The following is a 126,568-nucleotide window of genomic DNA, read 5'->3' on the forward strand; positions in this document are numbered from 1 at the left end:
AGAGAGGTTTAGGGAGGGAATTCCAGGGCTTAGGGCCTAGGCAGCTGAAGGCACGGCCGACAATGGAGGGGTGAAGAAAATCGAGGAAGCTCAAGAGGCCAGAATTAGAGAAGCGTAGAGATGTGGGAAGGTTGTAAGACTGGAGGAGGTTACAGAGACAGGGAAAGCGAGGACATGGAGGGATTAGGATAGATAGCCTGGTGATTACAGCATTGGACCATTGTTACCTCTAACTTCAGTTTGCTGTCTATGGCTGGTTTGTTGCACGCAGGGCCAGGCATCCTCACACCATTAAGGAAACATTGTTTGTGTGTGGCACATTCCTGATTGCTGCGTGGCTTTGAGGCAACATTGCAATGGACGAGCAAACCGGATGTGGTGCATTTAATCCCAGCAGGGCAAGTTATATGGAGTTCAATAAATCTGATCATCCTTTGAGTGCCACCAAGCAAAACAACCACGAAAGCTGCCAAATAAGCACAAAAACCCAGGGAAGGGACCCTGACATCCTTCCGTGGTCTGGCCTACATAAGAGTCCAGCCCCACACTATGTAGTTAACTCTTAATGTGTCCACGCCAATCAATACTGGCAGCAACTCCAGCAAATCCGACTCTGTTCTTGACTCAGGTCACAACCATTCAATATGATGAAAGTGTTTCTGTTGGAAAAATCTCAATAACTGCATGGGGGGGACAATTTCGGGTTGGGTTGCCTTGTGCACATTCACCAGAGAAGGCCATTCAGGCCATCCAGCCTGTCCCACTATTCAGTAAGATCATGTCTGATCTGCATCTCAGTTCCATCTTTGCCCCATATCCCTTGATGCTTGTCAAATTTTCTTTGATAACTCTCTGTAAAGGGCCTTGTAATGGTTTACTCTATTTAAGGCGCGATATAAATGCACGTCATTGCTGTTGTTGATACTCTTTCCCCACAAAAATCTATCTGAGCAGTTACAGGGTACATACTTCCACAGGCAGAGGGCAGCGCAGGAGTCCTTCTCAACCAGGGCTTGGGAACAAGGTGAGGCCATTCAGGCCATCTAACCTGTCCCACTATTTGATCGTGACCGATCTGTACCTCAACTCCATTTACCACCTTGGGGTGTCCTTTAAATATCCTTCCCCAACAAATATTGGTCCATCTCAGATTTCAAATTATCCACTCACGCCCAGCTTCAGCAGCTTCTTGTGGGAGAGAGTTCCAGATTTCCACTCCCCTTCGTGTGAAGAAGTGCTTCCTGACATCACCCCTGAACAGCCTAGCTCTGATTTTAAAGTTCTGTGCCCTTGTTCTGGACTCACCCACCAAAGGAAATAGTTTCTCACTATCTACCCTATCAAATCCTGAAATCAATTGGAATACCTCTATTAGATCAGCCCTCAATTTTCTATACTTGAGGGAATACAAGCCCAGTCTCTGCAACCAGCTCTCATATTTCATTTCCCTAAGCCCTTAGAATGGCACAGAAGGGGACCATTCAGCCCATTGAGTGTATTCTGGCTCTTCACGGGGCTATGCAGTCAGTCCCACTCCCCAGTTTGGTCTCCAGAGTCCTACAAGTCTATTTCTCTCAGGTGGTCATCCAACTTCCTCATGAAATCATTGATCGTCTCTGCTTCCACCACCCTTGTGGGCAGCGAGTTCCAGGTCATTACCACTCGCTGCCTTTGGTGGGGGGAGATCTGATAGCTTAGAGGGGACAACAGTGTCAGCTGTGGCTCAGTTGGTCACACTCTCACCCTAGAGTTCAAGTCCCATTTCTGTAGTTGAGAACAAAGATCTAGGCTGACACTCCCGTACAGTACTGAGTGAAAGCTGCACAGTCGGAGGTGCTGTCTTTCGCATGAGATGTTAAACCGAGGCCCTATCTGCCTACTCGGATGGATGTAAAAGATCCCATGGCATTATTTTGAAGAGGAAAAGGGGGGTTATCCCCGGTGACCTGGTCAACATTTATTCCTCAACCAACACCACTAAAGCAGATTATCTGGTCGGTATCTTTTTTTTTTATTCGTTCATGGGATGTGGGCATCACTGGCCAGGCCAGCATTTATTGCCCATCCCTAATTGCACTTGAGAAGGTGGTGGTGAGCTGCCTTCTTGAACCGCTGCAGTCCATGTGAGGTAGGTACACCCACAGTACTAGCGGTTAGATACAACTGAGTGGCTTGCTAGGCCATTTCAGAGGGCATTTAAGAGTCAACCACATTGCTGTGGGTCTGGAGTCACAGCAGATTTCCTTCCCTAAAGGACATTAGTGAACCAGATGGGTTTTTACAACAATCGACAATGGTTTCATGGGCATCATTAGACTAGCTTTTTAATTCCAGATTTATTAATTGAATTCAAATTCCACCTTCTGCTGTGGTGGGATTCGAACCCATGTCCCCAGAGCAATTCCCTGGGTCTCTGGGTTACTAGACCAGTGACAATACCACTACGCCACCGCCTCCCCCTGTTGCTCTCATTGCTGTTTGTGGGATCTTGCTGTGTGCAAATTGGCTGCCGCATTTCCTGCAATACAACAGTGACTACACTTCAAAAATACGTCATTGGCTGTAAAGTGCTTTGAGACATTCGGTGATCATGAAATGCACTAAATAAATACAAGTGTTTGGTTCACAGTGTTGTTTATGTCTCCATGTAGTGTGAGAACGGTTTTCTGAGCCCATTTGTGAAGAAGATGCCCGTTAAATGTTAACAGGAATGTTCAGTTTAACTCTCCATGGAGAGGTCAAGGTTCTGATTACAAAACAAATGCTTTTCATTTCACTGAAGTCAGCATAAAATGGGGTGAAGTAACATTTGGTCCGAGATACTATCTGAGCTCCTGGAAGAACAACAGCATTTGACACCACAATGAAACATTTATCAGGCCTAACATTGTCCTGACACTGGTCTCCTCCAGCACACAACTCTGATAAGATGCTACAGATTTAGTTTGTAACAAAGGAGCGGACACACAACCCTCCCCACATTCTTCATCTTTATCTGTGCTCAGCAGTTTACCAGAACTGGTTAACAGCCCAGAACCAATGCAGTACTTGGGCCCGAGTGACACTTCCATAGGTGCCAGCTGCTGTTCGATGGGTAGCAGTCACCCCACTGAGTCAGAAAGCTGTGGGTTCAAATCCCACTCCAGAGACTTGGATCACAAAATCTGGGCTGAAGCTTCAGTGCAGTACTGAGGGAGTGCTGCACTGTCGGAGGGTCAGTACTGAGGGAGAGCTGCACTGTCAGAGGGTCAGTACTGAGGGAGTGCTGCACTGTCAGAGGGTCAGTACTGAGGGAGTGCTGCACTGTCAGAGGGTCAGTACTGAGGGAGAGCTGCACTGTCAGAGGGTCAGTACTGAGGGAGTGCAGCACTGTCAGAGGGTCAATACTGAGGGAGTGCTGCAATGTCAGAGGGTCAACTCTGAGGGAGTGCTGCACTGTCGGAGGGTCAGTACTGAGGGAGAGCTGCACTGTCGGAGGGTCAATACTGAGGGAGTGCTGCAATGTCAGAGGGTCAGTACTGAGGGAGTGCTGCACTGTCGGAGGGTCAGTACTGAGGGAGTGCGGCACTGTCGGAGGGTCAGTACTGAGGGAGTGCTGCACTGTCGGAGGGTCAGTACTGAGGGAGAGCTGCACTGTCAGAGGGTCAGTACTGAGGGAGTGCTGCACTGTCAGAGGGTCAATACTGAGGGAGTGCTGCAATGTCAGAGGGTCAGTACTGAGGGAGTGCTGCACTGTCAGAGGGTCAATACTGAGGGAGAGCTGCACTGTCAGAGGGTCAGTACTGAGGGAGTGCAGCACTGTCAGAGGGTCAATACTGAGGGAGTGTTGCACTGTCAGAGGGTCAGTACTGAGGGAGTGCTGCACTGTCAGAGGGTCAGTACTGAGGGAGCGCTGCACTGTCAGAGGGTCAGTACTGAGGGAGTGCTGCACTGTCGGAGGGTCAATACTGAGGGAGTGCTGCAATGTCAGAGGGTCAGTACTGAGGGAGTGCTGCACTGTCAGAGGGTCAGTACTGAGGGAGTGCTGCAATGTCAGAGGGTCAGTACTGAGGGAGTGCTGCACTGTCAGAGGGTCAGTACTGAGGGAGTGTTGCACTGTCAGAGGGTCAGTACTGAGGGAGTGCTGCACTGTCAGAGAGTCAGTACTGAGGGAGTGCTGCACTGTCAGAGGGTCAGTACTGAGGGAGTGCTGCAATGTCAGAGGGTCAGTACTGAGGGAGTGCTGCACTGTCAGAGGGTCAGTACTGAGGGAGTGTTGCACTGTCAGAGGGTCAGTACTGAGGGAGTGCTGCACTGTCGGAGGGTCAGTACTGAGGGAGTGCGGCACTGTCGGAGGGTCAGTACTGAGGGAGTGCGGCACTGTCAGAGGGTCAGTACTGAGGGAGTGCTGCACAGTCAGAGAGTCAGTACTGAGGGAGTGTTGCACTGTCAGAGGGTCAGTACTGAGGGAGTGCTGCACTGTCGGAGGTTCAGTACTGAGGGAGTGCTGCACTGTCAGAGGGTCAGTACTGAAGGAGTGCTGCACAGTCAGAGAGTCAGTACTGAGGGAGTGTTGCACTGTCAGAGGGTCAGTACTGAGGGAGTGCTGCACTGTCGGAGGTTCAGTACTGAGGGAGTGCGGCATTGTCGGAGGTTCAGTACTGAGGGAGTGCTGCACTGTCGGAGGGTCAGTACTGAGGGAGTGCTGCACTGTCAGAGGGTCAGTACTGAGGGAGTGCGGCACTGTCAGAGGGTCAGTACTGAGGGAGTGCTGCACAGAGAGTCAGTACTGAGGGAGTGTCATTAGTGCCTTTGTTTGAATGTTAAGCCCGAGGTTCAGTCTGCTCTCTCTGGTGTTCCGGTGAATAATAGTGTGTCAGCCAGCATCACTAAAACCAAATATCTGGTCACTTATCACATTGCTGTTTCTGGGATGTTGCTGAGCACAGATTGACAACCAAAATTTCTCTCAGTGTGACCGAGCCAGTGTTTTATACATATTGATCATTACTTAGTTGCTTGTGCTCTGTGTACCGACTGATAAACCTGTTGGCCTTTTGTTCTTTAAATGTCTTTAGCTACCTGCTGTTATGTATTTGAACCAGTAATTTTTTTGCCCAGTTAACCTGGGCCAGATCCCTTGTCTCACTGAACTCTGACCTTTTAGCAGCCTAACATCTTGTCAATGGCTGTTTCAATATCCTGTTATATTCTTACCTTCATCTAATTACACTGTGGTTACTATTTTCCAATTGTCCTCCTAATCTCATATTAGTTATCTGGCCTCATTTCATTTCCCAGAAATAAATCAAGCAATTGTTTCTTTCATTGTTGGACTGGAAACATACTCAACTACAAAGAATTTGTGGATAAATTCTGAAAAGTGTCCCTCAGTCGAGTTGAATTTTAGTCATTTGTTCTTGGGCAATCTCATTGTAAGGCCAGCATTTATTGGCCACCCCTGGTTGGCCTTGAGAAGGTAGTAGTTGGCCTTATTCTTGAACCACTGCAGTCCATGTGGTGAGGTTATACCCACAGCGCTGTTAGGAAGTTCCTGGATATGGACTCAGTGACAGTGAAGGGTTAGCGATATAGTTCCAATGGAGGATGGTGTGTGATTTGGAGGGAACTTGGTGAAGTTTTCCACCATCTTGCTGCTCAAGGTTGTGGGGTTTGGGAGGTGATGTCAAAGCCTGTCCACCATCTACAAGTCAGGAGTGTGATGGAATACTCTCCATTGCCTGGATGGGTGCAGCTCCAACAACACTCAAGAAGCTCAACAGCATCCAGGACAAAGCAGCCCGCTTGATTGGCACCCCATCTACAAACAGTCACTCCCTCCACCACCGGCACACATTGGCAGCAGTGTGTACCATCTACAAGATGCACTGCAGCAACTCACCAAGGCTCCTTCGACAGCACCTTCCAAACCCGTGACCTCTACCACCTAGACGGACTGGGTCAAAACCTTGGAATTCCCCCCACCTGCTGACAGCACTGTGGGTGTATCTACACCACAGGGAATGCACTGGTTCAAGGCAGTGACTCACCACCACCTTCTCAAGGGACAACTAGTGATAGGCAATAAATACCTGCCTTGCCCACATCCCAAGCATGAATACTAACCTTGGTTGGGCTCGCTGCAGTGCATCTTAGTTGTGCAGGTGCCACATCCCCTTAGTAATGAGCCATTCTTCATAGGTGAGCCTTAAGAGCTAAGTTATTTGACAAAGGAGGGGCCTCACATACAAGTCCATTCTGTATCGCCATTTCTGTAGTGTTGACTTGGACAGTGATCGGGACCTGGATCCTCACTAATTTCTGCACCTCAGCAGTGTAGGAAGTTTGAGGCCAATAGCATTGCCATCAACTGCGGCACCAGCCAAGATCAGGCAACCCAGCATAGGCCCAGGATGGAGCTTGCATATGGCTTCAAACCACACTGGGGACACAAACCACAGCAGAGGTTCCGAGATCTCCACATCAGCCATTACTTGACCCATGGAGGCCTACATTCCTCAGTGCCCCAAAATGGTCATGATTCTGTGAGTAAGTCCCAAGGACGAGACTGGATTTATTCTTAGGCCCGCATCAGAATGAATTAGGTAAGTTGAGGGCACCAATCAGGAAGCCCCACACATCTCACCTGTCAGGGTCTTACGAATTTCATCACACAGGTAAATCCGGAATGGCGGTCGGGAGTCTCAGGGTCTGGTGAACCCAGGATGAGCGCTCTGACTCCACAAAATACATAAACATTTTCAATGTTTGGGGCCTTCTTTTGAGCATGTCCATTGCAAGCTCTGATTGGGGTAAAATAATTTCAGAGTCTGGATCTGAATTAAGTCCAGATTGTAGATCGTGGGTCAAGAGAGAGAGAGTGGGGGACGACAGAGAGAAGGCAAATGTGAGGGAAGGCGGACGAGAGAAGGGGAACAAGAGAGAGGGGAGATGGCGAGACAGAGGAAAAGAGACAGAGGGAAGAAGAGAGAGAGACACAGAAGGGGAAGGAGGGAGAGAGGGAGGGACAGAGGGGTGATAGGAAGCAAGAGGTGGAAAACGAGGGGGAAATGAGCAGGGGGAGAGAAAGGGCGAGAAGAGGGGGTGAGAGAGAGAGAGCGAGAGAAAGAGAGAGAGAGAGAGAAGGCTGCATATAGTGCATATAATACGATGCCTGCCCTGAATGGAGATGATTGGTTAATTTTCTTGTCAATCACATATGCTGTGCACACTGCTGTAAATGACTGGGACTGGTTTTAGGCTCATCATTCATTTTAGATAACTATCCTCCACTGACTGCACTCTGCTCGACAAATAATCCTGCTTTTATCGGGACATCCTGCTGTTGACTCAGTCTAAAGTTCGGTTTCCTCTGGTTCACAGAAACTGTTTAGGAGACTCTGCCCTTGCCTCTAACTCATTAGCGAACAAAGTGGTGTCAATAGTCACTCTGTAGGCTGGATTTTATGGGCCCCTGAGGTGGGGTCAGAAGTGGGAGAGGGGCATGGAAAATTGAGACGGGTGGCGGTGGGGCGGAGGGCCCGTGACCAAGCGATCTTCCCGGGGGAGGGATAGGCCGACGATGGCCTTCCCACCCAGAGGCCAATTGATGCCTTCAGTGACCTATTAATGACCAAATAAGATATCACCTGCCTCTTCAGCCTGCTGTCTGGGAGCCCGGCCTCCTGTACAACATCCAGTCCGGTATTTCTCTAGCAGAATGCAGTCAGTGGAGGATAATACAATTCTTAGCATAAAATCGATCCCAGTCACTCCCAGCGTGCGAACACCAGGCATGAATGGCAGGGGAATGAACCACTCATCTCCATTCTGACCAGGAATAATAGGAGCTGCCTCCTCTCTCTCTCTCTCTCTCCCCACCACCTTCATCCCTTCTATCCCTCCCTCCCCTTTGTGCCTCTCTTCATTCCTCTGTGTCTCTCCCCTCCAGTCTCTGCTGCTCACAAAAAGCAGTATTTGCTTGATCAATTAATCATTTTCAATCTGAGATCAATGAGTTTTTGTTAGCCAATGGTATAAAGGGATATGGAGCCAAAGGTGGGTTGGTAGAGTTAAAATCCTCTTCGCACTCCTATCTCCAGCTAATATCACTTTTGCCAATTGAACCATCTCATTCCATGTATTGTATGTGTGTGTGTGAGACTGTGCGCACGTGTGTGACTGTGCGCACGAGTATGTGTCTGTGTGTGTCTGTGAGAGTGACTGCGTATCTGTGTGTGAGTGTGTGACAGTGTGTGTGTGTGACAGTGTGTCTGCGTGAGTGCGTTTGTGTGTGCGTGTGAGAGTCTGTGTGAGTGCGTGTCTGTGCGCGCACGCCTGTGTCTGTGTATGCGTGAATGTGTGTGTCTGTGTGTGTGTGTGTGTCCCAAGGTTTTTTATACATATATAAAGAGCAAGAGGGTAACCAGGGAAAGGGTTGGCCCACTCAAGGACAGAGATGGGAATCTATGCGTGGAGCCAGAGGAAATGGGCGAGGTACTAAATGAGTACTTTGCATCAGTATTCACCAAGGAGAAGGACTTGGTGGATGATGAGCCTAGGGAAGGGAGTGCGGATACTCTCAGTCATCTCATTACCAAAAAGGAGGTGGTGTCGGGTGTCTTGCAAAGCATTAAGGTAGATAAGTCCCCAGGGCCTGATGGGATCTACCCTAGAATACTGAGGGAGGCAAGGGAAGAAATTGCTGGGGCCTTGACAGAAATCTTTGCATCCTCATTGGCTACAGGTGAGGTCCCAGAGGACTGGAGAATAGCCAATGTTGTTCCTTTGTTTAAGAAGGGTGGCAAGGATAATCCAGGAAATTATAGGCCGGTGAGCCTTACGTCAGTGGTAGGGAAACTATTAGAGAGGATTCTTCGGGACAGGATTTACTCCCATTTGGAAACAAACGAACTTATTAGCGAGAGACAGCATGGTTTTGTGAAGGGGAGGTCGTGTCTTACTAATTTGATTGAGTTTTTTGACGAAGTGACGAAGATGATTGATGAGGGAAGGGCGGTGGATGTTGTCTATATGGACTTTAGTAAAGCCTTTGACAAGGTCACTCATGGCAGACTGGTGCAAAAGGTGAAGTCACATGGGATCAGAGGTGAGCTGGCAAGATGGATACAGAACTGGCCCGGCTACAGAAGACAGAGGGTAGCAGTGGAAGGGTGTTTTTCTGAATGGAGGGATGTGACTAGTGGTGTTCCACAGGGATCAGTGCTGGGACCTTTGCTGTTTGTAGTATATATAAATGATTTGGAAGAAAATGTAGCTGGTCTGATTAGTAAGTTTGCGGACGACACAAAGGTTGGTGGAGTTGCGGATAATGACGAGGATTGTCAGAGGATACAGCAGGATATAGATCGGTTGGAGACTTGGGCGGAGAAATGGCAGATGAAGTTTAATCCGGACAAATGTGAGGTAATGCATTTTGGCAGGTATAATGCAGGTGGGAGGTATACAGTAAATGGCAGAACCCTTAGGAGTATTGACAGGCAGAGAGATCTGGGCGTACAGGTCCACAGGTCACTGAAAGTGGCAACGCAGGTGGATAAGGTAGTCAAGAAGGCATTTGGCATGCTTGCCTTCATCGATCGGGGCATAGAGTATAAAAATTGGCAAGTCATGCTGCAGCTGTACAGAACTTTAGTTAGGCCACACTTAGAATATTGCGTGCAATTCTGGTTGCCACACTACCAGAAGGACGTGGAGGCTTTGGAGAGGGTACAGAGGAGGTTTACCAGGATGTTGCCTGGTCTGGAGGGCATTAGCTATGAGGAGAGGTTGGAAAAACTCGGATTGTTTTCACTGGAACGACGGAGGTGGAGGGGCGACATGATAGAGGTTTACAAAGTTATGAGCGGCATGGACAGAGTGGATAGTCAGAAGCTTTTTCCCAGGGTGGAGAGTCAGTTACTAGGGGACATAGGTTTAAGGTGCGAGGGGCAAAGTTTAGAGGGGATGTGCGAGGCAAGTTTTTTACACAGAGGGTGGTGAGTGCCTGGAACTTGCTGCCGGGGGAGGTGGTGGAAGCAGATACGATAGCGACGTATAAGAGACATCTTGACAAATATATGAATAGGAAGGGAATAGAGGGATATGAGCCCCGGAAGTGCAGAAGGTGTTAGTTTCGGCAGGCATCAAGATCGGCGCAGGCTCGGAGGGCCGAATGGCCTGTTCCTGTGCTGTACTGTTCTTTGTTAGTTCTTTGTCTGTGTGTCTGTGTGTGTGTGAGTGCGTGTGTCTGTGACCGTGAGTGTCAGTGCATCTGTGTGAGAGTGAGTGCATGTCTGTGTGTGAGTGAGTCTGTAGTTCTGTATGTGTCTGTGTGAGTGCACACATCTGCAGGAAGTGTCACTGGCTGCAGAAGCATGAGCTCCGGGTTTCGGAACTTGAGCGGCGGCTGGAGTCACTGTTGTGCATCCATGAGGCAGAGGACTACGTGGATAGCACGTTTAGGGAGGTGGTCACACCACAGATTAGGAGCATGCAGGCAGATCGGGAATGGGTGACCACCAGGCAGGTAGTGCAGGAGTCCCCTGATATGATCTCACTCGCTAATCAATTTTCCATTTTGGTATTGGTGAGGGTGATGGTTCCTCAGAGGAGTGCAGTCAGAGCTAGGTTTGTGGCACCACAGGTGGCTCAGCTGCACAGGAGGGGAGGAAGAATGGAAGAGCAGTAGTAATAGAGGATTCATTAGTTACAGGAACAGACAGGCGTTTCTGCAGCAGTAAACGTGACTCCAGGATGGTGTGCTGCCTCCCTGGTGCCAGGGTCAAGGATGTCACGGAGCGACTGCAGGATATTCTTCGAGGGGAGGGTGAACGCCCAGAGCTTGTGGTCCACATTGGTACCAATGCCATAGGTAAGGAGGGGGATGAGGTCCTGAAAGCAGATTTTAGGGAGCTAGGAAGGAGATTAAAAAGCAGGACCTCCAAAGCAGTAATCTCAGGATTATTCCCAGTCCCATGTTCAAGCGAGCATAGGAATAGGAATTGAGCGATTGAACATTTGGCTGGAGAACTGGTGTAGGAGGGAGGGCATCAGATTTCTGAGGCATTGGGACCGGTTCTGGGGCAAGTGGGATCTGTACAAGATGGACGGGCTGCATCTTAGCAGGACTGGGACGAATATCCTCGCAGGGAGATTGGCTAGTGCTGTTGGGGAGGATTTAAACTAAATTGTCAGGGGGATGGGAACCTGAGAGGGAGCTCAGATTGAAGGGAAGCAAAACTGGTAACTAGTCAGGGGTGTGAGAACCAGGAGGAAGTATCAGAGGGGAATACCAAGGTGTTCAGAATACTGGGGGAGATAGATAGTATGAGAGTATAGTATGATATTAGGTGAGGTCAGAGTAAGGGAGAAAGTATAAAGTTTGAATCAGGGTTAATGTGCATGTTTGTGAATGCACGGACTGGTGAGGTACAGGCGCAGACTGCCATGTGAAAATATGATGTTGTGGCTATAACAGAGACCTGGCTCAAAGAAGGGCAGGACTGGGTGTTAAATATTCCTGGATACAAGGTGTTCAGGAAAGATAGGAAAGGGAAAAAAGGGAGAGGGGTGACGGTATTGATTAAGGAGAGCACTGCAGTGCTGGAGAAAAAGGATGTCCCAGAGGGGCCGAGGACAGAATCAATTTGGCTAGAGCTAAGGAACAAAAAAGGTGCAGTTACATTGCTCGGTGTTGTCTCTAGGCCACCAACTAGTGAGAAGGTAGAGGAGGAACAAATTTGCAAGGAAATTACAGAGAGGTGCAAAAATTATAGGCTAGTTATAGTGGGGGGCTTTAATTATCCAAACAGAGACTGGGATAGTAGTCGTGTAAAGGGCAGTGAGGGGCAAGAGTTCCTAGAGTGTGTTCAGGAAAATTTTCTACAGTGTGTTGCTAGTCCAACAAGAAAGGAGGCACTGCTAGACCTGGTTCTTGGGAATGAGGTGGGCCAATTGGATCAAGTATCAGTAGGAGAACATTTAGGGGATAGTGATCATTGTATCATCAGGTTTAGGCTGACGATGGAAAAGGACAAAGAGCAATCCAGGGTAAGAATAATTAACTGGGGGATGGCCAACTTCAATGGGGTAAGAATGGAGCTGGGGTGAATAAATTGGAGTCAAAAGTTGGCAGGAAAATGGATAGATGAATAATGGGCTACCTTCAAAGAAGAGATAGTTCGGGTACAGTCAAGGTATGTTCCCTCGAAGGGGAAAATGAGAGTAAACAAATCCAGAGTGCACTGGGTGACAAAAGAGGTAGAGATTAAGATAAAGAAGAAAAAGTGTTCTTATGACAGATGCCAGGTAGAAAATACTATTGAGAACCAGGCTGAATATAGAAGGTCCAGAGGGGAAGTGAAAAAGTAAATAAGAGAAGCAAAGAAAGAGCATGAGACGAGACTGGCAGCTAAAATTAAAGGAAATCCCAAAGTTTTCTATAGGCATATAAATAGTAAAAGAATGGTAAAAGGAGGAGTGGGGCCAATTAGAGACTAGAAAGGGGATTTACACATGGAGGCAGAGGGTATAGCTGAGGTATTAAATGATTACTTTGCATCTGTCTTTATCAAGGAAGAAGGACAGAGTAGATAAAGAGAAACTGTTCCCACTCATGAAAGGATCAAGAATGAGAGGGCACAGATTTCAAGTATTTGGTAAGAGAAGTAAAAGTGACATGAGAAAAACTTTTTCAAGCAGCAAGTGGTTAAGGTCTGGAATGCACTGCCTGAGAACGTGGTGGAGGCAGGTTCAATTGAAGCATTCAAAGAACAGTACAGCACAGGAACAGGCCATTCGGCCCTCCAAACCTGCGCCGATCTTGATGCCTGTCTAAACTAAAACTTTCTGCACTTCCGGGGACCGTATTCCTCTATTCCCATCCTATTCATGTATTTGTCAAGATGCCTCTTAAACGTCGCTATCATACCTGCTTCCACCACCTCCCCCAGCAGCAAGTTCCAGGCACTCACCACCCTCTGTGTAAAGAACTTGCCTCGCACATCCCCTCTAAACTTTGCCCCTCTCACCTTAAACCTATGTCCCCTAGTAACTGACTCTTCCACCCTGGGAAAAAGCTTCTGACTATCCACTCTGTTCATGCTGCTCATAACTTTGTAAACCTCTATCATGTCACCCCTCCACCTCCGTCGTTCCAGTGAAAACAATCCGAGTTTATCCAATCTCTCCTCATAGCTAATGCCCTCCAGACCAGGCAACATCCTGGTAAACCTCTTCTGTACCGTCTCCAAAGCCTCCACGTCCTTCTGGTAGTGTGGCAACCAGAATTGCACGCAATATTCTAAGTGTGGCCTAACTAAGGTTCTGTACAGCTGCAGCATGACTTGCCAATTTTAATACTCGACGCCCTGACCGATGAAGGCAAGCATGCCGTATGCCTTCTTGACTACCTTATCCACCTGCGTCGCCACTTTCAGTGACCTGTGGACCTGTATGCCCAGATCTCTCTGCCTGTCAATACTCCTAAGGGTTCTGCCATTTACTGTATACTCCCACCTGCATTAGACCTTCCAAAATGCATTACATCACATTTGTCCGGATTAAACTCCATCTGCCATTTCTCCGCCCAAGTCTCCAACCGATCTATATCCTGCTGTATCCTCTGACAATCCTCATCACTATCCGCAATTCCACCAACCTTTGTGTCGTCCGCAAACTTACTAATCAGACCAGCTACATTTTCCTCCAAATCATTTATATATACTACAAACAGCAAAGGTCCCAGCATTGATCCCAGCGGAACACCACTAGTCACATCCCTCCATTCAGAAAAGCACCCTTCCACTGCTACCCTCTGTCTTCTATGACTGAGCCAGTTCTGTATCCACCTTGCCAGCTCACCTCTGAGCCCATGTGACTTCACCTTTTGTATAAGTCTGCCATGAGGGACCTTGTCAAAGGCTTTACTGAAATCCATATAGACAACATCCACTGCCCTTCCTTCATCAATCATTGTCACTGCCTCAAAAAACCCAATCAAGTTAGTGAGACACGACCTCCCCTTCACAAAACTATGCTGTCTCTCGCTAATAAGTTCATTTGTTTCCAAATGGGAGTAAATCCTGTCCCAAAGAATCCTCTCTAATAATTTCCCTACCACTGACATAAGGCTCACCGGCCTATAACTTCCTGGATTATCCTTGCTACCCTTCTTAAACAAAGGAACAACATTGGCTATTCTCCAGTCCTCTGGGACCTCACCTGTAGCCAATGAGGATGCAAAGATTTCTGTGAAGGCCCCAGCAATTTCTTCCCTTGCCTCCCTCAGTATTCTGGGGTAGATCCCATCAGGCCCTGGGGACTTATCTACCTTAATGCTTTGCAAGACACCCAACACCTCCTCCTTTTTGATATCGACATGACCCAGACTATCTGCACTCCCTTCCCTAGGCTCATCATCCACCAAGTCCTTCTCTTTGGTGAATACTGATGCAAAGTACTCATTTAGTACCTCACCCATTTCCTCTTGCACCACACATAGATTCCCTCCTCTGTCCTTGAGTGGGCCAACCCTTTCCCTGGTTACCCTCTTGCTCTTTATTTACGTATAAAAAGCCTTGGGACTCTCCTTAATCCTGTTTGCCAGTGACTTTTCATGACCATTTTTAGCCCTCCTGACTCCTTGCTTAAGTTCCTTCCTACTGTCTTTATATTCCTCAAGGGCTTTGTTTGTTCCCAGCCTTCCAGGCCTTACGAATGCTTCCTTTTTCTTTTTGACGAGGCTCACAATATCCCTCGTTATCCAAGGTTCCCAAAACTTGCCAAACATTCAAAAGGGAATTAGACAGTTATATGAAAAGGAAGAATGTGCAGGGTTATGGTGAGAAGGCAGGGGAATGGAATTGTGGGAATTGCTCTTTCAGAGAGCTGGTGCGGACACGATGGGCCGAATGGCCTACTTCTGCACTGTCACAATTCTGTGATTCTGTGCGTGTGTATATACGTGTGTGTGTGTGTACATCCTTTTTATTCCCTCTCTCCCTATTTGGTTTCTGTGTTTTTCATGAAATGTTGTCTGTTATATTTTCCAGTTCAAATGAAGGATCCACCTGAAATGGTAGCTTCTCCGCCCTCTCCACAAAGGGTTCCAGCGACGAGGATCCTCCTGCTTTTATTTCAGCTTTCCAGGATTTTCGATCCTGGCTGTTTTCCGGTGGATTTAGCCCAGATATCCATTGGAGTTACTCCCTTGTAGCCTCCTGAAGGAATGTAGGGCTGGTATTAACCAAGGGGACATCGACTCAGGATTAACACTTAGAACCTACATCATGAGCACTGAGGCACAGAATAGGGCATCACTTTAAAATGGGATTGGAAGAGGGGGGAAAAGGAAGAATATAAAAGGATGCAGGGATGGGGATGGGATTAGATCAACACGGTCCAGTTGGAAAGGAGAGAATAGTGGAGATAGAGAAATAGAGAGAGAAGGGGAGAGAGGTTGTCAGAGGTGAACAGGAGAGAGAGAAGGGAGAGACAGTCAAGGAGAGAGAGAGAGAGAGAAAGGGGAGCAAAAGAGAAAAAAACGGAGGGTGAGAAGACAAGTAGAAGGTGAAGAAGTGAAAGAGATATATGGTGAAAAAAGAGAGAAAAAAAAGGGAAAAGAGAGATAAGGAAAGAGAGGATGTAGGAGGAGGCAAAGTGGAGAGAGAGTGGAAATAGAGGTAAGGGAGAGCAGGCAAAGGGGACAGGAGTGAAAGAGGTGTTTTCAATTTCTGAAATTTTCTGTCACTGTTTCCCATTTCCAGTTTACACATTTTATCTTCCATTAGATTACTAATTAGATCGATATACTGGGTAATATACAAGCATGGATTGAGAATTGGACAGAAAACAGACAGTAGAAATAAACAGGTCATTCTCAGGATGGCAGGCTGTGACTAGTGGGCTAGTGCAAGGAACAGTGCTTGGGCCCCAGCTGTTCACAATATATATCAATGATTTGAATGTGGGGACCAAATGTAATATTTCCAAGTTTGCCGATGACACAAAACTAGGTGGGAATGTAAGTTGTGAGGAAGATGAAAAGAGGCTTCAAGTGGATTTAGACAGAATAAGTGAGAGGGCAAGAACATGGCAGAATGAATATAATGTAGAAAAAATGTGAAGTTATCCACTTTGGTGGGAAAAACGGAATTTTCTTAAATGGTGAGAGATTGGGAAGTGTTGATGTCCAATGGCACCTGGGTATCCTTGTTCACAAGTCACTGAAAGCTAACATACAGGTGCAGCAAGAAATTGGGAAAGCAAATGGTATGTTGTCCTTTATTGCAAGAGGATTTGAGTACAGGAGTAAAGAAGTCTTGCTGTTACTGTATAGAGCCTTGGTGAGACCGCACCTGAAGTATTGTATACAGTTCTGATCTCCTTATCTAAGGAAGGATATACTTACCATATAGCGAGTGCAACAAAGGCTCACCAGACTGATCCCTGGGACAGTGGGTTTGTCCTATGAGGAGAGATTGAGGAGTCTGGGCCTGTATTCTCTAGAGTTTAGAAGAATGAGAGGTGAACTCATTGAAACTTACAAAATTCTTACAGGATTCAACAGGGCAGATGCAGGAAGGATGTTTCCCCTGGCTGGTGAGTCTAGATCCAGGGGACACAGTCTCAGAATAAGAGGTAGGCCATTTAGGACTGAGATGAGGGGGAATTTCTTCACTCAGAGGGTGGTGAATCTTTGGAATTCTCTGCCCCAGAGGGCTGTGGCGGCTCTGTCAGTGAGTATGGTCAAGACAGAGATCGATAGATTTCTAGATATTGAAGACAAGAAGAGATATGCGGATAGTGCGGGAAAATGGTGTTGAGATAGATCAGCCATGATCCAGTTGAATGGCACAGCAGGCTCAAGGGGCCGAATGGCCTACTCCTGCTCCTATTTCCTATGTCCCTATGTACAAAGGCTTTTTAATCATTCACAAAGTAAAAATAAACCCAATGGCAGGAGAATGATTCTGAGGTAGAGACACACACACTGAATTAGACCACTGACCCGAGTCCAGTCCAAATGGTTCGTTCTATTTTTTATTAGTTATAAAGATAAAATTATTTGCAAATACAAATCTGACAAACTCAACAACAGAAAATAAGTAAAAAGCAAACCTGGAGAGTGCCCTCAATGGAAATAGAAGGTGCAAAAGACAGCTCCTCTCACTGTGAAATATACAGGGCAATTACAAAATCAAATTAGACTAGCTAGCATAAATACACATTAGATTTGAATATTGCACAACAGTAGAAAACAACGAACAATACATGTGTCTCAATCCCGTATGGGCTATTCCGTCACTGTTGCTGGGTCAAAATCCTGGATCTCTCTCAATCTTTAACAGTACTGTGAGTGTACCTACAGCACACCGACTGCAACGGTCCAAGAAGGTCACTGTTAAATGTATATTCATTGTTTCAAGCGGTGGGCAATAACTGGGGATTCACTTGGGTTAGGAGGTGCATGCTTGTACTGTGCAACACTCTGCTCCTCGAAGAAAGGATGGAAGAACTGTGTGAGAGAGAAATTAAAATTGCTGACAGTTTCTACCTTGATACCAGTTGGCTCTTTGGAGTACGGAATCCAGTCATTGCTTATTCTGATGAAGGGTCACTGACCTGAAACGTTAACTCCGCTTCTCTCTCCACAGATGCTGCCAGACCTGCTGAGTATTTCCAGCATTTCTTGTTTTTATTGCTTATTCACTTCCTTGCTGGCTGGTTGGTGAAGAGAGCTGCGGCTTGATGTTGCTGCTGAAGGCTGGGGCTGAGACAGGAGAGGGGGAAGGGGGGGAGGAGGAGGAGGGAGGAGGGGAGAGAGAGGAGGGAGAGGGAGGAGTGGGGTAAGGAGAAGGGGGGAGAGGAGCGGGGAAAGGAGAAGGGAGGGGAGGAGAAGAAGGGGGGGAGGAGAAGAAGGGGGGGGGAGGAGAAGAAGGGGGGGGAGGAGAAGAAGGGGGGGGAGGAGAAGAAGGGGGGGGGAGGAGAAGAAGGGGGGGGAGGAGAAGAAGGGGGGGGGAGAAGAAGGGGGGGGAGGAGAAGAAGGGGGGGGAGGAGAAGAAGGGGGGGAGGAGAAGGGGGGGAGGAGAAGAAGGGGGGGAGGAGAAGAAGGGGGGGAGGAGAAGAAGGGGGGGGAGGAGAAGAAGGGGGGGGAGGAGAAGAAGGGGGGGAGGAGAAGAAGGGGGGGGGGGAGGAGAAGAAGGGGGGGGAGGAGAAGAAGGGGGGGAGGAGAAGAAGGGGGGGAGGAGAAGAAGGGGGGGGGGAGTAGGAGAAGGGGGGGGGAGTAGGAGAAGGGGGGGGAGAGTAGGAGAAGGGGGGGAGAGTAGGAGAAGGGGGGGAGAGTAGGAGAAGGGGGGGGGAGTAGGAGAAGGGGGGGAGGGAGTAGGAGAAGGGGGGGGAGTAGGAGAAGGGGGGGGAGTAGGAGAAGGGGGGGGAGTAGGAGAAGGGGGGGGAGTAGGAGAAGTGGGGGGGGGAGTAGGAGGTGGGGGGGGGTAGGAGAAGTGGGGGGGGGGAGTAGGAGAAGTGGGGGGGGAGTAGGAGAAGTGGGGGGGGGGAGTAGGAGAAGTGGGGGGAGTAGGAGAAGGGGGGGGGGAGTAGGAGAAGGGGGGGGGAGTAGGAGAAGGGGGGGGGGAGTAGGAGAAGGGGGGGGGAGTAGGAGAAGGGGGGGGGAGTAGGAGAAGGGGGGGGGGGAGTAGGAGAAGGGGGGGGAGTAGGAGAAGGGGGGGGAGTAGGAGAAGGGGGGGGGAGTAGGAGAAGGGGGGGGGAGTAGGAGAAGGGGGGGGAGTAGGAGAAGGGGGGGGAGTAGGAGAAGGGGAGGGGAGTAGGAGAAGGGGGGGGGAGTAGGAGAAGGGGGGGGGAGTAGGAGAAGGGGGGGGAGTAGGAGAAGGGGGGGGAGTAGGAGAAGGGGGGGGAGTAGGAGAGGGGGGGGAGTAGGAGAGGGGGGGGGGGAGTAGGAGAAGGGGGGGGGGGAGTAGGAGAAGGGGGGGGGAGTAGGAGAAGGGGGGGGAGTAGGAGAAGGGGGGGGAGTAGGAGAAGGGGGGGGAGTAGGAGAAGGGGGGGGAGTAGGAGAAGGGGGGGGGAGTAGGAGAAGGGGGGGGAGTAGGAGAAGGGGGGGGAGTAGGAGAAGGGGGGGGAGTAGGAGAAGGGGGGGAGTAGGAGAAGGGGGGGAGTAGGAGAAGGGGGGGGAGTAGGAGAAGGGGGGGGAGTAGGAGAAGGGGGGGGAGTAGGAGAAGGGGGGGGAGTAGGAGAAGGGGGGGGAGTAGGAGAAGGGGGGGGAGTAGGAGAAGGGGGGGGAGTAGGAGAAGGGGGGGGAGTAGGAGAAGGGGGGGGGAGTAGGAGAAGGGGGGGGAGTAGGAGAAGGGGGGGAGTAGGAGAAGGGGGGGAGTAGGAGAAGGGGGGGAGTAGGAGAAGGGGGGGAGTAGGAGAAGGGGGGGGGGAGTAGGAGAAGGGGGGGGAGTAGGAGAAGGGGGGGGAGTAGGAGAAAGGGGGGGGAGTAGGAGAAAGGGGGGGGAGTAGGAGAAGGGGGGGGGAGTAGGAGAAGGGGGGGGGAGTAGGAGAAGGGGGGGGGAGTAGGAGAAGGGGGGGGGGTAGGGGAAGGGGAGGGGGAATGGAGAGGGAGAAGGGGGGGAGTAGGAGAAGGGGGAGGGGGAATGGAGAGGGAGGAGGGGGGAATGGAGAGGGAGGAGGGGGGAATGGAGAGGGAGGAGGGGGGAATGGAGAGGGAGGAGGGGGGAATGGAGAGGGAGGAGGGGGGAATGGAGAGGGAGGAGGGGGGAATGGAGAGGGAGGAGGGGGGAATGGAGAGGGAGGAGGGGGGAATGGAGAGGGGGGGAATGGAGAGGGAGGAGGGGGAATGGAGGGAGGAGGAGGGAATGGAGAGGGAGGAGGAGGGAATGGAGAGGGAGGAGGAGGGAATGGAGAGGGAGGAGGAGGGAATGGAGAGGGAGGAGGAGGGAATGGAGAGGGAGGAGGAGGGAATGGAGAGGGAGGAGGAGGGAATGGAGAGGGAGGAGAGGGGAATGGAGAGGGAGGAGAGGGGAATGGAGAGGGAGGAGAGGGGAATGGAGAGGGAGGAGGGGGGAATGGAGAGGGAGGAGGGGGGAATGGAGAGGGAGGAGGAGGGAATGGAGAGGGAGGAGGAGGGGGAGGAGGGGAGAGGGAGGAGGGAGGGGAAGGGGACAAGGGAGGGGAAGGGGACGAGGGAGGGGGAGGCCCCCCTTCTCCGTCTGACCCTGATGCTGGAGATAGAACTGATCCCTGTGTCTCCACAGAACCCAGCGCTTGAAGCAGAGCAGGGCCCCGGGTCGCCACTGCCCTCTGGCCCAGACCCCCTGGAGGAGTCTGGGGAAGACCCCCGTACTCGCACCCTCACCAGCACTGATCCTAGGGGTGGGACAAGGACAGAAGTAGGGCCTGCTGGTACAGCTGAGCTGTCCGCTGCACCCTGTGTGATGGGAGGGTAGGCCTCTGACGGTGAGGACGCAGAGGAGGACGGTGACTTGGTGGTGGGCACGGGGGATGATTTGGAATCCAATGGCAGCGAGGCAGTGGATGCCCTCATGCCCGCTACCGGAGTCCCCCTCCTCCCCTTTGAGGAGCTCTGGGAGTTTATCTCAGATCACCTGGGCCGCCATGACAGAGTCTAGTTTGCCCTTGACCGATGGTCGGAGCTGGTGCCACTCATCAGGCCCGTCCACTCTGCCTCAAAGATCCTGAACACCAGCAAGGATGTGGGCCGACTTGAGCAGTACAGGTTCAAGACATTCCTCAGCAGGCTGCTGAGGGAGAGGAGAGGCAGGAATGTCTCTGCTTCCTCCCCATACTAGGGTGTTAGTGATGGGAGCTCTAAAATCCTGCCAAGAAGACAACCATAACCAGCCTCAACATCAACAGCCGCAGAGATTTCTCTATCCCTTGTTCTTTAAGGAAGGGAAGTATGTGGTGTGCTTCCTGCAGGAAACCCACAACGTTCTGGGAAACAAAGGTGGCTCCTGGAGTGGTGAGGAGGGGTCTCCATGAGCTGCCTCACCTCCAATTCCAGTGGGGCAGCCATCTTGTTGGCTCCACATTTTCAGCCAGAGGTCTTGAGGGTCAAGAAGCCTGTGCCAGGCCACCAGCTCCATCTGACCGTCTGGCTGGGGGCCACGCCACTTCACTTGCTTGATGCTGGTGAGTGCATTGTCTTTGGGTGGTGGGAGGGAATTTAACTATACCCTGGAGGTGAGGGACTGCTCTGGTATTACGCACTGCCAGTGGCGCCAGAGAAGTTGAAGGACATGGTCAGATCCCACGACTTGGTGGACATCTGGCGAAATCTCCATCCCTACTCCAGCACTTTCACCTTTGTGACGTCTGGAGGAGGAGGGTCCAGAATCTACCACTTTTACATTTCCCGGGTGTACGTCTCCTGTGTTCCGGCATCTTCCATGCAGCTATGCTGCACTCGGACCACCGCCTGCTGTGGGCGGAACTAGGTCAGTTCTGTGCGCGGGCGGGGTCCGCCTGCTGGCATTTTAACAACCTGCTGTGGAGGATGAACGGTTCCAGGATTCGTTTCATCGATTCTGGGCCGACTGGAGAAGGAAGTGGGGAGGCTTCCCCTCCTTGAGGATATGGTGGGACGTGGACAAAGCTCACGTATGCTCATTCTGTCAGGAGTACGCGAGAGTGTCAACCAGGAGACGGAAAGCCAGAGTCCAGAGATTGGAGCAGGAGATGCTCGACCTGGAATCCAGTCTCAGTCAGACCATTGAAGACCAGGCTCTGCAGAAGGCGTACTAAGAGGACAACACGCTGAAGGGTCTACAGCTCGCTAGGTCACAAGGCGCATTTGTGAGGTCACGGATCCCACTCCTCCAGGACCTGAACTGTGGCTCCCCCTTCGTCTACTCACTTCTCAGCATGGACGACAAGATTTTTGCCAGGGCCACGTCTACCCGTCTTGGCACCGCACTGGCCCACATGATCCACACCAACCAGTCCTACCCAGTCTCGGGCCGGACAATCCATGACAATATCACCCTGGTCTGGGACCTGATCCACCATTCCCAGAGGGCTGGTCTGTCGGTCCCCTTCCTTTCCTTGGATCAGGACAGGGGATTCGACAGGGTCAATCACAAATACTTATTCGGGACTCAGAGGGCGTTCGGGATCGGGATACATTTCATCGCCCGGATTCAACTTCTGTACACCGCCGCAGAGTGTCTGATTCAGGTTAACGGTTCTTTGGCACCTCTTAGCTTCGGGAGAGGGGTGCGCCATATCCAGCCGGTTATACACCATCTGCATAGAGCCTTTCCTGAACCTCTTGCAGAGGAGGTTGATGGGTCTGGCTTTGTGTAGGCCGGGCTCTGCAGCTTGTCCTCTCGGCTTACACCGATGACCTATTCCTCATGGTCACAGATACCGGTGACCTGTGGAGGATGCACAAGTGTCAGCAGGTCTACTCCATGTTATCCTCCGCCAGGATTAACTGGGAGAAATGTTCTGGACTCCTGGTGGGTCTCTGCCAGAAGAGATCGGGCCTTTTGCCTGGAGCACCACTCACCTCCTCTAACTGGGAATCTATCTCAGCCCTGCCGAGGACCCCTGGACGGTGATTTGGCAAGAGCTGGAGGCCAAATTTACAGCTCGCCTGAGGTGCTGGACAGGACTGTTCCGAGTGCTGTCCTATAGGGATCGAATCCTGGTCATAAACCAAGTGGCCACGATGCTGTGGTCACTTTGATTCCCTCCTCCTGAGTTTGTCACTGGTCGATTTTCTTCTGGGGCGAACGGCAGCACTGGGTCTCTGCTGCAGTACTGAGTCTCCTGCTTAGGGAGGGCGGTCAGGCGCTGGTGTGCCTTCGTGGCAATTTTCCATCTTCAGGCCTGCAGAGTTGCCGGATGGCGAGCCTCCTCCCAGATGGTGTACGCTGGCGAATTATTTCTTCCGACAGTTTCGGTTTGTAAACCTGAGGGGTCTCCGCGCCTCCCTGCAGATGCTGTCTGTCTTTTACCAGGGTCTAATCAGGGTCTGGAACGTGGTCATTTCCAGCCGGAGTCCTCCGTCAGGAGTAGCGGTAATCCTCCAGGAACCCCTGTTCGGGAACCCACACCTACAGCAGGACGGGTTCATGCGGCTGGCGGAGGAGAGGGCACTGGCTGCCACGGTGAGGGATGTTCTGGACGGTGGAGGAGACGGATGGATGTTGCCGGAAGAACTGGTGCGATGCGTGTCTTTAGGGAGCGTCCATCCCACGCCCGAAGCCATCGAGAATCTTAAAGATGTGGTACTTGGTGCTGACCGCACTGGTGGTGTCAAGGCGGCCTAGGCATGTGGAGCACTCCCAACTGAGCTAACGCCCTGTCCAGCCAGGATTTCTCATCGGCGTCAGGCCTCGAAACCTTCTTCAGGAGTCTCGGCCTCACAAGCCGAGTCGACTCTCAGGAACCGGCATGGAGTAGTTCCTGTACGGACTGCTCTTGCACATTCTCCATATCTTTGCCCTACTCGGTCATCCAGACACGCCGTGGCATTCTGCCCTGCCATCCGGAGGTGGCGGGGTCCCCAGTGGGCGGCACACTATGCGGGAGTCCTCCCTACATCCATCCGGGATTTGATGTGGAGGTTGTTGTACGCAGGATGGAGGAGTCAGTGTTCCACATTGCTGTAGAACACGTAAGATTGCAGCCTCAGCCGCCCGATACAGAGGGGAGCCGACTAGTCAGGAGACCTCCTCGTGGGACTGCTCCTGGGCCTGGCCAAAGTGGCCATTAATAGGTCCAGGCAGCAGGCAGTGAGGGAATCATCCAGCCTGACTGTCTGCCTCTCTTCCACAGCTATGTCTGTGCCTGGGTGTCCCTGATACACTTGAGGCCTTCTGCAATCAGTAGGCACAAGAGGCACTGAAGTGCATCATCACTACTAGGAATGATATTTTAGTTTGATTCTGTTAAGTTTCCTTTATAGTTTGTTTTTTGTTACCGCATGGCACCGGTGCCCCTTCATTAGAGATATCAGGTCCCTTTCCTTAATTTGGTTGGTTGTTTAAAAGAGGTATATATAGGAGCAGATTGAAACTGTAGTAGTTAGGTTCGGAGCGGTATGCTTGTAATGTGCATCTCTGTAAATAAATGCTTAAAAAAGTGTGTAAAGATTGGCTCCAGGTCTGTCCTTCACTGCCTGGCTTTCTAGAATAGAACAACCACCTTCTTAAGGGTAACAAGGATGGGCAATAAATGGCAGCCTTGTCACACGAATTAGAGAAGTGCTACCAAAGTCGCCAGGCACTTTTATATTGTTTTAAAGCTTTGTGGGGCAGTCCTACTATAGAATTAAACATGTCTGTCCCAGTAAAGGAGCAGTTTTTACAGCAAGCATGGGCTAAGACTATAAATGAGAATGTACAAGTGTGACTATCAGCACGGGGATTGAAGGGGGAGGAGCATGGAGGCGTGGCGTTACCGAGACTAGGGATTAGTTCCACTGTGAATAGCTGGCTTAATCACGTAACACCAAGTACTGAACCCAGCGGCTGTAGATAAGGTGGAAGTTGAGTAAATACTAGGGTGGGGGCTCCAGCTCCCACCTTCCAATCTCCCCCAATGACACTCAGTGCCAGTCTCAGCTCACCAGCGCCCCCCGTAAATCGTCTCTAACTCCGTCAGCAAGACCAATGGTGGAAGTGCAACTTAATTTGTTCTTCTGTTCGGACAAACTACCTCCTTTGCCCCTACCAGCACCGCAGGTCACTGTGGGTCATTTGTACACAGCCATTCGGGGATTCTGGTAAAGGTACATGTAGGCATCGCACAGCTGTCGCTTGGCCACTCCTTCCAAGTCGCGCGGATGCTGTTTGGCCAGCTTGACCGCCGAAGATTTAACATATTTCGCCACTTCAGGGCATGCCGTCACCGTGGGGATATTGTACCCGCTCTCGCCACCTGTGGGTTCAGATCGCCAGGACAAGCAAAAAAAATTCATAAGTAAAAAGACTTGAGGATGAATTTTACTCTTGCAATGGAAGTCTCAGTGGTGGGCCAGGGAGAAGACCCTGCCTCGGCCCTCCATCAGGCCCCTGTTGCAATTCCACAGCGGGCAGGCAAGTAATTGCCCGCCACTGGGGACACCGTCCCTTTAAGGGACGAGTTCCCACCTCCAAGAGCTGCCGGCCAATTGGAGGGCTGGCAGCACCACTGGAGCGGTGGCCACTGCCGGTACTGCAGGAGGTCCTACATAGAAACACAGAATGGTCACAGCACAGAAGGCAGCCATTCGGCCCATCGGGTCCATGCTGGCTCTCTGAAGGAGCAATTAAGCTAGTACCATTCCCCCACCTTCTCCCCGTAGCCCTGAACATCCTTTTCAGTTAACAATCCAATTCCCTCTTAAATGCCATGATTGAATCTGCCTCCACCACACTCTCGGGCAGTGCATTCCAGATCCTAACCACTCACTGTGTGAACAAGGTTTTCCTCGGGTCGCCATTACTTCTTTTGCCAATTATCTTAAATCTGCGCCCTCTTTTTCTTGATCCTTCCACCAATGGGAACAGTTTCTCTCTATCTACTCTGTCCCGACCCCTCATGATTTTGAACATCTCTATCAAATCTCCTCTTAATCTTCTCTTCTCCAAGGTGAACAGCCCCAGCTTCTCCAATCTATCCACGTAACTGAAGTTTGTCATCCCTGGAGCTATTCTCGTGAATCTTTGCCCTCACAACCTTCCTAAAGTGCGGTGCCCAGAACTGGACACAGTACTCCAGCTGAGGCCAAACTTATGTTTTATGCAAGTTTAACATAACTTCCTTTCTCCTGTACTCTATGCTCCTATTAATAAAGCCCAGGATACTGTATGCTTTAGTAACCACACTCTCAACCTGTCCTGCCACCTTCAATGATTTATGCACATATACACCCAGGTCCCTCTGCTCCTGCACTCCCTTTAGAATTGTACCCTTTAATTTATATTGTCTCTTCATGTTCTTCCTACCCAAATGAATCACACTTCTCTGCATTAAATTCCATCTGCCACAACTGGAGTAGTGCATATAGCTTTGGCCTTTGTTCCTAAGGGAGGACATACTTGCTCTAGGGGGGAGTGCAACAAAGGTTCATTAGACTGGTTCCTGGGATGAGGGGCCAAATGGCCTCATCCAGCTCCTATTTCTTATGTTGAGAGTTTTACAGCCCTGAAATACTACTTTGATGAGTATTGTTGTAATGTAGGGAAACACGGCCAATTTGTGCACAGCAAGATCCCACAAACAAGAAGATAATGACCAGATCATCTGTTTTTCAAGATGTTGGTTGAAGGATAAATAATAGCCAGGCACAGAATATAAAGTCTACGGACTTTAGGTTATTACAAGGCCTGCCTTCCCCATCATGGCTGAAGGTTCTCACCCAGTGAGCACCATTAGAACACAGGAACTGGAGGAGGCCATTCAGCCCCTCAGGCCTGCTACAGCAATTAATTAGATCATGGCTGATCTGTATCCTAACTCTATTTAGCCACCTTTGATCCATATGCCTTAATAACTTCACCTAACAAAATTCTACCAATCTTAGTCTTGAAGGCTCCAACTGACTTCCAGAATCCACAGCCTTCCGGTAGAGTTCCAGATTCCCATTTCCCTTTGTGTGCTTCCTGATCATAGAATCATCGAACAGTTAAAGCCCAGTCATTCGGCCCATCGTGTCTGCGCCAGCTATCTGCAAGAGCAACTCCTAAATACCCTAGCTCAAATTCTAAGTTAATGTCACTGTGTTTATTGATTCCCTAACAGAGGTAATAGTTTCTCTGTATCTACCCTATCAAATCCTTTCCACTTTTTAAAAACACCTCGATCAGATCATTCGATTTCCTAGCAGTTTTGACTCACTTCAGAAGGCCACTGAGAGTCAGGCATGTTGATGTGAGACTGGAGTCACACATAGGCCCAGACCAGGTAAGGACAGCAGGTTTCCTTCCCGAAAGAGACATTAGTGAATCAGTTGTTTTTTTTTTTTCCAATCTTACAGTTTCACAGTCACTTTTACTGATTCCCAGCTTTTTATTTCCAGAGTTTCTTTAAAATTGAATTGAAATTCTCAAACTGTCCACAGCGGGATTTGAACTCACCTTCTTGAGATTATTGATCAGGCCTCTGGAATATTCATCTACTTCACCATTGAGACAGCAGTATGGTCACTGCTACTGGACGCAGCATCCTGGGCGAAGCTAATGCGGGAGGGGAGGGGAGGGGAGGGGAGGGGAGGGGGGAGCGAGGAGGGCGGGGGGAGGGTAAACGGAAGCTGCCATTCCTACTCCTGATAGTGGTGCAGTGACCCCTGCTGGAGATGCACAGTATAGCAACATAGGAACAGAAAGAGGCCGTTCAGCCCCACAAGCCTGTTCGGCCATTCAACAAGGTCATGGCTGATCTGTAACTTATCTCCTTCCACCCGCCTTGACCCCATATCCTTTTATACCCTTGCCTAACAAAAATAGATCGATCTCAGATTTAAATTTAATAATTGAGCTAACATCTAGTGCTTTCTGTGCGAGAGTGTTCCATATGTTTACTGTTATCCGTTGTGTGAAGTGTTTCCTAATGTTTCTCCTGAATGTCCTGGCTCTGATTTTAAGGTTATGTCCCGTTGTCCAAGACTTCCCACCAGCAGAAAGGTTTCCCTCTATCTACCTTATTGATTCCTTTCAAAATCCGCAATCAAATCACCCCTTAACCTTCAATATTCCAGGGAATACAAGCCGAGTTTATTTAATCTTCAGGCTTGGGCTGATAAGTGGCAAGTAACATTCGCACCACACAAGTGCCAGGCAATGACCATCTCAAATAAGAAAGAATTTAACCATCTCCCCCGTGACATTCAATGACATTACCATCATTGAATCCCCCATTATCAACATCCTGGGGGTTACCATTGACCAGAAACTGAACTGGAGTAGCCATATAAATATCGTGGATACAAGAGCAGGTCAGGGGCTGGGAATTCTGTGGCAAGTAACTCATCTCCTGACTCCCCAAAGTCTGTCCACCATTTACAAGGCACATATCAAGAGCATGATGGAATACTCTCCACTTGCCTGGATGGGTGCAGCTCCAACAACACTCAAGAAGCTCGACACCATCCAGGACAAAACAGCCCGCTTGATTGGCACCCCATCCACAAATACTCACTCCCTCCACCACCGACGCACAGTGGCAGCAGTGTGTACCATCTACAAGATGCACTATAGCAACTCACCGAGGCTCCTTAGACAGCACCTTCCAAACCCGCGACCTCTACCACCTCGAAGGACAAGAGCAGCAGATGCATGGGAACACCATCACCTGCAAGTTCCCATCCAAGTCACACACCATCCTGACTTGAACTATATCACCGTTCCTTCACTGTCGCTAGGTCAAAATCCTGGAACTCCCTTCTTAACAGCACTGTGGGTGTACCTACCCCATACAGACTGCAGCAGTTCAAGAAGGCAGCTAACCAACACCTTCTCGAGGGCAAATAGGGATGGGCAATAAATGCTGGCACAGCCAGTGATGCTCACATCCCATGAAAGAATAAAAAAAATCTCTCCTCATAATTTAACACTTGGAGCCCTGGTAACGTCCTGTGCTGCACTCTTTCCACGGTCAATAGATCCTTTCTACTTTGCAGTGCTCAGAACTGCACAGAGCACAGGGAGATGGTGGGGTAGTGGAAATGTCAGAGCTAGTAATCCAGAGCCCTGGGATAATGCCCTGGAGACATGGGTTCAAGTCCCACCATGGCAGCTGGTGGAATTTAAATTCAATTAATTCACAAAAATCTGGAATTGAAAGTTACTCACAGTAATGGTGCCAATGACACTGATTGTCGTACAAACCCATCTGGTTCACTAATGTCCTTTAGGGAAGGAAATCTGTTGTCCTTACCTACATGTGACTCCAGACCCACAGCAATGGGTCCAGACCCACAAACCCTTAAATACCCTCTGAAGTGGCCCAGCAAACCACTCAGTTGTCAAGAGCAATTAGGGATGGGCAACAAATGCTGGCCTTGCCAGCGACGCCCACATCCCATGAAAGAATAAAAAAAAGACTCAATTCAAGAGGCAAATTATACCTTCTACTTGACCCACAACCCACAGTTAACTAAAACAGTTAAAGATAGTATCAAACTTAAAGAAAAAGCATATAATTACGCAAAGATGGGAGGCAGGTCAGAAAATAGGACAGAATATAAAAAACAGCAAAGCGTTACTAAAAATTTAATGAGAGAAAAATTAGAGTACGAGAGAAAGCTAGCTAGAAATATAAAAACAGATCGTAAGAGTTTCTGTAGATATTTTAAAAAGAAAAGAGTTAACAAAATGAGCATTGGTCCTACAGAAAGTGAGTCTGGGGAATTAATAATGGATAATAAGGAGATGGCAGATGAATTAAACAGGTATTTTGCATCGGTCTTCACTATTGAGGATACAAATAACATCCCAGAAGTAGCTGTAAAATGAGAAAATGGAAGGGAGGGAACAACTCAAGAAAATTACAATCACCAGGGAAGTGGTACTGAACAAATTGTTGGAGCTGCAGACTGACAAGTCCCTGGGTCCTGGTGGACTTCATCCTAGGGTCTTTAAAAAAGTGGCTAGTGAGATAGTTGATGCGTTCGTTTTAATATTCCAAAATTCCCTAGATTCGGGGATGGTTCCATTAGATTGGAAAATAGCAAATGTAACTCCTTTATTCAAAAAGGGACGGAGACAGAAAGCAGGAAACTACAGGCCAGTTAGCTTAACATCTGTTTTAGGGAAAATGTTAGAAGCTATTATTAAAGACGTTATAGCAGGGCATTTAGAAAAAAATCAAGGTAATTAGGCAGAGTCAACATGGTTTTGTGAAAAGAAAATCATGTTTAACCAATTTATTGGAGTTCTTTGAGGGAGTTACATGTGCTGTGGATAAAGGGGAACCGGTGGATGTACTGTACTTAGATTTCCAGAAGGCATTTGATAAGGTGCCACATCAAAGGATATTGCGGAAAATAAAAGTTCATGGTGTAGGGGGTAACATATTGGCATGGATAGAAGATTGGCTAGCTAACAGGAAACAGAGAGTAGGCATAAATGGATCATTTTCTGGTTTGCAAGATGTAACGAGTGATGTGCCACAGGGATCAGTGCTGGGGCCTCAACTTTTTACAATTTATATAAATGACTTAGATGAAGGGGCCAAAGGTATAGCTACTGAATTTGCTGATGACACAAAGATAGGTAGGAAAGTAAGTTGTGATGAGGACAGAAGGATATAGATAGGTTAAGTGAGGGCAAAGATCTGGCAAATGGAGTATAATGTGGGGAAATATGAAATTGTCCACTTTGGCAGGAAGAATAAAAAAGAAGCATATTATCTAAATGGTGAGTGATTGCAGAGCTCTGAGATGCAGCAGGATCTGGGTGTCCTAGTGCATGAATCGCAAAAGGTTAGTATGCAGGTACAGCACGTAATTAGGAAAGCTAACAGAATGTTATCATTTATTGCGAAGGGAATTGAATACAAAAGTAGGGAGGTTATACTTCAGCTATACAGAGCATTGGTGAGACCACTTCTGGAGTACTGTGTACAGTATTGGTCTCCTTATTTAATGAAGGATGTAAATGCGTTAGAAGCAGTTCAGAGAAGGTTTACTAGACTGATACCTGGAATGGGCAGTTTGTCTTATGAGGAAAGATTGGATAGACTAGGCTTATATCTGCTGGAATTTAGAAGAGTAAGAGGCGACTTGATTTAAACATATAAGATCCTGAGGGGTCTTGACAGGATGCATGTGGAAAGGATGTTTCCCCTTGTAGGAGAATGTTGAACTAGGGGTCACTGTTTAAAAATAAAAGGTCTCCCATTTAAGACAGAGATGAGGAGAAATTTTTTCTCTCAGAGGGTTGTGAGTCTTTGGAATTCTCTTCCTCAAAAGGCGGTGGAAGCAGAGTCTTTGAATATTTTTAAGGCAGAGATAGATAGATTCTTGATAAGCAAGGGGGTGAAAGGTTATCGGGGGTAGGCGGGAATGTGGAGTTGAGGTTACAATCAGATCAGCCATGATCTTATTGAAAGGCGGAGCAGGCTCGAGGGGCCGAGTGGCCTACTCCTGCTCCTAATTTTTAATGTTCATGCATTTGCATGCGTGTCAATCAGTTGCCGGGGTGGCGGGGGTGTGGGGGTTCCGGGCTGGTGGGAGGGGAGGTCCTGTCCAATCTTGCCCTCGTGGTCCAGCACAGGTTCACTCCCAGTGGACAGAGCAGGGATCATACCTGCTGCCACTGTACTCTTTTACAACACATTTTCACACAACATTCCTCAACTCACTTGCTGAAAACAGTACGTTCTAAAAAAAAAATTGATCACAGGCAGTATTTATTGCCCATCCAGAATTGCAGTGAACTGACTGCCTTAAAGATCAATCACATAGTGTGAAAGGAAAAATAACATCTTGAATTTCTTTAACACATTTCTTCAGTTCAGGATGTCCCAAAGCTCTTTAAAGCCCATGAATTACTTTTTGAAGTGTAGTCACTGTTGTAATGTAGGAAACATGGCAGCCAATTTGAGCACAGCAAGATCCCAGAAGCATCAATGTCATCATGACCAGATAATCTGTTATTGTGATGTGGATGGAGGGATAAACTCCCCTGCTCTTCTTTGAAATAGTACCATGGGATCATTTAAATCAACCTGAGAGGGCAAACAGGGCCTCGGTTTAAAATCTTGTCTGAAAGACGGCGCCTCCTTTGGGCGGCGCAGTGGTTAGCACCGCAGCCTCACAGCTCCAGCGACCCGAGTTCGGTTCTGGGTACTGCCTGTGCAGAGTTTGCAAGTTCTCCCTGTGTCTGCGTGGGTTTTCGCCGGGTGCTCCGGTTTCCTCCCACAGCCAAAGACTTGCAGGTTAATAGGTAACTTGGCCATTGTAAATTGCCCCTAGCATAGGTAGGTGGTAGGAGAATGGTGGGGATGTAGTAGGGAATATGGGATTAATGTAGGATTAGTATAAATGGGTGGTTGTTGGTCAGCACAGACTCGGTGGGCCGAAGGGCCTGTTTCAGTGCTGTATCGCTCTATGACTCCGACAGTGCAGCACTCCCTCAGTACCACAGTGGAGTGTCAGCCTAGATTTTGTGTTCAAGTCTCTGAAGTGGGACTCAAACCCACAACTTTCTGACTCAGAGGCCAGAGGGAACAATGGATTATGTTATGGTGCATGGCTTGGGGAGAGGTTCGGAGGTGAGGTGAGGTGGGGTGGGTTGGGGAGAGGGGGGTGCAGGGAAGAGGGGAGGCACTGTTAGCTATCAGCAGACCATTATACATTAAACACATTAGCAACATCTAGCGACACTGTGTGTATTGCACCAGACTTTACCACTGTTATGTCGACAGGTTGCTTCAGTTTAAGACTATTTCTAAAACATCAAACAGAATAGGGGACTTTTCCTTTGACAATCAGGCATAGCAAAACCATCTTAACCACCGCACCCCCACCCCCTTCGTCTGTGCTGCACTGACAGATTCATCCGTGTGTACAAATCTCTCCCTGTCCTCACCCCTCCCTATCTCTAACTTCCTCCAGTCCTACAACCCTCACATTTCTAGGGTAGGCGGTGGCGTAGTGGTATTATCACTGGACTAGTAACCCAGAGACCCAGGGTATTTCTCTGGGGACATGGGTTCGAATCCCACCACAGCAGAAGGTGGAATTTGAATTTAATTTAAAATCTGGAATTAAAAGCTAGTCTAATGATGGCCATGAAACCATTGTCGATTGTTGTAAAAACCCATCTGGTTCACTAATGTCCTTTAGGGAAGGAAATCTGCTGTCCTTACCTGGTCTGGCCTACATGTGACTCCAGACCCACAGCAATGTGGTTAACTCTTACATGCCCTCTGAAATTGCCGAGCAAGCCACTCAGTTGTACCTAACCGCTACGAAGTTAATAAAAAGAAATGAAACCAGACGGACCACCCGGCATCGACCTAGGCACCGGAAACGACAACGGCAAACCCAGCCCTGTCGACCCTGCAAAGTCCTCCTTACTAACAACTGACAGCTTGTGCCAAAGTTGGGAGAGCTGTCCCACAGACTAGTCAAGCAACAGCCTGACATAGTCATACTCACGGAATCATACCTTACAGACAATGTCCCAGACACTGCCATCACCATCCCCTGGTATGTCCTGTCCCACCGGCAGTACAGACTCACCAGAGGTGGTGGCACAGTGGTACACAGTAGGGAGGGAGATACCCTGGGAGTCCTTAACATCGACTCGGGACCCCATGAAGTCTCATGGCATCAGGTCAAACATGGGCAAGGTAACCTCCTACTGATTACCTTCTACTGCCCTCCCTCAGCTGATGACTCAGTACTCCACCATGTTGAACATCACTTGGAGGAAGCACTGAGGGTGGCAAGGGTACAAAATGTACTCTGGGTGGGGGATTTCAATGTCCATCACCAAGAGTGGCTCGGTAGCACCACTACTGACCGAGCTGGCTGAGTCCTAAAGGACATAGTTGCTAGACTGGGTCTGCAGCAGGTGGTGGGGGAACCAACACGAGGGAAAAACATACTTGACCTCGTCCTCACCAATCTGCCTGCTGCAGATGCTTCTGTCCATGACTGTATTGGTAGGAGTGACCACCGCACAATCCTTGTGGAGACGAAGTCCCGCCTTCACATTGAGGATACCGTCCGTTGTGTTGTGTGGCACTATCACTGTGCTAAATGGGATAGATTTCAAACAAATCTCGCAATGCAAAACTGGGCCTCCATGAGGCACTGTGGGCCATCAGCAGCAGCAGAATTGTGCTCAACCACAATCTGTAACCTCATGGCCCGGCATATCCCCCACTCTACCATTACCATCAAGCCAGGAGACCAACCCTGGTTCAATGAAGAGTGCAGGAGGGCATACCAGGAGCAGCACCAGGCATACCTCAAAATGAGGTGTCAACCTGGTGAAGCTACAACACAGGACTATCTGCATGCCAAACTGCGTAAGCAGCATGTGACAGACAGATCCCATAACCAACGGATCAGATCGAAGCTCTGCAGTCCTGCCACATCCAGCCGTGAATGGTGGTGGATAATTAAACAACTAACTGGAGGAGGTGGCTCCGCAAATATCCCCATCCTCAATGATGGGGGAGCCCAGCACATCAGTGCGAAAGATAAGGCTGAAGCATTTGCAACAATATTCAGCCAGAAGTGCCGAGTTGATGATCCATCTCGGCCTCCTCCTAAAGTCCCCAGCATCACAGATGCCAGACTTCAGCCAATTCGATTCACTCCACGTGATATCAAGAAACGACTGAAGGCACTGGATACTGCAAAAGCGATGGGCCCTGACAATATTCCGGCAATAGTACTGAAGACCTGTGCTCCAGAACTTGCCGCGCCCCTAGCCAAGCTGTTCCAGTACAGCTACAACACTGGCATCTACCCTGCAATGTGGAAAATTGCCCAGGTATGTCCTGTACACAATAAGCAGGTCAAATCCAACCCAACCAACTACCGCCCCATCAGCCTCCTCTCAATGATCAGTAAAGTGATGGAAGGTGTCATCAACAGTGCCATCAAGTGGCACTTGCTTAGCAATAACCTGCTCAGTGATGCTCAGTTTGGGTTCCGCCAGGGCCACCATGCTCCTGACCTCATTACAGCCTTGGTTCAAACATGGACAAAAGGGCTGAACTCAAGAGGTGAGGTGAGAGTGACTGCCCTTGACATCAAGGCAGCATTTGACTGAGTATGGCATCAAGGAGCCCTAGCAAAACTGAGGTCAATGGGAATCAGTGGGAAAACCCTTCGCTGGCTGGAGTCATACCTAGCACAAAGGAAGATGGTTGTGGTTGTTGGAGGTCAATCATCTGAGCTCCAGGACATCACTGCAGGAGTTCCTCAGGGTAGTGTCCTAGGCCCAACCATCTTCAGCTGCTTCATCAATGACCTTCCTTCAATCATAAGGTCAGAAGTGGGGATGTTCGCTGATGATTGCACAATGTTCAGCACCATTCGTGACTCCTCAGATACTGAAGCAGACTGTGTAGAAATGCAGCAAGACCTGGACAATATCCAGGCTTGGGCTGATAAGTGGCAAGTAACATTCGCGCCACACAAGTGCCAGGCAATGACCATCTCCAACAAGAGAGAATCTAACAATCTCCCCTTGACATTCAACAGCATTACCATCGCTGAATCCCCCACTATCAACATCCTAGGGGTTACCATTGACCAGAAACTGAACTGGAGTAGCCATATAAATACCGTGGCTACAAGAGCAGGTCAGAGGCTAGGAATCCTGAGGCGAGTAACTCACCTCCTGACTCCCCAAAGCCTGTCCACCATCTACAAGGCACAAGTTTAGTTTAGTTTATAGTTTAGTTTAGTTTAGAGATACAGCACTGAAACAGGCCCTTCAGCCCACCGAGTCTGTGCCAACCATCAACCACCCATTTATACTAATCCTACACTAATCCCATATTCCTACCACATCCCCACCTGTCCCTATATTTCCCTACCACCTACCTATACTAGGGGCAATTTATAATGGCCAATTTACCTCCCAACCTGCAAGTCTTTTGGCTTGTGGGAGGAAACCGGAGCACCCGAAGAAAACCCATGCAGACAAAGGGAGAACTTGCAAACTCCACACAGGCAGTACCCAGAATTGAACCCGGGTCGCTGGAGCTGTGAGGCTGCGGTGCTAACCACTGCACCACTGTGCTGCCCTGAAGTCAGGAGTGTGATGGAATATTCTCCATTTGCCTGGATGGGTGCAGCTCCAACAACACTCAAGAAGCTCGACACCATCCAGGACAAAGCAGCCCGCTTGATTGGCACACCATCTACAAACATTCACTGCCTCCACCACTGACGCACAGTGGCAGCAGTGTGTACCATCTACAAGATGCACTGCAGCAATGCACCAAGGCTCCTTCGACAGCACCTTCCAAACCCGCGACCTCTACCAACTAGAAGGACAAGGGCAGCAAATACATGGGAACACCATCACCTGCAAGTTCCCCTCCAAGTCACACACCATCCTGACTTGGAACTATATCACCATTCCTTCACTGTCGCTGGGTCAAAATCCTGGAACTCCCTTCCTAACAGCACTGTCGCCCACATCCCATGAATGAATAAAAATAACATTTCTGTAACGTCTTCCAATTTTGGCCTTTTCAGCATCCCCGATATTAATCGCTCCACCACTGGTGACCGTGCCTTAAGCTGCCTACGTTCTAAGTTCTGGGATTCCCTCCCTAAACCTCTCCACCTTTCTACCGCTTGTCAGCTGTGGGCTCAGTTTGTTTCACTCTTGCGTCTCAATCAGAAAGTTGTGGGTTCATAGTCCCACTGCAGAGACTTGAGCACAAAGATCACAGTTAAAACTTCAGTGCAGTACTGAGGGAGTGCTGTACTGTTGGAGGTGCCGTCTTTCCGATGAGACATTAAATCGAGGCCCTCGTCTTGCCCCTTCAGGCTGGCGTAAAAGATCCCATGGCACTATTTGAAGAGCAAGGGAGGGGCCCATATTTATCCTTCAATCAACACCACATAAAAACAATTATCTGGTCACTGTCACATTGCTGTTTGTGGGAGCTTGCTGTGCGTAAACTGGCTGCTGCATTCCCGACATTACCACAATGTCCACACTTCAGAATTACTTCATTGGGTGTAAACTGCTTTGGGACGTCTGATGGTCATGAAAGGCGCTATATAAATGCAAGTCTTTTTTCCTCTTCCCCCTTCAAAGACATTCCTTAATATATACATTTGTCCAAGCTTTAGTCACGCTCCCAATATCTCTTTATGTGGCTCGATGTTCGATATTTTTTCTGATGACACTCTTGTAAAGTGCTTTTGGAGACATAGAACTTAAGGAATATGAGCAGGAGGAGGCCATTCAGCCCCTCGAAGCTGCTTCACCATTCAATAAGATCAGGGCTAATCTATCTCAACTCCACCTTCCATCACTATCCCCATATCCTTTCATTCCCAAAAATCTATTGATGAACAACTGAGCATCCACACCTCTCTGGAATAGAGGATTCCAAAGTTTCACAACTCTGAGTGAAGAAATTGCTCCTCATCTCAGCCCTAAATGTCCAACCCTTTATTCTGAGACTGCGACCCTGTGTTTTAGATTCCCCAGCCAGGGGGAATATCCTCTCAGCATCTGCCCTGTAAAGCCCCTTAAGACTTTTATATATTTTAACGAGATCATCTCACAGGCTTCTAAACTCCAGACAATGTAGGCCGAGTCTACTCAATCTCCTCATAGGACAATGTCCTCATCACAGGAATCAGTCTAGTGATGTTGCACATCCTCTAGGACAATATGGCCTCCCTTAAGTAAGGAGACCAAAACAGCACACAGTACTCCAGGTGTGGCCTCATTAATGCCCTGTACAATTGTAATAAAACTTTTTGACTCATTGCCCTGCTCTCACCGTGTCTGTCAGACATGCTGTCAAAGAACATCCATTGATGGTCTTCAGGTCCATATTTGATGAACGACACGTAATGGCTGGTCTCGATGCAGAGCATAGCGAAGAGCTGCATCTTCTCCCGTGGCACCATAGCATTCCCACTGCGCGTAAACTCGTCCGGGCATCGGAGCTTCATGGACTTGTGGCTTCTTCTGGCGGAGTGAGAATGCACCTGGAGGGGAGGGGGTGGGGAAATCCCAGAAAACAGGAGGGAATGTTAAATGGAGGGATGCTATCATCCTGCGCAAGGAGAGTGACTCGTAGAAATTTAAATGCTGGTCAGACGCAACCAAACAATCGCCGCATCAAGAAATCGTTGCCAAGGCAGAGAGGGTGCTTCCTGGAGTCTGTCAGTGCCAGGGTCACCAGTGCAGGGTGGGCTTTACAGATCCACAGGCTCACCATCACCTTCTCAAGGCAAATTAGGGATGGGCAATAAATGCTGGCCTAGACAGAGACACTCACATCCTATGAATGAATTTAAAAAAAAAAGACTGACCAATCTTGCAATACCCGCACAGTCTGATCCCAGGAGCACCGTACATTAGTGCGTCAGGTTGATGCCAGGTCACATACCTGATGCCAGCACACAGTGCAGTATTGCTTGAGTCCTGCTTTCGAAAACAGCTTGTCCTTGAAGCACTCTTCACACTCCTGAGTGGCCAACTCTGCACACAGGCAGCATTCTCTCGGACCTGCAGAGAGTAGAAAACATTGAGACTGGTCCCGGCCAGTCTGCTCGAGAAAGGCAGGTTGACACACCCTGCTCCAGAATGCTGGAATGCCAGGTTTGCCAGCATTTTAATAGCTCCGAGGGGAGGGGGGGGGGGGGGGTGCGGGAGATTGGTTCCTGGGAAAGGGAAGATGCAGGACTGACAGCTGAGATCAGGGCCCTCTTGGTGCTTTTCTGATCTAACTAGTGTCTGCAGGAGAAGCTAGAATCGGATGTTCAACAAACAAACAAGAACAACAATAAAGGGGGAGGCAGTGGTATTCTCACTAGACTAGTAATCCAAAGGCCCAGGCTAAATCCCTGGGGACATGAGTTCGAATCCCACCAAGGCACATGGTGCAAGTTGAATTCAATTAATAAAAATATAAATTAAAAAATATATATATATTTAGGACAATTCTGGCCTCTTGTATATCCCCGATTTTAATTGCTCCACCATTGGCGGTCATGCCTTCAGTTGCCTAGGCCCCAAGCACTGGAATACCCTCCCTACACCTCTGTGCCTCGCTTTTCCTCTTTAAGACACTCCTCAAAACCTACCTCTTTGACCAAGCTTTTGGCTATCTGCCCTAATACTGCCTTAGATGGCTCGGTGTCAAACGTTTCGTTGTAACACTCCTGCAAAGTACCTTGGGACGTTTTATTACATTAAAGGCACTATATGAATGTAAGTTGTTATTGTTGTTGTTTAAGGTGTGTCTTAAAGAAGCAGAAAGGTGGAGAGCCTCAGGGCCCAGGCAGCTGAAGGTGGGGTCTCCAGTAATTCATGGACATGTCAATGTTTCGGACACAATTGGCGGGGAGGCTTCCCTGGAGTTTTTACTGTTTCACATCAATTGAAAAACGAGTTTGTGGAAAACCGGGACAAATAGTGGGTTTTACAAATGTAGATTCCAAGATGCTCACCCGAAAACTGACACTTACAGAAAAAGGAAAAAAATGCTGACATTGTCTTTACAACCTAGTTTGCATCACAACTTCATAGAACAGCAGAGAGGAGGCCATTTGGTCCATCGTGCCTGTGCTGGCTCTTTGAAAGAGCATCCAATTAGTCCCATTGCATTGTTCATTCTCAATAGTCCTGCAAAATGTCCTCTTCCCAGTGTTTATCCAATTCCCGTTTGAAAGTTACTATTGGATCTGCTTCCACTGTCCTTTCAGGCAGCGCATTCCAGATCACAACTCACTCAGTAATTTTTATTTCTGCTCTGGTCTTTTGCCAATTATCTTTAATTTATCTTCTCTGGTTACCGACCCCTCCTGCCAGTGGAAACAGTTGCTCCTTATTTAATAGGCCCATGATTTTTTAAATCTCAACCATATCTCCTGTGAGTCTTCTCGACTGGAAGGACAACCATCCCAATTGGATCTGAAAGACCAATCGATATGATCTTGCTTTCAGTTGCCCATCCCTGGGTTTTACAGATGTCCCATCCCGTTACATCCTGTTCATTCCAGATTTTGTAAGAAAAGGGGGAGTGAGAACAGATCATTTGGGCCATAAAGCCGCATCGAGCACGAGGGCGGGGTGGGGTGCAAGGGCAGGGAGCGTGAGGAAACACGAAGGAAAGGATTAGGAGGTCGGAGATACAGATTAACTGTGATCTAACAGAATGGAGTAACTGGTCGTCAATGAGCCAACCTCCAATTCAGCCACCATGTTGCTTTCTCCACTGAGAAACGCATCCTCCTTTCCCACTGGCTTCCTGGTGACTCCAATTCAGCTGTGTCGCCCTCCCCCCACCCCACCCCACCGCTGTCTCCCAAGAGCCAGCGGAGGTCGGGCAGGAATGTGATTGTCTACCCGTGCGCAGTGACCACTTTCACCTACTGTCACACAGCAGGTCAGTGATGTCCAGCTCCAAGGACGGAATGATCTTCTCAAACATTTTGTAATTTTTCCCGAAGCGAGGCATCTGGATTATGAAACAAGACGGAACCTGAGGAGTAAAAGAATTCATTTTAAAAGGGTTTGCAGGAACAGACAGACCTGGGAGTTCACACCCACAACTCTTTGAAGGTGGCAGGACAAGTTGAGCAGGTTGGTCTGGAATCCTGGGCTTTATTAACAGAGGCATAGAATACAAAAGCAAGGAGGTTATACGAAACCTTGATAAAATCACTGGTTCCACAGGAACAGGAGGAGGCCATTCAGCCCTTCGAACCTGCTCTCCCATTCAATTAGATGATGTCAGATCTGTATCTTAACTCCATCTACCCACCTTGGTTCTGTAACCAAACAAAAATCTACCAAATATGAGTTTTTAAATCTTCAATTGACCTCCAGCCTCAGCAGCTTATTGGAGGAGAACATTCCAGATTTCCACTCCCCTTTCAGTGAGGAAGTGCTTCCTGACATCATCCTCTGAATGGCCTGGCTCTTATTCTGGTCTCAAAGAACAAAGAACAGTACAGCACAGGAACAGGCCATTCGGCCCTCCAAGCCTGCGCTGATCTTGATGCCTGTCTAAACTAAAACCTTCTGCACTTCCGGGGACCGTATCCCTCTATTCCCATCCTATTCATATATTTGCCAAGATGCCTCTTAAACGTCGCTATCATACCTGCTCCCACCACCTCCCCCGGCAGCAAGTTCCAGGCACTCACCACCCTCTGTGTCAAGAACTTGCCTCGCACATCCCCTCTAAACTTTGCCCCCTCGCACCTTAAACCTATGTCCCCGAGTAACTGACTCTTCCACCCTGGGAAGAAGCTTCTGACTATCCACTCTGTCCATGCCGCTCATAACTTTGTAAATCTCTATCATGTCACCCCTCCACCTCCGTCGTTCCAGTGAAAACAATCCGAGTTTATCCAACCTTTCCTCATAGCTAATACCCTCCAGACCAGGCAACATCCTGGTAAACGTCTTCTGTACCCTCTCCAAAGCCTCCACGTCCTTCTGGTAGTGTGGCGACCAGAATTGCACGCAATATTCTAAGTGTGGCCTAACTAAGGTTCTGTACAGCTGCAGCATGACTTGCCTATTTTTATACTCTATGCCCCGACCGATGAAGGCAAGCATGCCGTATGCCTTCTTGACTACCTTATCCACCTGCGTTGCCACTTTCAGTGACCTGTGGACCTGTACGCCCAGATCTCTCTGCCTGTCAATTCTCCTAAGGGTTCTGCCATTTACTGTACACTTCCCACCTGCATTAGATCTTCCAAAATGCATTACATCACATTTGTCCGGATTAAACTCCATCTGCCATTTCTCCGTCCAAGTCTCCAACCGATCTATATCCTGCTGTATCCTCTGACAATCCTCATCACTATCCGCAACTCCACCAACCTTTGTGTCATCCGCAAACTTACTAATCAGACCAGCTACATTTTCCTCCAAATCATTTATATATACTACAAAGAGCAAAGGTCCCAGCACTGATCCCTGCGGAACACCACTAGTTACATCCCTCCATTCAGAAAAGCACCCTTCCACTGCTACCCTCTGTCTTCTATGACAGAGCCAGTTCTGTATCCATCTTGCCAGCTCCCCTCTGATCCCGTGTGACTTCACCTTTTGTACCAGTCCGCCATGAGGGACCTTGTCAAAGTCTTTACTAAAGTCCATATAGATAACATCCACTGCCCTTCCTTCATCAATCATCTTTGTCACTTCCTCAAAAAACTCAATCAAATTAGTGAGACACGACCTCCCCTTCACAAAACCATGCTGCCTCTCACTAATACGTTTGTTTGTTTCCAAATGGGAGTAAATCCTGTCTCGAAGAATCCTCTCTAATAATTTCCCTACCACTGAGGTAAGGCTCACCGGCCTATAATTTCCTGGATTATCCTTGCTACCCTTCTTAAACAAAGGAACAACATTGGCTATTCTCCAGTCCTCTGGGACCTCACCTGTAGCCAATGAGGATGCAAAGATTTCTGTCAAGGCCCCAGCAATTTCTTCCCTTGCCTCCCTCAGTATTCTGGGGTAGATCCCATCAGGCCCTGGGTACTTATCTACCTTAATGCTTTGCAAGACACCCAACACCACCTCCTTTTTGATAACGAGATGGCTGAGACTATCTACACTCCCTTCCCTAGGCTCATCATTCACCAAGTCCTTCTCCTTGGTGAATACTGATGCAAAGTACTCATTTAGTACCTTGCCCATTTCCTCTGGCTCCACACATAGATTCCCTTCTCTGTCCTTGAGTGGGCCAACCCTTTTCCTCGTTACCCTCTTGCTCTTTATATATGTATAAAAAGCCTTGGGATTATCCTTAATCCTGTTTGCCAATGACTTTTCATGACCCCTTTTAGCCCTCCTGACTCCTTGCTTAAGTTCCTTTCTACTGTCTTTATATTCCTCAAGGGATTCATCTGTTCCTAGCCTTCCAGCCCTTACGAATGCTTCCTTTTTCTTTTTGACTGGGCTCACAATATCCCTCGTTATCCAAGGTTCCCGAAACTTGCCAAACTCCCCCCAGAAGAGGATATAGCTTGTCTCTATTTATCCTAACAAAGATTTTAATCAGCTTAAACACCTCAGTTAGATCACCCCATAATACTCCAGAGTACCAGCCTGGTCTCAGTATCCTGGCCTTATGGTTTAACCCTTTCAGCCCCAGTATTGTTCCCTGGACCTGTCTGGTGCAGGTCGAGAGTCACAATTCACTCACCTCAGCCAGTTTGAGACGATTGCTGTGGAAGGAATGTTCCACTAGCTGCTGCACTGTGGGAACAACAAGATCATCATCCTCATCGATAAATATCTGGTGGCAGTAACACTCCTGTTCCTTCTGCCCTGCTGATCTGTGGAAACAAGCAGACCGACCGGTTACCCCCATAGTATCCAGCACCATGGTGATATGTAGAATGCACAACACTGCAGTGTGCACCATCTACAAGATGCACTGCAGCAACTCACCACAGCTCCTTCGACAGCACCTTCCAAACCCACGACCTCTACCAACTAGAAGGACAAGGGCAGCAAATACATGGGAACACCACCACCTGCAAGTTCCCCTCCAAGTCACACACCATCCTGACTTGGAACTATATCACCGTTCCTTCACTGTCACTGGGTCAAAACCCTGGAACTTCCTTGCTAACAGCACTGTGGGTATACCTACCCCACATGGACTGCAGCAGTTCAAGGCGGCAGCTCACCACCACCTTCTCAAGGGCAATTAGGAATGGGCAATAAATGCTGGCCTGGCCAGCGTTGTTCCTTCTTCCCGGAAGTCCCCATGCACAGGACGTGCACTTAAACAAATCACAATCTGAAAAGATATTCAAGAGAATGTTGCTTGCCCACATACCACAAATGAATTAAAAAGATTTCACCAATTACACTCTCAGGGTCTCTCAGTGCTGCTACAGTATAAATTGAGGGGACTCTCAGTGCTGCTTGTCTGCAATGAGTGTGAAGAAGGGGGTTTGGTAAGTGAGCGAAATTTAATGGTTAATCTCTCAGGACTCGTTTTTGTTTTGTTTACATCTAGCAGTTAATTGAAATTCCTGTTTCAGTTAAGAGGTAAGTTAGGTTTGTTACAGTTATAAACAGGGGTTATACTAACACTCAGAGAGTAGCTGTAGCTAGTTAATTAGGTAGCTAGCTTAAACTGGTTTCTGAGCTGTAGCAGAGCTCTAGCAGAGCTGACACAGAATTGTTTTCAGAGTATAAATTCAGGGGACTCTCAGTGCTGCTTGTCAGCATTAAGTGCTGCTGGAGAACATAGAGTGTTAAGAAGGGAGATTGGTAATTGAGGGAGTTTAGGAAGGTGGGGAACTATAAATTAAGAAGATAAATTTGAGTGCACAGAGTATAAAGTGGGAGTTTGGTGTGTAAGGGAGGGGCTCCTTTCTATCTTCTACCTTTACTCAGCCTCCAATAGCTGCCTCTCTCTTTGGTACATGGGAAGAAGCTGATTGGTGAGTAACTGGTATGTTATTCTACTTCTCATTGTAATAAAAAGTTTTTAAAGTTACATTATGGTAGGTCAGCTCAGCCAAGTGGAGTGTATGTCCTGCGTTATGTGGGAAGTCATGGATGCACCATGTGTCCTAGACATATCTACAGGAAGTGTCACCGGCTGCAGAAGCTTGGGCTCCAGGTTTCAGAACTTGAGCGGCGGCTGGAGTCACTGTTGTGCATCTGTGAGGTGGAGGACTATGTGGATAGCACATTTAGGGAAGTGGTCACACTGCAGGTTAGGAGCATGCAGGCAGAGAGGGAACGGGTGACCACCAGGCAGTCTAAGAGAACCCGGCAGGCAATGCAGGAGTCCCCCGAGTCTATCTTGTTTGCTAATTGGTTTTCCATTTTGGATACTGGTGAAAACGATGGTTCCTCGGGGGAGTGCAGTCAGAGCAAAGTCTGTGGCACCATGGGTGGCTCAGTTGCGCAGGAGGGGAGGAAGAAGAGTGGGAGAGCAATAGTGAGAGGGGATTCGATAGTCAGGGGATCAGACAGGTGTTTCTGCGGCAGTAAACGTGAATCCAGGATGATGTGTTGCCTCCCTCGTGCCAGGGTGAAGGATGTCACGGTGCGGCTGCAGGATATCCTTCTGGAGAGGGTGAACAGCCAGAGGTCGCGGTCCACATTGGTACCAATGACATAGGGATGAAGAGGGATGAGGTCCTGAAAGCAGATTTTAGGGAGTTTGGAAAGAAATTAAAAAGCAGGACCTCCAAAGCAGTAATCTCAGGATTACTCCCAGTGCCACGTGCTAGTGAGTATAGGAATAGGAGAACTGAGCAATTGAACATGTGGCTGGAGAACTGGTGTAGGAGGGAGGGCACCAGATTTCTGAGGCACTGGGACCGGTTCTAGGGCAGGTGGGACCTGTACAAGATAGATGGGCTACACCTTAACAGGACCAAAGGGGTAAATTTTTCACACAAAGAATAGTGGGTATCTGGAATGAGCTGCCTGAGGAGGTGGTGGAGGCAGGAACAGTAGCAACATTTAAGAGGCATCTGGACAGGTACTTGAATGAGCAAGGCATAGAGGGATATGGAATTAATGTAGGGAGATTTGCTAGTGCTGTTGAGGGGGGTGGGGGGAGGGATTAAACTAGCTTGTCAGGGGGATGGGAACCTGAGGGGTAGCTCAAATTGGAAGGAAGTAAAGCTGGTAACAGGTAGCAAGTGACATTAGAAGGCAGGCAAAACAAAGGCGAGCGTCAACTAGGCTTAGAATGCAGAATAATGTCAAGAAGACAAGGTTAAGGGTGCTCTACCAGAATGCACCCAGCATTCACAAGGTAGATGATTTAAAGGCCCAAATAGAGGTAAATGGGTATGATCTAATTGTCATAATGGAAACGTGGCTACAGGTTGACCAAGACTGAGAACTGAATATTCAAGGATATTTGACATTTAGGAAGGACAGGGAAAAAGGAAGAGGTGGTGTTGTGCTGATAATAAGGGAATGGGATCAGTACATTAGTAAGGGAGGATGTGGTTAGCACCGTAGCCTCACAGCTCCAGGGACCCAGGTTCGATTCTGGGTACTGCCTGTGTGGAGTTTGCAAGTTCTCCCTGTGACCGTGTGGGTTTTCGCCGGGTGCTCCGGTTTCCTCCCACCGCCAAAGACTTGCAGGTTGATAGGTAAACTGGCCATTGTAAATTGCCCCTAGTGTAGGTAGGTAGTAGGGAATATGGGATTACTGTACGGTTATTATAAATGGGTGGTTCTTGGTCGGCACAGACTCGGTGGGCCGAAGGGCCTGTTTCAGTGCTGTATCTCTAAATAAATAAAATAAAAAATGTGGAATCTGTTTGGGTGGAGCTAAGAAACAGCAAGGGGCAGCAAACATTGGTCGGAGTTGTTTATCGGCCACCAAACAGTAGCGTTAATGTGGGGCATAGTATTATAGTGAGGCAGAGAGGAGTGGAGCCCGAGGAGCAGGGGGTGGGTGGGGGGGAAGAAAAAAAAAAACTCGAAAAGTGACATCAGAGTGACGTCACATTGAACAGTGAGAGCAGGGAAACAGAGAGCAGCTGGGGTCAGTATTCAGGTAAGTATTTTTTTTTATTCATACGTGGGATGTGGGCGTTGCTGGCTAGGCCAGCATTTATTGCTCATCCCTAATTGCCCTTGAACTGAGTGGCTTGATAGGCCATTTCAGAGGGCATTTAAGAGTCAACCACATTGCTGTGGATCTGGAGTCACATGTAGGCCAGACCAGGTAAGGACAGCAGATTTCCTTCCCTAAAGGCCATTATTGAATCAGATGTGTTTTTATAACAATTGACAATGGTTTCATGGTCACAATTAGACTAGCTTTTAATTCCAGATTTTTTATTAATTGAATTCAAATTTGACCATCTGCCATGGTGGGATTCAAACCCATGTCCCAAGAGCATTAGCCTGAGCCTCTGGATTATTAGTCCAGTGACATTACCACTAAACCACCACCTCCCCAATTTAATTTAATTGAATCAACATAGAGTAAGACCTGATTACTTAATTTATAAGTATATACACTAAAGACTAAAGCGGTTTTTAAAAAACTAAAGACCAGTTGGAAATTTAAATAACAAATTAAAATCTAATTCTATGAAATAGAGATGCAGGGCCAGGCGATGTCTTGTACCTGCCTGATGTGGGAGCTGGTGGACCCCATTGTGGTTCCTGGTGAACACATCTGTAGCAAGTACTGGCTGCTCGAGGAACTCCGGCTCAGAGTTGATGAGCTGGAGTCTGAGCTTCGGACACTGCGACACATCAGGGAGGGGGAGAGTTACCTGGATGCTGTGTTTCAGGAGGCAGTCACACCCCTTAGATTAACTACCTTGAATTCGGCCAGTGGTCAGGGACAGGAGGGTGTGACTATGAATGAGGCAGGTAGAGGAATCCAGCAGGTAGTGCTGCAGGAGCCTCAGCCATTGTCCTTGTCCGATAGGTTTGAGATTCTTGTTCCCTGTGTGGACGAGAGCAGGGAGTGTAGGGAGGATGAGCAAACTGACCACAGCACTGTGGTACAGGGAGCCATTCAAGTGGGGGGAGAAAAGAAAAATGTAGTCGTAATAGGGGATAGTATAGTTAGGGGCACAGACACTGTTCTCTGTGGCCAGGATCGAGAGTCCCGAAGGCTCTGTTGCCTACCTGGTGCCAGGGTTCAGGATATCTCATCTGGGCTGCAGAGGAACTTGGAGTGGGAGGGGAAAGATCCAGTTGTCGTGGTCCACGTAGGTACCAACAATATAGGTAGAACGAGGATAGAGGTTCTGCTGAGGGAATATGAGCAGCTAGGGTCTAAATTAAAAAGCAGAACCAAAAAGGTAATAATCTCCGGATTACTACCTGAGCCACGAGCAAATTGGCAAAGGATCAATAAGATTAAAGAGGTAAATGAGTGGCTCAAAGATTGGTGTGGGAGACAAAAACAAGAAATGCTGGATTCACTCAGCAGGTCTGGCAGCATCTGTGGAAAGAGAAGCAGAGTTAACGTTTCGGGTCAGTGACCCTTCTTCGGAGCAGTTCCGAAGAAGGGTCACTGACCCGAAACGTTAACTCTGCTTCTCTTTCCACAGATGCTGCCAGACCTGCTGAGTGAATCCAGCATTTCTTGTTTTTGTTTCAGATTTCCAGCATCCACAGTATTTTGCTTTTATTTTGGTGTGGGAGAAATGGGTTTGAATTCGTGGGACATTGGCACCAGTGTTGGGGAAAGAGGGAGCTGTTCCGATGGGACGGGCTCCACCTGAATCATGCTGGGACCAGAGTCCTGGCGAATCGCATAACTAGGGCTGTAGATAGGACTTTAAACTAAATAGTGGGGGGGAGGGTTCAGTTGCATGGAAAAACAGGAAGTTAAAGGAGAAGGTAGGAGTGCAGGTTAGTGGTGAGGCTGATTGTTACCAAACTGCAAGAAGTATACTGGTTAAACCAGAAGAGAGAAACAATAAACAGGTGAATAAAGCATCAGTGCTGAGGGACAGGTTAGGGGGTAGAGCCCAAATAACAGTTCTATATACAAATGCACGGAGTGTAAGGAATAAACTAGAGGAGCTGCAGGCGCAAATTCAAATGGAAGATTATGATGTGGTGGCCATTGTGGAGAGGTGGCTGCAGGATGGTCGGGACTGGGAACTAAATATACCTGGTTATAAAGTTTACAGGAGGGACAGGGAAAATGGCAGAGGGGTGGAGTCGCCTTACTGATTAGAAATAATATCACCTCATTGGTGAGGGAGGATATAATGAGGGGAAAGCATCCAGTGGAGACCTTATGGGTGGAATTGAGGAACAAAAAAGGATCTAAAACTGTAATAGGTGTTGTGTATAGACTCCCTGGTAGCAGTTCTGAGGTGTTGGATTGTATAAATGCACAAATTAGGCAAGTGTATAACAAAGGCAGAGTAGTATTAATGGGGGATTTTAACTTACACATAGATTGGGAGAGGCAGACTAGACCTGTCAGAAAGGTAGTGAATTTCTGGAATGTGTCCGGGATAGTTTCCCACAGCAATATGTCCTCGATGTAACAAGGGGACAGGCAATATTAGATTTAGTTATGAGTAATGAGTCAAATTTAATTAGTAGCCTAACTGTGTGTGAACATTTATCAAATAGTGATCACAACATGATCGAATACAAGGTAGCATTTGAAAGTGAAAAGCACGAATCAGCTACTAGAATTTTAGACTTGGGTAAGGCTGACTTTACCGGGATGAGACAGAGACTGTCCATGGTAAACTGGGTAGATCTGTTAATGGGTCAAACGAAGAACAGTGGAGAATATTTAAAGAAACATTTAACGAAATACAGAGCGAGTATATACCCCTGAGAGGAAAAAGCTCCACTTCACAGAAAAAACAGCCATGGACAACAAAAGAGATTAGGGATAGCATAAAATAAAAAGAAAGGGCTTACAAAAATGCAAAACGCAGCACAGATCCGGCCGAATGGAATCGATACAAAGACCAGCAAAGGGTCACAAAACAGTTTATAAGAGCTACTAAAAGAGATTATGAAAGGAAACTTGCAAGGGACATCAAAATCAATAAGAAGAAATGTTATAGTTACATAAAGGGAAAGTGGGTGGTCAAGAGCAATGTAGGCCCATTAAAAGCTGAAAATGGAGATATTGTCATTGATAATGGGGAAATGGCAGACATGTTGAACAATTACTTTACCTCAGTATTTACAGTTGAAAAGGAGGATAACTTGCCGGAAGTCCCGAAAAAATTAACAGCTGATAGGGGACAGGGACTTAATACAATTAATATAAGTAAAACATCAGTAACAAGGTAATTAATGGAACTAAAGAGTGAGAAATCCCCAGGACCTGACAGTTTCCATCCGAGGGTGTTGAAGGAAGTAGGGGAGCACATTGTAGATGCCCGAACTATAGTCTTTCAGAGTTCCCTAGATTCAGGAGTGGTCCCTCTGGATTGGAAAGTTGCACATGTCACTCCACTTTTTAAGAAGGGTGAAAGGGGGAACCAAGGAAATTACAGACCAGTCAGTCTGACCTCTGTGGTGGGGAAGTTGCTGGAGTCTTTAATCAAGGATAGGGTGACTGAACACCTAGAAAAATTTCAGTTAATCAGGGACAGCCAACATGGATTCATGACTGGAAGGTCATGCCTGACAAATCTCATTGAATGTTTTGAAGAGGTGACTCAGGTAGTGGACAGGGGAGTGTCTATGGATGTTATATGTATGGACTTCCAGAAGGCATTTGATAAAGTCCCACATAAGAGACTGTTAACTAAGGTAGAAGCCCATGGAGTTGAGGGCAAATTATTGGCATGGTTAGGAAGTTGTTTGAGTGGTAGGTGATAGAGAGTGGGGATAATGGGTAAGTACTCTGATTGGCAGGATGTGACTAGTGGTGTCCCACAGGGATCTGTGTTGGGGCCTCAATTATTCACATTATTCATTAATGACATGGATGATGGAGTAGTAAGTCATATATCCAAATTTGCTGATGATACAAAGTTAGGTAGCATTGTAGACAGTCAAGATGATAGCATAAAATTGCAAGGAGGTATTGACAGACGAGGTGAGTGAGCAAAACTGTGGCAGATGGATTTCAATGCGGGCAAGTGTGAGGTTATCCATTTTGGACCAAAAAAGGATAGAGCAGGGTACTTTCTAAATGGGGAGAGGTTAAGTACAGTGGATGTCCAAAGAGACTTGGGGGTTCAGGTGCATAGATCTTTAAAATGCCAGGAGCAAGTGCAGAAAATAATCAAAAAGGCTAATGGAATGCTATCCTTTATATCCAGAGGATTGGAGTATAAAGACATAGAGGTTATGCTGCAGCTGTACAAAACCCTGGTTAGACCCCACTTGGAGTACTGTGAGCAGCTCTGGGCACCACACCTTAGGAAGGAAAGATTGGCCTTGGAGGGAGAGCAATGTAGGTTTACAAGAATGATAGCTGGACTACAGGGGTTAAATTAGGAGGAGAGATTACACAAATTAGACCTGTTTTTGATAGAATTTAGAAGGTTAAGGGGTGATCTGATTGAAGTCTTCAAGATATTAACAGGAAAAGACAAGCCAGATAAAGATAAACTATTTCCACTGGTTGGAAATTCTAAAACTAGGGGGGGCATAGTCGAAAAATTAGGACCAGACCGTTCAGGAGAGATGTTAGGAAGCACTTCTTCACACAAAGGGTGGTAGAGGTTTGGAACTCTCTCCCACAAACAGCAGTTGAAGCTAGAACAGTTGTTAATTTTAAATCTGAGATAGATTTTTGTTAAGCAAAGATATTAAGGGATATGGGCCAAAGGCAGGTATATGGAGTTAGGCCGCGGATCAGCCATGATCTCATTGAAAGGCAGGACAGGCTCGAGGGGCTGAATGGCCAACTCCTGTTCCTATCTTCCTATATTCCTATTAATCAGGAGATTAGAGCAGCATGTGGCATGGGTAATAGTTATCATGGGTGACTTCAATCTGCATATAGACTGGGTAAACCTAATGAGCATTAAGTTTCTGGAGTGTGTTAGGGATAGTTTTCCACAGCAGTATGTTGAGGAACCGACCAGAGAACAGGCTATTTTAGATCTAGTATTATCTAATGAGAAAGGGCTAATTAATAATCTCATTGTAAAAGAACCTTTAGGGATGAGTGACCATAATATGATAGAATTTTACAATATGTTTGAAAGTGAGGTAAGTTCAATCTGAAGCCAGGGTGTTAAATTTGAACAAAGGAAATTATGAAGGTATGAGGGGAAAACTGGCTGAGGTGGATTGGGAAAATACATTAAAACGTATGACAGTACATAGACAATGGATAGTCTTTAAAGAAATATTACATAGTTTACAGCAACTATACATTCCTTCAAGGTACAAAAAACTCAAAAGTAAAGGCAGTCAACCGTGGATAACAAAGAAAGTTAAGGGTTGTATACGAGTAAAAGAAAAGGCCTATAAAGTTGCCAGAAATAGTAGTAAACCTGAGGATTGGGAGGATTTTAGAATACAGCAAAGGAGGACCAAGAAACTGATAAAGAAAGGGAGAATAGAATATGAATGTAAACTAGCAAAAAATCTAAAAACGGACTGTAAAAGCTTCTATAGGTAAGTATAAAGGAAATGTTTGGCTAAGACAAATGTGGGTCCATTACAGGCAGAGTCAGGAGAATTTCTAATGGGGAATAGAGAAATGGCAGAGAAGCGAAATGATTACTTTGTGATTGTCTTCACTGAGGAAGATACAAGAAATCTCCCAGAATCAGAGATCCAAGGGATTAGGGGGAATGAGGAACTGAAGGAAATTAGTATTGGTAAGAAGGTTGTATTGGAGAAATTAATGAGGCTGAAGGTTGTTAAGTCCCCAGGACCTGATATTCTACATCCGAGTGTTGAAAGAGGTAGCTATGGAGATAGTGGATGCATTGGTGATCATCTTCCAAAAGTCTATACATTCTGGAGCAGTTCCTGTAGATTGGAAGGTCGCAAATGTCACCCCACAATTTAAGAAGGGAGGGAGAGAGAAAACAGGGAATTACATCACTCATTGGGAAAATGCAAGAATTTATTCTAATGGATGTGATAAGTGGACACCTGGATAATAATGATCTGATTGGGCAGAGTCAACATGGATTTATGAATGGGAAATCCTGTTTGACGAACCTGTTGGAGTTTTTTTGATGTTACTAACAGAATTGATAAAGGGGAGTCGCTGGACATGGTATACTTGGATTTTAAGAAGGCTTTTGATAAAGTCCCCCACAGGAGGTTGGTTAGCAAAATTAAACCACATGGGATAGGAGGTAATATACTGGCATGGATTAAGGATTGGCTAACAGGCAGAGAGTAGGAATAAACTAGTCATTCTTCATTGGCAGGCTGTGACTAGTGGGGTACCACAAGGATCAGTGCTTGGGCCTCAGCTGTTTACAATTATTTGGATTTGGGGACCAAATGTAGTATTTCCAAGTTCACAGATGACATAAAACTGGGTGGGAATGTGTGCTGTGAGGAAGATGCAAAGCAGCTTCAAGGGGAATTGGACAGACTTAATGAGTGGGCAAGAATGTGGCAGATAGAATATAATGTGGAAAAATGTAAGGTTATCCATTTTGGTAGGAGGAACAGATGTGCAGAGTATTTCTTAAATGGTAAGAGATTACAAAGTGTAGATATACAAAGGGACCTGGGTGTCCTCGTCAATAAGTCACTGAAAGCTAACATGCAGGTGTAGCAAGCAATTAAGAAGGCTAATGGTATGTTAGTCTTTATCGCAAGAGGATTTGAGTACAGGAGTAGTGAAGTCTTGCTTCAATTGTATAGAACCTTGGTTAGACTGCACTTGGAGTACAGTGTGCAGTTTTGGTCCCCTTACCTTAGGAAGGATATTATGGAGTGCAACGAAGGTTCACCAGACTTATTCTCGGGATGACAGGACTGTCCTATGAAGAGAGATTGGGGAAACTGGACCTGTATTCTCTAGAGTTTCAAAGAATGAGAGGTGATCTCATTGAAACCTACAAAATACTTAAAGGGATAGACAGGGTAGATGCAGCTAAGATGTTTCCCCTGGTTGGGGAATCTAGAACCAGGGGACACAATTTCAAAATAAGGGGGAAGCCACTTAGGACAGAGATGAGGAGAAATTTCTTTACTCAGAGGGTTGTGAATCTTTGGAATTCTCTACCCCAGAGGGCTGTGGAAGCTCAGTCATTGAGTATGTTTAAAGCAGAGATTGACAGATTTCTAAATACAAATGACATAAGGGATATGAGGATAGTGTGGGAAAAAGGCATTGAAGTGGATGATCAGCCATGATCATATTGAATGGTGGGGTAGGCTCGATGGGCTGAATGGCCTACTCCTGTTCCTATGTAAATCACTCAGAGTACCAGAGACTGTCTCTGGATTAGAACACCCAATACAACTTACCTTGAGGAACACAAATGGACAATCCCAGAGGTTGGGCTGAAACCTGTTATCAGGGTTAACCACTGCATTAGCCAGTGTAACTAGTGCAGTGCTGGGGCTGACGCATCCAGTCTGCTCCTAATCACTGTCCAATTACTCTCATGGGAAGTGGGCACCATGTGGACACAGGCTAAAGACAGAATTCGGCCCTGCTCTCCTCATCCACCCCCCCACCTCCTCCCATCCCCCCCTCTACCTCTCTCCATCCCCTCCCCCTCTTCCTATCCCCGCCCCCTCTCCAGCACCCCATCAGCACCACTCTCCCATCCCCTTCACTCTCTTCCCCCATCCCCCCTCCCTATTCCCTCCCTCACTCTCCCCATCCCTTCCCTCTCTCCCCATTCCCCATTTCCTCCCTATCCCTCCCATCCCACTCTCCCCATTCCCTCCCTCCCTCTCTCTCCCCATCCCCCCTCCTCCTCCCTTGCACATGGCCCTCATCCCCTCCCCCTCATTTCCTCCCCATCAACCTCTCCCACTGCCCCTCATTCCCTCTGCCTGTGATGGTGATGAGGGGATGGGGAGAGTGATGGAGGGAGCTGGTTATGGGGGAGGGGTGTGGAGGCAGGAAAACACGGCTGCACTCACTTCAGTTTCAGTAAGGGCTCCAGCCCCAGGACGTGCTGCATGATGACATTCAAAAACTCCTCAGGATCTGGAAAGGAAGAGTAAACAACTTGTTACTATTCAGTTGAGATTCTCTGGCTCCCCATTCCCTCCCCTGAAGATATTGGCTCCTTGCTGGGGTGTCTCCCCTCTCCCCCTCTAGTCTCACCCTAAATGTAAGCAAGAGTCCAGATTTTGAGTGGAACTGGCTATTCCACCACATGGGCATCACAATTTGTCCTTGTTAACTGAAAGATGATGGTCATGGAAGCAGGGGGGGAGAGGTTGTGATTATTTCCCCCTTCCAAATGCAGGGATGTTGAGGCTAACAGTGTCACTCTCGCCCCAGAGTTGGAAGGTTGTGGGTTCGAGTCCCAGTCCAGAGACATGAGTGCAAAATCCAGGCTGACACTCCCAGTGCAGTACTGAGGGAGTGCTACACTGTCAGAGGTGCCATCTTTTGGATCAGACGTTAAACCGGGGGCCCCATCTACCCTCTCAGATGAATGTGGAAGATCCTACGGCTGCTATTTTGAAGACAGACAGGGGAGTTCTCCCCTGTGTCCCGGCCAATATTCATCCCTCAATCAACATCGCTAAAAAAAAAAACAGATTCTCTGATCATTATCTGATTGCTGTTTGTGGGAGCTTGCTGTGCGAATTTGGCCGCTGTGTTTCCTACACTACAACACTTCAAAAGTACTTCATTGGCTGCAAGGTGTTTTAGGCCGCCCTGAGTTTGTGTAACACACTCTATAAACATGCTTTCTGACTCTTTCAGGCGCAGGCTGACTGTAAACACAAACGCAGCTACAAGTGATGATATCACAGCACCGCGATTGTCCTCATTACTGACCTTTCTCCTCGGTGGTGAACCCCTCACAGTAACCGTCTCGTGTCAGCTCTCTCCGCAGGTTCATGACCTTTTTACAGTCTACAAACCCATCCCTGATGTAGAAAAAGAGAGACAGACAGACAGACAGAGAGAACATCATGCCACAGGTTTTGACTGAGCTGCTACCATATTCCACGACGTTCTGTGACGGTTTACCTTAAATCTGTGTCGCCTGGTTACTGACCCTCCTGTCACTGGAAACAGTTTCTCTTTAGTTACCCTCTATGGTTTTGAACACCTCTATTAAATCTCCTCTTAACCTTCTCTGCTCCAAGGAGAACAATTCCAGCTTCACCAGTCTCTGCACATAACTGACGTCCCTCATCCTGGTAAATCTCCCCTGCACCCTCTCCAAGTCCAGCCTCAACATCCTTCCAGCGTGTGGTGCCCAGAACTGGACAAAATACTCCAACTTTGACCTAATCGGTGTTTTGTAGAGGTTTGGCGTAATTTCTTTAATTTTGTACTCTCTGCCTCTATCAAGCCAAGGATTACAACCTTCAAACCTGCCCTTCCGCCTCCCAGGGAGTCCAATGGAGTATTTTGGAATTTGGAGGCCAGGAGGAGAAACAACCCCGAAATGAACCTGTGGGGGAGGAGCTCAGATCCCCCTGTTTGACTGCCCATCCACCCCCTTGCTCCAGTGGTTGTGAGTGTGCTGTGGGTATTGGGTAAAAGCTGGCTTCTGATATAATATACAAGGTGGAACAGCATCCGACACTCACTGACTGGGCTCCCGAATGCAGATTGGCTGTCGGGTGAGGTACTGAGGGAAGGGGCTGGGATGTTGGGGAGTGGGGGAGCAAATTAGTACAGAGGGCAAGAACAAACATTGCAAAATATCTCAGACACAGAGCTGGATCATTGTAAGCTGCGGTGACACGGTCACCTCCCCTCCCCCCACTGCCATCTCTCTACCCACCTCCTCTAACTGCCTGCCCTCCTCCATCACCCCACCATCCTCCCTCCCACACCCTCCCTCTCCACCGCTCTCCCTCCCCCCCACCCACGTACTGACCTGCGCAGTGGATTCACAATCTCCTCCCGTAATATTTGCTGAATGTGTCCGGATTGGCTTTTTGTGGATTTGTGAAGCATGGAGTCCAGCACCATGGTGCAGGAGAAGAGGCTGCAGACACCAAACACACACAATCACCATCAGAGAGTCAGAGAGGCTGAGGGTGGGGTTGGAAACTTACTTTTCTTATTTGTATCTGATTTATGTGTGTTTCCGTCCCCTCCCCCCTCTCCACTGTATATAGGGATATGCCCTTCACCCAAACCCACCTTTTTCTTGGGCAGTATTGCACGGAACAAAGGCTCAGGACACTCGTAGCTCAGAACAGTTCAAAAATAAAACGGAAGAAAATTAGTAACAGTCTTCACTGCCTGTATTATATGTCCCAGCTGTGGGTTCAGACAGGCGAGGCCTGGTCTCCAGGTGAGGCCTAGTCCTACTATCCCTGGTTGTGTTCAGACAGGCAAGGCCTGGGCGAGGCCTGGTCCAACCATCCCTGGTTGTGTTCAAACAAGCGAGGCCTGGTCTCCAGGCGAGGCCTGGGAGAGGCCTGGTCCTACTATCCCTGGCTGTGTTCAGACAAGCGAAGCCTGGGAGAGGCCTGGTCCTACTATCCCTGGCTGTGTTCAGACAGGCGAGGCCTAGTGCTGGGTGCCTGATTTAAAAGGGTACTGAAGAACGAACTGACCTGTTGGTTCTAGAGTTTTCCATTTTTTATTTTAGATATCCAGCCTTTTCTCCTTTATTAAACCCTAAAAAAATTCCAAACTCTACCACTAGCTAGGGAAACAAGCAAGTAATTCTCAAACATATTGTTTTCTCCTCGCAATGGGCGACCTTTCAGGACCTTCCTGCCTGGGAAACTGGAGCGTGCGCAAGACCCGGCACTAGTGAGCCAATCCCCAGGAACTGTAGGGGCATCGCTGCTGGACCCCATCCCATGCCCGGCCTACCATCACAGGGATCCTGAGGCCAACATTCACTGCCCTCTTGACATGCACTGGTTATCAGGTGACTTCAAACCCAGAGCCCTGCCTGACTCCGATAGAAACTCGCTTGGATTAAATTATGGATAATTATCAAAGTTAAGAGTGTCCCTGCCTGAAAAGAGCGGAATCCATGTAGCAGGAATTGCAGTGTCCCTGAATCCCGCGCATCCTTCCTTGTAGAATCCGCACAGCCTCTTCATTCCTTGGCGGAGGGATGATGTCAGGAACTATGCAGCTTTCCTGATTGGCTGCGGGTAAATGAAAAAGCGAACAGTTTGCACTGTGAAGACAACGCACTGACTGACACACTCCCCCACACCCCCTCCTGTCTCATCAAATCCCCTCTCCCTCCCTCCCCCCCTGACTCTACACTCCACCCTCCCCCCCCATTATCAACTCTCTGCCTCCTCACCACTCCACGCCTGCCATGGTGAATATGAAACAAATCACTCACTCTCCCAGGAACTGAATATGGGCAGACATACCATCCCCACCCACATTATTTTGGGCCCTGCCCATCCCCCATAATTTTCTCTCCTCTCCTCTAGCAGGTGTGGGCTCCTTCTTTGAGAATAAAGCACCATCAGTCCCTCATCCACATGGCTGCTCTTTGCAATGTGAATCTAGACAGGTCATTCAACCATGGCAGGCATCACAAGTGATCCTGAAGACCCCCCAATCTGCATCAAATGCCTTCATTCCTGGAGATTACACAGTGCCAGGAGAGTCCTGTTTTAATCGGAAGGCTGTCTCTCAGTGTAATGAGCTCATAGCTGGAGAGCTGATGATCAGGAATGTCATCTGAAGGACAATGGGGGAGCAGGATGGGAATATACGGGATCAGTGAGGCTCTTACAGCAGTGCCCGCCAACCCCCCTCCCCACCCCCCGCCCATGTCCTGGTGGGTAGTCACACAGCAAATACTCCATGGGCACAGCGCAGTGCGAGAGACCCTCACAACCAAGGTACAGGAACAGAGGGATAGAAGGAGGCCATTCAGCCCCTCAAGCCAGTTCTGCCGTTCAATTAGATCATGGCTGATCTGTACCTCAACTCTATTTATTCACCTTGGCTCCAGACCCTTCAATATCCCAAAAATAATCTATCAATTTCAGTCTGGAAAGTTCCAATTGTCCCGCGGCTGGGGGAAGAGAGTTCCCGATTGCCAGTACCTGGTGTGTGAGGCAGTACCCCCCGACATCACCCCTGAACGGCCTAATTTTAAGGTTCTAGCCCCTTTGTTCCGGACTCCCCTCCAACCACAGAAAACAGTTTCTAATTTCTCTCTATCTACCCTGTTGAATCCTTTAATCATTTTCAACATCTGGATTAGACCACCTCTCAATCTTCTATATTCAAGCCTAGTCGATGTAACCTGTCCTCACAATTTAACCCTTTTAGCCCCAGAGCATTCTGGTGAATCTGGACTGCACGCTCTCCAAGGCCACGATATCCTTCCTGAAATGGGGGTCTGATCAAGGCTCAGTACAACTGAAACATCACTTCCTCTCCTTTGTATCCCACTCCCCCTTGAATAAAGACCAACATTGCAATAACCCCCCTTAGCATTGGCGAGGGATGGGAGGTAGTGAAGACACAATTTTAAGGCTTTCTTTAAACGCAATCTTGACATCAATCATTCAATATTTCCTGATCTACCTCATCTTTGACCTTTACTCTTTACCCCCACCCCCCCCCCCCCCACCCTCACTGACCCTCTGGCGGGGTGACCCACACTATGGGCCTTGGTCTCCTGCCACTTATCTTGGTAACGAAACAGCTGAATGAGGAGCTATCGACCAACAAAACAGTCTTACTGGTTCGTTCTGGGTCTTGCGAATCTTCCTGAGCTATGGCTAGAGACTGAAATCTGGTGTCAGGCTGGCAGGATTCCACACGGACAAATATTCCTCTTTTGGTCGCGCACTGGAAGTATCTTTTCCCCTTCCAGGTGCCGTCAGACACTCCTTTGTCCTCGTCCTGTGAGACAGTAAAATCTGTGAAACACACGAAACCACACTTTCCCCCTGCTCCCAGAGTAAAGCCAGTGTCCACTGCATAGAAGAGCTGCAAAGACCAGAAAGGAAACTGAAGCAAAAGAAAAAACTCAATTTAAATACCTAGGAAACTATGGCAAGGATGACATGGGGGAGATGGTGGTGTATCGGTAATATCACTAGACTAGTAATCCGGAGGCCCAGGCCAATGTCCTGGGCACATGGGTTCAAATCCCAACTTAGCTGGTGGAACTTAATTAATAAATTCAATTAATTAATAAAAATCTGGAATTGGAAGCTAGTCTCAGTAATGGTGATCATGGAACGATCATCAATTGTCATAAAATTCACTAATGTCCTTTAGGGAAGGAAATCTGATGTCCTGACATGTGACTCCAGACCCACAGCAATGTGGTTAACTCTTACATGCCCTCTGAAATGGCCTACCAAGTCACTCAGTTCAAGGGCAATTAGGGATGGGCAATAAAGTGATGCCCACATCTCATGAAAAATTTAAAAAAAAACAAAGATTAGGAAAGACAACAAAAAAGCAATTAGGAAAGTAAAGAGAAAGTATGAAATTAAGTTTTCAAGGAATATATAAAAAAAAATTGTAAAGTATTCAACAGACACATAAATACCAGGAAACTAACATGGTGGACATAACACTGGAAGAGATCACAAAGGATATGAAGATAAAAAGGGGGGCAGATAATTGATACACTGGCCAAACTGAAGAGGATAAAACCCCTGAGCTGGATGGATTGCACCTATACATGTGAAAAATAAGTTAGGGAAGAAATAGCAGAGGCAATATTACATATATATAAAACATAATTAAAGAAGGGAATAGTACCAGAGGACTGGCAGACAGCTAATGGGATTCCGATTTTGTATTCTTTCATGGGGTGTGGGCATTGCTGGCAAGGCCAGCATTTGTTGTCCATGCCTAATTGCCCTTGACAACTGAATTGCTTGCTAGGCCATTTCAGAGGGCATTTAAAAAGTCAACCACATTGCTGTGGGCCTGGAGTCACATGCAGGCCAGGTCATTGATGAAGCAGCTGAAGATGGTAGGGCCTAGGAACTCCTGCAGTGATGTGCTGGAACTGAGATGATTGACCTCCAACAACCACAACCATTTCTTTGCGCTGGATATGACTCCAACCAGTGGAGTGTTTTCCCTCGGATTCCTATTGACTCCAGTTTTGCTAGGGCTCCTTGATGCCATACTCGGTCAAATGCTGCCTTGATGTCAAAGGCAGTCACTCTCGCCTCACCTCTTGAGTTCAGCTCTTTTGTCCATGTTTGAACCAAGGCTGTAATGAGGTAAGGAGCTGAGTGGCCCTGGCGGAACCCAAACTGAGCATCACAGAGCAGGTTATTGCTAAGCAAGTGCTGCTTGATGGCACTGTTGATGACACCTTCCATTACTTTACTGATGATTGAGAGTAGGCTGATGGGGCGGTAATTGGCCGGGTTGAACTTGTCCTATTCTTTGTGGACAGGACATACTTGGGCAATTTTCCACATTGCAGGGTAGATGGCAGTGTTGTAGCTGTACTGGAACAGCTTGGCTAGGGGCGCGGCAAGTTCTGGAACACAGGTCTTCAGCAGTGTCCAGTGCCTTCAGTCATTTCTTGATATCACGTGGAGTGAATCGAATTGGCTGAAGTCTGGCATCTGTGACATCGGGGACTTCAGGAGGAGGCTGAGATGGATCATCAACCGGTACTCCTGGCTGAAGATTGTTGCAAATGCTTCAGCCTTATCTTTCGCACTGATGTGCTGGGCTCCCCCATCATTGAGGATGGGGATATTTGTGGAGCCACGTCCTCCAGTTAGTTGCTTAATTATCCACCACCATTCACGGCTGGATGTGGCAGGACTGCAGAGCTTAGATCTGATCCATTGGTTATGGGATCGCTTAGCTCTGTCTATCGCATGCTGCTTACACAGTTTGGCATGCAGATAGTCCTGTGTTGTAGCTTCACCAGGTTGACACCTCATTTTGAGGTATGCCTGGTGCTGCTCCTGGCATGCCCTCCTGCACTCTTCATTGAACCAGGGTTGGTCTCCTGGCTTGATGGTAATGGTAGAGTGGGGGATATGCTGGGCCATGACGTTACAGATTGTGGTTGAGTACAATTCTGCTGCTGCTGTTGACCCACAGCGCCTCATGGATGCCCAGTTTTGCATTGCTAGATCTGTTCGAAATCTATCCCATTTAGCACGGTGGTAGTGCCACACAACACGATGGATGGTATCGTCAACGTGAAGGCGGGACTTCGTCTCCACAAGGACTGTGCAGTGGTCACTCCTACCAATACTGTCATGGACAGATGCATCTGCGGCAGGTAGATTGCTGAGGACGAGGTCAAGTATGTTTTCCCCTCTTCTTGGTTCCCTCACTACCTGCCGCAGACCCAGTCTAGCAGCTATGTCCTTTAGGACTCAGCCAGCTCGGTCAGTAGTGGTGCTACCGAGCCACTCTTGGTGATTGACATTGACGTCTCCCACCCAGAGTCCATTTTGTGCCCTTGCCACCCTCAGTGCTTCCTCCAAGTGGTGTTCAACATGGAGGAGTACTGACTCATCAGCTGAGGGATAGCGGTAGGTGGTAATCAGTATGAGGTTACCTTGCCCATGTTTGACCTAATGCCATGAGACTTCATGGGGTCCGGAGTCGACGTTGAGGACTCCCAGGGTAACTCCCTCCCCACTGTATACCACTGTGCCACCACCTCTGCTGGGTCTGTCCTGCCGGTGAGACAGGACATACCCGGGGATGGTGATGGCAGCGTCTGGGACATTGTCTGTAAGGTATGATTCCGTGAGTATGACTATGTCAGGCTGTTGCTTGACTAGTTTGTGGGACAGCTCTCCCAACTTTGACACAAGCCCCCAGATGTTAGTAAGGAGGACTTTGCAGGGTCGACAGGGCTGGGTTTGCCGTTGTCGTTTCCGGTGCCTAGGTCGATGACAGGAGGTCCGTCGGTTTCATTCTTTTTTATTGACTTTGTAACAGTTCAGATACAACTGAGTGGCTTGCTAGGCCATTTCAGATGGCAATTAAGAGTCAACCACATTGCTGTGGGTTTGGAGTCACATGTAGGTCAGACCAGGTAAGGACAGCAGATTTCCTTCCCCAAAGGACATTAGTGAACCAGATGGATTTTTACAACAATCGACAATGGTCTCATGGCCATCATTAGGCGAGATTTCAATTCCAGATTTTTATCTGTCTTTAGTGATACTGGATGACAATAAATATTGGTCAGAATCCCAGGGATAACTCACCTACTCCTCCTCAATTAGCACCAAGGAGTCTTCAACATTAGCCTAAGGACAGACACAGGGCCTTGGTTTAATGTAAAAGCAAAATACTGCAGATGCTGGAAATCTGAAATAAAACCAAAAAAGTGCTGGAAATACTCAGCAGGCCTGGCAGTATCTGTGGAGAGAGAAGCAAAGTTAACATTTCAGGTCAGTGACCTTTCATCAGATCTAGCAAAGGTTAGAAAAGTAATAGGTTTTAAGGAAGTAAAGTGGTGGCAAAAGAGAACAAATGGGAAGGTGTTGATTGGACAGAGGGTCACATAGAATAACTGACAAGGAGGTCATGGGGCAAAGACAAAGAATGTGTTAATGGTGTGGTGAAATACAAAGCGTTAGTGCAGAGAGGGTGTTAAATGACAGAATAATGAAAGCCCTAGCCAAAAGCAAAACATGAAAAAAAATGATAAAAGAACAATGGGCAGGCACACGATTTTTAAAAAAGTGTAATGATGAAACAAACTTAAATAAAATAAAATAAAAAATAAAAAAAGGGGACCAGTCATGCTCTGAAATTATTGATTTAATATCTCATTTAAAAGACAGCACCTCTGACAGTGCAGCACTCCCTCTGTGCTGCACTGGGAGGGTCAGCCGAGATTACATGCTCAAATCTCTAGAGTGAAACTTGAACCCACGACCTTCTGACTCAAAGACGAGAGCAATACCCACTAAGCCACAGCAGAAACAAGCCTCACGCCTACAGAATGAGCAGTTAATGGAGGTACAAGGTGTCCCATTTCCCCAGTGAGAGTCAACACTCAGCGAGGGGGGGGGGGGGAAGAAAATCAGTGATGGAAGGGGTGGGGAGGGGATATAAAGGGGAACCGATCAAGGCATGCTGATGAGTCACAGACCCCTCGTGCACCAGGTTACACTTTGAACCAAGGCCGGTCGAAATGAGTGGGAGCAAGGAGCTCAGCAACACCGAGTAAGAGGCAAAAGATGCCTATCCCCAAAAGGCCAAATCTATTCAGTAGATAAACACCCGTACAGAGTGTCAACAAGGACAGTCATAACATAGAGGATCAGACTCAATGGTAAACTGAAAAATGAAGCCCAATAATTCTGGTAATTCCTGGGGCGAGGCACCAGAGAAAATATCCTCCTGAGCTGCCATTTTACTGTTCAAAAACCCAATGTGCTTCTCTCAAGGAAAGGAAGCCACTTACCTCTACCCAGTCAGGCCTAGGCCTAGTTCCAGTGACTTACTATGTGGCTGACTGCAATGCCCCCTGATTACCACTCATTCACACTACAGCTGTGAAGTGCAGCTGTGATGCCCCTGCAGTTGAATGGCCTGGAACATTGTCCATGCTCCCACACAGAATGGTCACTTGGATCAAGCAGTGGAGAGTTGAATCACAATCTTCAGAGAGAGCGAGAGAGAGAGAGAGAAAGGAGGTAAATGCATAAAAGACTCTTCATGGACGCCCAGCAAGTCAAAGATATTAGATGAGGTAGGTTTTAAGGAGATGGAGGTGGAGAGGTTTAGGGACGAAGTTGCAGAAAGTGAAGCCTTGTCGGCTGACGGCAGAGCCTCTACTGGGAGTTTCACTACTTGACCTAATGATTCATCCATGGCTGCACAGTGGCTTGAAAGTGCCACCCCTCCCCTTACCAGCTCGACACCAGCACATTTCCCCGTCATTCCCGGTAGCTGACCCATCCACTGGATGACCCCAGTCACCGGTTGGCCTTTGTCCACATTGATTTGTACAACAGATTTAATTCCCAGATTGCAGTTCGACTGGCTCCCTCCGTTCTCCCAGATGTCTGGCTTCAGGTCTTGACGTAACTGGCTCTCTCTGGCTGTAATAGAAGAACAACAAAAAAAATTGACTCCTCAAGTTTAGTCCAGTGAAGCTCAAAGGCCACAACCCCAACCTACTCCAAGGGCCAGGCCCCTTCAGGTCCTAACTGGCTGCCTGCTTTGGCCAGTCGTCTTACAGCGGTCAGGCACATTCCCAGACAGCGAGATAGAGAGTGAAAATAATTCCTAGGAATGATAGTATTAATAAAGGGTTCTGAGACACATGGAACAGCAGGCCTGGTGAGGGGCACTGGGGAATGGGAGATAGGCAATGAATAGGCCGCAGCCAGGGAACAGAGAAGCCTGTGGCACCGGGCGGGGCTGACGGGCCTGTGACACCAGGCTGAGGGTGGGGGGAGGGGCCTGTGACACAGGGACAGGGGTGACAGAGGGGCCTGTGACACTGGGAGAGGCAGAGGGGCCTGCGACACTGGGCCGTGCAGCAGAGGGGCCTGTGACACTGGGAGAGGCAGAGGGGCCTGCGACACTGGGCTGTGTAGCAGAGGGGCCTGTGACATTGGGAGAGGCAGAGGGGCCTGTGACACTGGGCTGTATAGCAGAGGGGCCTGTGACATTGGGAGAGGCAGAGGGGCCTGTGACACCGGGCCATGCAGCAGAGAGGCCTGTGACACTGGAAGAGGCAGAGGGGCCTGTGACACTGGGCCATACAGCAGAGAGGCCTGTGACACTGGGAGAGGCAGAGGGGCCTGTGACACTGGGCCATGCAGCAGAGGGGCCTGTGACACTGGGCCATGCAGCAGAGAGGCCTGTGACACTGGGAGAGGCAGAGGGGCCTGTGACACTGGGAGAGGCAGAGGGGCCTGTGACACTGGGCCATGCAGCAGAGGGGTCTGTGACACTGGGAGAGGCAGAGGGGCCTGTGACACTGGGAGAGGCAGAGGGGCCTGTGACACTGGGCCGTGCAGCAGAGAGGCCTGTGACACTGGGAGAGGCAGAGGGGCCTGCGACACTGGGAGAGGCAGCAGAGGGGCCTGTGACACTGGGAGAGGCAGCAGAGGGGCCTGTGACACTGGGAGAGGCAGAGGGGCCTGTGACACTGGGCCGTGCAGCAGAGAGGCCTGTGACACTGGGAGAGGCAGAGGGGCCTGTGACACTGGGCCATGCAGCAGAGGGGTCTGTGACACTGGGAGAGGCAGAGGGGCCAGTGACACTGGGAGAGGCAGAGGGGCCTGTGACACTGGGCCATGCAGCAGAGGGGCCTGTGACACTGGGCCATGCAGCAGAGAGGCCTGTGACACTGGGAGAGGCAGAGGGGCCTGTGACACTGGGCCATGCAGCAGAGGGGTCTGTGACACTGGGAGAGGCAGAGGGGCCTGTGACACTGGGAGAGGCAGAGGGGCCTGTGACACTGGGCCGTGCAGCAGAGAGGCCTGTGACACTGGGAGAGGCAGAGGGGCCTGTGACACTGGGCCGTGCAGCAGAGAGGCCTGTGACACTGGGAGAGGCAGAGGGGCCTGTGACACTGGGCCATGCAGCAGAGGGGTCTGTGACACTGGGAGAGGCAGAGGGGCCAGTGACACTGGGAGAGGCAGAGGGGCCTGTGACACTGGGCCATGCAGCAGAGGGGTCTGTGACACTGGGAGAGGCAGAGGGGCCTGTCACACTGGGAGAGGCAGAGGGGCCTGCGACACTGGGCCATGCAGCAGAGAGGCCTGTGACACTGGGAGAGGCAGAGGGACCTGTGACACTGGGCCATGCAGCAGAGAGGCCTGTGACACTGGGCCATGCATCAGAGAGGCCTGTGACACTGGGAGAGGCAGAGGGGCCTGTGACACTGGGCCATGCAGCAGAGAGGCCTGTGACACTGGGAGAGGCAGAGGGGCCTGTGACACTGGGCCATGCAGCAGAGAGGCCTGTGACACTGGGAGAGGCAGAGGGGCCTGTGACACTGGGCCATGCAGCAGAGAGGCCTGTGACACCGCGCTGGGGTTGGGGGGGTTGGGAGGAAATGGGAGATAGAGGGTGGAAGAGTGGGTGGGAAAGTGATTGCTGGTCGGCAGGGGGGGGTTTGGATTGTCTGTCGGGGTGGGGTGGCTGCTTCAAATCATTGTTGGGGGTGGGGAGCAGTTTAGCTTGGAGGAGGCCCTGAGGCAAAGCACTCCTGAGCCTCCTGTCCCACGGGCATTGCTGCAAAGGCATTTACCAGGTGCACAGCCGTTCCCGCCTCCCATCAGATGCCCTGGAGAATTACCTTACAGCCCTTAAATCAAAACAGCTTCCAAAATCTGAGGCACACAGTCCGATTAGTGTATTTAAATAAATGACAGACCTCCCGAGAGCAGGATTGTCACACACCCAATATCCGGCTCCCTTAAAACCAGAACTGGGAGACTGGTTGAGTCGGGTTCAGATTTTTGAAATTTTAAACCCGCATGCAGCCCCTCCTGGCCGTAGTGGAGGGAATTATAAATCCCTCAACAGAACAGTAAACATCAGCACCATGAGCTGCTCCCCTCCTGCTACAACCTCCAAGACTACACCCTGCATTACACTGATAGAAATACTCTCCCAGGCACTACCCAATTTAACCAGAACACTGGTCCCTGCCTCAACCACTCCCTTTGGCAAAGAGATGTGAGAGGATGGAGTCTATAATTGTGCTGTTGGATGGTTATCACAGTTCAACTGGACACCGCCTTTCCACACACTCTCCTGAACACTTTACAGAAATGCTCGGAATAGCGAGCTTCCTAAAGTTGCTTTCAGACACAGGCAAATCATTCCTGTGTGAAACATCCACCCAGTGCTTCAATATCCTTCTCCCAATAATTCCGATCGTCGACAGTCCCAGCGTCACAGTCTGTTCCCCCATTAACTGTTAATAGGCCTCTTCTGTTTACTGGCACTAAGAGGGCAGTCAGTGACAAGAGGTCCCCAAGTTAATATTGTCACTAAGGGAGCAGAGACAGAGGTTGGGGCAATTTCTTTAATCAGAGGTTTGTTGTAGTTTTGCCAAAGGGAGTGGTTGATGCAGATGCAATTACACTGACAAAGGGAAGAGCTGATAAATATGTGAAACATTGGATGACACAGGGCTATGGGGAGAGAGTTGGGCTGTAGGAATCATTTTAGACTGGGCACCAATGGACCGTCCACACTGTCCTATCAAACACTCCCAGGACAGGTACAGCACTGGGATTGGCTGGGCAATTTGGAACACTTCCTGCCAGCAATCAGGGGGAGCAGCTGCACCTGTGTTGCAGCAATTGCAGAGTGGAGAGTGGAATAACTGCAAAGAGGTGACTATAGAGTGGAGACAGCAGCATTTACTGAGGAACTGTTGCACTTTTTCAACGATTAAGAAGACCTGCAAGTCATTTTGGAGAGGTGGGTGTTGGAGCACCAGAGAACTGTTGGTTGTTTGGACTGTTGGGGGAGGGAGGAGGCACCGGAAGATCCAGGGGTGGGGCTGCCAAATTCTGTAGGGAGCCCTTGTATTTAGTCTTGTGTTTGTCTGCCATCCTGCACAGAAGGGGCTCCCTCCCCACCCCCAACTGTGTGGCTCGGGACGGCTGGAGCTGCCCGGCTGAAGACTAGCTTAATACAACAACAGAAAAGGGAGAGAACCGGGCGGCTCTAGCCGACCCGAGCGAAGAGCCCTCCCCTAACTGGAAGATTGAACTGTAGACTCTGCAGGAAGGTGCTCCAACCACCAAGTGAACTGTAACATCCTCGCAGCTGTTCTTTCTCTCTCCATCACTCGGCCACCTATCCTCTCCTTGTCCTTTTCAACCCTATCCTCCTCTACTCCCATCCCCACCTCCCCCATCATATTGTTTGTGTTTAAGAAAACTGTCGTGTGCTTTGTTTCTTGGGGGTGGGCGTAGCTCTGCGACCCCATGGCAAGCCCCTCTTCGCCGGTGGCGGGGCCTTCCCGTTCATATGCTGCTGCGGCTGCTGCAGCTGCACCTGTTGCCCCGTCACCGTTTGCTTTATTAACATCGAAGCATGGAGTCAAGAGCTACGTCCACCCGAACATGACTATCGAGGCATGTGTGAAAGCAATGGCCGAGGTTGTCGGCCCTTCGGCCATTGTTGCAGCCTCTAAAATGTATGGGAAGGCAGTGTTGTTCCTGAGGACCGAGCGGGCGGTGTCCCTGGCTCTGAGCAAGGGGCTCACCGTGGGCGGGACCTTTCTGCCAGTGGACCCCCTGGAGGCCACTGCACAAAGGCTCATTCTATCCAATGTCCCGCCCTTCATTCCTGGTGAGCTCCTCCTTCCCCACCTGCACCATCTGGGGGAGGTAAAGACGGGGCTCACCCCAGTCCCGCTCGGTCTTCGGCAGAACAGCCTCCAACACGTGTACTCCTTCCACCGCCAGTTATTCATGCAGCTGGCGCGGGAGGAGGTGACAGAGGGCCACTTTAATGTAGAATTCCAGGGGACGGCCTACCGCGTCTTCTGGACCTTGGACGGGGTGCGGTGCCATGTCTGTAAGGGGGTGGGGCATGTTCGTAAGAACTGCCCCAACCTCCCGGCTGCCAACTCCAACTCGGCGGCCCAGGGTTGCGACGCTGCACCTCCTCCCACCCCCCCTACACCACCACCAGATACCATTCAGTCGGTACCGGAGGCTGTGGTTTTCACGGCCTCCGGCAGGGAGGGGGGTGACCGTCCAAGTGGAAGGAAGGCGCGGAGGAGAAATAAACATCGAGAGGCGCATCCCCTGGACACCGTGACACTACCCGAGTCTGAGCTCAGCCCAAGGCCCGATCTCGGGAATTCAACTTGCCCCAGGGCTGGGCTCAGGCCCAGGGTGAATAAAAAAGAGAGTGTGGAGGTGGAGGCCTCTGATGATATGGAGGTCTCTGAGCCTCCGCACACAACTGGGAAAAAGAGGAGAAGGCACCCGTCCACAGAAGTAACAAGGGGCCCTGAGGCGCAGGGCCCATCTGTTGGAGGGGAGCTGTCTCCTGTTTCGGGTCCCCAGGTTTCCCCTACCGCCACCACCAAGGCTGCAAAGTCCGGGCAGGAGCACTCTATTCCTCAGGATGGAGGGGAGGGGAAGGCCCCGGTACTTGAGGCCCCTCCTGAAGGAGTAAGTGGGCCCTGCTTGTGGTGGGGGAGCCTGGGGACGCCGCCCATTCTGCCACTGGGTCGGGTGCCCTGAATGAAGGGGAGGGCGAGGCCCCAGAGGGTCGGGCCTCCCAGCCAGAGTCCACCACCAACCAGGAGACACCCGACCCAGTTATAACTGAGAATGCTGCCCCATCTGCTGGGCCTGTGGGTGCTGGCGGAGCGGGAGATGGCCTCCTCCCTCCGCCTCCAGTCTCGGCTCCGGCTGGTTTCCAAGAGTCCGGAACTTCTGTCTCCCCTGGACCACTCATTGGCCTGGGGACGGAGGTGGAGGGGGCTCCTGAACTGCTGGTGCCTACAGGCTCCAGTTTCACAATAGAACCCAGAGAGGACTCCTCCGCCATCGATCCTGGGGGTGGGATCGTGACGGAGGCGGGACCAGCTGGCGAGGCCGGGACGTCCGCCCCACAGTGTGTGGTGGATGTGTCGGCCGCTGGCGGTGACGACCCGGAGGAGGATGGGGATTCGGTGCGGGGCACGGAAGATGATCTTGATTCCATCGCCAAAAAGGTGGTGGAGTCCCTCGTGCCTCCCACCGAATCTCCTCTCATCCCCACGGCGGAACTCCGGGATTTCCTCGCGGCTTGCAGGGGTTGCCGCAATAAAGTTCAGCTGGCCCTCGACCGTTGGTCGCATCTGGCGCTGATCATACAGTCCGTCCGTGCCGCCCTTAAGATAGCGGGCAAGCGCGCGGACGTGAGACTGGTTGAGAGGCGCCGTTTTAATGTGTTCCTCAATGGGTTGCTGGGGGAGTGGAGGGCCAGGTGCACTTCCACTCCCTCCTCACAGTGAGGTGTTTGTGACGGGTTTTAAGTACCTTTGACATGAAGATAACCATAACCAGCCTCAACATCAACGGCAGCAGGGAGTCTCACCGCAGATTTCACAATCTCTCAGTCCTCAGGGAAGGGAGATACGCGGTGAGCTTTCTGCAGGAAACCCACACCGTTCCGGGAGACAAAGCCACCTGGCTCCTGGAGTGGCAGGGTGGGGTCTACATGAGTCACCTCACCCCTATTTCTAGTGGGGTGGCTATCTTGTTGGCCCCGACTTTTCAGCCGGAGATCTTGGGGGTCAAGGAGCTAGTGCTGGGCCGCTTGCTCCACCTCGCCGTTCGCCTGGGTAGCGTGCCGCTCCACTTTGTGAACGTGTACGCGCCCAGGCCCGGCGCATTGCAAGCGCGCTTCTTTGAAGAAGTGTCTGCTCTCTTGAGCTCCATCGATAGCGGCGAGTGCATCATCCTCTGGGGGGATTTTAACTGCACCCTCGAGGTGGGGGATCGCTCCGGTCCCCAGCGCGGCCAAGCGTCGGTGGAGAAGTTGAGGGGACTGATCAGCTCCCTTAACTTGGTGGACGTCTGGCGGAATCTCCATCCCGACTCCAGCGCCTTCACGTGGAGGTCTGGAGGAGGGGGGTCGCGAAGCGACCGCCTCTACATTTCGCAGGCGTACGTCTCCCGCGTCTCGGCGGCCTCCATGCGGCTGGTGCCGTGCTCGGACCACTGCCTGGTATGGGCGGAGTTCACTCCGCTCCGCACGTGGGCGGGGTCCGCCTACTGGCACTTTAACAACCGGCTGCTGGAGGACGTGCGATTTCGGGACTCGTTCTGTCGATTCTGGGCCGACTGGAGAAGGAAGCAGGGGGGCTTCCCCTCCTTGAGGCTACGGTGGGATGTGGGCAAGACTCACATCCGCGTCTTCTGTCAGGAGTACCCGAAGGGGTCGACCAAGAGGCGGGAAGCCGAGATCGGGCGCCTTGAGAGGGAGGTGCTCGACTTGGAGTCCTGCCTCGGTCTTGCCATCGTGGACCCGGCCCTGTGGCAGGCGTACAAAGAGAAGAAGGGCGCGCTGAGGAACCTGCAGCTCATAGGGTCGCGAGGCGCGTACGTGAGGTCGCGGATCCAGATCCTGGAAGATTTGGACCGCGCCTCACCCTTCTTCTACTTGCTGGAAAAATGGCGGGGGGTCCGTAAGCAGCTCGTCGAGCTGCTGGCCGACGACGGATCCTCCATCACGGATCCGGAGGGAATGGGCCTCCTGGTCCGTACTTATTCCAGTGCGTTGTTCTCTCCGGATCCGTCCAGCGAGGATGCGCGCAGAGTTTTGTGGGAGGACCTGCCGCAGGTCAGCCCGGAGGGCGCCGAAGGATTGGAGGCTCCGCTCCCGTTGGCGGAGCTGACTGGCGCCCTCCACCAGCTCTCGAGGGGCAAATCCCCAGGGCTGGATGGGTTGACCGTGGAGTTCCTCAGGGCGTTCTGGGACGTCCTGGGGGACGATTACGCGCGGGTCCTGGGGGAAAGCCTGGCGACCGGGGAGATGCCCCTCTCATGGCGCAGGGCGGTCATCGTCCTGCTGCCGAAGAGGGGTGATCTCCGCCTGCTTTAAAACTGGCGTCCGGTCTCCCTTCTCAGCACAGATTATAAGATCTTTGCCCGGGCTATGTCTACCCGCCTGGGCTCCGTGCTGGCCCACATGATCCACCCCGACCAGTCCTACACTGTCCCGGTCCGGTCCATCCAGGACAACATCCACCTGGTCCGGGACCTGATCCATCTTTCCCAGAGGACTGGTCAGTCGGTCGCCTTTCTCTCCCTCGATCAGGAGAAGGCGTTCGACAGGGTGGATCACGATTATCTTTTCGGGACTCTGCGCGCTTTCGGACTCGGGCCGCATTTTGTGGCCCGGGTCCGACTTTTATACGCCGCCGCAGAGTGTCTACTCAAAGTTAACGGGTCCTTGACGGCGCCCCTTCGCTTTGGGAGAGGAGTGCCTCAGGGGTGCCCCATGTCCGGCCAATTGTATACCATCTGCGTGGAGCCCTTCCTGTGCCTGCTTCGCAGGAGGTTGACGGGATTGGCTCTGCGCGAGCCGACCATGCGGGTCGTCCTCTCGGCTTACGCCGACGACGTGCTCCTCGCAATCACAGATCCCGTTGACTTGCGGAGGATGCGCGACTGCCAGCAGACCTTTTCTGCCGCGTCCTCCGCGAGGATCAATTGGGAGAAATGTTCCGGACTCCTGGTTGGTCAGTGGCGGGTGGACTCCCTGCCGGAGGAGATGACAACTTTTGCGTGGAGCACCACGCACCTCCTCTATCTGGGAGTCCACCTTAGCCCCGCTGAGGAAGCGTGGCCGGCAAACTGGCAGGAGTTGGAGGCGAAAGTCACCGCTCGGCTGGGGCGCTGGACAGGACTGCTCCGAGTGCTTTCCTACAGGGGCCGAGCGTTGGTCATAAACCAACTGGTGGCCTCCATATTGTGGTACCGGTTGGTCACTTTGGCCACGCCCCCTGAATTTGCCAACAAGATTCAGAAGAAACTCGTTGATTTCTTCTGGGGCAAGAGGAAACACTGGGTCTCTGCCGCGGTCCTGAGTCTCCCGATTGAGGAGGGCGGTCAGTCCCTGGTGTGCGTCCGCACCCAGTCTGCGACTCTCCGCCTTCGGACCCTGCAGAGATACCTGTATATCGAGCGTCCTCCCAGATGGTGTGCGCTGGCGACGTATTTTTTCCGCCAGTGTCACTGCCTTCAAGACGACATGCAGCTCCCGGTGGAGTCCGTTAGCCGCGCTTCTCTGAGGGAGTTGCCTGTCTTTTACCGGGATCTATTCCGAGTCTGGAACATGGTCGCCTCCAGTCAGGGCCTTGGCTGTCCGGGCAGCCGACTCCGGGGACGGTCCGGCGGGCGGAGGAGTAGCCGAAACCCCCATGACGCCCCTCACTGCGGGTGGCGAGGGGGATCGGGGGTGTGTAACGCCGTCGGCCGAGCTGACCCCCACTCAGCCGGAACTGCTCATCGGACCCAGGCCCTGAAACCCTCCTCGGGAGCCGGTCCCGCACAACCCGAGCCGCCTTTCGGAAATGCCCTCCGTGCCATTCCAATCAGCGCGGAGGGGTTTCCTGTACGGGCTCTCCACTTCCTCGCCCTCGTCAGCCGGCCGGACACGCCCTTGCGGTCCGCGTTGCCATCTGGCGGTGAGGGGAAACACCGATGGAGGTCTCTCTATGCGGGAGTTCTCCCCCTTTACATTGGGGACCTGGGGTGGACGGTGTTGCACAGGGCAGTCCCGTGCAACAGACTTTTAAGTAGGTTCACCGACTCCCAGGCCGCCTGTACTTTCACATTTCTATGGAGTGTGCGAGGTTGCAGCCCCTCTTTGAGTATCTGAAGGGGCTGCTCCTCAAGTTCTGGCTGCACTTCAGTCCCACGCTCCTGATCTTTGGGCACCCGGCGAGGAGGGGTGTGGGCCGGGAGGAGGATCGCCTTGTCGGTCTGCTCCTGGGCCTGGCCAAGGTGGCAATTCACAGGTCCAGGCTGCGGGCCGTTGGGGGGTCTGTCCTCCCCGATTGCCCGCCCCTTTTCCACGGTTACGTTCGCGCCTGGGTGTCCCTGGAGAAGGAGCATGCGGTGTCCGCCAGTACGCTTGAGGCCTTCCGCGATCGGTGGGCACCGCAGGGACTGGAGTGCATCGTCGACGCCAAGAATGGCATTTTAATTTGAGTTTTTTGTTTATCTCTGTTTTAGTAAAGTTATTTTAAAAATATGTATATAAAGGGGGCCTGAGGAATAAAGGCCCCCTTGACATAAAAAAAAAACGGGGTCAGATACAGGGTAAAGCTGCCTCAACACAGTCCCCATCAAACACTCCCAGGACAGGTACAGCACGGAGTTAGAAACTCACAGTTAGAGGATATCACCTCTGGGAGGCAGTGTTAGAACGCAGGAGTAGGCCATTCAGCCCATCGAGCCTGCTCCACCATTCAATTGTATCATGGCAGATCATTCACCTCAGTGCCACTTTCCTGTGCTATCCCCATATCCCTTGATGTCATTAGTATCCAGATATTCATTGATTTCTGTCTTGGACATGCTCAATAACTGAGCTTCCACAGCCCTCTGGGGTCGAGAACTCCAAAGATTCACCACCCTCTGAGTGAAGGAATTCCTCCTCACCTCAGTCTTCAATGGCCTGCCCCTTATTCTGAGCCTGTGTCCACTGGTTCTAGACTCACCAGCCAGGGAAATAATGTTGTGAATGAACCCAATCTAAACAATGGCAGCAGCAGCTGAGCAAAGGATGTCCCGAGGACCCGGGATCTTTTAAGACTTGATTGTAAAAAACGTGCTTTTATATAACAAAAGCAATCAGCATTTATATAGCATATTTAATATGGAAAAACGTCCTAAGGTGCTTCACAGTAGTGCAAGGGCATTGATAGGAGGAAGGCTGAGGGGGAGTTTGTAGGAGAAAGTTAGAGAGACAGGGAAGGTCAGAGCTATGGGGGCTTTTCACTAGGAGCATTGGGAATTTTAAACTGGTGGTGTTGTGGTCTAAAGAGCCAACAGAGTTCAGCAAGGATAGGGTTAATAGACAATTGGCAAATGGTAAAGGCAATGGGTATTGGACCCAGGAGGGCAATGGGGCTAGCGAGACCCTGGATAGGGCACAGCAGGACCCTGGGGAGGGCAACAAGGTCAATGAACACTTGAGTTTTGAAATGAGGATGGGTAGTCTTGGAATAGCGATTTCTCTCACCCCTTCAAGTCATCCCAAACAGATTCCTAATCAATGGAATACTCTCAAAGAGTGGCCACAGTTATTATTGAAGCAAACCTATAAATAGCTTCCGTTAAAGGACAGTCCATGTGACCCTGGGGTGCCAATGATTCCTGGCACAGACCAAAGCTGGAGGAGCTCGAGTGCGCCAACCTAAAGTGCCCCAACAGGTAGCACGTGAGCTTGGTCCCAATTCCAATCGCACCCCCTCACCCGTTTCCCGACTCATTGAGACTCACAGGGACTGTGCTGGATGTTCCCAACAGGTTGAAGCATGTCTTCCTTTACAACCGAATCCAGAGGTACCCTCAGTGGCATCTTTGGATCCTCGCCCATCACCAGGTCCTGCAACACAGTGAAGTAACTCTCAGCCTGAGCTTCCAGACAAAGAGGATTCATTGATGAAAACCAAAAACTGAGGCAAAGTGAATGAGGGGAACCTATTTGTCCAGGAACTGCCACAGTCAGACAGACCCACGGGCAAACAATTGTCTGCAAATGCCCCTAGGATAGGCGAGAGTAAGTCAGCCTGGGTTCCAGCTCCTCCATCACTAGAGTATGCACAGCAGGCTCCCACAAACAGCAATTCAGATAACTGTGGGATAAATGCTGGCCATCAGGACAGCTCCCATGCTCTGAGATAATTTACATCCAATATCTCATCTGAAAGACAGCACCTCTGACACCACAGCACTCCCTTAGTACTGCACTTGGGAGGGTCAGCCGAGATTCTGTGCTCAGGTCTCTGGAGTGGGACTTGAACCCATAACCTTGTGACTCAGAGTTGAGAGTGTTACCCACTGAGCTGTGGCTGAATGTGGACAGTCACACTCGGCTGAGCTTCCCCTCTTGTCCCTCCCTAACCCCCGACAGCACTGGATCAGACACTGAGTTGGAGACAGGCAGGGCTTGTAGCAGGACTCGCAGCAATCAGTCTATTGTCTAGGAGTGTCTAGCTATGAAGAGAGGTTGAGTAGATTAGGAATATTTTCCATTAGAAAGACGGACGTTGAGGGGGGACCTGATTGAGGTGTACAAAATCATGTGAGGTATAGACAGGGTGGATAGCAAGAAGCTTTTTCCCCAGAGTGGGGGATTCAATTACTAGGGGTCACGAGTTCAAAGTGAGAGGGGAAAGGTTTAGGGGGGATATGCGTGGAAAGTTCTTTACGTAGAGGGTGGTGGGTGCCTGGAACGCGTTGCCAGCGGAGGTGGTAGACGCGGGCACGATAGCGTCTTTTAAGATGTATCTAGACAGATACATGAATGGGCAGGAAGCAAAGAGATACAGACCCTTAGAAAATAGGCGACATGTTTAGATAGAGGATCTGGATCGGCGCTGGCTTGGAGGGCCGAAGGGCCTGTTCCTGTGCTGTAATTTTCTTTGTTCTTTGTTCAACCACAGGAAACAGAACTCGTGACCAAAACTGCATCAGAGTCTCCCGACAAATGCAGGAATAATTGTTCAGCAAATTGCAGTTTAGTGGAGGCTAGTTACTTACAGCAGTGCGGTCCCCAGGCATGATTGACGGGGTAATTAGCCAACCATCCCCATTCTGGTATCACTAACACAGTCTGATAAGAGACCGTTAGCCAATGCCGCAGGTTCACTCACCGATTCAAGGTTGACCAGCACCACTGAGCCCCCATCGAGGACCCCCACCACTATCCCCTCCTTCATTTCCTTTTCCATGTAGATAGCCACGCGGTCTCCAGGGTTGACGGGGTGATCCCGCAGTGCGTGGTTGATCTTTGCGCCTTCCATGCTCGCACACAGTCCGGCCTCCCCAGGGCACCATCCTGCTTTGACCCTGTTGAATGGCAGGAAGATGCCGCTCCCTGTCTGGCAGCGGAAGTACTGGTGCCCACCGAATACACCATCATTTTGTCCGTCCACTACACTCTCGACCTAGAATTTGGAACGGAGAATGTTCAAAATTGGGGAGGAGGTGGGATGAAAAGCGGGGACGAGGGGAGGGACGGAATAAGTGGGGGGAAGAAGGGGTGGAAGCAGCAGGTGGTCAGATGGAAGGTTCAAGCCCCCATGCTCCAGGTTTGATCCCTGCCCCACTACACTGGGTAAGGGACGAGGAGGTTCGGGGAGGTGGGGGGGGGAAGAGACGACACCAGCATACAGTCAAAGGCTGAAGCCTCACGAATGCTAATTGAGGGGTTTCAGTGGTTTATATATAGAATAATGGATAACCGGGAGTGAGTTACAGACTGGAATCTAATCGAGGGGTTTCAGTGGTTTATACATAGAATAATGGATAACCGGGAGTGAGTTACAGACTGGAATCTAATCGAGGGGTTTCAGTGGTTTATATATAGAATAATGGAAACCCGGGAGTGAGTTACAGACTGGAATCTAATCGAGGGGTTTCAGTGGTTTATATATAGAATAATAGATACCCGGGAGTGAGTTACAGACTGGAATCTAATCGAGGGGTTTCAGTGGTTTATATATAGAATAATGGATACCCGGGAGTGAGTTACAGACTGGAATCTAATCGAGGGGTTTCAGTGGTTTATATATAGAATAATGGATACCCGGGAGTGAGTTACAGACTGGAAACTAATCGAGGGGTTTCAGTGGTTTATATATAGAATAATGGATACCCGGGAGTGAGTTACAGACTGGAATCTAATCGAGGGGTTTCAGTGGTTTATATATAGAATAATGGATACCCGGGAGTGAGTTACAGACTGGAATCTAATCGAGGGGTTTCAGTGGTTTATATATAGAATAATGGATACCCGGGAGTGAGTTACAGACTGGAAACTAATCGAGGGGTTTCAGTGGTTTATATATAGAATAATGGATACCCGGGAGTGAGTTACAGACTGGAATCTAATCGAGGGGTTTCAGTGGTTTATATATAGAATAATGGATACCCAGGAGTGAGTTACAGACTGGAAACTAATCGAGGGGTTTCTGTGGTTTATACATAGAATAATGGATACCCGGGAGTGAGTTACAGACTGGAATCTAATCGAGGGGTTTCTGTGGTTTATATATAGAATAATAGATACCCGGGAGTGAGTTACAGACTGGAATCTAATCGAGGGGTTTCAGTGGTTTATATATAGAATAATGGATACCCAGGAGTGAGTTACAGACTGGAAACTAATCGAGGAGTTTCAGTGGTTTATATATAGAATAATGGATACCCGGGAGTGAGTTACAGACTGGAATCTAATCGAGGGGTTTCAGTGGTTTATATATAGAATAATGGATACCCGGGAGTGAGTTACAGACTGGAATCTAATCGAGGGGTTTCAGTGGTTTATATATAGAATAATGGATACCCAGGAGTGAGTTACAGACTGGAAACTAATCGAGGGGTTTCTGTGGTTTATACATAGAATAATGGATACCCGGGAGTGAGTTACAGACTGGAATCTAATCGAGGGGTTTCTGTGGTTTATATATAGAATAATAGATACCCGGGAGTGAGTTACAGACTGGAATCTAATCGAGGGGTTTCAGTGGTTTATATATAGAATAATGGATACCCAGGAGTGAGTTACAGACTGGAAACTAATCGAGGGGTTTCTGTGGTTTATATATAGAATAATGGATACCCAGGAGTGAGTTACAGACTGGAATCTAATCGAGGGGTTTCAGTGGTTTATATATAGAATAATGGATACCCAGGAGTGAGTTACAGACTGGAATCTAATCGAGGGGTTTGGGGGGTTTAGATATAGAATAATGGATACCCGGGAGTGAGTTACAGACTGGAATCTAATCGAGGGGTTTCAGTGGTTTATATATAGAATAATGGATAACCGGGAGTGAGTTACAGACTGGAATCTAATCGAGGGGTTTCTGTGGTTCATATGCAGAATAATGGATACCCGGGAGTGTGTTACAGACTGGAATCTAATCGAGGGGTTTCTGTGGTTTATACATAGAATAATGGATACCCGGGAGTGAGTTACAGACTGGAAACTAATCGAGGGGTTTCTGTGGTTTATATATAGAATAATAGATACCCGGGAGTGAGTTACAGACTGGAAACTAATCGAGGGGTTTCTGTGGTTTATATATAGAATAATGGATACCCGGGAGTGAGTTACAGACTGGAATCTAATCGAGGGGTTTCAGTGGTTTATATATAGAATAATGGATACCCGGGAGTGAGTTACAGACTGGAATCTAATCGAGGGGTTTTTGGGGGGGTGGATTATATATAGAATGACGGATATCCAAAATGGAGCCATTGTGATTGGACATTGTTGAACCCTCAGTGAAGCCTACCTGCAACTCTATTCCAAAGAATGTTCCGGAAAACCTTGGACTGTCGTCTATGCTTCCAATGTACTTCACAACACCAGGCAGTGACTGGGATTTGTAGTCGACCATCACTGGATCCTGTGTTCGGATCAGCCGTGCATTTTGCAGTGCCTCATTTTCTAGGTAAAGATTCAGGCGCTCTGCAGATGGGCTGACAGCTAAGAGTAGGCCCGCATCCTGCTCACTCAGTCCCCGCAGGATGGCTGCCTCCAGGGAGAGGTACACGTCGGCCTCCACCAAGTGGACCTTCAGCCTGCGGACGGCCACATGTGGTTCGTTCTGCACTTCCTTCAGGTAATCGTTCTCGGGAATGGTGGCAATGTTCCCAGCCGGAAAGACACGACCATTGACAGGGAAGTCCTCCATTAAGATGAAGTAAATGTATTTGGTCTCTTTTGCACTGGAGAACATTATTGCTTTTTAAAGTCAGTTCCAGAAAACCTGTGAGAATAAAAGAGAAACAATAAAAGAGATGGTTGGGGTGGGCAAGGCTGTGGGGAGTGGTGGGCGAGGAAATAGTGAAGAAAATGAATCTTTGTTCTCTTGGAGCTTTTGTTCTCACCAGAGGAAGTGTCTTTGTCCAGACCAAAGGTCAGTGCAGGTGCTGTCCTTTCACCACCAGAACATGCCTTTCAATCCGGCCCAGACAGCTGGAATTGAGAGTATGTCCGTCTCTCCCTGTCTCAGTCTGGCTGTCCGTCTCTCCCTGTCTCTGTCTGGCTGTCTGTCTCTCCCTGTCTCTGTCTGGCTGTAGTCTGTCCGTCTCCCCCTGTCTCTGTCTGTCTGTCTCTCCCTGTCTCTGTCTGTCTGTTGTCTGTCCGTCTCTCCCTGTCTCTGTCTGGCTGCCTGTCTGTCTCTCCCTGTCTCTGTCTGGCTGCCTGTCTCTCCCTGTCTGGCTGTCGTCTGTCCGTCTCTCCCTGTCTCTGTCTGGCTGTCTGTCTCTGTCTGGCTGTCTGTCTCTCCCTGTCTCTGTCTGGCTGTCTGTCTCTCCCTGTCTCTGTCTGGCTGTCTGTCTCTCCCTGTCTCTGTCTGGCTGTCATCTTTCTGTCTGTTGTCAGTCTTGCCTTCTCTCTGTGTTGTCTATCTGTCTCTCCCTCTCTTTTTTTTTTCTCAAAAATATACATTATTCATAAAAATCTGTAAAAAAAAAAACATTACAAAACAGTTCAAAACAGCACCAAGTTGACATTCCAGAAAGTGCAAAGGAAATCACTTTACTTCAATACAGGAGTGAGTTGCCTCACAACCCTTCCATTCCATTTTACATGCCATGTACATTTTATAGCAAACCCATATTTGGTGTATACAGCCCGAGAGGTTTCCCATGGATCCAGCCCCTCGGTACAGCTTGGTGGGGGGACCTTACACAGTCTTTCCCCATTGAACCTTTGCTGCGGCTGCCCCAAGCTTTAGTGCGTCCCTCAGCACATAGTCCTGGACCTTGGAATGTGCCAGTCTGCAACACTCGGTCGTGGACAACTCTTTGCACTAGAAGACCAGCAAGTTTCGGGCAGACCAAAGAGCGTCTTTCACCGAATTGATGGTCCTCCAGCAGCAGTTGATGTTTATCTCGGTGAGTGTCCCTGGGAACAGCCCGTAGACCACAGACTGCTCGGTTACAGAGCTGCTTGGGATGAACCTCGACAAAAACCACTGCATCTCTTTCCACACCTGCTTTGCAAAGATACATTCCAGAAGGAGGTGGACGACAGTCACTTCCCCACCACAGCCAGTGGTCTGCACGGAATGTTCTCAAGGCTCTATGGGAAAAGGAGATGGTGGATCCTGTCGGATGGTTCCCCGAGCAGACTGGGGCAGTGTGTAGAGGGAGTGAGACTCCAGGGAGGGCCCTTCTCACCACCAGCCAAGCCACATCTTGGTGCTTGTTTGAAAGTTCTGGTGATGAGGCATTCTGCCAAATGACTTTGGCGGTCTGCTCAGGGAACCATCCGACCGGATCCACCATCTCCTTTTCCCCTAGGGCCTTGAGTACATTCCGTGCAGACCACTACCTGATGGATTAGCGGTCAAAGGTGTTTTCCTGCAGAAACCTTCCCATGAAGGATAGGTGGTACGACACGGTCCAACTGGATGCAGCGTTGAACAGCAATGTGGCCAGACCCATCCTTCACACCACCGGGGACATAGAACCTCAGCACGTAGTGACACTTGGTGTTTGCGTACTGGAGGTCTACGCACAGCTTGATGCAGTTGCACACAAAGGTGGTCATCAGGATGAGGGCAACATTGGGTATGTTTTTTTCCCCCCTTTCTCCAGAGGTTTGAGCATCGTGTCCCTCTAGACCCGGTCCATTTTGCATCTCCAGATAAAGCAGAAAATGGCTCGGGTGACCACCACGGAGCAGGAGTGGGGTATGGGCCAGACCTGCATCACATACAGCAACAACGTGAGCGCCTCGCACCTGATGACCAGGTTCTTACCCACAATGGAGAGAGATCGCTGCTCCTACATGCTCAGTTTATAGTGTACCCTGGCTACTTGCTCCTTCCAGGTTTTGGCGCACACCCCGACCCTTCCGAACCATATCCCCGGCACCTTCAGGTAGTCTGACCTGACAGTGAAGGGGACAAGAGATCGGTCAGCCCAGTTCCCAAAGAACAAAGCCTCGCTCTTGCCGTGGTTAACTTTGGCTCCTGAGGCCAGTTCGAACTGGTGGCAGATGCTCATCAGTCTGCGAACGGACAGCAGACCGAGTTGTAAATGGTGACGTCATCCATGTACAGGGAGGCTTTAACTTGAGTGCCTCCACTGCCTGGGATTGTCACCCCTCTTATGCCTGCATTCTTCCTAATGGACTCAGCCAAAAGTTTCGATACAGCAAACAAACAAGACAGGGGAGAGAAGACAGCCCTGTCTGACTCCAGATTGCATCGGGAAACTTTTTGATTCCCACCCATTGATTGAGACTGCGCTACTGATATTTCTGTAGAGCAGTTTGATCCAATTGCAGATTCCCTCCCCAAACCCCATTTTGGACAGCACGTCCATCATGTAGGTGTGCGATATCCTGTCAAAAGCCTTCCCCTGTCTGGTGTCCAGGCTGAGGACACTGAAGTAGCCCATCAGTGTGGCTGAAGTGGTCAGACTGAGCTGAAGATACATGGGCAGATTTCCACTTTACACGGAGTGTAGCAAAATCCTAAAGAGGTTTATATAGGAACACGCCTGTGAAAGTTGTTGCAGAGGTAACCTGCCCCCTGACTGCTGGGACAACCGAGGACACTCCCCGTCCTCCAGCATGCTATGGAGACTGATGATCAGAAATCACTCTCACTCAGTTCTCATCTCGGGTTCCCGAAGCTAGCGAGGTGGCATTAATTACCCGGCTTGACAATATTAAGAATCAATCACACAGTGTGGGACTGGAGTCACATGTAGGCCAGACCAGGCAGGGGTGAGAGGCCTCCTTCCCTCAAGGACAGTACTGATCCAGTTTGTTTTAAATGCAGCTTCAGGGTCACTTTTCTGGTTCCAACAGAAATTGCCAGATTTATTCAAATTCAGTTTCACAACTGGTCACGTGGGATCTGAACTTACAATATCTAGTAGTAGTCGCTGTGTCTCAGTTGGTAGTATGCTCACCTCTGAGTCACAAGGTTCTGGGTTCAAATCCCACCCCAGAGCACAAGCATAGAATTCAGCTGATGCTCCAGTGCAGTACTGAGGGACTGCTGCGCTGTCAGATGAGATTTTACATTGAGGCCCCGTCTGCCCTCTCAGGTGGGTGTAAAGGATCGCACGGGCACTATTTTGAAGAGGAGCAGGGGGTTTGCTGCGGGATCTTGCTATGTACAAATTGGCTGCCACATTACAACACTTCGGAAAGTACTTCATTGGCTGTAAATCACTTTGGGACATCCCAAGGTTGTGACAGGAGCTGTGCGGCAGCTAATCTGTACACAGCAAGACTCCACAGCAATCTTATACTGATCACATAATCTGATCCTAGGGATGAAACCCTTTCTTCATAACTGCTCCTCCTTTAAGATGCTCCTTAAGCCCAAGCTTATCGTCAGCTGCCCTCATATCTCCCTTTTTGGCTGGCTGTGAATTTCTTTCATTTGATGATCGCTCCCGTCAAGCTGCTTCCAAGGGTTCCCTGTGTTAATGGCGCTATATAAATGCACAATTGTTGTACTGTGCAGCCTAAAAAAATGGAATGGTTAAAGTTCAGCACTTTTCCAGTTGGGACTCTCCGCAGATATATATAAAAATATAAAATGCTGAGATTGTACATGAGGTCAATCAGCATCTGTCAGAGGTTTAATGGTTCAGGGTGGGAGCCACTTTAATTAAAGGTTCCCTGTCTGTCTGACTGGAATGTGGTGGCACTGGGATTTCAATTACAACAGTGGGGACTACACTTCATTCTTTCATGGGATGTGGGCGTCACTGGCCAGGCCAGCATTTTTTGCCCATCCCTAACTGCCCCTGAGAAGGTGGTGGTGAGCTGCCTTCTTGAACCGCTGCAGTCCATGTGGTGTAGGTACACCCACAGTGCTGTTAGGGAGGGAGTTCCAGGGTTTTGACCCAGAGACAGTGAAGGAACGGCGATATAGTTCCAAGTCAGGATGGTGTGTGGCTTGGAGGGGAACTTGCAGGTGGTGGTGTTCCCATGTATTTGCTGCCCTTGTCCTTCTAGTTGGTAGTGGTCGCGGGCTTGGAAGCTGCTGCCTAAGGAGCCTTGGTGCGTTGTACATGTAGGCCAGACCGGGTAAGGACAGCAGATTTCCTTTCCTAAAGGACAATAGTGAACCAGATGGGTTTTTACAACAATCGACAATGATTGCAACTGGACTAGCTTTTTTAAAATTCCAGATTTATTGATTAAATTCAAATATCACCATCTGCTATGGTGGGATTCGAACCCATGTCCCCCAAAGCATTAGCTGACATTAATACTATACCACCACCTCCCCTAGGCTACAAAGTGCTTTGCAATGTCCAGAGGCCAGGAAAGACTTTGTAGAAGTGCACACCCAGTCACTAATATATAAAACATAATTAAAAGTAGAGACTCCATAAACACTTGAAGGGAAATCATTTTACAGGCCTACGGAGCAAGAGCCGGGGAGCAGGATTAATTGGAAAGCTCTGCCAAAGAGCTGGTACAAGCATGATGGGCCGATTGGCCACCTGCTGTGCTGTATCATTTAATAATTCGAAGTACACGTACACATCAGTTGGGAGCACTCTTGCCTCAGAGTCAGCAGGTTGTGGGTTCAAATCCCACGCCACGGCCTTGAGCACATAATCCAGGCTGACACTCCAGTGCAGTACTGAGGGAGTGCTGCACTGTCGGAGGTGCCATTTTTAGGTTGCGACATTAAAACAAGACCTGGTCGTCCCTCTCAGGTGGATGCAAACGATCCCTTGACACTGTTTCGAAGAAGAGGTGAGTTCTCCCTGGTGTTCTGGCCAATATTCATCTCTCAACCCACACCTATCTGGCCAATATCACATTGCTGTTTGTGGGATCTTGCTGTGTGCAAATCTGCTGTTGCGTTTCATACATTACGACAGTGAATACACTTCAAAAAAAATTTAAATCGACTGTGAAGTGCTTTGGGACATCCTGAGGCAAAAGGTGCTATATAAATGCAAGTCTTTAACTGCAAGCACATAGAATCACACAATACAGAAGGCCATTCAGCCCGTCGTGACAATGCCAGCTCTCCGAAACAGCGATTGAAATGTTCCCATTCCCCTGCTCTTTCCCATATTCTCGCCTTTAAGTATTTAACAATTTACTTTTCAAAAGTTACTACTGAATCTGCTTGCTCCTCTCTTTCAGGCAGTGCATTCCAGATCACAACAACTCGCCTAGATAAAAAAAAACAATCTTTGCATCACCCAAAGCTACGGTTTAAACATTTAAAAATGGAACTGAAAGTGAACTGTTATTTGCTACTGCAAGGCGCAGACTTGACCTCACCAGTTCTGATATTCTACCTGAAACATTAACTCTTGTTTTCTCTCTGTGTACAGAGCTGCTGACTGTTTACAGATTGGCTGTTTGAAGAGTTTACCTGGGCCAACAACACTGAGGTCAAGCGTTGTCAATGATGGTCAATGTTGCAGTTTGTCTTCTCAGTTACTCTGTATCCCCTGGACTGGATACAATGAGAGTGGGAGCTACCTGCGGCTGAAAGCGCCTCTGTTATTCAGATCTCTGTCTCTATCCCTCCTGCAATGCACAGCCAATCGCCGCTTCCGCCTTTTGGAGGGATTTAAAACACTAACAGGTCCCAGCACGGCACAGAGACAGAGAGAGAGAGCTGCAGATATGGTGCAGATCATCTCCCTCTGTAGGTCGGAGGTTCAAACTTCCGCTGGCAACAGAGATCCACACTCAGCGCAAAGCAGCACAAAAACAAGAGAAAAATCAATCCCAGACACGACCCCAAAACAACCCCAAACTAGCACAAAGCCATCCCAAAACAGCTTCAACCATTTCATCTATTCACCCTCCGACTTCATCTGTTTGCTGGCCCTCGTGTGATGGTTTGCTCTCCTTCTGCTGCCTTGCCCCAGTGTTATATGGGCTGTATCTAGTCTCAGTGGTCCTGGGTGGTGAGTGTGCAAAGTTGGGGTTCATGCCCCTGATTGTAACACAGCTTCCGGGTGTGCGTCTGACACCAGGCCTTGTTTGGGATATTCTTTTGCCCATCAACAAGCCCCCTTTGACCCTCTGTGCCACCCTCACTTACTGTTCCATCTCCAAACTCTGAAATAACGTTCACCCAGTATCACCTACACCCCTCCCAGCCTGGTTTCTGTCCTGGCCAATACCTATCCCTCAACCAACAGCATTAAAAAGCAGATTATTTGGCCATGTATCACACTGCTGGATGTGGGATCTTGCTGTGCGCAAATTGGCTGCCGTGTTTCCTACATTACAACAGTGACTACACTCCAAAAGTACTTGATTGGCTGTAAAGCTCTTTGGGATGTCCTGAGTTTGTGAAAGGCACTATATAAATGTAAATCTATTTTAAAGGCTAACATTGTGTATTAACCTCCTGGCTGGTCTCCCATATTCCCTGTAAACTTAAGGTCATCCAGAACTCTGCTGCCCGTGTCTTAATTCGCACCGAGTCCTGCTCCCCCATTACCCCTCTGCCCACTGACCTGTATCAGCTCCTTGTTTTCACATTCCTCCATGGCCTCACCACTCCCTATCTGTGTAATCTCCTCCAGTCCCTCCGAGATATCTGCACTCCTCTAATTCTGGCCTCTTGAGCATTCCTGACCGTGGTAGCCGTGCCTTCTGTTGCCTAGGTTCCAAGCTCTGGAATACCCTCCCTAGATCTCCCTGCCTCGCTTTCCTCCCTTAAGACACTCCTTAAAACCTACCTCTTTGACTAAGCTTTTGGTTATCTGACCCAATATCTCCTTTTGTAGCTCAGTGTCACACTTTGTTTTATAATGCTCCTGTAAATCACCTGGGGACGTTTCATTACCTGAATGATGCTATATAAATATAAGTTGTTGTTGTAACCTTTCCGATTGTTTTTGTACCTGTGCACTAGCTGTTGCTGAATTGTTGTTAAACAGACAACATCTTACCCAGGGAGCGGTGAGAATGTGGAACTCGCTACCACAGAGAGTGGTTGAGGTGGGAGCCCAGATGCATTTAAAGGGGAAGATTAAATAAGTACATGAAAGTGAAAGGAAGAGAAGGATATGTTGATGGGGTTTGATGAAGGGGTGGGAGCAGGCTCGAGTGGAACATAAACACCAGTTGTGCCGAATTCCATGTAATTCTGCGTAAAATTACTAAAAGCAAATGCACAGAACAAAGGAGAGTCACTTCACTGAGCAAAAACAACTTCTATTTATATAGTAGCTTGAACATGGAAAACCTCCCAAAGGGTTTCACAGGAGTGTTATCAGACTAGAATACTGTAACATTCTGCCTGAACAGGTCCTCAGCTGTGAGAAGGCCCAGCACCTGCAGCAAAGGGAAGGTAATAAAATGACAGCACCAGTGGTAAAAGGCACCATTCTGTTTTTATTACGACGCCCCAGCCCTGCCTCTTCAAAAAAAACAAATTGGTAAAATTCCACTTCAATGAATCCACAGCTGGGCAGAACCGTGAACAGAGGCCCAGTCGAGGGCAGGCTGCGGAAAGAGGGGAGGAAGGCCTAGATGGTGGGGAGGTGAACCTCAGGTGGAAGGGTGGTAGACCTCAGGTGGAGGGGAGGTGGGGCCTCAGGCAGAGGGGAGGTGGGGCCTCAGGTGGAGGGGAGGTGAGCCTCAGGTGGAGGGGAGGTGGGGCCTCAGGCAGAGGGGAGGTGGAACTCAGGTGGAGGGGAGGTTGTCCTCAGGTGGAGGGAGCTAGGGCATCAGGTGGAGGGGAGGTGGTCCTCAGGCGGAGGAGAGGTGGACCTCAGGTGGAGGGGAGGTGGGGCCTCAGGTGGAGGGGTCTCAGGTGGAGGGGCCTCAGGTGGAGGGGAGGTGGACCTCAGGTGGAGGGGAAGTGGGGCCTCAAGTGGAGGAGAGGTGGTCCTCAGGCGGAGGAGAGGTGGACCTCAGGTGGAAGGGAGGTGGGGCCTCAGGTGGAGGGGTCTCAGGTGGAGGGGCCTCAGGTGGAGGGGAGGTGGACCTCAGGTGGAGGGGAGGTGGGCCTCAGGTGGAGGGGAGGTGGGGCCTCAAGTGGAGGGGAGGTGGGGCCTCAAGTGGAGGGGAGGTGGACCTCAGGCAGAGGAGAGCTGGACCTCAGGTGGAGGGGAGGTGGGCCTCAGGTGGAGGGGAGGTGGGGCCTCAAGTAGAGGAGAGGTGGGCCTCAGGCGGAGGAGAGCTGGACTTCAGGCGGAGGAGAGCTGGACCTCAGGTGGAGGAGAGGTGAGCCTCAGTTGTGCGCAACCTACATTATAAGGTTGAGTGGAACCAGTGTCAAGACATTATTGTGGTGGAGTTTCCTGTTGACCGAATGCAGCCTTGTTAACTCATTGTATCTGTGTGTGTGCTAAAACATCTTTCCCCTGATGACTCAGTAGGTTTTTGGAGCCCTTGGCCTCCAGCTTGATGTCTGTCCTGGCCTGTGCTGAATTTATTTAACCTCAGCAAAGAAAGGATGTTCCAATTGGAAGCAGCATCGATCCCTCGCTCCAGGTTAGGTAAAGGAATGTCAGCCAGAATTCCCGCTTCTAATTGCTAATCTGACCTTTGCCGGAAGCTTGGACATGGACAGGATCGGAGCCAGCTGTGATGCCCCATGTGGTTGAATACCATCACTGTCCCAGCTCGGAGTGAGCAAGGAGCCACTTGGGCCAGTCCTGTAGACCTGTATCTCAGCAAGGAGAGGGGCAGGGAAAAAAACTGGCTGGAATGTTTCCTTCATAATCAGAATGTGCAGGTTATGAAGAGCAGTGATGGAAGATTCCTGGCAAGGAGGAACTGACAAAGTTCTCCAAGGCAAATTGTCCTGTGTGGAGAAAAGTTCAACCACCAGACGAGATCCCGAGGGAATCTCCCATAAGGAAGTAGGGGAAAGTTGGAGGGAGTATTTTTCCCAGTGGAGAGAGTAAGTGATCAAGGAATGCTGGAACTTCAGAACAGGAAAAGGCCATTCAGCCCCTCAAACCTGTTCCGCTAATCAATGAGATCGCAGCTGATCTACACCACAACTCATTTACCCATCTTAGCTGTATATCCCTCAACACCCTAACCCAACAAAAAGCTCTCAGCCTTGACAGCCCCAAGTGCTGCCCCTCCCAACATCGAATCGGTGTGAGGAGAGAATCTCTTCCACTCCTTAGCTACAATTCTGACCTTGTCAGCAGACACGGGCAGTGGGGAGCGGACTCTGCATTCTTCAACTGAAGCAGTTCAACACAACTGAGCGTTCGGATTGCCCACTTCAGAGGGCAGTTAAATATCAACCACATTGGCTTGGGATTGGAGTCACATATAGGCCCAGACTGGGTGTGATTGTCAGCTTTCCCTCCCGAAAGGGTCATCAGTGAAGCAGTTGAGTTTTTAATGACAGTCTGACAGCTTCACAGTCACCTTTCCCAATATGGAGTTTTTAATTTCCAAACACTGAAATAACTCTCAAACTGTCATGAGGAGAGTTGAACTCCTGCTTTGAATGCATGAGTAGTTGAAGCCTCCGGATTACTAGACCACTAACATAACTATTGGACTGCACCAGTACAACTCCTCCCTTAGTATGGCTGAAAAAGCTTCCAATGGGATATCTAGCTTGACTATCGATTCAATGTCCTCCTGAGATGCCAACTGGAGAAATGACATGCCTCTCCCAACAGACCCTAGCAGGCAGTTGATGTGATGTATTCTATGGCCTTGGACAACTGCAATTCTGGTCATCCCTCAACATCCACTTACGGAGCAGGTGGCCACACAGTCCATGTCCGCAACAGGGATATCAGTAGAAAAGCACGGAGGAGTGACCATCCAGGATGGGGTGACGGGCTGGGGTGTGAGGGGTGTGTGAGAGGCGGGGGAGGGGTGTGAAGGGCTGGGTGTGAGGGGTGTGTGAGAGGCGGGGGAGGGGTGTGTGAGAGGCGGGGGAGGGGTGTGACGGGCTGGGTGTGAGGGGTGTGTGAGAGGCGGGGGAGGGGTGTGAAGGGCTGGGTGTGAGGGGTGTGTGAAAGGCAGGGGAGGGGTGTGCTGAGAGGCGGGGAAGGGGTGTGACGGGCTGGGTGTGAGGGGTGTGTGAGAGGCGGGGGAGGGGTGTGAAGGGCTGGGTGTGAGGGGTGTGTGAGAGGCAGGGGAGGGGTGTGACAGGCTGGGTGTGAGGGATGTGTGAGAGGCAGGGGAGTGGTGTGTGAGAGGCGGGGGAGGGGTGTGACGGGCTGGGTGTGAGGGGTGTGTGAGAGGCAGGGGAGTGGTGTGTGAGAGGCAGGGGAGTGGTGTGTGAGAGGCGGGGGAGGGGTGTGACGGGCTGGGTGTGAGGGGTGTGTGAGAGGCAGGGGAGGGGTGTGACGGGCTGGGTGTGAGGGGTGTGTGAAAGGCGGGGGATTAATGGCCATTTCAATATTTTAAGACAAATATTGGAAGATTATGATATTGCGGAATTGGAAGCTTGTGATAAAGCTACACATTATTGAGGGAGATTGTACATGTTATTGAGGGAGATTGTACATGTTATTGAGGGAGATTGCACATGTTATTGAGGGAGATTGCACATGTTATTGAGGAAGATTGTACACATTATTGAGGGAGATTGTATACCTTATTGAGGGAGATTGTACACATTATTTAGGGAGATTGTATATGTTATTGAGGGAGATTGTATACCTTATTGAGGGAGATTATAAACGTTATTGATGGAAATTGTACACATTACTGAGGGAGATTGTACACGTTATTGAGGAAGATTGTACATGTTATGAGGGAGATTGTACACGTTATTGAGGGAGATTGTACACGTTATTGATGGAGATTGTACACATTATTGAGGGAGATTGTACACGTTATTGAGGAAGATTGTACATGTTATGAGGGAGATTGTACACGTTATTGAGGAAGATTGTACACATTATTGAGGGCGATTGTACATGTTATGAGGGAGATTGTACACGTTATTGAGGAAGATTGTACATGTTATTGAGGGAGATTGTACATGTTATTGAGGGAGATTGTACACATTATTGAGGGCGATTGTACATGTTATGAGGGAGATTGTATACGTTATTGAGGGAGATTGTACATGTTATTGATGGAGATTGTACACATTATTGAGGGCGATTGTACATGTTATGAGGGAGATTGTATACGTTATTGAGGGAGATTGTACATGTTATTGATGGAGATTGTACACATTATTGAGGGAGATTGTACATGTTATTGAGGGAGATTGTACACATTATTGAGGGCGATTGTACACATTATTGAGGGAGATTGTACATGTTATTGAGGGAGATTGTACACATTATTGAGGGCGATTGTACATGTTATGAGGGAGATTGTATACGTTATTGAGGGAGATTGTACATGTTATGAGGGAGATTGTATACGTTATTGAGGGAGATTGTATACGTTATTGAGGGAGATTGTACATGTTATTGAGGGAGATTGTATACGTTATTGAGGGAGATTGTACATGCTATTGATGGAGATTGTACACATTATTGAGGGCGATTGTACATGTTATGAGGGAGATTGTATACGTTATTGAGGGAGATTGTACACATTATTCAGGGCGATTGTACATGTTATTGATGGAGATTGTACACATTATTGAGGGCGATTGTACATGTTATGAGGGAGATTGTATACGTTATTGAGGGAGATTGTACATGTTATTGATGGAGATTGTACATGTTATGAGGGAGATTGTATACGTTATTGAGGGAGATTGTACATGTTATTGATGGAGATTGTACACATTATTGATGGAGATTGTACACATTATTGAGGGAGATTGTACACGTTATTCAGGAACATTATACAAGTTATTGAGGGAGATTGTACACGTTATTGAGGGAGATTGTACATGTTATTGAGGGAGATTGTACACATTATTGAGGGCGATTGTACACATTATTGAGGAACATTGTACACGTTATTGAGGGAGATTGTACACATTATTGATGGAGATTGCACATGTTATTCAGGAACATTGTACACGTTATTGAGGGAGATTGTACACGTTATTCAGGAACATTGTACATGTTATTGAGGGAGATTGCACATGTTATTGAGGGAGATTGTACACATTATTCAGGAACATTGTACACGTTATTGAGGGAGATTGTACACGTTATTCAGGAACATTGTACATGTTATTGAGGGAGATTGCACATGTTATTGAGGGAGATTGTACACGTTATTCAGGAACATTGTACACGTTATTGAGGGAGATTGTACACGTTATTCAGGAACATTGTACATGTTATTGAGGGAGATTGCACATGTTATTGAGGGAGATTGTACACATTATTCAGGAACATTGTACACGTTATTGAGGGAGATTGTACACATTATTGAGGGAGATTGTACATGTTATTTAGGGAGGTTGCACACATTATTGAGGAGGATTGTACACGTTATTCAGGAACATTGTACACGTTATTGAGGGAGATTGTACACATTATTCAGGAACATTGTACACGTTATTGAGGGAGATTGTACACATTATTGATGGAGATTGCACATGTTATTGAGGAAGATTGTACACGTTATTCAGGAACATTGCACACGTTATTGAGGGAGATTGTACACGTTATTGAGGGAGATTGTATATGTTATTGAGGGAGAGTGTGCACATTATTGAGGGAGATTGTATATGTTATTGAGGGAGATTCTATACGTTATTGTGGGAGATTGTATATGTTATTGAGGGATATTGTACACATTATTGAGGGAGATTGTATACATTATTCAGGGAGATTGTACACGTTATTGAGGGAGATTGTACACGTTATTGAGGGAGATTGTACACATTATTGAGGGAGATTGTATATGTTATTGAGGGAGATTGTACACATTATTGAGGGAGATTGTACACATTATTGAAGGAGATTGTACACGTTATTGAGGGAGATTGTACTACATTATTGAGGGAGATTGTATACGTTATTGAGGGAGATTGTACATGCTATTGATGGAGATTGTACACATTATTGAGGGCGATTGTACATGTTATGAGGGAGATTGTATACGTTATTGATGGAGATTGTACACATTATTGAGGGCGATTGTACATGTTATTGATGGAGATTGTACACATTATTGAGGGCGATTGTACATGTTATTGATGGAGATTGTACATGTTATGAGGGAGATTGTATACGTTATTGAGGGAGATTGTGCATGTTATTGATGGAGATTGTACACATTATTGATGGAGATTGTACACATTATTGAGGGAGATTGTACACGTTATTCAGGAACATTATACAAGTTATTGAGGGAGATTGTACACGTTATTGAGGGAGATTGTACATGTTATTGAGGGAGATTGTACACATTAATGAGGGCGATTGTACATGTTATGAGGGAGATTGTATACGTTATTGAGGGAGATTGTACACATTATTCAGGAACATTGTACACGTTATTGAGGGAGATTGTACACATTATTGATGGAGATTGCACATGTTATTCAGGAACATTGTACACGTTATTGAGGGAGATTGTACACGTTATTCAGGAACATTGTATATGTTATTGAGGGAGATTGCACATGTTATTGAGGGAGATTGTACACATTATTCAGGAACATTGTACACGTTATTGAGGGAGATTGTACACGTTATTCAGGAACATTGTACATGTTATTGAGGGAGATTGCACATGTTATTGAGGGAGATTGTACACGTTATTCAGGAACATTGTACACGTTATTGAGGGAGATTGTACACGTTATTCAGGAACATTGTACATGTTATTGAGGGAGATTGCACATGTTATTGAGGGAGATTGTACACATTATTCAGGAACATTGTACACGTTATTGAGGGAGATTGTACACATTATTGAGGGAGATTGTACACATTATTGAGGGAGATTGTACACGTTATTGAGGGAAATTGTACATGTTATTTAGGGAGGTTGCACACATTATTGAGGAGGATTGTACACGTTATTCAGGAACATTGTACACGTTATTGAGGGAGATTGTACACATTATTCAGGAACATTGTACACGTTATTGAGGGAGATTGTACACATTATTGATGGAGATTGCACATGTTATTGAGGAAGATTGTACACGTTATTCAGGAACATTGCACACGTTATTGAGGGAGATTGTACACATTATTGAGGGAGATTGTACACATTATTGAGGGAGATTGTACACGTTATTGAGGGAGATTGTATATGTTATTGAGGGAGAGTGTGCACATTATTGAGGGAGATTGTATATGTTATTGAGGGAGATTCTATACGTTATTGTGGGAGATTGTACACGTTATTGAGGGATATTGTACACATTATTGAGGGAGATTGTATACATTATTCAGGGAGATTGTACACGTTATTGAGGGAGATTGTACACGTTATTGAGGGAGATTGTACACGTTATTGAGGGAGATTGTACACATTATTGAGGGAGATTGTATATGTTATTGAGGGAGATTGTACACATTATTGAGGGAGATTGTACACATTATTGAAGGAGATTGTACACGTTATTGAGGGAGATTGTACTACATTATTGAGGGAGATTGTATATGTTATTGAGGGAGATTGTATACATTATTGAGGGCGATTGTACATGTTATTCAGGAACATTATACAGGTTATTGAGGGAGATTGTACTCATTATTGATGGAGATTGTACATGTTATTGAGGGAGATTGTACACATTATTGATGGAGATTGTACACGTTATTGATGGAGATTGTACACGTTATTCAGGAACATTATACACGTTATTGATGGAGATTGTACATGTTATCCAGGAACATTGTACACTTTATTGAGGGAGATTGTACACATTATTGAGGGAGATTGTACACGTTATTCAGGAACATTGTACATGTTATTGAGTGAGATTGTACACGTTATTGAGGGAGATTGTACACATTATTGATGGAGATTGTACACGTTATTGAGGGAGATTGTACACGTTATTGAGGAAGATTGTACACATTATTGAAGGAGATTGTACACGTTATTGAGGAAGATTGTACACATTATTGAGGGAGATTGTACACATTATTGAGGGAGATTGTACACGTTATTCAGGAACATTATACAAGTTATTGAGGGAGATTGTATACGTTATTGAGGGAGATTGTACATGTTATTGAGGGAGATTGTACACATTATTGAGGGAGATTGTACACGTTATTGAGGGAGATTGTACACGTTATTGAGGGAGATTGTACACATTATTGAGGGAGATTGTACACATTATTGAAGGAGATTGTGCACGTTATTGAGGGAGATTGTACACATTATTGAAGGAGATTGTATATGTTATTGAAGGAGATTGTACACATTATTGAGGGAGATTGTATATGTTATTGAGGGAGATTGTATACTTTATTGAGGGAGATTTTACACGTTATTGAGGGAGATTGTATATGTTATTGAGGGAGATTGTACACATTATTGAGGGAGATTGTACACATTATTGAGGGAGATTGTATATGTTATTGAGGGAGATTGTATACATTATTGAGGGAGATTGTACATGTTATTCAGGAACATTATACAGGTTATTGAGGGAGATTGTACTCATTATTGATGGAGATTGCACATGTTATTGAGGGAGATTGTCCATGTTATTCAGGAACATTGTACACGTTATTGAGGAAGATTGTACAAGTTATTGAGGGAAATTGTGCACATTACTGAGCGAGATTGTATATGTTATTGAGGGAGATTGTATACATTATTGAGGGCGATCGTAGACGTTATTGAGGGAGATTGTACACGTTATTCAGGAACATTACACACGTTATTGAGGAAGATTGTACACGTTATTCAGGAACACTGTACACGTTATTGAGGAAGATTGTACACATCATTGACGGAGATTGTACACATTATTCAGGAACATTATACAAGTTATTGAGGGAGATTGTATACGTTATTGAGGGAGATTGTACATGTTATTGATGGAGATTGTACATGTTATTGATGGAGATTGTACACATTATTGATGGAGATTGTACACATTATTGAGGGAGATTGTACACATTATTGAGGGAGATTGTACATGTTATTGAGGGAGATTGTACATGTTATTGAGGGAGAATGCACATGTTATTGAGGAAGATTGTACACATTATTGAGGGAGATTGTATATGTTATTGAGGGAGATTGTATACGTTATTGAGGGAGATTGTACATGTTATTGATGGAGATTGTACACATTATTGATGGAGATTGTACACATTATTGAGGGAGATTGTACACATTATTGAGGGAGATTGTACACATTATTTAGGGAGATTGTATATGTTATTGAGGGAGATTGTATACCTTATTGAGGGAGATTATAAACGTTATTGATGGAAATTGTGCACATTACTGAGGGAGATTGTACACGTTATTGAGGGAGATTGTACACGTTATTGATGGAGATTGTACACATTATTGAGGGAGATTGTACACGTTATTGAGGAAGATTGTACACGTTATTCAGGAACATTGTACACGTTATTGAGGAAGATTGTACACGTTATTGATGGAGATTGTACACATTATTGAGGGAGATTGTACACATTATTGAGGGAGATTGTACACATTATTGAGGGAGATTGTACACGTTATTCAGGAACATTGTATATGTTATTGAGGGAGATTGTACACATTATTGAGGGCGATTGTACATGTTATGAGGGAGATTGTATACGTTATTGAGGGAGATTGTACATGTTATTGATGGAGATTGTACACATTATTGATGGAGATTGTACACATTATTGAGGGAGATTGTACACGTTATTGAGGGAGATTGTACACATTATTGATGGAGATTGTACATGTTATTGAGGGAGATTGCACACGTTATTGAGGGTGATTGTACTCGTTATTCAGGAACATTATACAGGTTATTGAGGGAGATTGTACACATTATTGATGGAGATTGTACATGTTATTGAGGGAGATTGTACACGTTATTGAGGGTGATTGCACATGTTATTGAGGGAGATTGTACACGTTATTGAGGGTGATTGTACATGTTATTGAGGGAGGATTGTACACGTTATTGAGGGTGATTGTACATGTTATTGAGGGAGATTGTACACGTTATTGATGGAGATTGTACACGTTATTCAGGAACATTGTATATGTTATTGAGGGAGATTGTACACATTATTGAGGGCGATTGTACATGTTATGAGGGAGATTGTATACGTTATTGAGGGAGATTGTACATGTTATTGATGGAGATTGTACACATTATTGATGGAGATTGTACACATTATTGAGGGAGATTGTACACATTATTGATGGAGATTGTACACATTATTGAGGGAGATTGTACACGTTATTGATGGAGATTGTACACGTTATTCAGGAACATTGTATATGTTATTGAGGTAGATTGTACACATTATTGAGGGCGATTGTACATGTTATGATGGAGATTGTATACGTTATTGAGGGAGATTGTACATGTTATTGATGGAGATTGTACACATTATTGATGGAGATTGTACACATTATTGAGGGAGATTGTACACGTTATTCAGGAACATTATACAAGTTATTGAGGGAGATTGTACACGTTATTGAGGGAGATTGTACACATTATTGATGGAGATTGTACATGTTATTGAGGGAGATTGTACACGTTATTGAGGGTGATTGTACATGTTATTGAGGGAGATTGTACACGTTATTGAGGGTGATTGCACATGTTATTGAGGGAGATTGTACACGTTATTGAGGGTGATTGTACATGTTATTGAGGGAGATTGTACACGTTATTGAGGGTGATTGTACATGTTATTGAGGGAGATTGTACACGTTATTGATGGAGATTGTACACGTTATTCAGGAACATTGTATATGTTATTGAGGGAGATTGTACACATTATTGAGGGCGATTGTACATGTTATGAGGGAGATTGTATACGTTATTGAGGGAGATTGTACATGTTATTGATGGAGATTGTACACATTATTGATGGAGATTGTACACATTATTGAGGGAGATTGTACACGTTATTCAGGAACATTATACAAGTTATTGAGGGAGATTGTACACGTTATTGAGGGAGATTGTACACATTATTGATGGAGATTGTACATGTTATTGAGGGAGATTGTACACGTTATTGAGGGTGATTGTACTCGTTCTTCAGGAACATTATACAGGTTATTGAGGGAGATTGTACACATTATTGATGGAGATTGTACATGTTATTGAGGGAGATTGTACACGTTATTGAGGGTGATTGTACATGTTATTGAGGGAGATTGTACACGTTATTGAGGGTGATTGCACATGTTATTGAGGGAGATTGTACACGTTATTGAGGGTGATTGTACATGTTATTGAGGGAGATTGTACACGTTATTGAGGGTGATTGTACATGTTATTGAGGGAGATTGTACACGTTATTGATGGAGATTGTACACGTTATTAAGGGAGATTGTACACATTATTAATGGAGATTGTACACGTTATTGAGGAAGATTGTACACATTATTGAGGGAGATTGTACACGTTATTGAGGAATATTGTACACATTATTGAGGGAGATTGTATACGTTATTGCTGGACATTTTACACATTATTGAGGAAGATTGTACACGTTATTGAGGGAAATTGTACATGTTATTTAGGGAGGTTGTACACATTATTGAGGAGGATTGTACACGTTATTCAGAAAGATTGCATATGTTATTGAGGAAGATTGTACTCGTTATTCAGGAACATTGTACACGTTATTGAGGGAGATTGTACACATTATTGAGGGAGATTGTACACATTATTGAGGGAGATTGTACACGTTATTGAGGGAGATTGTATATGTTATTGAGGGAGATTGTACACATTATTGAGGGAGATTGTATATGTTATTGAGGGAGATTCTATACGTTATTGTGGGAGATTGTACACGTTATTGAGGGAGATTGTACACATTATTGAGGGAGATTGTATACATTATTGAGGGAGATTGTATATGTTATTGAGGGAGATTGTACACATTATTGAGGGAGATTGTACACATTATTGAAGGAGATTGTACACGTTATTGAGGGAGATTGTACACATTATTGAGGGAGATTGTATATGTTATTGAGGGAGATTGTATACATTATTGAGGGCGATTGTACATGTTATTCAGGAACATTATACAGGTTATTGAGGGAGATTGTACTCATTATTGATGGAGATTGTACATGTTATTGAGGGAGATTGTACACATTATTGATGGAGATTGTACACGTTATTGATGGAGATTGTACATGTTATTCAGGAACATTGTACACTTTATTGAGGGAGAATGTACACATTATTGATGGAGATTGTACACGTTATTGAGGGAGATTGTACACGTTATTGATGGAGATTGTACACGTTATTAAGGAAGATTGTACACATTATTAATGGAGATTGTACACGTTATTCAGGAACATTATACACGTTATTGATGGAGATTGTACATGTTATTCAGGAACATTGTACACTTTATTGAGGGAGAATGTACACATTATTGATGGAGATTGTACACGTTATTGAGGGAGATTGTACACATTATTGATGGAGATTGTACACGTTATTGAGGGAGATTGTACACATTATGGAGGGTGATTGTACATGTTATTGAGGGAGATTGTACACGTTATTGAGGGTGATTGTACGTTATTGAGGGAGATTGTACACGTTATTCAGGAACATTATACACATTATTGATGGAGATTGTTCACGGTATTGATGGAGATTGTACACGTTATTAAGGGAGATTGTACACATTATTAATGGAGATTGTACACGTTATTGAGGAAGATTGTACACATTATTGAGGGAGATTGTACACGTTATTGAGGAATATTGTACACATTATTGAGGGAGATTGTATACTTTATTGCGGCACATTTTACACATTATTGAGGAAGATTGTACACGTTATTGAGGGAAATTGTACATGTTATTTAGGGAGGTTGTACACATTATTGAGGAGGATTGTACACGTTATTCAGAAAGATTGCACATGTTATTGAGGAAGATTGTACACGTTATTCAGGAACATTGTACACGTTATTGAGGGAGATAGTACATATTATTGAGGGAGATTGTACACATTATTGAGGGAGATTGTACACGTTATTGAGGGAGATTGTACACGTTATTGAGGGAGATTGTATATGTTATTGAGGGAGATTGTACACATTATTGATGGAGATTGTATATGTTATTGAGGGAGATTCTATACGTTATTGTGGGAGATTGTACACGTTATTGAGGGAGATTGTACACATTATTGAGGGAGATTGTATATATTATTGAGGGAGATTGTACACGTTATTGAGGGAGATTGTACACGTTATTGAGGGAGATTGTACACATTATTGAGGGAGATTGTACATGTTATTGAGGGAGATTGTATACATTATTCAGGGAGATTGTACACATTATTGAAGGAGATTGTACACGTTATTGAGGGAGGTTGTACACATTATTGAGGGAGATTGTATATGTTATTGAGGGAGATTGTATACATTATTGAGGGCGATTGTACATGTTATTCAGGAACATTATACAGGTTATTGAGGGAGATTGTACTCATTATTGATGGAGATTGTACACGTTATTGATGGAGATTGTACATGTTATTCAGGAACATTGTACACTTTATTGAGGGAGATTGTACACATTATTGAGGGAGATTGTACACGTTATTCAGGAACATTGTACATGTTATTGAGTGAGATTGTACACGTTATTGAGGGAGATTGTACACATTATTGATGGAGATTGTACACGTTATTGAGGGAGATTGTACACATTATTGAGGGAGATTGTATATGTTATTGAGGGAGATTGTACACATTATTGAGGGAGATTGTACACATTATTGAAGGAGATTGTACACGTTATTGAGGGAGATTGTACACATTATTGAGGGAGATTGTATATGTTATTGAGGGAGATTGTATACATTATTGAGGGCGATTGTACATGTTATTCAGGAACATTATACAGGTTATTGAGGGAGATTGTACTCATTATTGATGGAGATTGTACATGTTATTGATGGAGATTGCACCCGTTATTGATGGAGATTGTACACGTTATTCAGGAACATTATACACGTTATTGATGGAGATTGTACATGTTATTCAGGAACATTGTACACTTTATTGAGGGAGATTGTACACATTATTGAGGGAGATTGTACACGTTATTCAGGAACATTGTACATGTTATTGAGTGAGATTGTACACGTTATTGAGGGAGATTGTACACATTATTGATGGAGATTGTACACGTTATTGAGGGAGATTGTACACGTTATTGAGGAAGATTGTACACATTATTGAAGGAGATTGTACACGTTATTGAGGAAGATTGTACACATTTTTGAGGGAGATTGTACACGTTATTGAGGGAGATTGTACACATTATTGATGGAGATTGTACATGTTATTGAGGGAGATTGCACACGTTATTGAGGGTGATTGTACTCGTTATTCAGGAACATTATACAGGTTATTGAGGGAGATTGTACACATTATTGATGGAGATTGTACATGTTATTGAGGGAGATTGTACACGTTATTGAGGGTGATTGCACATGTTATTGAGGGAGATTGTACACGTTATTGAGGGTGATTGTACATGTTATTGAGGGAGGATTGTACACGTTATTGAGGGTGATTGTACATGTTATTGAGGGAGATTGTACACGTTATTGATGGAGATTGTACACGTTATTCAGGAACATTGTATATGTTATTGAGGGAGATTGTACACATTATTGAGGGCGATTGTACATGTTATGAGGGAGATTGTATACGTTATTGAGGGAGATTGTACATGTTATTGATGGAGATTGTACACATTATTGATGGAGATTGTACACATTATTGAGGGAGATTGTACACATTATTGATGGAGATTGTACACATTATTGAGGGAGATTGTACACGTTATTGATGGAGATTGTACACGTTATTCAGGAACATTGTATATGTTATTGAGGTAGATTGTACACATTATTGAGGGCGATTGTACATGTTATGATGGAGATTGTATACGTTATTGAGGGAGATTGTACATGTTATTGATGGAGATTGTACACATTATTGATGGAGATTGTACACATTATTGAGGGAGATTGTACACGTTATTCAGGAACATTATACAAGTTATTGAGGGAGATTGTACACGTTATTGAGGGAGATTGTACACATTATTGATGGAGATTGTACATGTTATTGAGGGAGATTGTACACGTTATTGAGGGTGATTGTACATGTTATTGAGGGAGATTGTACACGTTATTGAGGGTGATTGCACATGTTATTGAGGGAGATTGTACACGTTATTGAGGGTGATTGTACATGTTATTGAGGGAGATTGTACACGTTATTGAGGGTGATTGTACATGTTATTGAGGGAGATTGTACACGTTATTGATGGAGATTGTACACGTTATTCAGGAACATTGTATATGTTATTGAGGGAGATTGTACACATTATTGAGGGCGATTGTACATGTTATGAGGGAGATTGTATACGTTATTGAGGGAGATTGTACATGTTATTGATGGAGATTGTACACATTATTGATGGAGATTGTACACATTATTGAGGGAGATTGTACACGTTATTCAGGAACATTATACAAGTTATTGAGGGAGATTGTACACGTTATTGAGGGAGATTGTACACATTATTGATGGAGATTGTACATGTTATTGAGGGAGATTGTACACGTTATTGAGGGTGATTGTACTCGTTCTTCAGGAACATTATACAGGTTATTGAGGGAGATTGTACACATTATTGATGGAGATTGTACATGTTATTGAGGGAGATTGTACACGTTATTGAGGGTGATTGTACATGTTATTGAGGGAGATTGTACACGTTATTGAGGGTGATTGCACATGTTATTGAGGGAGATTGTACACGTTATTGAGGGTGATTGTACATGTTATTGAGGGAGATTGTACACGTTATTGAGGGTGATTGTACATGTTATTGAGGGAGATTGTACACGTTATTGATGGAGATTGTACACGTTATTAAGGGAGATTGTACACATTATTAATGGAGATTGTACACGTTATTGAGGAAGATTGTACACATTATTGAGGGAGATTGTACACGTTATTGAGGAATATTGTACACATTATTGAGGGAGATTGTATACGTTATTGCTGGACATTTTACACATTATTGAGGAAGATTGTACACGTTATTGAGGGAAATTGTACATGTTATTTAGGGAGGTTGTACACATTATTGAGGAGGATTGTACACGTTATTCAGAAAGATTGCATATGTTATTGAGGAAGATTGTACTCGTTATTCAGGAACATTGTACACGTTATTGAGGGAGATTGTACACATTATTGAGGGAGATTGTACACATTATTGAGGGAGATTGTACACGTTATTGAGGGAGATTGTATATGTTATTGAGGGAGATTGTACACATTATTGAGGGAGATTGTATATGTTATTGAGGGAGATTCTATACGTTATTGTGGGAGATTGTACACGTTATTGAGGGAGATTGTACACATTATTGAGGGAGATTGTATACATTATTGAGGGAGATTGTATATGTTATTGAGGGAGATTGTACACATTATTGAGGGAGATTGTACACATTATTGAAGGAGATTGTACACGTTATTGAGGGAGATTGTACACATTATTGAGGGAGATTGTACACGTTATTGAGGGAGATTGTATATGTTATTGAGGGAGATTGTATACATTATTGAGGGCGATTGTACATGTTATTCAGGAACATTATACAGGTTATTGAGGGAGATTGTACTCATTATTGATGGAGATTGTACATGTTATTGAGGGAGATTGTACACATTATTGATGGAGATTGTACACGTTATTGATGGAGATTGTACATGTTATTCAGGAACATTGTACACTTTATTGAGGGAGAATGTACACATTATTGATGGAGATTGTACACGTTATTGAGGGAGATTGTACACGTTATTGATGGAGATTGTACACGTTATTAAGGGAGATTGTACACATTATTAATGGAGATTGTACACGTTATTCAGGAACATTATACACGTTATTGATGGAGATTGTACATGTTATTCAGGAACATTGTACACTTTATTGAGGGAGAATGTACACATTATTGATGGAGATTGTACACGTTATTGAGGGAGATTGTACACATTATTGATGGAGATTGTACACGTTATTGAGGGAGATTGTACACATTATGGAGGGTGATTGTACATGTTATTGAGGGAGATTGTACACGTTATTGAGGGTGATTGTACGTTATTGAGGGAGATTGTACACGTTATTCAGGAACATTATACACATTATTGATGGAGATTGTTCACGGTATTGATGGAGATTGTACACGTTATTAAGGGAGATTGTACACATTATTAATGGAGATTGTACACGTTATTGAGGAAGATTGTACACATTATTGAGGGAGATTGTACACGTTATTGAGGAATATTGTACACATTATTGAGGGAGATTGTATACTTTATTGCGGCACATTTTACACATTATTGAGGAAGATTGTACACGTTATTGAGGGAAATTGTACATGTTATTTAGGGAGGTTGTACACATTATTGAGGAGGATTGTACACGTTATTCAGAAAGATTGCACATGTTATTGAGGAAGATTGTACACGTTATTCAGGAACATTGTACACGTTATTGAGGGAGATAGTACATATTATTGAGGGAGATTGTACACATTATTGAGGGAGATTGTACACGTTATTGAGGGAGATTGTACACGTTATTGAGGGAGATTGTATATGTTATTGAGGGAGATTGTACACATTATTGAGGGAGATTGTATATGTTATTGAGGGAGATTCTATACGTTATTGTGGGAGATTGTACACGTTATTGAGGGAGATTGTACACATTATTGAGGGAGATTGTATATATTATTGAGGGAGATTGTACACGTTATTGAGGGAGATTGTACACGTTATTGAGGGAGATTGTACACATTATTGAGGGAGATTGTACATGTTATTGAGGGAGATTGTATACATTATTCAGGGAGATTGTACACATTATTGAAGGAGATTGTACACGTTATTGAGGGAGGTTGTACACATTATTGAGGGAGATTGTATATGTTATTGAGGGAGATTGTATACATTATTGAGGGCGATTGTACATGTTATTCAGGAACATTATACAGGTTATTGAGGGAGATTGTACTCATTATTGATGGAGATTGTACACGTTATTGATGGAGATTGTACATGTTATTCAGGAACATTGTACACTTTATTGAGGGAGATTGTACACATTATTGAGGGAGATTGTACACGTTATTCAGGAACATTGTACATGTTATTGAGTGAGATTGTACACGTTATTGAGGGAGATTGTACACATTATTGATGGAGATTGTACACGTTATTGAGGGAGATTGTACACATTATTGAGGGAGATTGTATATGTTATTGAGGGAGATTGTACACATTATTGAGGGAGATTGTACACATTATTGAAGGAGATTGTACACGTTATTGAGGGAGATTGTACACATTATTGAGGGAGATTGTATATGTTATTGAGGGAGATTGTATACATTATTGAGGGCGATTGTACATGTTATTCAGGAACATTATACAGGTTATTGAGGGAGATTGTACTCATTATTGATGGAGATTGTACATGTTATTGATGGAGATTGCACCCGTTATTGATGGAGATTGTACACGTTATTCAGGAACATTATACACGTTATTGATGGAGATTGTACATGTTATTCAGGAACATTGTACACTTTATTGAGGGAGATTGTACACATTATTGAGGGAGATTGTACACGTTATTCAGGAACATTGTACATGTTATTGAGTGAGATTGTACACGTTATTGAGGGAGATTGTACACATTATTGATGGAGATTGTACACGTTATTGAGGGAGATTGTACACGTTATTGAGGAAGATTGTACACATTATTGAAGGAGATTGTACACGTTATTGAGGAAGATTGTACACATTTTTGAGGGAGATTGTACAAATTATTGAGGGAGATTGTACACATTATTCAGGAACATTATACAAGTTATTGAGGGAGATTGTATACGTTATTGAGGGAGATTGTACACATTATTGAGGGAGATTGTACACGTTATTCACGAACGTTATACAAGTTATTGAGGGAGATTGTACACGTTATTGAGGGAGATTGTACACGTTATTGAGGGAGATTGTACACATTATTGAAGGAGATTGTGCACGTTATTGAGGGAGATTGTACACATTATTGAAGGAGATTGTATATGTTATTGAGGGAGATTGTACACATTATTGAGGGAGATTGTATATGTTATTGAGGGAGATTGTATACTTTATTGAGGGAGATTTTACACGTGATTGATGGAGATTGTACATGTTATTGATGGAGATTGCACCCGTTATTGATGGAGATTGTACACGTTATTCAGGAACATTATACACGTTATTGATGGAGATTGTACACGTTATTGAGGGAGATTGTGCACATTATTGAGGGAGATTGTACACATTATTGAAGGAGATTGTCCACGTTATTGAGGGAGATTGTACACATTATTGAAGGAGATTGTATATGTTATTGAGGGAGATTGTACACATTATTGAGGGAGATTGTATATGTTATTGAGGGAGATTGTATACTTTATTGAGGGAGATTTTACACGTTATTGAGGGAGATTGTATATGTTATTGTGGGAGACTGTACACATTATTGAGGGAGATTGTACACGTTATTGAGGGAGATTGTACACGTTATTGAGGGAGATTGTACACATTATTGAGGGAGATTGTATATGTTATTGAGGGAGATTGTACACGTTATTGAGGGAGATTGTACACATTATTGAGGGAGATTGTATATGTTATTGAGGGAGATTGTATGCATTATTGAGGGAGATTGTACATGTTATTCAGGAACATTATACAGGTTATTGAGGGAGATTGTACTCATTATTGATGGAGATTGTACATGTTATTGAGGGAGATTGTACATGTTATTCAGGAACATTGTACACGTTATTGAGGAAGATTGTACACGTTATTGAGGGAAATTGTACACATTACTGAGCGAGATTGTATATGTTATTGAGGGAGATTGTATACATTATTGAGGGCGATCGTAGACGTTATTGAGGGAGATTGTACACGTTATTCAGGAACATTGTACACGTTATTGAGGAAGATTGTACACGTTATTCAGGAACATTGTACACGTTATTCAGGAACATTGTACACGTCATTGAGGAAGATTGTACACATCATTGAGGGAGATTGTGCACATTATTCAGGAACATTATACAAGTTATTCAGGGAGATTGTATACGTTATTGAGGGAGATTGTACATGTTATTGATGGAGATTGTACACATTATTGATGGAGATTGTACACATTATTGAGGGAGATTGTACACATTATTGAGGGAGATTGTACATGTTATTGAGGGAGATTGTACATGTTATTGAGGGAGATTGCACATGTTATTGATGGAGATTGTACACATTATTGATGGAGATTGTACACATTATTGAGGGAGATTGTACACATTATTGAGGGAGATTGTACATGTTATTGAGGGAGATTGTACATGTTATTGAAGGAGATTGCACATGTTATTGAGGAAGATTGTACACATTATTGAGGGAGATTGTACATGTTATTGAGGGAGATTGTACATGTTATTGAGGGAGATTGCACATGTTATTGAGGAAGATTGTACACATTATTGAGGGAGATTGTATATGTTATTGAGGGAGATTGTATACCTTATTGAGGGAGATTGTACACATTATTTAGGGAGATTGTATATGTTATTGAGGGAGATTGTATACATTATTGAGGGAGATTATAAACGTTATTGATGGAAATTGTACACATTACTGAGGGAGACTGTACACATTATTGAGGGAGATTGTACACGTTATTGAGGAAGATTGTACATGTTATTCAGGAACATTGTACACGTTATTGAGGAAGATTGTACACATTATTGAGGGAGATTGTACACGTTATTCAGGAACATTGTATATGTTATTGAGGGAGATTGTACACATTATTGAGGGCGATTGTATACGTTATGAGGGATATTGTATACGTTATGAGGGATATTGTATACGTTATTGAGGGAGATTGTACACGTTATTCAGGAACATTATACAAGTTATTGAGGGAGATTGTACACGTTATTGAGGGAGATTGTACACATTATTGATGGAGATTGTACATGTTATTGAGGGAGATTGTACATGTTATTGAGGGTGATTGTACATGTTATTGAGGGAGATTGTACATGTTATTGAGGGTGATTGCACATGTTATTGAGGGAGATTGTACACGTTATTGAGGGTGATTGTACATGTTATTGAGGGAGATTGTACACATTATTGAGGGAGATTGTACACGTTATTCAGGAACATTATACAAGTTATTGAGGGAGATTGTACACGTTATTGAGGGAGATTGTACACATTATTGATGGAGATTGTACATGTTATTGAGGGAGATTGTACACGTTATTGAGGGTGATTGTACTCGTTCTTCAGGAACATTATACAGGTTATTGAGGGAGATTGTACACATTATTGATGGAGATTGTACATGTTATTGAGGGAGATTGTACACGTTATTGAGGGTGATTGTACATGTTATTGAGGGAGATTGTACACGTTATTGAGGGTGATTGCACATGTTATTGAGGGAGATTGTACACGTTATTGAGGGTGATTGTACATGTTATTGAGGGAGATTGTACACGTTATTGAGGGTGATTGTACATATTATTGAGGGAGATTGTACACGTTATTGATGGAGATTGTACACGTTATTAAGGGAGATTGTACACATTATTAATGGAGATTGTACACGTTATTGAGGAAGATTGTACACATTATTGAGGGAGATTGTACACGTTATTGAGGAATATTGTACACATTATTGAGGGAGATTGTATACGTTATTGCTGGACATTTTACACATTATTGAGGAAGATTGTACACGTTATTGAGGGAAATTGTACATGTTATTTAGGGAGGTTGTACACATTATTGAGGAGGATTGTACACGTTATTCAGAAAGATTGCATATGTTATTGAGGAAGATTGTACTCGTTATTCAGGAACATTGTACACGTTATTGAGGGAGATTGTACACATTATTGAGGGAGATTGTACACATTATTGAGGAAGATTGTACACGTTATTGAGGGAGATTGTATATGTTATTGAGGGAGATTGTACACATTATTGAGGGAGATTGTATATGTTATTGAGGGAGATTCTATACGTTATTGTGGGAGATTGTACACGTTATTGAGGGAGATTGTACACATTATTGAGGGAGATTGTATACATTATTGAGGGAGATTGTATATGTTATTGAGGGAGATTGTACACATTATTGAGGGAGATTGTACACATTATTGAAGGAGATTGTACACGTTATTGAGGGAGATTGTACACATTATTGAGGGAGATTGTATATGTTATTGAGGGAGATTGTATACATTATTGAGGGCGATTGTACATGTTATTCAGGAACATTATACAGGTTATTGAGGGAGATTGTACTCATTATTGATGGAGATTGTACATGTTATTGAGGGAGATTGTACACATTATTGATGGAGATTGTACACGTTATTGATGGAGATTGTACATGTTATTCAGGAACATTGTACACTTTATTGAGGGAGAATGTACACATTATTGATGGAGATTGTACACGTTATTGAGGGAGATTGTACACGTTATTGATGGAGATTGTACACGTTATTAAGGGAGATTGTACACGTTATTAAGGGAGATTGTACACATTATTAATGGAGATTGTACACGTTATTCAGGAACATTATACACGTTATTGATGGAGATTGTACATGTTATTCAGGAACATTGTACACTTTATTGAGGGAGAATGTACACATTATTGATGGAGATTGTACACGTTATTGAGGGAGATTGTACACATTATTGATGGAGATTGTACACGTTATTGAGGGAGATTGTACACATTATTGAGGGTGATTGTACATGTTATTGAGGGAGATTGTACACGTTATTGAGGGTGATTGTACGTTATTGAGGGAGATTGTACACGTTATTCAGGAACATTATACACATTATTGATGGAGATTGTTCACGGTATTGATGGAGATTGTACACGTTATTAAGGGAGATTGTACACATTATTAATGGAGATTGTACACGTTATTGAGGAAGATTGTACACATTATTGAGGGAGATTGTACACGTTATTGAGGAATATTGTACACATTATTGAGGGAGATTGTATACTTTATTGCGGCACATTTTACACATTATTGAGGAAGATTGTACACGTTATTGAGGGAAATTGTACATGTTATTTAGGGAGGTTGTACACATTATTGAGGAGGATTGTACACGTTATTCAGAAAGATTGCACATGTTATTGAGGAAGATTGTACACGTTATTCAGGAACATTGTACACGTTATTGAGGGAGATAGTACATATTATTGAGGGAGATTGTACACATTATTGAGGGAGATTGTACATGTTATTGAGGGAGATTGTATATGTTATTGAGGGAGATTGTACACATTATTGAGGGAGATTGTATATGTTATTGAGGGAGATTCTATACGTTATTGTGGGAGATTGTACACGTTATTGAGGGAGATTGTACACATTATTGAGGGAGATTGTATATATTATTGAGGGAGATTGTACACGTTATTGAGGGAGATTGTACACGTTATTGAGGGAGATTGTACACATTATTGAGGGAGATTGTACATGTTATTGAGGGAGATTGTATACATTATTCAGGGAGATTGTACACATTATTGAAGGAGATTGTACACGTTATTGAGGGAGGTTGTACACATTATTGAGGGAGATTGTATATGTTATTGAGGGAGATTGTATACATTATTGAGGGCGATTGTACATGTTATTCAGGAACATTATACAGGTTATTGAGGGAGATTGTACTCATTATTGATGGAGATTGTACACGTTATTGATGGAGATTGTACATGTTATTCAGGAACATTGTACACTTTATTGAGGGAGATTGTACACATTATTGAGGGAGATTGTACACGTTATTCAGGAACATTGTACATGTTATTGAGTGAGATTGTACACGTTATTGAGGGAGATTGTACACATTATTGATGGAGATTGTACACGTTATTGAGGGAGATTGTACACATTATTGAGGGAGATTGTATATGTTATTGAGGGAGATTGTACACATTATTGAGGGAGATTGTACACATTATTGAAGGAGATTGTACACGTTATTGAGGGAGATTGTACACATTATTGAGGGAGATTGTATATGTTATTGAGGGAGATTGTATACATTATTGAGGGCGATTGTACATGTTATTCAGGAACATTATACAGGTTATTGAGGGAGATTGTACTCATTATTGATGGAGATTGTACATGTTATTGATGGAGATTGCACCCGTTATTGATGGAGATTGTACACGTTATTCAGGAACATTATACACGTTATTGATGGAGATTGTACATGTTATTCAGGAACATTGTACACTTTATTGAGGGAGATTGTACACATTATTGAGGGAGATTGTACACGTTATTCAGGAACATTGTACATGTTATTGAATGAGATTGTACACGTTATTGAGGGAGATTGTACACATTATTGATGGAGATTGTACACGTTATTGAGGGAGATTGTACACGTTATTGAGGAAGATTGTACACATTATTGAAGGAGATTGTACACGTTATTGAGGAAGATTGTACACATTTTTGAGGGAGATTGTACAAATTATTGAGGGAGATTGTACACATTATTCAGGAACATTATACAAGTTATTGAGGGAGATTGTATACGTTATTGAGGGAGATTGTACACATTATTGAGGGAGATTGTACACGTTATTCACGAACGTTATACAAGTTATTGAGGGAGATTGTACACGTTATTGAGGGAGATTGTACACGTTATTGAGGGAGATTATACACATTATTGAAGGAGATTGTGCACGTTATTGAGGGAGATTGTACACATTATTGAAGGAGATTGTATAATGTTATTGAGGGAGATTGTACACATTATTGAGGGAGATTGTATATGTTATTGAGGGAGATTGTATACTTTATTGAGGGAGATTTTACACGTGATTGAGGGAGATTGTATATGTTATTGAGGGAGATTGTACACGTTATTGAGGGAGATTGTGCACATTATTGAGGGAGATTGTACACATTATTGAAGGAGATTGTCCACGTTATTGAGGGAGATTGTACACATTATTGAAGGAGATTGTATATGTTATTGAGGGAGATTGTACACATTATTGAGGGAGATTGTATATGTTATTGAGGGAGATTGTATACTTTATTGAGGGAGATTTTACACGTTATTGAGGGAGATTGTATATGTTATTGTGGGAGACTGTACACATTATTGAGGGAGATTGTACACGTTATTGAGGGAGATTGTACACGTTATTGAGGGAGATTGTACACATTATTGAGGGAGATTGTATATGTTATTGAGGGAGATTGTACACGTTATTGAGGGAGATTGTACACATTATTGAGGGAGATTGTATATGTTATTGAGGGAGATTGTATGCATTATTGAGGGAGATTGTACATGTTATTCAGGAACATTATACAGGTTATTGAGGGAGATTGTACTCATTATTGATGGAGATTGTACATGTTATTGAGGGAGATTGTACATGTTATTCACGAACATTGTACACGTTATTGAGGAAGATTGTACACGTTATTGAGGGAAATTGTACACATTACTGAGCGAGATTGTATATGTTATTGAGGGAGATTGTATACATTATTGAGGGCGATCGTAGACGTTATTGAGGGAGATTGTACACGTTATTCAGGAACATTACACACGTTATTGAGGAAGATTGTACACGTTATTCAGGAACATTGTACACGTTATTCAGGAACATTGTACACGTCATTGAGGAAGATTGTACACATCATTGAGGGAGATTGTGCACATTATTCAGGAACATTATACAAGTTATTGAGGGAGATTGTATACGTTATTGAGGGAGATTGTACATGTTATTGATGGAGATTGTACACATTATTGATGGAGATTGTACACATTATTGAGGGAGATTGTACACATTATTGAGGGAGATTGTACATGTTATTGAGGGAGATTGTACATGTTATTGAGGGAGATTGCACATGTTATTGAGGAAGATTGTACACATTATTGAGGGAGATTGTACATGTTATTGAGGGAGATTGTACATGTTATTGAGGGAGATTGCACATGTTATTGAGGGAGATTGCACATGTTATTGAGGAAGATTGTACACATTATTGAGGGAGATTGTATATGTTATTGAGGGAGATTGTATACCTTATTGAGGGAGATTGTACACATTATTTAGGAGATTGTATATGTTATTGAGGGAGATTGTATACATTATTGAGGGAGATTATAAACGTTATTGATGGAAATTGTACACATTACTGAGGGAGATTGTACACATTATTGAGGGAGATTGTACACGTTATTGAGGAAGATTGTACATGTTATTCAGGAACATTGTACACGTTATTGAGGAAGATTGTACACATTATTGAGGGAGATTGTACACGTTATTCAGGAACATTGTATATGTTATTGAGGGAGATTGTACACATTATTGAGGGCGATTGTATACGTTATGAGGGATATTGTATACGTTATGAGGGATATTGTATACGTTATTGAGGGAGATTGTACACGTCATTCAGGAACATTATACAAGTTATTGAGGGAGATTGTACACGTTATTGAGGGAGATTGTACACATTATTGATGGAGATTGTACATGTTATTGAGGGAGATTGTACATGTTATTGAGGGTGATTGTACATGTTATTGAGGGAGATTGTACATGTTATTGAGGGTGATTGCACATGTTATTGAGGGAGATTGTACACGTTATTGAGGGTGATTGTACATGTTATTGAGGGAGATTGTACACGTTATTGAGGGTGATTGTACATGTTATTAAGGGAGATTGAACACGTTATTAAGGGAGATTGTACACGTTATTGATGGAGATTGTACACGTTATTGAGGAATATTGTACACATTATTGAGGGAGATTGTTCACGTTATTGATGGAGATTGTACACGTTATTAAGGGAGATTGTACACGTTATTGATGGAGATTGTACATGTTATTAAGGGAGATTGAACACGTTATTAAGGGAGATTGTACACGTTATTGATGGAGATTGTACACGTTATTGAGGAATATTGTACACATTATTGAGGGAGATTGTTCACGTTATTGAGGAAGATTGTACACGTTATTGAGGGAAATTGTACATGTTATTTAGGGAGGTTGTACACATTATTGAGGAGGATTGTACACGTTATTCAGATAGATTGCACATGTTATTGAGGAAGATTGTACACGTTATTCAGGAACATTGTACACGTTATTGAGGGAGATTGTACACATTATTGAGGGAGATTGTACACATTATTGAGGGAGATTGTACACATTATTGAGGGAGATTGTATACGTTATTGCGAGACATTTTACACATTATTGAGGAAGATTGTACACGTTATTGAGGGAAATTGTACATGTTATTTAGGGAGGTTGTACACATTATTGAGGAGGATTGTACACGTTATTCAGAAAGATTGCACATGTTATTGAGGAAGATTGTACACGTTATTCAGGAACATTGTACACGTTATTGAGGGAGATTGTACACATTATTGAGGGAGATTGTACACATTATTGAGGGAGATTGTACACATTATTGAGGGAGATTGTATATGTTATTGAGGGAGATTGTACACATTATTGAGGGAGATTGTATATGTTATTGAGGGAGATTCTATACGTTATTGTGGAGATTGTACACGTTATTGAGGGAGATTGTACACATTATTGAGGGAGATTGTATACATTATTCAGGGAGATTGTACACGTTATTGAGGGAGATTGTACACGTTATTGAGGGAGATTGTACACATTATTGAGGGAGATTGTATATGTTATTGAGGGAGATTGTACACATTATTGAGGGAGATTGTACACATTATTGAAGGAGATTGTACACGTTATTGAGGGAGATTGTACACATTATTGAGGGAGATTGTATATGTTATTGAGGGAGATTGTATACATTATTGAGGGCGATTGTACATGTTATTCAGGAACATTATACAGGTTATTGAGGGAGATTGTACTCATTATTGATGGAGATTGTACATGTTATTGAGGGAGATTGTACACATTATTGATGGAGATTGTACACGTTATTGATGGAGATTGTACACGTTATTCAGGAACATTATACACGTTATTGATGGAGATTGTACATGTTATTCAGGAACATTGTACACTTTATTGAGGGAGATTGTACACATTATTGAGGGAGATTGTACACGTTATTCAGGAACATTGTACATGTTATTGAGTGAGATTGTACACGTTATTGAGGGAGATTGTACACATTATTGATGGAGATTGTACACGTTATTGAGGGAGATTGTACACGTTATTGAGGGAGATTGTACACATTATTGATGGAGATTGTACACGTTATTGAGGGAGATTGTACATGTTATTGAGTGAGATTGTACACGTTATTGAGGGAGATTGTACACATTATTGATGGAGATTGTACACGTTATTGAGGGAGATTGTACACGTTATTGAGGGTGATTGCACATGTTATCGAGGGAGATTGTACACGTTATTGAGGGTGATTGTACATGTTATTGAGGGTGATTGTACACGTTATTGAGGGTGATTGTACATGTTATTGAGGGAGATTGTACATGTTATTTAGGGAGGTTGTACACATTATTGAGGAGGATTGTACACGTTATTCAGAAAGATTGCACATGTTATTGAGGAAGATTGTACACGTTATTCAGGAACATTGTACATGTTATTGAGTGAGATTGTACACGTTATTGAGGGAGATTGTACACATTATTGATGGAGATTGTACACGTTATTGAGGGAGATTGTACACATTATTGAGGGAGATTGTACACGTTATTGAGGAATATTGTACACATTATTGAGGGAGATTGTATACGTTATTGCGGGACATTTTACACATTATTGAGGAAGATTGTACACGTTATTGAGGGAAATTGTACATGTTATTGAGGGAGATTGTACATGTTATTGAGGGAGATTGTACACATTATTGATGGAGATTGTACACGTTATTGATGGAGATTGTACACGTTATTCAGGAACATTATACACGTTATTGATGGAGATTGTACATGTTATTCAGGAACATTGTACACTTTATTGAGGGAGATTGTACACATTATTGAGGGAGATTGTACACGTTATTCAGGAACATTGTACATGTTATTGAGTGAGATTGTACACGTTATTGAGGGAGATTGTACACGTTATTGAGGGAGATTGTACACGTTATTGAGGGAGATTGTACACATTATTGAGGGAGATTGTTCACGTTATTGATGGAGATTGTACACGTTATTAAGGGAGATTGTACACGTTATTGATGGAGATTGTACACGTTATTGAGGAATATTGTACACATTATTGAGGGAGATTGTTCACGTTATTGATGGAGATTGTACACGTTATTAAGGGAGATTGTACACGTTATTGATGGAGATTGTACATGTTATTAAGGGAGATTGAACACGTTATTAAGGGAGATTGTACACGTTATTGATGGAGATTGTACACGTTATTGAGGAATATTGTACACATTATTGAGGGAGATTGTTCACGTTATTGAGGAAGATTGTACACGTTATTGAGGGAAATTGTACATGTTATTTAGGGAGGTTGTACACATTATTGAGGAGGATTGTACACGTTATTCAGATAGATTGCACATGTTATTGAGGAAGATTGTACACGTTATTCAGGAACATTGTACACGTTATTGAGGGAGATTGTACACATTATTGAGGGAGATTGTACACATTATTGAGGGAGATTGTACACATTATTGAGGGAGATTGTATACGTTATTGCGAGACATTTTACACATTATTGAGGAAGATTGTACACGTTATTGAGGGAAATTGTACATGTTATTTAGGGAGGTTGTACACATTATTGAGGAGGATTGTACACGTTATTCAGAAAGATTGCACATGTTATTGAGGAAGATTGTACACGTTATTCAGGAACATTGTACACGTTATTGAGGGAGATTGTACACATTATTGAGGGAGATTGTACACATTATTGAGGGAGATTGTACACGTTATTGAGGGAGATTGTATATGTTATTGAGGGAGATTGTACACATTATTGAGGGAGATTGTATATGTTATTGAGGGAGATTCTATACGTTATTGTGGGAGATTGTACACGTTATTGAGGGAGATTGTACACATTATTGAGGGAGATTGTATACATTATTCAGGGAGATTGTACACGTTATTGAGGGAGATTGTACACGTTATTGAGGGAGATTGTACACATTATTGAGGGAGATTGTATATGTTATTGAGGGAGATTGTACACATTATTGAGGGAGATTGTACACATTATTGAAGGAGATTGTACACGTTATTGAGGGAGATTGTACACATTATTGAGGGAGATTGTATATGTTATTGAGGGAGATTGTATACATTATTGAGGGCGATTGTACATGTTATTCAGGAACATTATACAGGTTATTGAGGGAGATTGTACTCATTATTGATGGAGATTGTACATGTTATTGAGGGAGATTGTACACATTATTGATGGAGATTGTACACGTTATTCAGGAACATTATACACGTTATTGATGGAGATTGTACATGTTATTCAGGAACATTGTACACTTTATTGAGGGAGATTGTACACATTATTGAGGGAGATTGTACACGTTATTCAGGAACATTGTACATGTTATTGAGTGAGATTGTACACGTTATTGAGGGAGATTGTACACATTATTGATGGAGATTGTACACGTTATTGAGGGAGATTGTACACGTTATTGAGGGAGATTGTACACATTATTGATGGAGATTGTACACGTTATTGAGGGAGATTGTACATGTTATTGAGTGAGATTGTACACGTTATTGAGGGAGATTGTACACATTATTGATGGAGATTGTACACGTTATTGAGGGAGATTGTACACGTTATTGAGGGTGATTGCACATGTTATCGAGGGAGATTGTACACGTTATTGAGGGTGATTGTACATGTTATTGAGGGTGATTGTACACGTTATTGAGGGTGATTGTACATGTTATTGAGGGAGATTGTACATGTTATTTAGGGAGGTTGTACACATTATTGAGGAGGATTGTAGACGTTATTCAGAAAGATTGCACATGTTATTGAGGAAGATTGTACACGTTATTCAGGAACATTGTACATGTTATTGAGTGAGATTGTACACGTTATTGAGGGAGATTGTACACATTATTGATGGAGATTGTACACGTTATTGAGGGAGATTGTACACATTATTGAGGGAGATTGTACACGTTATTGAGGAATATTGTACACATTATTGAGGGAGATTGTATACGTTATTGCGGGACATTTTACACATTATTGAGGAAGATTGTACACGTTATTGAGGGAAATTGTACATGTTATTGAGGGAGATTGTACACATTATTGAAGGAGATTGTATATGTTATTGAGGGAGATTCTATACGTTATTGTGGGAGATTGTACACGTTATTGAGGGAGATTGTACACATTATTGAGGGAGATTGTATACATTATTCAGGGAGATTGTACACGTTATTGAGGGAGATTGTACACGTTATTGAGGGAGATTGTACACATTATTGAGGGAGATTGTATATGTTATTGAGGGAGATTGTACACATTATTGAGGGAGATTGTACACATTATTGAAGGAGATTGTACACGTTATTGAGGGAGATTGTACACATTATTGAGGGAGATTGTATATGTTATTGAGGGAGATTGTATACATTATTGAGGGCGATTGTACACATTATTGATGGAGATTGTACACGTTATTGAGGGAGATTGTACACGTTATTGAGGAAGATTGTACACATTATTGATGGAGATTGTACACGTTATTGAGGGAGATTGTACACATTATTGATGGAGATTGTACACATTATTGATGGAGATTGTACACATTATTGAAGGAGATTGTACACATTATTGAGGGAGATTGTACACGTTATTCAGGAACATTATACAAGTTATTGAGGGAGATTGTACACGTTATTCAGGAACATTATACAGGTTATTGAGGGAGATTGTACTGATTATTGATGGAGATTGTACATGTTATTGAGGGAGATTGTACACATTATTGATGGAGATTGTACACGTTATTGCATGGAGATTGTACATGTTATTCAGGAACATTGTACACTTTATTGAGGGAGATTGTACACATTATTGAGGGAGATTGTACACGTTATTGAGGGAGATTGTACACGTTATTCAGGAACATTGTACATGTTATTGAGTGAGATTGTACACGTTATTGAGGGAGATTGTACACATTATTGATGGAGATTGTACACGTTATTGAGGGAGATTGTACACTTTATTGAGGAAGATTGTACACATTATTGATGGAGATTGTACACGTTATTGAGGGAGATTGTACACATTATTGATGGAGATTGTACACATTATTGAAGGAGATTGTACACATTATTGAGGGAGATTGTACACGTTATTCAGGAACATTATACAAGTTATTGAGGAGATTGTACACGTTATTCAGGAACATTGTATATGTTATTGAGGAGATTGTACACATTATTGAGGGCGATTGTACATGTTATGAGGGAGATTGTATACATTATTGAGGGAGATTGTACACATTATTGAGGGAGATTGTACACATTATTGATGGAGATTGTACATGTTATTGAGGGAGATTGTACACATTATTGATGGAGATTGTACATGTTATTGAGGGTGATTTTACATGTTATTGAGGGAGATTGTACACGTTATTGAGGGTGATTGCACATGTTATTGAGGGAGATTGTACACGTTATTGATGGAGATTGTTCACGTTATTGAGGGAGATTGTATACGTTATTGATGGAGATTGTTCACGTTATTGATGGAGATTGTTCACGTTATTGATGGAGATTGTATACGTTATTAAGGGAGATTGTACACGTTATTGAGGAAGATTGTACACATTATTGAGGGAGATTGTATACGTTATTGCGAGACATTTTACACATTATTGAGGAAGATTGTACACGTTATTAAGGGAGATTGTACACGTTATTGAGGAAGATTGTACACATTATTTAGGGAGATTGTATACGTTATTGAGGGAAATTGTACATGTTATTTAGGGAGGTTGTACACATTATTGAGGAATATTGTGTAAGGAATATTGTACACGTTATTAAGGGAGATTGTACACGTTATTGATGGAGATTGTACACGTTATTGAGGAAGATTGTACACATTATTGAGGGAGATTGTATACGTTATTGCGAGACCATTTTACACATTATTGAGGAAGATTGTACACGTTATTCAAGGGAGATTGTACACGTTATTGATGGAGATTGTACACGTTATTGAGGAAGATTGTACACATTATTGAGGGAGATTGTATACGTTATTGCGAGACATTTTACACATTATTGAGGAAGATTGTACACGTTATTGAGGGAAATTGTACATGTTATTTAGGGAGGTTGTACACATTATTGAGGAAGATTGTACACGTTATTAAGGGAGATTGTACACGTTATTGATGGAGATTGTACACGTTATTGAGGAAGATTGTACACATTATTGAGGGAGATTGTATACGTTATTGCGAGACATTTTACACATTATTGAGGAAGATTGTACACGTTATTGAGGGAAATTGTACATGTTATTTTGGGAGGTTGTACACATTATTGAGGAGGATTGTACACGTTATTCAGAAAGATTGCACATGTTATTGAGGAAGATTGTACACGTTATTCAGGAACATTGTACACGTTATTGAGGGAGATTGTACACATTATTGAGGGAGATTGTACACGTTATTGAGGGAGATTGTACACGTTATTGAGGGAGATTGTATATGTTATTGAGGGAGATTGTACACATTATTGAGGGAGATTGTATATGTTATTGAGGGGAGATTCTATACGTTATTGTGGGAGATTGTACACGTTATTGAGGGAGATTGTACAACATTATTGAGCGGAGATTGTATACATTATTCAGGGAGATTGTACACGTTATTGAGGGAGATTGTACACGTTATTGAGGGAGATTGTACACGTAATTGAGGGAGATTGTACACATTATTGAGGGAGATTGTATATGTAATTGAGGGAGATTGTACATATTATTGAGGGAGGATTGTACACATTATTGAAGGAGATTGTACACGTTATTGAGGGAGATTGTACACATTATTGAGGGGAGATTGTACATGTTATTCAGGAACATTATACAGGTTATTGAGGGAGATTGTACTCATTATTGATGGAGATTGTACATGTTATTGAGGGAGATTGTACACATTATTGATGGAGATTGTACACGTTATTGATGGAGATTGTACACGTTATTCAGGAACATTATACACGTTATTGATGGAGATTGTACATGTTATTCAGGAACATTGTACACTTTATTGAGGGAGATTGTACACATTATTGAGGGAGATTGTACACGTTATTCAGGAACATTGTACATGTTATTGAGTGAGATTGTACACGTTATTGAGGGAGATTGTACACATTATTGATGGAGATTGTACATGTTATTGAGGGAGATTGTACACGTTATTGAGGAAGATTGTACACATTATTGAAGGAGATTGTACACGTTATTGAGGAAGATTGTACACATTATTGAAGGAGATTGTACACGTTATTGAGGGAGATTGTACACGTTATTCAGGAACATTATACAATTTATTGAGGGAGATTGTATACGTTATTGAGGGAGATTGTACATGTTATTGATGGAGATTGTACACATTATTGAGGGAGATTGTACACGTTATTCACAAACATTATACAAGTTACTGAGGGAGATTGTACACGTTATTGAGGGAGATTGTACACATTATTGAGGGAGATTGTACACATTATTGAAGGAGATTGTGCACGTTATTGAGGGAGATTGTACACATTATTGAAGGAGATTGTATATGTTATTGAGGGAGATTGTACACATTATTGAGGGAGATTGTATATGTTATTGAGGGAGATTGTATATGTTATTGAGGGAGATTGTATATGTTATTGAGGGAGATTGTATACTTTATTGAGGGAGATTGTATACTTTATTGAGGGAGATTTTACACGTTATTGAGGGAGATTGTATATGTTATTGAGGGAGATTGTACACGTTATTGAGGGAGATTGTACACATTATTGAGAGAGATTGTACACGTTATTGAGGGAGATTGTACACATTATTGAAGGAGATTGTATATGTTATTGAGGGAGATTGTACACATTATTGAGGGAGGATTGTATATGTTATTGAGGGGGAGATTGTATACTATATTGAGGGAGATTTTACACGTTATTGAGGGAGATTGTATATGTTATTGTGGGAGACTGTACACATTATTGAGGGAGATTGTAAACGTTATTGAGGGAGATTGTACACATTATTGAGGGAGATTGTTTATGTTATTGAGGGAGATTGTACACGTTATTGAGGGAGATTGTACACATTATTGAGGGAGATTGTATATGTTATTGAGGGAGATTGTATACATTATTGAGGGCGATTGTACATGTTATTCAGGAACATTATACAGGTTATTGAGGGAGATTGTACACGTTATTGAGGGAAATTGTACACAATTACTGAGCGAGATTGTTTATGTTATTGAGGGAGATTGTATACATTATTGAGGGCGATCGCAGACGTTATTGAGGAGATTGTACACGTTATTCAGGAACATTACACACGTTATTGAGGAAGATTGTACACGTTATTCAGGAACATTGTACACGTTATTGAGGAAGATTGTACACATCATTGAGGGAGATTGTACACGTTATTGAGGAAGATTGTACACATCATTGAGGAGATTGTACACATTATTCAGGAACATTATACAAGTTATTGAGTGAGATTGTATACGTTATTGAGGGAGATTGTGCATGTTATTGATGGAGATTGTACACATTATTGAGGGAGATTGTACACGTTATTGAGGGAGATTGTACACGTTATTCAGGAACATTATACAAGTTATTGAGGGAGATTGTATACGTTATTGAGGGAGATTGTACATGTTATTGATGGAGATTGTACACATTATTGAGGGAGATTGTACACATTATTGAGGGAGATTGTACACGTTATTCAGGAACATTATACAAGTTATTGAGGGAGATTGTACATGTTATTGAGGGAGATTGTATACGTTATTCAGGGACATTATGCACGTTATTGATGGAGATTGTACACATTATTGATGGAGATTGTACATGTTATTCAGGGAACATTATACAAGTTATTGAGGGAGATTGTACATGTTATTGAGGGTGATTGTACTCGTTATTCAGGAACATTATACACATTATTGAGGAAATTGTACACATTATTGAGGGAGATTGTACACTTTATTGAGGGAGATTGTATATGTTATTGAGGGAGATTGTTCACGTTATTGAGGGAGATTGTACACATTATTGAAGGCGATTGTACATGTTATTGAGGGAGATTGTGCACATTATTGAGGGAGATTGTATATGTTATTGCGGGAGATTGTACACGTTATTCAGGAACATTATACACATTATTGAGGGAGATTGTACACGTTATTAAGGGAGATTGTACACATTATTGTGGGAGATTGTACACGTTATTGAGGAAGATTGTACACATTATTGAGGGAGATTGTACACGTTATTGCGGGAGATTTTACACATTATTGAGGGAGATTGTATATGTTATTGAGGGAGATTGTACACATTATTGAGGGAGATTGTACACATTATTGAAGGAGATTGTACACGTTATTGAGGGAGATTGTACACCATTATTGAGGGAGATTGTATATGTTATTGAGGGAGATTGTATACATTATTGAGGGCGATTGTACATGTTATTCAGGAACATTATACAGGTTATTGAGGGAGATTGTACTCATTATTGATGGAGATTGTACATGTTATTGAGGGAGATTGTACACATTATTGATGGAGATTGTACACGTTATTGATGGAGATTGTACACGTTATTCAGGAACAATTATACACGTTATTGATGGAGATTGTACATGTTATTCAGGAACATTGTGCACTTTATTGAGGGAGATTGTACACGTTATTCAGGAACATTGTACATGTTATTGAGTGAGATTGTACACGTTATTGAGGGAGATTGTACACATTATTGATGGAGATTGTACACGTTATTGAGGGAGATTGTGCACGTTATTGAGGAAGATTGTACACATTATTGAAGGAGATTGTACACGTTATTGAGGGAGATTGTACACATTATTGAAGGAGATTGTACACATTATTGAGGGAGATTGTACACGTTATTCAGGAACATTATACAAGTTATTGAGGGAGATTGTATACGTTATTGAGGGAGATTGTATACGTTATTGAGGGAGATTGTACATGTTATTGATGGAGATTGTACACATTATTGAGGGAGATTGTACACGTTATTCAGGAACATTATACAAGTTATTGAGGGAGATTGTATACGTTATTGAGGGAGATTGTACATGTTATTGAGGGAGATTGTACACATTATTGAGGGAGATTGTACACGTTATTCACAAACATTATACAAGTTACTGAGGGAGATGTACACGTTATTGAGGGAGATTGTACACGTTATTGAGGGAGATTGTACACATTATTGAGGGAGATTGTACACATTATTGAAGGAGATTGTGCACGTTATTGAGGGAGATTGTACACATTATTGAAGGAAGATTGTATATGTTATTGAGGGAGATTGTACACATTATTGAGGGAGATTGTATATGTTATTGAGGGAGATTGTATACTTTATTGAGGGAGATTTTACACGTTATTGAGGGAGATTGTATATGTTATTGAGGGAGATTGTACACGTTATTGAGGGAGATTGTATACGTTATTGCGAGACATTTTACACATTATTGAGGAAGATTGTACACGTTATTAAGGGAGATTGTACACGTTATTGAGGAAGATTGTACACATTATTGAGGGAGATTGTATACGTTATTGCGAGACATTTTACACATTATTGAGGAAGATTGTACACGTTATTGAGGAAATTGTACATGTTATTTAGGGAGGTTGTACACATTATTGAGGAGGATTGTACACGTTATTCAGAAAGATTGCACATGTTATTGAGGAAGATTGTACACGTTATTCAGGAACATTGTACACGTTATTGAGGGAGATTGTACACATTATTGAGGGAGATTGTACACATTATTGAGGGAGATTGTACACGTTATTGAGGGAGATTGTATATGTTTATTGAGGGAGATTGTACACATTATTGAGGGAGATTGTATATGTTATTGAGGGAGATTCTATACGTTATTGTGGGAGATTGTACACGTTATTGAGGGAGATTGTACACATATTGAGGGAGATTGTATACATTATTCAGGGAGATTGTACACGTTATTGAGGAGATTGTACACGTTATTGAGGGAGATTGTACACATTATTGAGGGAGATTGTATATGTTATGAGGGAGATTCGTACACATTATTGAGGGAGATTGTACACATTATTGAAGGAGATTGTACACGTTATTGAGGGAGATTGTACACATTATTGAGGGAGATTGTATATGTTATTGAGGGAGATTGTATACATTATTGAGGGCGATTGTACATGTTATTCAGGAACATTATACAGGTTATTGAGGGAGATTGTACTCATTATTGATGGAGATTGTACATGTTATTGAGGGAGATTGTACACATTATTGATGGAGATTGTACACGTTATTGATGGAGATTGTACACGTTATTCAGGAACATTATACACGTTATTGATGGAGATTGTACATGTTATTCAGGAACATTGTACACTTTATTGAGGAGATTGTACACATTATTGAGGGAGATTGTACACGTTATTCAGGAACATTGTACATGTTATTGAGTGAGATTGTACACGTTATTGAGGGAGATTGTACACATTATTGATGGAGATTGTACACGTTATTGAGGGAGATTTTACACGTTATTGAGGGTGATTGCACATGTTATTGAGGGAGATTGTACACGTTATTTGAGGGTGATTGTACATGTTATTGAGGGAGATTGTACACGTTATTGAGGGTGATTGTACATGTTATTGAGGGAGATTGTACATGTTATTTAGGGAGGTTGTACACATTATTGAGGAGGATTGTACACGTTTATTCAGAAAGATTGCACATGTTATTGAGGAAGATTGTACACACGTTATTCAGGAACATTGTACATGTTATTGAGTGAGATTGTACACGTTATTGAGGGAGATTGTACACATTATTGATGGAGATTGTACACGTTATTGAGGGAGATTGTACACATTATTGAGGGAGATTGTACACGTTATTGAGGAATATTGTACACATTATTGAGGGAGATTGTATACGTTATTGCGGGACATTTTACACATTATTGAGGAAGATTGTACACGTTATTGATGGAGATTGTACACGATTATTCAGGAACATTATACACGTTATTGATGGAGATTGTACATGTTATTCAGGAACATTGTACACTTTATTGAGGGAGATTGTACACATTATTGAGGGAGATTGTACACGTTA

At 45.6% G+C, this 126,568-nt stretch overlaps 1 protein-coding gene across 2 annotated transcripts; it reads right to left on the reverse strand.

Annotated features, from left to right (window-relative positions):
• Positions 1 to 24,721: 24,721 nt before the first annotated feature.
• Positions 24,722 to 85,481, reverse strand: cyldl (cylindromatosis (turban tumor syndrome), like). Of its 2 annotated transcripts, XM_068015730.1 has the most exons (16): positions 85,247 to 85,481; positions 81,638 to 81,768; positions 79,160 to 79,636; positions 76,511 to 76,804; positions 75,135 to 75,240; positions 64,051 to 64,241; positions 58,914 to 59,076; positions 57,209 to 57,344; positions 56,108 to 56,218; positions 55,051 to 55,142; positions 54,177 to 54,243; positions 42,850 to 42,982; positions 40,053 to 40,161; positions 38,065 to 38,183; positions 37,450 to 37,660; positions 24,722 to 24,906 (listed from the first exon to the last, which is right to left on the reverse strand). In XM_068015730.1, the coding sequence occupies exons 3-16, from the start codon at positions 79,604 to 79,606 to the stop codon at positions 24,722 to 24,724; spliced, it is 2,364 nt and encodes a 787-aa protein (XP_067871831.1). In that variant the 5' UTR covers positions 79,607 to 79,636; positions 81,638 to 81,768; positions 85,247 to 85,481. The 2 variants fall into 2 exon arrangements, with proteins under 2 accessions (XP_067871831.1, XP_067871830.1); XM_068015729.1 differs by lacking the exon at positions 81,638 to 81,768.
• Between the last annotated feature and the right edge of the window lie 41,087 nt (positions 85,482 to 126,568).

This window comes from Heterodontus francisci, chromosome 2, assembly GCF_036365525.1.
Source record: "Heterodontus francisci isolate sHetFra1 chromosome 2, sHetFra1.hap1, whole genome shotgun sequence".
Classification (NCBI taxonomy): Eukaryota; Metazoa; Chordata; class Chondrichthyes; order Heterodontiformes; family Heterodontidae; genus Heterodontus; species Heterodontus francisci.

Coding starts and splice junctions, on each gene's coding strand:
- cyldl (XM_068015729.1), bottom strand. CDS start 79,606: ATGTTCTCCAGTGCAAAAGAGACCAAATACATTTACTTCATCTTAATG. Junction 64,242..75,134: donor GAACATCCAGCACAGTCCCT/GTGAGTCTCAAT, acceptor CTTCTATTACAG/CCAGAGAGAGCCAGTTACGT. Junction 24,907..37,449: donor CAGCATGTCTGACAGACACG/GTGAGAGCAGGG, acceptor CTGAACCCACAG/GTGGCGAGAGCGGGTACAAT.